This window comes from Coenobita brevimanus, chromosome 16, assembly GCF_032717465.1.
Source record: "Coenobita brevimanus isolate Jiangsu-jjx chromosome 16, ASM3271746v2, whole genome shotgun sequence".
NCBI classification, from domain to species: Eukaryota; Metazoa; Arthropoda; class Malacostraca; order Decapoda; family Coenobitidae; genus Coenobita; species Coenobita brevimanus.
Genome location: NC_136969.1, coordinates 25,723,383 through 25,867,561, shown reverse-complemented (window position 1 = coordinate 25,867,561; position 144,179 = coordinate 25,723,383). Strand labels below are relative to the sequence as shown.

General features: G+C 39.7%; 10 protein-coding genes and 1 long non-coding RNA gene across 11 annotated transcripts; all 11 read right to left on the bottom strand.

Annotated features, from left to right (window-relative positions):
• Nucleotides 1-5,235: 5,235 nt before the first annotated feature.
• Nucleotides 5,236-33,098, bottom strand: LOC145391012 (ionotropic receptor 93a-like). The gene is made up of 8 exons (XM_080265745.1): nucleotides 33,043-33,098; nucleotides 25,955-26,113; nucleotides 24,597-24,853; nucleotides 24,023-24,243; nucleotides 23,340-23,520; nucleotides 22,401-22,500; nucleotides 6,130-6,259; nucleotides 5,236-5,346 (listed from the first exon to the last, which is right to left on the bottom strand). Exons 1-8 carry the CDS (start codon nucleotides 33,096-33,098, stop codon nucleotides 5,236-5,238), a joined length of 1,215 nt encoding a protein of 404 aa, XP_080121871.1.
• On the bottom strand, nucleotides 6,774-22,048 carry LOC145390875 (uncharacterized). The gene is made up of 13 exons (XM_080265615.1): nucleotides 21,986-22,048; nucleotides 21,057-21,136; nucleotides 18,238-18,343; nucleotides 16,168-16,345; nucleotides 15,510-15,634; nucleotides 15,116-15,232; nucleotides 12,910-13,145; nucleotides 11,059-11,187; nucleotides 10,026-10,184; nucleotides 9,728-9,818; nucleotides 8,702-9,002; nucleotides 8,129-8,349; nucleotides 6,774-6,869 (listed from the first exon to the last, which is right to left on the bottom strand). The coding sequence occupies exons 1-13, from the start codon at nucleotides 22,046-22,048 to the stop codon at nucleotides 6,774-6,776; spliced, it is 1,902 nt and encodes a 633-aa protein (XP_080121741.1).
• A 7,199-nt stretch (nucleotides 33,099-40,297) lies between the features above and the next one.
• On the bottom strand, nucleotides 40,298-52,664 carry LOC145391011 (glutamate receptor ionotropic, delta-2-like). The gene is made up of 9 exons (XM_080265742.1): nucleotides 52,640-52,664; nucleotides 51,612-51,770; nucleotides 51,314-51,404; nucleotides 50,267-50,567; nucleotides 49,700-49,920; nucleotides 49,007-49,187; nucleotides 41,657-41,756; nucleotides 41,256-41,385; nucleotides 40,298-40,408 (listed from the first exon to the last, which is right to left on the bottom strand). The coding sequence occupies exons 2-9, from the start codon at nucleotides 51,728-51,730 to the stop codon at nucleotides 40,298-40,300; spliced, it is 1,254 nt and encodes a 417-aa protein (XP_080121868.1). The 5' UTR covers nucleotides 51,731-51,770; nucleotides 52,640-52,664.
• Nucleotides 52,665-59,704: 7,040 nt separating this feature from the next.
• LOC145391010 (uncharacterized) lies at nucleotides 59,705-62,074 on the bottom strand. Its single transcript, XM_080265741.1, has 4 exons — nucleotides 61,984-62,074; nucleotides 60,974-61,073; nucleotides 60,689-60,818; nucleotides 59,705-59,853 (listed from the first exon to the last, which is right to left on the bottom strand). Exons 1-4 carry the CDS (start codon nucleotides 62,072-62,074, stop codon nucleotides 59,743-59,745), a joined length of 432 nt encoding a protein of 143 aa, XP_080121867.1. The 3' UTR covers nucleotides 59,705-59,742.
• Nucleotides 62,075-63,227: 1,153 nt separating this feature from the next.
• On the bottom strand, nucleotides 63,228-137,014 carry LOC145391009 (uncharacterized). Its single transcript, XM_080265740.1, has 8 exons — nucleotides 136,966-137,014; nucleotides 136,285-136,409; nucleotides 135,877-135,993; nucleotides 135,161-135,396; nucleotides 134,783-134,911; nucleotides 133,723-133,881; nucleotides 64,306-64,396; nucleotides 63,228-63,536 (listed from the first exon to the last, which is right to left on the bottom strand). The coding sequence occupies exons 1-8, from the start codon at nucleotides 137,012-137,014 to the stop codon at nucleotides 63,228-63,230; spliced, it is 1,215 nt and encodes a 404-aa protein (XP_080121866.1).
• Nucleotides 84,491-87,259, bottom strand: LOC145390874 (putative glutamate receptor). The gene is made up of 5 exons (XM_080265614.1): nucleotides 87,243-87,259; nucleotides 86,957-87,085; nucleotides 85,871-86,029; nucleotides 85,573-85,663; nucleotides 84,491-84,799 (listed from the first exon to the last, which is right to left on the bottom strand). The coding sequence occupies exons 1-5, from the start codon at nucleotides 87,257-87,259 to the stop codon at nucleotides 84,491-84,493; spliced, it is 705 nt and encodes a 234-aa protein (XP_080121740.1).
• LOC145390873 (uncharacterized) lies at nucleotides 93,944-96,318 on the bottom strand. The gene is made up of 4 exons (XM_080265613.1): nucleotides 96,228-96,318; nucleotides 95,287-95,386; nucleotides 94,878-95,007; nucleotides 93,944-94,054 (listed from the first exon to the last, which is right to left on the bottom strand). Exons 1-4 carry the CDS (start codon nucleotides 96,316-96,318, stop codon nucleotides 93,944-93,946), a joined length of 432 nt encoding a protein of 143 aa, XP_080121739.1.
• On the bottom strand, nucleotides 98,774-101,192 carry LOC145390871 (uncharacterized). The gene is made up of 3 exons (XM_080265612.1): nucleotides 101,145-101,192; nucleotides 100,279-100,514; nucleotides 98,774-98,936 (listed from the first exon to the last, which is right to left on the bottom strand). Exons 1-3 carry the CDS (start codon nucleotides 101,190-101,192, stop codon nucleotides 98,774-98,776), a joined length of 447 nt encoding a protein of 148 aa, XP_080121738.1.
• LOC145390869 (ionotropic receptor 93a-like) lies at nucleotides 107,024-124,339 on the bottom strand. Its single transcript, XM_080265609.1, has 6 exons — nucleotides 124,291-124,339; nucleotides 123,717-123,937; nucleotides 123,043-123,223; nucleotides 122,077-122,176; nucleotides 107,974-108,103; nucleotides 107,024-107,134 (listed from the first exon to the last, which is right to left on the bottom strand). Exons 1-6 carry the CDS (start codon nucleotides 124,337-124,339, stop codon nucleotides 107,024-107,026), a joined length of 792 nt encoding a protein of 263 aa, XP_080121735.1.
• On the bottom strand, nucleotides 108,369-116,004 carry LOC145390870 (uncharacterized). The gene is made up of 11 exons (XM_080265610.1): nucleotides 115,911-116,004; nucleotides 115,295-115,419; nucleotides 114,887-115,003; nucleotides 114,192-114,427; nucleotides 113,814-113,942; nucleotides 112,750-112,908; nucleotides 112,452-112,542; nucleotides 110,584-110,884; nucleotides 110,010-110,230; nucleotides 109,318-109,498; nucleotides 108,369-108,472 (listed from the first exon to the last, which is right to left on the bottom strand). Exons 1-11 carry the CDS (start codon nucleotides 116,002-116,004, stop codon nucleotides 108,369-108,371), a joined length of 1,758 nt encoding a protein of 585 aa, XP_080121736.1.
• A 4,753-nt stretch (nucleotides 137,015-141,767) lies between the features above and the next one.
• On the bottom strand, nucleotides 141,768-142,976 carry LOC145391056 (uncharacterized). Its single transcript, XR_013895761.1, has 2 exons — nucleotides 142,853-142,976; nucleotides 141,768-141,994 (listed from the first exon to the last, which is right to left on the bottom strand). It is a non-coding gene; the product is annotated as an uncharacterized LOC145391056 (long non-coding RNA).
• Nucleotides 142,977-144,179: the final 1,203 nt, after the last annotated feature.

Sequence of the window (144,179 nt, the reverse complement as noted above, 5' to 3'; positions counted from 1 at the left end):
AGACGGCCGGGGAGTCGCTGATCAAAACCACCGTCACACACCACAATATCTCGCGCAGCTAGAGAGTAATTAGGAGTGTTTTTCTACTTATGGTAGAATTATACCCATAAACTGAATTCAGACCTCATTTAATGCTATTTTCTTTCAAGGTGACACATTTAATAATAGTGGACAATTACCTGTCGCAAATGGGCAATGGCTGGAGAGAGTTGTATGTATGTCATGTTGGTATTCAGTTCATCTGTTTCCACCGCAAAGACACCGACTCCCCAGGGGACTTGTAGCATTGTTAGATCCTGAGACAGAAAACAAAGACATGGATTTCAATACAAATATAATATCCGCCTATCATTACGTTGATCTTTGTTTTCCCTACTATATATATTTCCTAACGTTATTTTCATCTTAGGTAAACTGGTCACATGATGTATTCTGAACCCTGCGTTACGTACAGTCACGGGTCCTAATTTTCTATCCACCCAGAGAAAATTTTATTTTTGCCAGACGACTTGCTGTATAGGTCATATCACAACGCACAGTGCACTCAAGACGTGTCTATGCCTTTTCGGATACATTAATGCAATAAAGAGAATATTTGCTATCAGACTGAATAATGCATATTTCATTCATGAAATACGTAGGTTCACTGAGGATGATAATCGATAAATGCTACTTTGAACCTTTGGCAATTTGAAATGGGTTCTTGGCATCTAGAGACACAGACTTTGCAATGGGGAATGGAGAGGGTTGAAGTTTTATAACATGCACAAAAATGTCACATCCCTGTGTATAGTATCAGCTGTTATGCAGTGCCGACTTACTTGTACTACAGAAAACGCCCATAGAGAGTCGTCCATCACCAGGAGGGCGGAGGATCGGGAACACTGCTCTGTGGTCAACATGATATTCAGTGCTTGGCGACTCTCCAGTGATGCTCTGATAGTGTCTGATAATTACACAATTAATAGTACTGTTGTAGATGCCTAGATAATGTTTAGACAGTGTCTAGATAGTCTCTGCTTTATTTACTAAAATTATTGCAAATGACTTCCTGAGACTGCGGACTTACTCCAGTGGCTAGCTAATTTATAGCGGTTTCAGCACCCTTTGATTTCAACGAAGGTGGCACTATTCCTGACTGCTTCTATGGATGTTAAGGAATGCATGAATGTCTGTAGGCAATACTCTTTGTCATGGAATGCGTATTACCTGCTTTTCTGGCAACGTGCTACGAGAGAAACACAACCATTGCCAAGGAGCAAGTATTGTCCCATTAGGGGAGGGAGATATCTTGGCTGCAATGAAACCTACTCTAAGAGGATGGGATGACTTTTCTTTCCCAGTTATAGTTCTAACTTTCGCAGTATTAGTGTAAAAACAAAACTACAAGCAACAAAGACTTAATAACTGGTAAAGCTGATGAAAGGAGACAAAAACTGGTGAAGGTGGCAACACTTGATGGTGTGATTGCTGTCAGGATCAGCCATGAGCTACTGTTTCTACAAAAATCTTCTAACCATGTCAGCTGGAACTGATGGAAAATCAGTGTCGACTAAGTTATAAAAAACTCGTAATGAATCGCAGATGTATTGAGCTGCACTGGCTAAATGATACTAGAATTACAAGAACAAACTAAAGGAAAATTAAATGTTCTGGACTACAGTTGGTTAATATCGAGTCCCATCCCTTACACTGAGAACAAGGGACTGGGTTTTGTTTGGAATATTGATTCTATTTCCTTTATTACACTATAACTTACCTGTGCTGTGGTGCAGACGGGCATGAACCAAGAGAAAGATGACCCCGAGGATAAGTCCCACAGAAGCCGCCATCACGTCACTACCACCACGATCACCGCCACCACCACCACCACTACCTCTTTCTTTGCCACCACACCTGAGAGCAGAGACATCGTCCCGGACATCGTAACTTTCTTCCGACTATTATAAATGAAGTAAGTATGATCCAGAAAAAAAGTGTGTGTGTGTGGGGGGATGTTGGAAGCACTGCTACCAGGGTGTACAGCGGATAGGGGCCATACTTCCAACCACTCATTCATCATTCATTAAACATCGAGTTAACCAACCAATTACTGGCAGTGAACCAGACTTATAAACCTTCGCATGCACCATGCACCATCAACACATTGTTTTCTTCGTAGAATTAAGGCTTATATACTGTATACTTACAACTTCTTTCCATCAATGTTATCATAAGAGTGCTTTATCTTTCAGGCATAGATTTCTCTGCATCCTTCTTGCTGTCAAACTCTTCTCCATGCTGTGAACGTTCATAGGTATTATTCCCATTGTGCTATTTCAGTATGGGAAGTGCCAGACGATTTTGAACACCCACGGAAGAACCTCTGGACGGCAAAAGTTCAATAAAAAAAAATAATTGACTTTTTACCATAATGTTGCCCGGGATAGTTTAAGACTTGCATATTTCTGCTGGACTGCTTGTCCATTTGTATTCTCTTCCTTTAGAGATTATAATACGTTGAATGAGATTTAATGGTAAGAATTGAGGCTCATTCAGAAACAATACTATCTTTTAAATATTTCTTTATTACTGTACACAACTGATTTTATATGTAAATAAGCAACGAGAGCTTAGAAAAAATAAGAACATTAAAAATATTACTAATAAGCATACCAAGGCTTATCACACAGTACGATGGCTGTATCAATGGCATGTGTACTGTATAATTAAGGTTATCTTATTTTTAAATGCAATATGTTGTATATAACAACACAACAAATATGAGTCACTATGCATCTTTCATCCAAACCTTTATTGTCCATTCAGGAGCGTTGGGACCTGGACATTTATCACCAGGGTGACCAGCTACCAATCCCTGAGTGGTACTGAGATCACTGTGCCCCAAACACCACTGGAATGTAAACCCTAATGCATCATATCTGGTTGGAGCGCCTTAATACACTAGACCACCAGGTGTCCACTTGAAATGTAAGGATACTACCCATGTAATATATGAACGCTTTGGTTGCGATAAGATTTTAGGGTTGTCATTCAGTGTAGACACCTGCATGCAGCACTACGTCGAGTGAAAGGATGGTAGGCGACCTTGCCAATAAAATTTTAACTTATTCAGTAATAAACTCCCTAGATAAAGGATAATGATTCTGAGGTCCGCTCTTTATAGGAAAAGTTGCATCTATCTGAGCTGAAATCGAGTGGCTGTCTAACGTTACTGAATTCCAAGTCTATTTCCTCTTTGTTATAAAGGCATTATTTTTATTTATTTATTATTTATTTATTTCGTGTGATCTTGTAGGTCGTTAATGTTAGATGCAATGATGAACTCAGTATTACGTGGCAGAATCAACATGTCTTCACAATATGACTTTTAAGCATTATAGGTGTCATGAATAGGTAGAATATATAATCTGTCCTCATACTAGCGCTTCATTAACATATCAATGCAAAGAACTTATTGGATCAGTCTTTTTAACTCGTCTGAATTGGTCTCTGAAATTCTGGCTGAGCTGGACTACCCATGAATCTCAGCTCGTCCCAAGTGTTCAGAAGAAGCCTAGTAACGAGGGTACATATGAGGGTACTGAAAACATCCATATTTATGCCGATAATCCGAGGATGCAAGTATGGTTCTGAGGTTCATTTCAAACACATGTAAAGCTGTAGGGTGGATCACAGTGGGCCGAAACGTTTTGACGGGGCCATAGATTGCCTTGCGGTGCTTTTCCTTGCTGGGTCTGCCCGTGCGGTGTTTGTTCTCAACATGGCCCTCCTGCTTCCATCTCCTGATCCACCTGCAGACAGTGGTGACGCTCGACCCGGTTACCCTAGCTATGGCGCCGGCTGACAGTCCCCCCACCCACATCCACACAAAGATGCTTCTCTCAGTCAGGGAGGTTGGTCGTGAGGATCGGTGTGTTTTCATGCTGTCTGAAATTTAGTGATCTGTAAACACCCAAAACGTCGAAAGTTTCTTCATTCATGGCTGTTGACATAACTTAATAAAAGATGCTAATTAACTTCGCGCAAAGATTTTCCGTTCGGTCAGAGAGGTTGGTTGTGACGATCGCTGCGCTTTTATGTTCGGTGTCTGAAACTTATGCATCGGACATTATAAAAAAGGTGGAAACTATCTTCATTTACAGCTGTCAGTATAAGGTGGTAAAGGATTAATAAACGTCTCCCCGATATAGATACCTTGCTCGGTCAATGGGGGTACAACATGACTAACAGGAACGCGTTACATCGTGATTAATAAGAACACAGTACCATATGACTAATAAGAACATTGTACTATGTCACTAACGGAAACAAGGCACAATATCACTTACAGCGACACTGCAGTATTATATCACCGACAGCAACACGGTGCTATATCACTAACATTACACGGTGCCATATGACTAACACGGTACCATGTGACTAACAGCAACACAGTGCCACATAACTTACGATCAAAGTGTAGGGGAAGGTGAGACTGGAATGTGATCTCCAGCAGCCTGGAGCAACAGCTGAGCTCTGAGTGCTGACCGGCCTCCTGAGGCCCTTATATATAAACAATGAACACCTTTCCCTCCCCTCTCACTACACCAGCCAGTGAGTACCTTACCCTCCCCTCTCACTACACCACCAAGTAAACACCCCCCTTCCCTCTCACCCTATCAGTCAGCGAATACATCCCCTCCTCTCTCACTATCCCATGACCATTTACCATCTCCAAGAGATCAATTAGATATATCAACTAAACCAAATAGATCAACTGGCTTACTGGGGACATGTCCACATATTTTCATGATCCTTCCATTAGTGTTATATAATTTCCTCGAGAAACAGACAAGTGTGATTACTTAGCCCTACCATCGATGGTAGCAGATACTGTCACGCAGAATATAATGTCACTGCACGTGTATACTTAGGTCACTAACTTTACTCCATAGGCAGTGGATTATGAGAAAAAACCAAATTAACTTCTAAAATTTATTAATATATTTTCTTACACAAACCGTAACAGTGATGTCCTTGAATATACACTGCTGTGAGTGATACTGAAAGCAACTCTTATATCATGCCATTTGTATAATTTTATATATAATTCGAAATTATTTATGCATTCATTAATTTGGTTGATATGTACTGCATTCCATATAAAGCTTAAAATGAAGTAATAATTAATGTGAAGTGCGATGTCAACAGCGGTAATGTGTGTGGTGAGTGATGGTGACAGTGGTGTGTGTCTTAGATGGCCACCTGACCCTTTTGGCCCCACCTGGCTCCACCACACACCAGCTCCACCACCAGCACCACTACTGCCACTGTGAACCCATATCCAAACACCGCAAACATACCCTGAAAATGGATAGTGCGACATGTAAGGCAATATTACATTCATCACTGCACCACTAATAATACCCCTTTCCATGCGTAGTCAGTTCTTACGACGTCACTCATATATGTCTATAAAACCCCTATTAAAACAATCTTGTACTATATAGCCTTAACGTTTCATCTAGCCTCTCACATCATTACGAGTAATGTCAATATAGACTAGTTCTCGGGGGACGATGTGGAGATTCATAAACTTTGTCCATAACTCGTGTGTCTCTTCATCACCCACCGACAACTACCCTAACACTTCAACACAGGCTGCATCAATGCACCAGATATGAAGTCAACTTCACTATGATCCCACAATATACCATGGGAAGATGGGGGGGGGGGGTAGTGTCCAAAGTAAGTGGATAGATTCGGAATTATAAAAGGCAGGTTTCACTGTGGTATTTTATTTTTATCGGAAATACCTACATGCATAATTAAATGTGCCACAGTACATATTTACCAAGGAGATATTAAAAGTTGCTCATGACTCGATTACATACACCCAAGTTCTTCACTGTTTCACTTCGGTGAAGTATATTGTTATTTCATTTATTTTTTACCTAATTCACTCTCGTTGAAAAAGAGTTAATGAAAGCTATCTTTAGCCTCCAAGAAAAAAAAAAATCTTTTGAACCGAATAAAATCGTATGGGTGTAATGATAAAATGCAATTTCAGATTGAGGGGGATAAAAAGTACAGTTAGGCGAATCTATCCTATTTTTAGTACCGAAGGAAGTTACTATTATGGCTTACCCAAAGACTGGTGAGTGAAAGGATGGTGTTGACGGTGATGATCCTGGGTGGGTTCTTGCACATGCTGAAGTTGGGTTCTGAGTACTTCATCCATCTATCGTACAGCCCTGATTCCACCAACGTGTAGCATCTAAACACAAGAAGAGACACTTATATGTCTGTATGTGAGGAATAACTCGCTAAGAAAAATGAAAGGTGAAATATCGAGCTCTCGTCTTTTCTTCCAAGTCATCTCAGGGTGTGTATGTATGTATATATGTAAATTTATCATATACCTAAAGCCCTACTGAACAGAGCAGATTACTTCGTATAAATATTTATTACGTTTTTTTAAGAATTATATTTTAACTATTGTTATTTATAGTATATTATTGTTTCTTTTGCTAAACTGGGGTACTAACAACTTATTTATCCTTGGTAAAAAGAGGCTGTTCTTCTGAGTCACCATGGCCATAGGGTTGGGTGCGTAGACGCTTCGTGAAAGGTAAAAATCACAACGACCTGCGAAAAGAATTACTAGATATTATCAATACAAAAGCGTAGATATACTATTAGAAAACTACTGGTGTTCCTTTTCTGACTTACAAAAGGCTTATTATTTCGCAGTGCCAAGGCAGTGTTTTACATTCGTCTAACAATTGCTTTTAGTTAATTTCTACCTTGCATCTTGTCAACACTCGTATGTTCCTGAAATCCTCATTTCTGTTATATGCATCAGTGTCAGTGTCTTTCTCTGCTGCCTGACATTATTAATTACAAGTGGAAATTGTAAGAAGAGGAGTCGTAACATCTTGACTGCTCCAGCACTACTCATATAGTTTATTTTAATAAAAGCACCATTTAGAGGTAAAGGCTTTTATTTTCTCCCTCTGTATGGTCCTTGAATTAATCAGTTTGTCAGGCGTAGTAGCCCTGATAACATTTAATTTATTCTAACTGATGACAGACGACTGAGAAGGGACGGGGAGTTCTCAAAACTTCTCCCCGTGAAATATTCAATCTGTAGTGAGTATCTTCCTTAATGATCGGTGTAAATTTTAATGATCGGTGTAAATTCAAAAGAATAATTCTGTTTACTTAAATAACCTGACTATTTTGCTTAGTACAAAAAAGTCTTAGTAAATGCTAGTATATATCTTATGACTAAGGTGACATGGCCATTTCAACAGCAGCTTGTGTGTGTGTGTGTGTGTGTGTGTGTGTGTGTGTGTGTGTGTGTGTGTGTGTGTGTGTGTGTGTGTGTGTGTGTGTGTGTGTTTGTGTGTGTGTGTGTTCCTGCTATTACTGAATGACAGCAACTAGATATTAATATGTTGTTGGCCTGGTACTGCTATGATACACGGATACATTACCATATACATATAACTAAAATCTATTAAACATATATAATTCCAATAACTTTAGTAATCATATTACAACCTGTGAGAGAAAAGCTTTTGGGCAACAAGTTGAAAAAGTTGATATCCAGGTCAAAGATGACGTGAGTGGCAGCGCGCACGACGGTCTCCATGCTGTTTTGTAATTCGACGAACGCGTTGTAAGCGACCCTTTTTGTCCCCAACAGTTTCCCCAGTTCATGAAGTGGACCTGACGTGGCAGTCTGACAAGAATAAGTTTATCAATAATTGTCTACTTTACGGTATATGTTAAATTAATACGACTTTTTAGTAATTCGAAAAAAAAAAGTACGTATAAATGTCTGAGAAAATTTTGGTTAGATATCAAAAATACCCACGACCCACGAGTTAATGACTGATAATAGCATCAGAAACTTAATTACCTGTCCAAATCATTGACCCTACTCATTAATAAATTTGTTGTTTTATAGTGTTTGAGAAATTGTACATGGCAAAAAAAATAATAATAATAATAGACAGGAATTCCCGTAATCTTAGAGCAGCGTGTTACTATGATATGAATTTAATGAATAGTTATCGCATTATAGACAGCCAATTAGATACTCTTAATTTTTTATTATCATAAAGACACAACCACTCACTTCAATACGTTTAATGATGATAGTGTTTGGAACAACAACTATCCCAATATCTGAGTTGTCAAGGACGTCCTCAAGTCTCTGGTAGGGTTCGTCGATGTATCTGACTGCCAGGAGGGACATGAGGTTGCCGACGTAGCTTTGTGTCAGCACCACCATCATCAACATCCACACCCCCAGCATCACACGCTCCCACCACCATCGACTCTTAGTTCTCTTCATATCTGGAAGACAAAATTTAGTCAAGCAAAAGATATGATCACCAAAATATTTGATGGCCTGTTTCTGGCAGCTTTGGTGAAATAAAAGTAGCGGTTACAGCAAGCTGTCATTAGTGAGATGAAATTAAGCATCATCTAACACAACACAATGGTTGAGCATAGTGAAACTATGTGGGCGAAACAACTGGCTCTTTCGGTATTCTCACAGAGAAAAATTGACTAGTTCAGAAGTTAATATGCCTGGATGCTGCCTACATTAACTCAGCCGTTCCTACTTAATCTAATCTCTCGGAGTCCCTCCAAAGTTAATCTAAAATTACTCAGTGTAAATCACAACACGGCAAACATTATTTACCTTCTTGCAAAAGAACTCGCACACAGTTGAAGGTGTTGGTATCTGCCGTGCCTGGTTCTTGCATATAACTGGGAACGCAGAAAGACAGAATCAGCATCACAACGCATACTGCCCACAGTGCTGTCAGCACAGCCACCCAAACCTTTGGTCTAAGTGGCAGGAGGAAGCCCCATGGGTCCACCTCAGGTCGACCACGGGCAGCGAGAATTAGATAATTTCCCATAAACACAAACGGAGAGAAGTCCATCCAATAGCTTCTGGTTAGATCCATGTAAAATGGTCCCGGAGTAAACTCAGCTTCCTGAAATGTGTTTTTGTAAAATATAATGAAGAACAGTAGAATAATGTATGTCGGGATATGTTCCATAAAATATTGGCATTTACCACATTATACTGTGATTAGTAATTCGTGAGAAGGCTCACGAGTCGTTTTCTTGACTCAACATATTTACTGTATTGATCACGACTTGTTATTTCAAGAGCCAAATATTTGAAAGGGAAACTGACGAAAAAAATGTATGTTCAGATGATGTAAATGCGAAACATGAGGATCGAATTTTATGTAAGGGAAAATACAACAAGCTGTTGGAGGATAATTAAACTAAGGAATCTACCTAAGATACGGCTGCTTGTAAAAATAATAATGAAATCACATATACAGCAGGTCAACAGAAACTGGTTTTAATGACAACAAAAAAAAAAAAAGCTTAACAAAAAATGTTAAAACGAAATGCTCAAAATATATAGCTGAGAAAGAGTCGCTACTACGCGCTCCAAGCCAATGAGTATTAGGTGCACAGATGCTATATATACTTTAGTTCTAACTTGACTCAAAATTGCCATTCCATATTGTGAAGTTTGCTGCAATAAGAGATTAGCACTAGAAAAGGATGCTAGTGATAGAGCAGACCTATGAAAAGGAGGGAAGGGGTAACACTGTCTTTTTCTGCCATCGATCTTCGTAGTATAATCTGCAAAAGGACTAAAATCTGGACCAAGATGAGGTTACCGAACTATAGAACTGACCTCACGTGTAACGAGTCCCAAGATGCCTGTCCAAGTCCCATCGCTTTGCAGTAAGCCCCAGGTCCTGTCAGGGGATCTCACGTACGTGTATCTGTCAGAGGGACGTGATTTAAGCACCTTTGATGATATTGTAACCTTTTTCATAGCAAAAAATAAGTCGAGAGGGTACGTTCACATTCATATTTTATTTTTGTTAACTTGGGGCAAGTTGTGCAATCAACCAGCGTTTATTTATGAAACCCAAATATTTCCAGTCAAACATAGAGTGTATTAATGCAAATGTGTATTAATAGCTTACGTGAAGTTCATGATCGTGGACAGCATCTCAGTAATGTTCCCCGCTCCCCCACCGAAGGTGAGTCGTTTGCCCTCTGGTGCCGTAGGGTCGTCAACTGTATATGCCAGCTGTGCCACCATCTCCTCCGCTGTCACTAGCACGTGTGGCCGGTGTGGGAACCTGAGGCAAGTTGGTGTACGGTATAGTGCTGACTAGTAATGTCACTTGGATTAATATATACCCTCTGGCAATGCATTTTTCATTCTGACACTATGATTGTATGTTTACATATTACACACAAAACAGAACCAGGGCATTATAAACTTTTGTTTTCCAGTATCAGTTGTGCTAACTTTCTTCAGTTAAAGAAAACAGCCGCGGTGATGGACCATGTTGCTGCGTAATGGTGGCATAACCTAAGGCCATTCAGATCTTTCAGAGTGATTAACGTTCAGGCTCAGGTAAGTTATTTTAGATTCGAGAAAGCTGTTTAGATGCAATTAGGTAAGTTACTGTCTATAGTTTTTTTTTTATTCTGACGTCCTAAAACTCTCATCTGCTCATCTTGAATGGTGAATGATAACAACAGATCAACACTCGAATATGATGCTAGTCATGGGATTCATGTAGAGCTGTAGTACTGTCTTTTTCTGCCACTGACTTACGTGAAATACGCTGCAAAAAGACGAAAAACTGAACATAGTTACGGTAAGTAGTTACTGTATATTCAAGCACACTTCAGTCCATCCAGACGATTTAGGTAGGTCACGCTAGGGCATTGTCATTTAGGTCCAGATACACAAATTCAGGTTAAATTAGTCTCATTCTGGTAACTTCATCCAGTCAGAATACTTATTTATATATTTCTCGTCTCTTCCTCTGTAGGTGTCATGAGATCTTGCACCATCTCTTCCGTAGTGTGCGAGTCGGTAATTTGCGGGAATGCAATAATAATAATAATACAAGTTACCATGCAAGATCTCTCATCTATGCAGCTCAGTGTCTCTGTGTTTAGCAGTATCTTAAAGGAGCGTTGTCGACACACAAAGTTTACCGTAAGAACTTCTGGGGGAAAAGATCTGGTGGATGGGTGAAAGTTAGACGTTGATCGATAGTCCATGATGCCACTTGTAATGGTAGGGATTCTGGGTCGGTGAACGGCAGCCATGAGAACACTTTGGTCCTGTTGATGAAAAAGCAATCCGTCCATTAATTAAAACTCAGAATTATCGACTATTTGTTTTGTGTTCTTGTACCGTTGCAGCCAATAAGATCACAAGGTCAGTTATTTATGAAGATGTTAAATAATAGTTTGAAAAAATTGAAAGACTGCCTTGAGAGTAAATGTAGAAAAGAGTAAAGTGATGGTTATTGAGAAGAAGGTGACTCCCAGTGCGATGTTACAGTGAATGGAGAGTGACTGAAATTGGTGAGAGTGTTCAAGTACCTGAGTACAGTGATAGAAAAGAGAGGAAAATGTGCAAGAGAAGTGGAAAGCAGAGCTAAACAAGGAAGAAAAGTAGCTGGTTCAATGATGGTCTTGATAAGAAACAGAGGCTTGAGTCTTGCAGCTGCAAAAGGCTTACATGAAGAAGTGTTAGTGCCAACTTTATCATTTGGATGTAAGACTATGGTGTGGTATGAAAATGAAATGTCAAGGGTAAGAGCAGAGGAGATGGGACTGCTGAGGAATGTTTGTGGAGTACAGCGGGTGGATAGGATACGAAATAATGTGATTCGTGAAAGTTGTGGAGTGAGGAATTCGGTGGACACCAGAATCAAAGAGAGTGAACTGAGATGGTAGGGTCATGTGGAGAGAATGGATAACAATAGAGTGATGAAAAAGGTATATCTGAGCGAAACTGAAGGAGGGAGGAGGCGAGGTAGGCCAAGGAGAAGGTGGAGAGATATGGTGGATGAGTGTGTGAGGAAGAGAGGTTTGGAAGTCGGTGAGGCTAGGGAACTGACATGATCTCGAGCTGGCTGGATGAATGTTGTGTGAAGTGCATGATGAGGAATTTGGCACCCATTTTTAACGTGGCAGTGTCCGGACTGACTCAGTTGGATAGGTTTATGTGAAGCTACAGAACATGGTGAATGTTCTTGACGTATCCGACAGAGCCAGGATTCCGGGGGCTTGAATGATGAGTGAATGGAAGCGTGACCCATTGGACTGGGCAAATTTGGGCTGTCTGGACATTGCTACCCCTCACCCTGCCCTAGGGTGGGAAAGGAGGTCCGGATGATGATGATGATGATGATGATGATGATGATGATGATGATGATGAAAGGCTCCGACCATTTCACTGGGTTTCAAAATTTATTGTTAGGGTTGGGCAACCATTTCAGAGCGAGGGCCAGATGAGACTTTCGGGAGCAGCCCGCGGGCCGGAGTGACAAATGAGAACACAAAAGTGATTATATACTAGAATTTTATTGAAAAACATGCAAATTAAGTCTATATCAGGATAAAGACTTCCACACTTGAAGGGGTGGAACGTGTTTGAGCTCGCTGGTTAAGAACTCAAAATATCTATGAACATGAAAAGTACTATATACATACATGAAAACGCAATAAGTGTGCACCCACATTAAGAGTGACACATACCTCCTCTCAATGCGGAAGTCCTACGGACACTGGGGTCTGGCAGAATGGCGGAAAGATTGTATCACGTGGGGTGAGGGGAGCGCCGAGTGGCTAAATAGCATCTGCCGGCCACATGCAGCCGGCAGATGCTTTTTGTCAGAATTTAATTTGTTTTGGCTGGGGTTTCGCGGGCCAGATTGTTATGCTCAAACCGAGCAGGTTCGCGAGCCGGAGGTTGCTCACCCTTGGCTTATAGCCTCGAAACCTACAGTGGATCAGAATATGTGTTGGCAACTGTATATGAATAATTCTTGTTACCTGAAGACTGGCAAGGTATCGTCCACAACAGCAACGAGAGAAGTGGTTCGTGAGAGAGTCTTGTGAAGGTGGGGAAGGGTCTGGAGTTGGAGGAGAGGGATGTGAGTGAATACGAGCAGCTTTGTTTTCTGGATCAGCAGGAGGTGGCTCTTGAAGGAGAACTCAGCGAAGGCGGCGAGGAAGGCTGGGTCATCGCTAACCACCACCATCGTCACGCACCACAACGGATCACCAAGCTAACCGTGCCAACATGAATAATATCACGAAACTGATAGTGCCAACATCTATCTATCTATCTATTGCCAGACGCCTCAATCCCGTTTGGGGTGGCCACAAACAAATCGCCTCCAAGTCGCCCTGTCCCCCGCCATTTCACTACCCTGCTCCCAACTCACACCCCCCTCTCTCATATACCTCTCCACCCCATCCCTCCATCTCATCCTCGGTCTCCCCCTCCCTCTTCCACCCTCCACCTCACTCACATACACTCTCTTCGTCAGTCTTTCACCCTCCATCCTCTCCACATGGCCAAACCACCTCAGTGTGTTCCTCATAACGCTTCCTATCACATCCACATCCACACCACAACGCTCCTTTATATCCTCATTCGTCAGCCTGTCTCTCCACGTGACTCCACAGGCTTCTCTTAAATAACTCATTTCCACTGCTCTCACTCTTGACTTGTGTCCTTCCAACAATGTCCAAGCTTCACTTCCGTACGTTAGAGTTGGTATCACAATACTGTCATGTAGTAACTTTTTTACTTCCATGCTCACTTCCCTGTTTCTTATCACTGTTTTCAAGGAACCAGCAACCTTTCTTCCCTGCTGTACCCTTTCAAGCACTTCACCCTCCAAACCTCCATCCTTACTCATCACACTACCCAGATACTTAAATGTACTCACATTTTCCAATTCCTCACCATCCAACCTCGCTGTACATTCACTGACTTCACCTCTCTCAAAGACCATCACTTTACTCTTCCCTACATTCACCTTTAGGTTCCGTTTCTTACACACTCTCTCAAACTCATCCACCAAGCCTTGCAGCTCCCCTTCGTCTTCACTCAACAACACAGTATCATCTGCAAACAACAGTACAGGGAGTTTCCATACACTATCCTCTCTCACCAGGGCCACTCCAACATCCACTACCCTACCTTGTACCTCTTTTATTACCCCATCCATGTACAGATTGAACAACCATGGAGACATGACACATCCCTGTTTCAAACCAACTTTCAAAGAGAAAAATTCACTTAGTTCACCATCCACACGCACTGCAGCCTTCGCACCATCGTACATACTCTTCACAGCATTCAACAACTTCCCATCTACTCCATATATTCTTAACACTTTCCACAATCCTTGTCTATCCACCCTGTCATATGCTTTCTCCAAATCCATGAAAGCTGCATACAACTTCTTTCCCTTCTCTAGAAACTTTTCCACTAAAGATCTAAGAATGAATATCTGATCTACACAACCTCTTCCCTTCCTAAAGCCTCCCTGTTCTTCTCCAACTAATTTCTCTGTTCTTTCTCTAACTCTGTCTATAAGTATCCTACCATACACTTTTCCTATTATACTAAGAAGACAAATGCCCCTATGATTACCAACATAAATTATATAATAAAGCTAATTGTGCTGACATAAAAATATCAAGAACCTAACGGTGCCAACACGAATAATATCACACAACTAATTGTGCCGACATAAATATCAGGAACCTAATTCCAACAAGAATATCATCACGAAACTAATGGTGCCAACATGAATAATCGTGTGACAACGGAAGGACCCTAATACTCCCCGTGACCACGATTTACACCCATCGAATATTATGTACAATTCTGGCTTTTGCTTAAGTCACTGGTGTGTCCTCGACCTAAGTTCTCGTCGGCGGTTCATGGAACTGAAACAGGGATCTCTCGGTTGTGGGCCAAGTATACTTCTGATTACACAGTGCTAACTCGTAGGAATACTTAATGAATTAAACTGTTTTATGTCTGGATCCTTCAGCCTGAGGACATCTTCCTGTATTTCATAACGGCTACAGCCGACAAAAGGGAACAGAAAGACGTCTACAGGAATAATATTGATTAGTCGAGTGTTTTTATGCGTGAATGTTTTCAAAGAACTCTGAATTATTGTCTCCAGAGTCCAACTTCTTCACCCTAATTCATCTACATGACGTGGCCACATACCTGTCGAGCTGTGGCTATAGTCTGTGAGAGCTGTTCGTATGTCATGCTGGTGTTTTGTTCACTAGTCTTCACCTGAAACACTCCGACTCCCCAAGGAGCACGTAAGTGTGCTAGATCCTGAAAGAAAACACATAACTGTATTCTTCACAATTGAAGCAACAATAAGGATAACTAAAACAAAAAATTAAACATATTAGCTGCATGTATCATAATTTTGATTAACTTTGGGCTGACTTTGGTTTATCTAGTTCATTCAGTAGTACAAAGGATTAAAACAGAAAATGTGATTACTTGTATAGTACAGTTAAGTAAGAACTGATCTAATGATTAGCTTGACCCTATCAGGCTCTTCTGTTGCAGCTCTAAGCAGTTTTTGCATTATTGTTGTACATACTTGCGTCATGGACATCGCCCATGAGGAGCCATCTGTCAGCAGTAGGACAGAAGAGTAAGAACACCGCTCAGTGGCCAATATGTCATCCAATGGTAGGCGGCTGCCCGCTGATGCTTTGGTGGTGTCTGACAAATACGAGGGAGGATAAAAAGCACATTTGTACAGTATTGGTTCAAGTACAAGTGCTAAAGTATTTATTTGGCAATATGCACGAAAATCAACCCTTCATCTACCAATGACCCCTCTCTGCTACTTAAAACTGCCTGTAGCCAAAATATTATATTAAAAAATCAGTGATTGGTAATTGGCGAGGTTAGGTTGCATAGTTAAAGTTCGTTTTATAGTATACTTCAGTTAAATTAAAAACTCTAACTACGAGTATCTGTGGAGTTATGGATAAGTAAACCTTCAAAAGACCATAGCTCCCTAGAGTTGCAGTGCCTTGAAACATCCTATAATCCCATTATTAATCGGCCTTCTGTGTAGCTCTTCTTTGATATCGTAAAAAGGAAGCAACTGAAATACTTAAATACAAGAAAATAACTTGATATTTGGTGATGCACATATAAAAGTCTGGATCAAAATTAAACAAGCTCTTTTTTTTTTTTTTTTTTTTTTTTTTTTTTTTAGCGCATTCCTTTTACTGCAGTCTACGTGCCTGTAATGTGAGGCAGGCGGTCATGGACCAGGAGGCATGTGACCTCCAGGCCGAGCCATAGTATCCCCGCAGCAGCCAACATCATGCCGCCACCACCACACGTCACGACCACCACCGAACACCTCCGCCACCACCACACGTCACGACCACCACAGAATACCTCCGCCACAACCACTACCTAATGCCTCCACCACTGTCGAAGTATGTTACGATCACAATGGCATGCCTCCACCACCACCACCACATCTATTTCTTAAACAAACCTCGACCATAACACTCCCTGGGCCATTGGGCCTTGAGGGCAGGCTGTGAAGCCTACAGTATGCCCCGAGTCGGACACAAAAAAAAAAAAAAAAAAAAAAAAAGTTTCATTACGAAACTGTAAATCTGCTCATCGTAACTCAAGGTACTATTTTGCATTAGGAATAACAGACATAAAACGGTACTCTTCTTTCTTTACCCGTTCATTGGGAAAAAAAAATGACCATAATTTTTCTTTCATGACATACAGATTTGTTTTTCAGAAAGAACAAGACAAAGGGAAAAAAATTAAATTTTTGCTGCAAAAGCAAATCCCAGTTACGAGAGGGAGTTCATCATAAGTTTGTGAAGTCAAATCCTGACCAATAACCAGAAAGCAAAATCAATCTATTGTTTATGCAAGTTCATCCTTTTATTATCTGTGTTGATGTACATTTTCTGGATGAGAAAAACAATTATTTTCTTTTTCAAATACATGTATATCTAAAACCACAATATTGTCATACGTAACTCAGACTTCCCTCATCTTTCAAGCACTGTTACCAACACGTACGTCTGGGTGTCTGATAAGCTTCATGACATGATACTCGAAGGAAAATGGACTTTATTCGATGTTGCATTTTCATTATTATTTTCATTACACATTAATATATATACCACTGCATATTACTCCTATACCATTATGCAACAAAAATACTTACACTGTTTAGAAATATGTTTTTATTCCTTTAATTTCGTTTACATTAAAATCATTTTAGTCTAGGAAACCTTTTAAATATGAAGCAGGTGAGAGAGCCTTGTTAAACATTCTAGCCAAATACAAAAAATAGTTTATCACTTTTCGAAGAAGCACAAGAAGCTCTGAAACCTGTAATACCTATTTTCCGAGGAGGAAAAAACCTAATACAAGAAACGTTTGGTATGACATGAAATACAGATTGTTCATAACTTTCCTAACCTTGGACAACATACATTATCGTTCTGAAAGAGATGGACAATAGCTTTTCAGAATGAAATAAGACTTGAATGTCTGTTGAAAGTATTATGCCATGTACTTATTAAATACGTGGTGTCTTGAAAATCTCAATGTAATGGTGGCTTTGGGATGCAAATGCTCACTTAACTGAGAGCTCATTTAACTGAGAGCACAAATAAGATCTCACATCTCTTACCTCACTTCATTCAGCTGTTTGCTCTGCTCAGATTTGGGTAACAAAAACAATATTTGGCACAGATATCACACTTTTCTGCATTTGCCCGTTTATAAGAGAGACGCAGATCAATGTACATGAAAGGGAACTTTATCTTTTTCTTGGCTCATCCCAGTTTTTCCTCTACGAACGATAACGAAACTATGGCACATGAAGTGTTGGCAATTCATAATCTTGATACATAGAACCAGTTCACTCGCCTTTCATATATAAAGAGCCTGTCTGGGTGGCGTCTGTTTGGTTTGGCAGGGAATGTTTCAAAACTTAAGGAGTTTGCAAAGTTACTTTGAATGAAGTTGATTATGAATACTTCAACTTTACGTTTACGTGAAACTCAGTAATACCTGTACAGATCAGGGTATTTAGTGTACCCATAGTGATTATGGAAATCTGTTTGTATAGCTCTGAGATTCATTTCAGATAAATATAACTCATCATTGTGCAATGCAATGGGATGGAACGGATTAATACCGCTGTAAATCGTTTTGCAATATTTTCCTTTAGTAGATCGGCCAGTGCGATGCCTGTTCTCAACGTGTCCCTCCTGCTTCCACCGCCTGAGCCACCTGCAGACAGTGGTGACGCTGCACCCGGTTACCCAAGCTATGGCACGAGCAGACAAGCCCCCCACCCACAACCAGATGAAGTTTTTGCGTTCTGTTATGGAGGTTGGGCGTGAGGGCCGCTGTGTTTCCATGTTCTGTCTAAGAGAGATATTCAACAATTAAATATAAAATAGAACTTTGTCCTTTTTATTACTTTGCATCATGTGTAGGACGTACGATTTGTAGTTACTTTTGTTTAAGCTTCGGAAAAGGGACATTACTTTCACTGAACTCCTGTTGCTACTGGATATTTTATTAAGAACCAGATTATTAGCAAAGTGATTACTGAAGGCTATTTATAAGTCATTCAGCTCGATAAACCTCTTCTGAGTTAAATACCTTCTGAATATTGGGACAATATATAAAAATCCTGAACTATCTTTGGGTACTTTGAGGCAAGTTTGGATACCGGTACTAAATTTGGGGTACTGGACGGCGAGAGGAGAGTAATATCTTTTATTCAGGGACAGTCTTCAGCAGTTTTTTAGAATCCATAATATATTTGCTGTAATGAGGTCCAACGATTAAAAAAAAAAAAAAAGACTTCCATATAGATCGTAACCTAAAGCCTGCCTAGGATGGATTGAGCCTAGAACGTCACTGGTTTTCTGTTTCATATCCGAAAAAGACACACGAAGCAAAATAGTAATCTCTCCACCCCATGAAAGGTGTGGGAAACTGTAACAGGTTAATGAAGAATGAGCATAAAACAGCAGTAGGTTATAAACAACAATAGTGGATCGAAATTCTTCAAAAGATAACAGTATCAAGTCCTTATACAAGTCTTTAAACAACAAAAACAATTCTCTAAGCATCCCCCAAGAAAATTAAGCAAAAGAAACAAACAGCAAAACAACAAAAACAAATTTCTAAGTAAGAGAAACAAACCTAAAAGCAACAGAATCAAATCTTTAAGCAACAGAGATAAATCTCTAAGTAACAGAAACAAACCTTTAAGCAAAAGAAACAAATATCTAAGCAAGAAACAAGTTGGTACTTAGAGACATTTTAGTTGGCATGACCGGGCTGCTTTTCACACACTCTCAGGCTGTGTGTTACCGGCAATGAAGGAAAAACGATCCATCGGTACCACAAACATCACTTACTCTTTGGAGAAATGAACTGTCCCCATCAACTGCCTAAGCCAGGAAAATATGTCTACGGTACAATAAAAACTAATTAAAAAAGTCCTTATACTCCTAAAACAAGCATGTTATTCAACAACAAAGTTTAAACAAAAAAGATTCTTCTAAAAAAAAAAAAAAAAGATTCTTCTAAAATGAAGCGTGTTAAAACAAAAATAGTGTTTAAAACAATTAGAACAAGTGTGAAACCAGCAAAAATATGCCCTAACCTAATCTTAAAACAACAGATACCGTTGCCACTAGCCGGGAAATTTTATTTGCTAATATCCTGTTGACCGAGAGGTATTTGGTGTGTTTTCCCACTGTCTAAAGTTTAGTGATCTGTAAACACCAAAAACGTCGAAAGTTAAGTTAATAAATAATGCTAATTACCTCCGCGCAAAGATGTTTCTTCCGGTCAGAGAGGTTGGTTGTGACGATCGCTGTGCTTTCTTGTTCGGTGTCTAAAACTTATGCATCAGAGAATATAAAAAAGGTGGACACTATATTCATATACAACTGTCAGTATAAGGTGGTAAAGAATTAATAAACGTCTCCCCGATAAAGATACATTGCTCTGTCAAAGGAGGTACAACATGACAGAAACGCGTTACTTCATGCACTGTACCATATGCCAATAACAACGCGGTACTATGTCACTAACAGCAACACGGAACAATATCACTTATAGCATCACGGTACAGTATTATATCACCGACAGCAACACGGTGCTATTGCGCTAACATTCGCACGGTACCGTTTCACTAACAACAACACTGCACCATATGACCAACACGGTACAATATGACTAACAGCAACACAGTGCCACATGACTCACGATCAAAGTGTAGGGGAAGATGAAGCTGGAATGTGACCTCCAATAGCCTGGAGCAACAGCTGAGCTCTGAGTGCTGACGGCCTCCTGGGGCTCTTATATAAACAGTGAACACCTTTCCCTCCCTCTCACTACACCAGCCAATGAGTACCTTCCCCTCCCCTCTCACTGCACCACCCAGTAAACATCCCCCCTCTACTCTCACTGGACAACCCGGTAAACATCTCCCCCTCCGCTCTCACCGCATTAGTCAGTGAACACATTCCCCTCCCCTCACACTATCCCATGGCAATTTACATACTCCAAGAGATCAACCAGACAGATCAACTAAAACAAATAGATCAACTGGGTTACTAGGGACATGTCCACATATTTTCATGATGATCCTTCCATTAGTGTCATATAATTCCCTGGAGAGACAGACACAGACAAGTGTGACTACGTAGCCCTACCCTCGATGGTAGAAGATACTGTCACGCAGCATATAATGTTGCTGCATGTGTATACTTAGGTCACTAACTTTACTTCATAAGGAGTGGATTATAAAAAAAAAAAAGACTTCTAAAATTTATAGATATATATTCTTACACAAATGGTAAAAGTGATACCCATGCCAATAAAATGCGATGAATGATACTGGAAGCAAGTCTTATACCTTGCCATTTGTATAATTTTATATATAATTCTACTTTATTTTTCAATTCATTTAAGTGATTAGTTGCACTGGTTTCCTTATTAAACTTAAAATGAAGTAAGGAATTCATGTGGAGAGCGTTGTCAGCAACGGTGATGCGTGTGGTTAGTCATGGTGATAGTGGTGTCTTAAGTGGCCACCTGACCCTTTTGACCCCACCTGGCTCCACCACACACCAGCTCCATCAACAGCACCACCACAGACACTATGAACCCATACCCCAGCGCCGCAAACATGCCCTGAAAATGGATAATGCTGAATGTAGGGCAGTAGTCCTTTCACTGATGGACTAAACTAATATATACCCTTTTTACATGCGTAGTCAGTTCTTACGACATCACACATATGTGTCAATAAAAGACCAATCAAAACAATTATTTATTTCGAACTGATCTTAAGGCCACGGTAGAGTCTGAATTATTTTCTACTATACCACAGTCTTGTATAGCCTTGACGTTTAATCTAGCCTTACACTCAGATAATGTCAGAATAGACTAGTTCTCGCAGGACGATGTGCAGGTTCATAAACTTTGTCCATACCTCGTGTGTCTCTCTACCACCCAGCGACAACTGCCCTAACACTTCAACACAAGCTACTTCAATGTATCCGATATGAAGTCAGGTTCACTATGATCTCACAATATACCATAGGAAGATGGGGGGGAGGGTAGTGCCCAAAGTACGTAGCTAGACTCGTAATTTTAAAAGCCAAGTTTAACTGTGGTTTTTTATTTTTATCTGAAATACCTACCTGCATAAATTAATGTGAAACAGTACTTATTTACCTACGAGATATTGAAAGATGCTCATGACTCGGTTACATACATTCAAGTTTTTCACCACTTTACTCCAATGGAGTATTTTGATACTTATTTATTATTTTAACCTTACTCACTCTTGTGGGAAAAAGGTTAATGAAGGCTATGTTCAGCCCCCCAGATATAAATATATATAAAATCTCTCTTGAAACGAATAAAATCGCCAGGGTGTAATGATAAAATGCAATATCAGACTGAAGGGGATAAAAGACACAGACAGGTAAATCTATCCCATTTTCAGTAATGAAGGAAGTTTCTATCATGGCTTACCCAAAGACTGGTGAGTGAGAGAACAGTGTTGACTGTGATGATCCTGGGTGGGTTCTTGCACATGCTGGAGTTGTGTTCTGAGTGTCTCATCCATCTATCATACAGCCCTGATTCCACCAACGTGTACGATCTAACCACATGAAGAGAAACTTATATGTCTGTATGTGAAGAATAACTAGCAAAGAAAAATGAAAGGTGAAATACCGAGCTCTCGTTTGTTCTTCCTAGACATCTCAGGGTGTGTATGTATGCACGATATATGTAAATTTATCACATACCCAAAGCCCTCCTGTGAGAGGAACCCATATATTGATATTTGCTACGTTTTTATTTGTATTTTTTAAAAAGAATTATACTTCACCAAAATTTTATCAATAGTACATTATTGCTTATTTCACTAAACTGGGGCACTTACAACTTATTTATCCTTGGTAAAAAGGGGCTATTCTTCTGAGTCACCATGGCCATAGGGGTGGTTGCGTAGACGCTCCTTGAAAGGTAAAAATCACAACGACCTGCAAAAAGAATTATGATATATTATTAATACATGAGCGTAGATATACTATTAGAAAACTACTGAAGTGTTCCTTTTACAGACATACAAGATGATTCTTATTTTGAAATGCTAGGCAGTGCTTTACATTTACTTAACAATCGTTTTTAATTAATTACAACCTGGCCTCTTGTCAACAGTCGTATGTTCCTGAAATCCTCATTTCTGCTATATGCATCAGTGTCAGTGTTTCTCTCTGCTGCCTGACATTATTAATTACAAGTGGAAATTGTAAGAAGAGGAGTCGTAACATCTTGACTGCTCCAGCACTACTCATATAGTTTATTTTAAAAAAAGCACCATTTAGAGGTAAATGCTTTTATTTTCCCCCTCTATATGGTCCTTGAATTAACCAGTTTGTCAGGCGTAGTAGCCCTGATAACATTTAATTTATTCTAACTGATGACAGACAGAAAGGGAGTTTTCAAAACTTCTCCCCGTGAAATATTCAATCCGTAGTGAGTTTCTTCCTTAATGATCCATGTAAATTCAAAAGAATAATTCTGTTAAATTAAATAGCCTGACTATATTACTCAGTAAAGAAAAGTCTCAGTAAAAGCCAGTTTATATTTCGTCACTAACGTTAACATGGCCAGTTCAACAGCAGCTTGTGTGTGTGTGTGTGTGTGTGTGTGTGTGTGTGTGTGTGTGTTTTCATGCTATTTTAGTATGACAGCAATTAAATATTAATATGTTGTTGGACTGGTACTACTGTGATACACTGATACAATCAAAAATACAGATAACTAAAAATATATTAATCATACATAATTTCAGTATCTTTAGCAATGATATTACAACCTGTGAGAGCAAAACTTTTGGGCAGCAAATTGATATAGTTGAAATACACATCAAAGATGACGTGAGTGGCAGCGCGCACGACGGTCTCCATGCTGTTTTGTAATTCAACGAACTTGTTGTAGGCGACCCGTTTTGTCCCCATCAGTTTCCCAAGTTCATGAAGTGGACCTGACGTGGCAGTCTGGAAAGAATAAGGCTGTCAAAAGTTGTCTACTCTACGGTATATGTTTGTGGGATTTGGAAACACGAGTTTTTAATGTTTCGAAAAAAAAAAAAAAAAAGGGACATGGCAATGTCCGGCAGAAAATTTTGGTTATATATCAAACACATGAAAATTACCGATGACCCATGAGTTAATGTCTGAAAATAGCATCAGGAACTTAATTACCTATCGAAATCACTGATCCAACTCGTTAATTAATTTGTTGCTTTATAGTGTTTAGGAAATTTTACATAAAAAAAAAAAAGTTTTTAATAGGCAGAAATTGCCGTAACGTTAGGGCAGCGTATTACTATGATATGAATTTCATGAATAGTTTAACCATCATTTCAGGCAAAACTTTTATGATTATCATTTTTTTGACGCCATAATGAACTAACAGCATATCAATTAAAGAATTCTAATATAGACAGCTAGTTAGATACTCTTTATTTTTTAGCATCCTGAAGAAACAACCACTCACTTTGATATATTTAATGATCAAAGTGTTTGGAACAACAATTATCCCAACATCAGCGTTGTCAAGGACATCCTCAAGTCTCTGGTAAGGTTCGTCGATGTATCTGACTGCCAGGAGGGACATGAGGTTGCCGACGTAGCCCTGTGTCAGCACCACCATCATCAGCATCCACACCCCCAGCATCACACGCTCCCACCACCATCGACTCTTAGTTCTCTTTATGTCTGGAAGACAAAATTTAGTCAAGCAAAAGATATGGATCACCAGAATATTTTATGGCCTGTTTCTGGCAGCTTTGGTGAAACAGAAGTAGTGGTTACAGTAAGCTGCCACTTGTGAGATGAAATTAAGCATCATCTAACACAAGGCAATGGTTGAGCATAGTGAAACTATGTGGGCGAAATAGCTGGCTCTTTTGGTATTCTCACAGAGAGAAATTGACTATTTCGGAAGCTAACAAGCCAGGATGATGACTCCAGTAGCTCAGCCGTTCCGACTTAATTTAATTTCTCTGAGTCCCTCCAAAATCAATCTTAAATTAATCAGTGTAAACCACAATATGGCAAACACTAGTTACCTTCTTGGAAAAGAATTCGCACACAGTTGAAGGTGTTGGTATCTGCCATGCGTGGTTCGTGCATATGAGTGGGAAGACAGAAAGACAGAATCAGCATCACAACGCATACTGACAACAGTGCCGTCAGCACAGCCACCCAAACCTTTGGTCTAAGAGGCAGCAGGAAGCCCCACGGATCCCCCTCAGGTCGACCACGGGCAGCGAGAATTAGATAATTTTCCATATACACAAATGGAGAGAAGTCTACCCATTGGCTTCTGGTTATATCAAAGAAAAATGGTCCCGGAGTAAACTCCACTTCCTGAAATGTGTTTTTCTAAATTATAATGGAGAACAGTAGAATAATGTATGTCGGGATATATTCCATAAAAGATTGGCCTTTACCACGATATACTGTGATAAGTAATTCGTGAGAAGGCTCACAAGTCGTTTTCTTGACTCAATATATTGACTATATTGATCAAGACTTGTTATATTAAGAGAAATTGTCAGCGAGCTAAATATCTGAAAGGGATACTGAAAAAAAAAAAAAATGTTCAGATGATATATTTGCGAAACATGAGGATCGAATTTTATGTACGGGAAAACACAACTGCTTTTCAATGCTGAAAGCTGTAGGAGGATAATTAAATTATGGAAACTACCTAAGATACGGCTGCTTCTTAAAAAATAAAAATGCAATAATATAAACTGCAGGTCAACAGAAACTGGTTTTAATGAAAACAAGTAGAAAGAAGCCGTAGGGAACGAAAAACAATGTTAAAAAATGTTTAAAATTTATGGGTGAAAAAGAGCATACTACGTCCCCTAAGCCGAATAGTATTCGGTTCACAGATGCTGTATATACTCTAGTTCTACCTTGGCCCGAAATTGCCATTCCATATTGAGAAGTTTGCTGCAATAAGAGATTAGCACTTGAAAAGGACTCTAGTAATACAGCAGTCTCATGAAAAGGAGGGAAGGGGTAACATTGTCTTTTTCTGCCATCGAAGTTCGTACTGTAATCAGCAAAAGGACGAAAATCTGAGCCGAGTTGAGGTTACCGAACTATAGAACTGACCTCACGTGTAACGAGTCCCATCATGCCTGTCCAAGTCCCATCGCTTTGCAGTAAGCCCCAAGTCCTGTCAGGGGATCTCACGTACGTGTATCTGTCAGAGGGACGTGATTTAAGCATCTTTGATGATTTTGTAACCTTTTCCATAGCAAAAAATAAGTCGAGCTGGTACGTTCACATACATATTTTATTTTTGCTAACTTAGGGCAAGTTGTGCAATCAACCAGCGTTTATTTATCAAACCCAAATATTTTCAGTCAAACATAGAGTGCATTAAAGCAAATGTGCATTAAAATCTCACGTGAAGTTCATGATCGTGGACAGCATCTTAGTAATATTCCCCGCTGGCCCACCGAAGGTGAGTCGTTTGCCCTCTGGTGCCGTGGGGTCATCTACTGTATATGCCAGCTGTGCCACTAACTCCTCCGCTGTCACTAGCACGTGTGGCCGGTGCGGGAACCTGAGGCAAGTTGGTGTACGGTATAATGTTGACTAATAATGTCACCTGGATTAAGTTATACTCTCAGACAATGCATTTTTCATGCTGACAGTATGAATATATGATTATGTATTACACACAGTACAGAATTGATTGATTGATTGATTGTAGTAGAAACTGGCGGCGCAACTGCTAAGGTCATATGCTGCCGAACAACAAGCTAAAACACATGGCAAATAAATTGTGCATAGTTAATAACTTTTTCTAGAAATAATACACTGAAAATAATAAAAGAATAGTTAAAAGTGAAAACAATTTCTTATAAAAGTGGAAGGAGGCCCGCCTCCTGAAGAAAACCAAAAACATCAGTAAAAACGCTATGGGCTCCACCAAGCATCGAGGAGAGACAGTAGGCACCATCTACCCCTGTATGCCTATGGAGGAATCTCCGACGCAGGTCCCCCAAACTTGGACACTCGACCAGCAAGTGACGGACAGTAAGGGGAACAAAGCAATCATCACAGTACGGTTGAGTCTCGCCACTCATCAGGAACCCATGTGTAAGCCGAGAGTGCCCAATGCAAATCCTAGCAAGAGCTACCTCCAATCGCCGAGGCATGGAAGGGAGAATCCTTGGCACAACCACTCTCTGGAAGACCTCTTTCAGCTTATTATGAGCAACACCATCCCAGCGTCTCTGCCAACACACATGCATTCTGTCCCGCAAGTAAGGTGTTAGATCAGATGCAGGAAGCGGATATTCTGTTGGGGGCTGTTGAGTAGCCGCAGCCTTGGCCAATGCATCCGCAGTCTCATTGCCCACCACACCAACATGTGCGGGAACCCAGCAAAAATCCATTCTCTTTCCCCGACGACGAATGAGGAACAGCCACTCCAAAATAGCTAAAACTAAGGGATGGGAAGAGTTAAAAGAGTCCAGGGCCAAAAGCGCCCCTTGAGAGTCGCTAAAAATAGTAAAATAATTGTCAGGAAGAACAAACACCAACTTCAAGGCTAAAATGATGGCTGACAACTCCGCAGTAAAAACTGAGGCAACCAAAGGAAGACTACCTCCACGGCTAAAATTGGGAAATACCACTCGAAAATCAACACCTGATGCGGATTTAGAGCCATCAGTATACACAGGCACAGAACCACCATGACTAGAAGAATGTTCTAAAAATAACCTTAAAAGACACTGAGGAGCGACAAAATCCTTTGAACCTGCAATAGGCCTGCGGAAAGTTACCTTGGGCAATATCCAAGGGGCAACCCTCGGGATCCGAACAGGACTGACAAGTACTGCCGACAAACCAAACCCCTCCATTATATCCTGAACCCCATAGCCAAATGGACGAGGCATGCGAGGGTGTCTACGATAACACAAAAGACAAGACTGTTTCGTCACACCCTCACAGACAAGTGAGTCTGGAAGGCGACGAATCCAGAGCCAGCACCGTACTGCAACAGACTGACGCAGTAGATCTATGGGAGGCACACCAGCTTCCACCAATAAGCTGGGAATTGGAGAGGACCGAAAAGCCCCAGCTGCAAGGCGAAGACCAGTATGATAGACAGCATCTAGAGTTTTTAGTCTTGATTCTGTGGCAGAGGAATATACCTCACAGCCATATGACAGCTTAGAGGTTACAAATACCTGAACCAAATGCAAGAGTGTCCTTCGATCAGCACCCCAAGAGGTATGGGACAGAACCCTCAATAGACTGAGAGCCTTCATACATGATGTTTTAAGATTTGCCAAATGTGAGACTCATGTCAAACGACAATCAGAAGTCAGGCCCAAGAATTTCGTCTCTGTCACACAACGGAGTCTCCTGCCACAAAGCTGGAGATCAGGGTCCTGGTGTACCCCTCTCATCCTACAGAAGTGCATAGCCACAGTCTTTGAAGGGGAAAACCGAAAACCCTTGGAAGTGGCCCAGGCAGAAATCTTGTCCAAGGCAAGTTGCATCCGCCGCTCAATAGCAGACATGCGGGAGCCAGAAAACCATATAGCTAAGTCATCCACATAAAGGGATGAGGATACCCCAGCAGGCACAGTGTCAATGATACCATTAATGGCCACTGCAAACAGGGAAACACTTAAGACACTCCCCTGTGGGACACCTTCCTCCTGGCACAGTGGCGCAGAGAGGGTAGAACCCACACGGACCCGAAATACACGATCAGTCAAGAAGTCTCCAAGCAACACAGGCAGGCGACCACGTAAACCAAAGGCATGAAGTTGTTGGAGGATGCCATGTCGCCAGGCAGTGTCATAAGCCTTCTCAAGGTCAAAAAACACAGCCACAAGATGTTGCTTGGAGGCAAAAGCTTCACAGATTGATGCCTTGAGCCTGATAAGGTTGTCTGAAATGCACCGTAATTTACGGAAACCACTCTGCGACGGAGAGAGAAAGCAAACCTTCTCCAGAAACCACATAAGCCTGACATTGACCATCTTTTCGAACAGCTTGCACACACATGATGTTAAAGTGATAGGGCGATAGTTGGAGACTTGGGAATGGTCTTTACCAGGCTTGGGAAAGGGGAGGACAATACCCAACTTCCAACTCCTCGGAATAGAGCCCTCACTCCAAACCCTGTTAAAAAGGTCCAATAAAAACTGAAGTGAATCAGCCGGAAGATGATGCAGCATAGTGTATGGAATATCGTCAGGCCCAGGAGCAGTGTCATGACACTCTGAAAGGGCAGCACATAGCTCACAGAGGCTGAAATCTAAATTATACAGCTCTCCGCCACGAGAGTGAAAGTCAAGACCCAGCCTCTCCTGATTCCTACAACAGGTGGCAAATGGCTGAGAAGGATCCTTTGTGGAGACAGCGTAAAAATGATCTGCAAAAGCAGAGGCTACTGCATCTGGTGCAGACACAAGTTCTCCGTGAAGGCGCAACACCGGAGGGGAGGGGGGTGAGAACCTACCTGATATCTTGTGCACCTTTTTCCACACCACAGACAGTGAAGTTGGAGATGTAATTATAGAAACATACGACCTCCACGAGTTACGGCGAGCATTCTTCATGACCCATCTATAGTGAGTACGTGCTTTGCGAAACTGTATTTTTAGAAAAACAACATTACGATTGGCAAAATACCAACGAGCAGCTGCTTTGTAAGTTCCCTTTGCTATGGAGCAGTCATCATTCCACCATGGCACAGGTCTCCGGGAAAAAACACCAGAAATCCGTGGGATAGAATGAACCCCTGCTGAGAAAATGGTCTTAGTAAAATAACATTCGGCATCATCAATAGTTGAAAAATCAGTAACCCTGTTGGCAAATACACATAGTTCCTCAAAGAGAGACCAATCAGCCCTGTCCAGACACCAGCGTGGCAGACGGGCTACAGGAACAGAGAGAGTAGGCTGGACCACTACAGGGTAATGGTCACTACCATGTAGATCATCCAAAACCTCCCAAGAAAAATCAAGGGCACAGTTAGAGGAGGAGATGGTAAGGTCAATGACAGAATACGTGCCAGTCTGAACATGAAAATGGGTCGGCCTTCCGTCATTTAGGACAACCAAATCTAAATCCCCAACCAAAGAGGCAAGAAGATCACCCATGGGATTTGAAAGTGAGTCACCCCACAAAGGATGGCGGCCATTAAGGTCACCAAGGAGTAGGAAAGGGGGTGGAAGTTGGCTGATAAGGTTTTCTAGATCAGCACGTATAACAGGAACGGAAGGTGGAAGGTACAGACAACAGATGGTATAGCACCTCCCAACGTTCATCTGTACTGCTAGAACTTGAAAGTGGGACTGAATCTCAAAGGAAATAAAGGGGACATCAGAACAGCACAAAATTGCACATCCACCGCTGTGACCACCAGGAGGAGATGCATGGAAGGCCTTATACCCCCTAATGGAAGGGAACTGTTTGTCCCCCACCATTGTCTCCTGAAGACACACACATAGTGGGTTCAGAGTAGAGAGTAATAACTGCAATTCCTCCCAATTTGCCATGGCACCTCTACAGTTCCACTGAAGACAGATTAGTACCGAGTGAGCCATAGTGATTAGTATTAAATATTATGAACTTAGAAAGCTATGTAGCAACCTCGTTGGGAAGGGAGTGAAAGCCCTTCTTCCTAGGTATGGAGCTCTGCCTCACCAACCGAGAAGGCAATGAAGATTTGGAGTTTCCGTGGGTGGAAGTACCCTTACCCCGAGACATGTCCCCCCCATCGCCAGAATGAGTCCAAAGCACAGAGACCTTCTTGGAAGACCCATGTGCCCCGTCCGCACACCCATGTGAGGGTTCAGCTGGCACCTCGGGGCCAACCGAACCCCCCCCATCCAAATCATCCAAAGGTTGGCCGCTGGATGACGGATCAGAGGGAGCAAGCGACTGAGCTCTATGAGTCTCTAAAGACCCAGGCCCCACCACACCTGAGGAAGAGGCAGGGACGGGAATCCTAGAAGGGCCATCATGAACACCCACAGACTTAGACGCGACCACTAGCTGGGTTGTCGAGCGAAGAGCCCCCTCAGAATCCTCGTGTGGTACAGAAGTTTGAACCTTAGAAGGAGGGGAGTCACCCAAAAACTCCTCACTCCTCACTCGTTTGAGGTTGGCAGATGCAACCTCCATCTCTGCACCAGAACTTAAAGCATTAGAAACTATAGTGCCACACTGTAAAGAAGAGTGAGCAACAGTAGCAGAGCGGGCAGATGGTACAGGAGCAGCAGTCGGTACGAAAGTAGCAGCTGATACAAAAGTATGAGAGACGCTGTTTTTTTGGGTGTCAGGACAAAGATGCACAGGAAGGACATTGTGAGTTTTGAATGTGTCAAAGCAAAGTGTAGCATCGACACGGGTGTTTGTCACAGGAGGAACCGGAGGAACTGGGATGGGGGAGGCACTCCCAGATGCTGGAAGAACCACCGCAGAGGGGACACCCCCAGAGACAGGAGGCACCTCCCTGGAGGAAGCATAGCTGCTTCCAGGCTGCACTCCCTCAGTGGAACCCCCCGGGCGAGAAGGCCAGGAAGTAGAACCCCGAGAATTTGATGGGGCATTGTGTGATGGCAGGGGCACCTGCCGGGTAGCTTTATGGCGAGACAACGCAGCAGCAAAGGCAACCCCAGGGTGAATGAACCGCTCCCTTACCCTGGCCTTTGCCTCAGAAAAGGAAATTTTCTCCTTCGTTCGGACAGAAATGATCTCGTATTCATATTTGTATACTTCGCAATCCCTTGAGGAGGCTGCATGTGCTCTTCCACAGTTCAAACATTTAGAGGGTTGAGAACAATCATCTATACCATGAGAAATTCCACAACAATTTCCACAGACCTCAGGAAGGCCAGACGCTTCCCGCCTGCAAGAACGGCAGACGTGACCAAATCTTTGACAATAATAGCATCTTCTAGGTCAGGGAACATAAGGTTTAACCTTTAGCTTCCACCACGCAGCAGTGATAACCTCTGGCAAGGTAAGACGGTCAAATGTCAAGATAAGAGTGGGCGTGGGGGTTAAAACCCCATCAACCTTCTTCATAATTCTCTGTACTCCTACAACACTCTGAGGAGCCAGCCCCTCTAAGAGGGAGGAATCAGAATATGAGATCAAGTCACGAGAATACACAACCCCTCGGGACTGGTTTAGGACCAAGTGACGAGAGGCAGATACAGGATAACCAGCGACCATAGTTAGGGACTGGATGCGTGAACTCTCCTCTTCATTCCTAGCTTCTAGCAATAGAGAACCATCACCCTGTAAAGAGACCTTGGGGGTAAATCCACATGCTGAAACTAGACCACTGTGAATCTGAAAACAATTCAGGTTCCAGAAAGAAGTACCATTATCCATTTTAATGACTACATATTTTGTGTAAGAGTTATTAACAAAAACACCAGGTAGGAGCTCCATAGAAAAGGCATCGCGATTCACAGTTTTGGCAGACGACCCGGAGGGTACAGGGTGGTCGGCCAGAGAGTGACCAGTTGATGCCGACTCGTGCGGCTGGTCACCGACCACATGGGTGGGTAAAGAAAGATTCTCTGTATCCATAAATACATTAGTGTAAAAAATTGGCACCAGGAGCCAAGGGAAACCGCCTACCAAGGAGTGAGGGGACCGAGCGCGGTCTGATGGGAGCGGGGTACCTCGTCCCCAGAGGGTGTCCCAAAAAGGACACCCCGTGATTCGAAAGTTTGCTCCCACCAGTGCAAAGACCCCCTCCCCAACACCCCTCAGCCCAGACACCCAACCAACCAACTCAGGACAGCACTGACACGATCCCTCTGGAGGGCGGAACCGATGACCCATACGGGTAACCTACGTTTCGGGCAGCGCTTAGTCAGACCCCTCACCCACAACCCTACCAGCATGGGAGACCCTGCCAGATGTCGTTACATCCACGGGCAGGCTTGTGGGATCACCTGAGCACGCAAGCCCCCCCACCACGACAAGGTGGCTGCCCACGGGGGGGCACAGTACAGAAATTGGACATAATAAGCTTTTGTTTTCCAGTATCAGTTGTGCTAACTTTCTTCAGTAAAAGAAAATAACCGCGGTGATGGACCATGTTGTTGCGTAATGGTGGCATAACCTAAGGCCATTCAGATCGTTCAGAATGATTAAGATTCAGTCTCAGTTAAGTCTATTTAGATTCGAGAATGCTGTTTAGATACAATTAGGTAAGTTACTGTCGCTGCTTTTTTTTACTCTGGCTTGTCCTAAAACTCTCATATGCTCCTCTTGAATCCTGAGTTATAACAACAGATCAGCACTCGAATATGATGCTAGTCATGAAAAGGTGTTATGGGACGAATGTTGAGCTGTAGTATTGTCTTTCTTTACCACTGACGAATGTGAAATAAGCTGCCAAATGACGAAGGAGTTGTCATAGTTACGTAAAAAAAAAAAAGTTATTGTACAAATTATTCAAATACACTTCAGTCCATCAAGACCATTTAGGTCGCACACGCTGGTTCAGTGTCATTTAGGTCCAGATACACGAATTCAGGTTTAATTAGTCCCATTCTGGAATTTCATCCAGTCAGAATATTTATTTATATATTTCTCGTCTCGTCCGCAATAGGAATCATGAGATCGTGCACCATCTCTTATATAGTGTGCGAGTCGGTAATTTGCGGGAATGCAATAATAATAATACAATTTACCATGCAAGATCTCTGTATGCAGCTCAGTGTCTCTGTGTTGGCAATATGTTACAGGACCGTTGTTGACACAAAAAATTTACCTTAAGAACTTCTGGGGAAAAAGATCTGGTGGATGAGTAAATGTTAGACGTTGATCGATAGTCCATGATGCCACGTGTAATGGCAGGGATTCTGGGTCGGTGAACGGCACCCATGAGAACACTTTGATTCTGTTGATGAAAAAGCAATTTGTCCAGTAAATAAAACTCAGAATTATCGACGATTTACTTTGTGTTCCTGTGCTGTTGCAACCAATAGTATCACAAGGTTAGTTATTTATGAAAATGTTAAATAATAATGCGAAAAACTTGAACGACTTCGATCATTTCACTGGGTTTCAAAATTCATTGTTTATATCATCGATACTTACAATGGATCAGCATTTATATTTGCAACTGTATACGGATAATACTCGTTACCTAAAGACTGGCAAGGTATCGCCCACAACAGCAACGAGAGAAGTGGTTCGTGAGAGAGTCCTGTGAAGGTGGGGAAGGGTTTGTAGTTGGAGGAGAGGGATGCGAGTGAATATGAGCAGCTTTGTTTTCTGGACCAGCAGGAGGTGGCTCTTGAAGGAGGACTCAGCAAAGGCGGCTAGGAAGGCTGGGTCATCGCTCACCACTACCATCGTCACGCACCACAACGCATCACCAAGCTAATGGTGCCAACATGAATAATATCACGGAACTAATAGTGCTAATAGAAATTATATAACAAAGCTAATGATGCTGACATAAAAAATATCACGAAGCTAACGGTACCAATACGAATACTATCACAAAACTAATCGTACCAACATAAATATCAGAAACCTAATGCCAACAAGAATATTATCACGAAACTAATGGAGCCGACATGAATAATCATCTGACAACGAAAGGACCCTAATACGCTTCCTGAGTACGATTTACACCCATCGAATATTCTGTACAATTCAGGCTTTTGCGTAAGTCACTGGTATGTCCTCCCCCAAAGTTCCCGTCGGTGGTCCAGGAATTGAAACAGGGATCTCTCGGTTGTGGGCCATGTATACTTCTCATTCATAATGCTAACTCGTAGGAATACTTAATGAACTAAACTGTTTTATGTCTGGTTCCCTCAACCTGAGGACGTCTGTTTGTCTTTCATGCCGACTACAGCAGGCAAAAGGGAATAGAACGACGTCTACGGGAATATTGATAATCAGTCTTGAGTTTTTATGCCTGAATATATTAAAAAAAATCTGAATTATTGTCTCCAGAGTCCAACTTCTTCACCCTAATTCATCTACATGCCTTGGCCACATACCTGTCGAGCTGTGGTTATAGTCTGTGAGAGCCGTTCGTATGTCATGCTGGTGTTTTGTTCACTAGTCTTCACCTCAAACACTCCGACTCCCCAAGGGGCATGTAAGTGTGCTAGTTCCTGAAAGAGAACACATAATGATAAATCTTTCCTATTCTTCAGAAATGAAGCAACACTAATGATAACTAGAACAATAAATTAGACATATTAGCTGCAAGTAGTATAATTTTCATTGACTTTGGGCAGACTTTGACTTATCTAGTTCATTCAGTAGCAGAAAGGATTAAAGCCGAAAATGTGAATACTTATATCGTACAGTAAAGTAAGAAATGACCAAATGTTTAGCTTGACCCTATCAGGCTCTTCTGTTGCAGCTCTAAGCAATATTTACATTATTGTTGTGCTTACTTGAGTCATGGAGATCGCCCATGAGGAGCCATCTGTCAGCAGCAGGACAGAAAAGTGAGAACACCGCTCTGTGGCCAACATGTCATCCAGTGGTAGGCTGCTGTCCATTGATGCTATGGTCGTGTCTGACAAATACGAGGGTGGACAAAAGCACTCTTGTTCAGTACTGTTTTCAGTACAAGTGCTGGAGTATTTATTCGGCAGTATGCACCAGAATCAACCCTTCATCTACCAATGTCTTCTCTCTGCTGTTTAAAACTGCTTGTGGCCAAAATATTATACTAGAAGTAACACAGCGAAAAGCACGGAGAGAATCATGTCCAGTCAATCAGTGAATATAAATTGGCAAGGTTAGGTTGCATAGTTTATGTTTGTTTTATATTATAGCTCAGTTAAATCAAAACCTCTATCTACGAGTAGCTGTGTACTTATGGATAAGCAAACCTTGAAAAGATAATATCTCTCTCTGGCTGCAGACGCTTGAAACATCCGATAACCCATCATTAATCGGAATTCTGTGTACGTCTTTTTTGTTATCGTAAAAAGCAAGCAGCTGAAATAACTAAATACAACAAAATAACTTCATGATATTTGGTGATGCACATGTAATAGCTTTGATCAGAATGAAACATCTTTTTTTTTTTTTGAGCTTCCCCATTACTACAGTCTACGTGCCTGTGATATGATGTAAGCGGGCATGGACCAGGAGGCAGATGACCCCCAGGCCGAGCCATAGTATCCCCGCAGTAGTCGACATCATGCCACCACCACCACCACCGAAACACGTCACTACCACCACAGCACACCTCCGCCACCACCGCACTTCACTACCACTACGTATTGCCTCCACCACTGTCGAAATATGTTACGACCACAATGGCACGCCTCCACCAACACCACATTTATTTCTTAAACAAAGAGCCACCATAACATTCCTTAGGCCATTAAGAAACTGTGACTCTGCTCCTCCGACTAACTCAAGGTATATATTTTGCATTAGGAATGACGGACATAATTAAGCACTCTTCTTTCTTTATCCGGTCTTTGAAAAAAAAAAAAATGACCATAGTTTTTCTCTTATGACCTGGAGATTTGTTTTTCAGATAGAACAAGAGGTAGGGGAAATTTTTTATTATGTCCTACAAAAGCAAATCAGGGACTTGATCCTAAGTTTGTTAAGTCAAATCCAGACGAACAACCAGAAAGCAAAATCAATCTGTGCTGTATGCGAGTTCATCCTTATCTTTTCCTGGATGAGGAGAGTACCTTACTTTTATTTCCTCCAGTTCATGTGTACGTAAAAAAACACAGAATTGCGATACGAAAATCAGACTTCCCTCATCTTCCAAGCACTGTTACCAGCACATACGTCAGGGTGTCTGATAAGCTTCATGACATGATATTCGAAGGAAAATGGACGTTATTCAGTATTGCATTTTTTTGTATGATTTTCATTACACATTAATATATATACCTCAGCATAGTAGTCCTATACTATAATGTAACAAAAATACTTACACTGTTTAGAAATATGTTTTTATTCCATTAATTTCGTTTACATTAAATAATTTTCGTCTGGGAACCTTTGAAATATGAAGTAGGTGAGAAAGCCTGGTTAAACATTCTAGCCAAGTACAATTAATAGTTAGTTTATCACCTTACGAAGAAGCACAAGCAAGTCTGAAGCCTTTAATACCAATTTGCCGAGGAGGAAAAAAATAATCTAATACTAGAAAGTTTGGTACGACACATGAAATACAGATTGTTCATAACTTTCCAAACCTAGGACAACATACATTATCGTTCTGAAAGAGATGGACAATAGCTTTTCAGTATGAAATAAGACTTGAATGTCTGTTGAAAGTATTATGCCATGTACTTATTAAATACGTGGTCTTGAAAATTTCAAAGTAATGGTGGCTTTGTGATGTAAATGCTCACTTAACTGAGAGCTCATATAACTGAGAGAACAAATGAGATCTCACATCTCTTACCTCACTTCATTCACCTGCTTGCTCTGCTCAGTTCTGGGTCACAAAAACAGTGTTTGGCACAGGTATCACACTTTTCTGTTTTTGCCCGTTTATAAGAGAGACGCAGATGAATTTCCATGAAAGGGAACTTTATCTTTTCCATGGATCTTGCAAGTTTTACTCTACGAACGATAACGAAACTATGGCACGTGATGTATTGGCAGTTCATAATCTTGATACATAGAACCAGTTCACTCGGTTGTCATATATAAAAAGCCTGTCAGTTTAGCATCTGTTTGGTTTGGCAGGAAATGTTTCAAAACTGAAGGCGTTAGCAAAGTTACTTTGAATGAAGTTGATTATGAGTTCTTCATTTTTACGTATACTTGAAAGTCAGTAATACCTGTACAGATCAGGGTATTTAGTATATCCCCAGTGATAATGGAAATCTGTTTGTATTGCTCTGAGATTCATTTCAGATAAATATAACTCATTATGGTGCAATACAATGGGATGGAACGGTTTAATACGGGTGTAAATTGCTTTACAATGTTTCCTTTTACTAGGTCGGCCAGTGCGATGCCTGTTTTCAACGTGTCCCTCCTCCTTCCACCGCCTGATCCACCTGCAGACAGTGGTGGCGCTGCACCCGGATACCCAAGCTATGGCACGAGCTGACAAACCCCCCACCCACAACCAGATGAAGTTTTTGCGTTCTGTCAGGGAGGTTGGACGTGAGGGCCGCTGTGTTTCCATGTTCTGTCTAAGAGAGATTTTAGACAATTAAATAAAATATAGAAGTTTTTCCTCCCGGTTACTTTGCATCATGTGTAGGACGTACGATTTGTAGTTACTGTTGCTTAAGTCCTTCGCAAACGGGATATTACTTTCACTGAACTCCTTTTGCTACTGGATATTTTATTAAGTACCAGATTATTAGCAAAGTGTTTGGTGAAGGCATTTTATAAGGGTCATTCATTTCGATAAACCTCTTCTGAGTTAAATACCTTCTAATGTTGGGACAATATATAAAAATCCTGAACTATCTTTGGATTCCTAGAGGCAAGTTTGGATACTGGTAGTAAGTTTGGGTACTAGAGGGCAAGAGGAGAGTAATATCTTTTATTCATAGGGACTGTGGGGCATTTTTAAAAATCCATAATATATTTGCTGTAATCAGGTCCATCGACAAAAAAAAAAGTCTGTCATATAGATCGTAACTTGAAGCCTGCCTAGGATGGACTGTGCCTAGAACGTCACTGGTTCTCTGCTTCATATCCCGAAAAGACCCACGAAGCAAACTAGCAATCTCTCCACCCCATGAAAGGTGTGGGAAACTGTAACAGTTTAATGAAGAATGAGCATAAAACAACAGTAGGTTTTAAACAACAATAGTAGAGAGAAATTCGTCAAAAGACAACAGTAACAAGTCTTTATACAAGTCATTAAGCAAGAAAAACAATTCTCTAAACATCCCCCAAGAAAATTAAGCAAAAAAAAACAAACCGCAAAGCAACAAATCAAATCTCTAAGTAAGAGAGACAAACCTCAAAGCAACAGAATCAAATCTTTAAGTAACAGAGATAAATCTCTAAGTAACAGAAACAAACTTCTAAGCAACAAAATCAAATATCTAAGCAAGAGACAGGTTGGTACTTAGAGACATTTTAGCTGGCATGACCTGCCTGCTATATCATGCACTCTCAGGCTCTCTTTGGAGAACTGAACTGTCCCCACAAACTGCCTAAGCAAGGAAAATATGTCTAAGGAACAATAAAAACTAATAAAAAAAAGTCCTTATACTCGTAAAACAAACACGTTATTCAACAGCAAACAAAGTTCAAAGAAAACATATTTTCTTCCCCTAAAATGAAGCGTGTGAAAACAAAAATGGGTCTTGAAACAATTACAACAAATGTGAAACCAGCAAAAATATGCCCTAAACTAATCTTAAAACTACAGATACCGTTGCCAATAGCCGAGAAATTTTTTTGCTAACATCCTGTTGACCGAGAGGTATTTGGTGTGTTTTCATGCTGTCTGATGTTTAATGATCTGTAAACACCAAAAACGTCGAAAGATAAGTTAATAAAAGATACAAATTACCTTCGCGCAAAGTTGTTTCGTTCGGTCAGAGACGTCGGTTGTGACGATCGCTGTGCTTTCATGTTCGGTGTCTAAAACTTATGCATCAGAGAACATAAAAAAAGGAGGAAAGTATCTTCATCTACAGCTGTCAGTATAAGGTGGTAAATGATGAATAAACGTCTCCCCGTTAAAGATACATTGCTCGGGCAGTGGGGGTACAACATGACTAACAGGAACAAGTTACATCATGACTAATAACAACACTGTACCATATGACTAATAACAACACTGTATCATATGACTAATAACAACACGGTACAATATCACTTACAGCAACACGGTACAGTATTATATCACGGGCAGCAACACAGTGCAATTTCACTAACATTAACACGGTACCATATCACTAACAACAACACTGCACCATATGACTAACACGGTACCAGATGACTAACAGCAACACAGTGCCACATGACTCACGATCAAAGTGTAGGGGAAGGTGAGGCTGGAATGTGATCTCCAACAGCCTGGGGCAACGTCTGAGCTCTGAGTGCTGACCGGCCTCCTGGGGCCCTTATATAAACAGTGAACACCTTTCCCTCCCCTCTCACTACGCCAGCCAGCGAGTACCTTACCCTCCCCTCTCACTGCACAACCTAGTAAACATCCCCTCTCCCCTCTCACCACATCAGTCAGTGAACACATCGCCCTCCCCTCAAAACATCCATTGACAATTTATCTACTCCAAGAGATCAACCAGACAGATCAACTAAAACAAGTAGATCAACTGGGTTACTGGGGTCATGTCCACATATTTTCATGATGATCTTTCCATTAGCGTTATATAATTCCTTGGAGAGACAGACACAGACAGACAAGTGTGACTACATGGTCCTACCCTCGATGGTAGAAAATACTGTCACGCAGAATATAATGTTGCTGCACGTGCATACTTTGGTCACTAACTTTACTCCAAAAGCAGTGGATTATAAAAATAAAACGACTTCTAAAATTTATTACTATACAATATATTCATACACAAACGGTAAATGAGAATACACTGCGGTGAGTGATACTGGACGCAACAATTATACTTTGCCATTTGTATAAATTTATATAGAATTCTAAATTATCAATGAATTCATTGCATTGATTAGTATGCACTGCTTTTCATATCAAACTTAAAATGAAGTAAGAAATTCATGTGAAGAGCGTTGTCAGCAACGGTGATGTGTGTGGTCAGTGATGGTGATAGTGGTGTGTGTCTTAAGTGGCCACCTGACTCTTTTGGCCCCACCTGGCTCCACCACACACCAGCTCCATCGCCAGCACCACCACAGCCAGTGTGAACCCAAACCCAAGCGAAGCAAACATGCCCTGAAAATGGATAATGCGGGATGTAGGGCAGTAATCCTTTCATTAATGGACTAAACTAACAATACCCCTTTTAAATGCGTAGTCAGTTCGTACGACGTCACACATGTATGTTTATAAAATACACATTAGAATAATTATTTTGTTTGAAGTGATCTTGAGGCCACGGAAGGGATTGAATTTTTTTCTGCTATCCCATAGTCTTGTATAGCGTTGACGTTTAATATACCCTTACACTCAGATAATGTCAGTATAGACTAGTTCTCGAAGGACGATGTGGAGATTCATAAACTTTGTCTATAACTCGTGTGTCTCTCCACCACCCACCGACATCTGCCCTAACACTTCAACACAGGCTGCTTCAATGTACCAGATATTAATGCAAGTTCACTGTGATCCCACAATATATCATGGGAAAACGGGAGGGGGGGGGGTTAGTGTCCAAAGTACGTAGCAAGATTCGTAATTATAAAAGGCAGGTTTTAGTGTGGTCTTTTATTTTTATCCGAAATACCTACCTGCATAATTAAATGTGACACAGTACATATTCACCTGCGAGATATTGAAAGATGCTCATTACTGGATTACATACACAGCTTTTTACCACTTTACTCCGGTGAAGTATTTTGGTATTTATTTTTTAACCTAATTCACTCTCGTAGTAAAAAGCTTAATGAAAGCTAAGTTCAGCCTCCCAGATAAAAAAAAAAAAAAAAAAAACTCTCTTGAACTGAATAAAATCGTCTGGGTGTAACGATAAAATGCAATATCAGACTGAGGGGGATAAAAGGCACAGTGAGGTAAATGTATCCTATTTTCAGGAATGAAGTAAATTATTATCATGGCTTACCCAAAGACTGGTGAGTGAGAGAATGGTGTTGACGGTGATGATCCTGGGTGGGTTCTTACACGTGCCGAAGTTGGGTTCTGAGTACTTCATCCATTTATCGTACAGCCCTGATTCCACCAACGTGTACGTTCTAACCATAAGAAGAGACACTTATATGTCTGTATGTGAAGAATAACTCGCTAAGAAAAATGAAAGGTGAAATACCGAGCTCTCGTCTTTTCTTCCAAGACATCTTAGGATGTGTATGTATGAATATATGTAAATTTATCATGTACCCAAAGCCAAACTATGAAACGGACCAGATTATAAATATTTGTTATGCATATCTTTTTAAGGATTATACTGCAACTATTGTTATCTGTAGTACATTATTGCTTATTTTACTAAACTGGGGCATTTACAACTTATTTATCCTTGGTAAAAAAGGGCTGTTCTTCTGAGTCACCATGGCCATAGGGCTGGTTGCGTAGACGCTCCTTGAAAGGTAAAAATCACATCGACCTGCAAAAAGAATTACTATATATTATCAATACAAAAGCGTAGATATACTATTAGAAAACTACTGAATTGTTCCTTTGACGGACTTACAAGATGCTTATTATTTTGAAATGCCAGAGCAGTATTTTACATTTGTTTTTGTTTTGAAATGCCAGAGCAGTATTTTACATTTGTCTAACAATCGCTTTTAATTAATTACCACTTTGCCTCTTGTGAATACTTGTATGTTCCTGAAATCCTCATTTCTGTTATATGCATCAGTGTCAGTGTCTTTCTCTGCTGCCTGACATTATTAATTACAAGAGGAAATTGTATCAAGAATAATCGTAACATCTTGACTGCTCCAGCACTACTCATATAATTTATTTAAAAAAGAAAAAGCACCATTTAGAGGTAAAGGCTTGTATTTTCTCCCTCTTTATGGTCCTTGAACTAACCAGTTTGTCAGGCGTAGTAGCCCTGATAACATTTAATTTATTCTAACTGATGACTGACGACTGGGAATTGTTACGGAACAGAGAAAGATAATGTACACTTTAAGTGAGAATACGAAGAGTCACTACTGTCCCGTAAAGTTCCAGGTTCAAAACAAAAGAGTTAGGTAAAATTACAAGTTAAAGTTTAATGCTCAAACTAACAACAAAACATTCAGGACTCATAAGGATAATGTAATGGCAAAAACAGGTTGAATATATGGTTAACTGCAATAGCCTCTATTAACACGAAATTAGCAAGAGTAAATTTATCTAAGTCAGCCCTGATGAAATGAGATACCAGATAATACTCAGTGAATGCCAGATAAATTATTACAGATACAAACTATTATCAAAAATGACTGACAAAGAACCCTACATAAATTACAAACTTCACTAGGCCTACAAATTAAACTTATGCTATACAGTACAAGAACAAAATGCAACAACGGTTATACTCAAATTACACACAGCTGCTAGATGTTTGGAGATTTCTTGAGCACTCACAATAATAATATCTGTACAGGGGAGGACAGAGATGTGAACAAAATGAGGAGCAGATCTAAGTGGCAATGATGCAGAGACTGAGCTCATTATATAGGGGCCAGGAGAGCTTGATACAACTTGTAATAAGGACGCGCAAATGAAGCGATGGGGACAAACGGTCGACAATCCCGCACTGAATAACAGAAAGGACGACTTACTCTACTATAACGGTAGAAGGGGGGACTGAGGCAGAACACGCTCGTGATCAAACATGCAGCATACTGTGCGTTAAAATTACACAAAGGATGATGAAATCATAGGCTATGTAACACCTCCCCACAAAAAGAAAAAGAAATTTACAAAGGAAATTTCTTATTACTCTAAAACAATCTGTCTAAAGTCTAGATAAGCAATCTGCAATAACATTCTCTTTCCCCTTGACATGTTGTATGTCTAATGAATACTCCTGAAGAAGTAGACTCCATCTTGTCAATCTCTGATTTTTATCTTTAAACTTACTAAGGAATTTCAGTGGGTTGTGATCGGTATAAATGACTATGGGGTCAAAACCAGAACACAAATAAAATGAAAAATGCTGTAAACCCAAAATCAAGGCCAAAAGCTCTTTCTCAATAGTTGAGTAGTTCTTTTGAGGTGGAGTGAACTTCTTACTGTAATAAGATACAGGATGTTCAATACCCTGATCATCCTCTTGCAGCAAAACAGCCCCAGCTCCTGTATCACTTGCATCAACAGCCATCTTAAAAGGCTTAGCAAAATTTGGAGTAGCAAGCACTGGCTGACTTAATAAAATAGCTTTAAGTTTGTTGAAAGAGGATTCACAGTTATCGGTCCAGACAAATTTAACTCCCTTTTTCAGTAGGTCTGTAAGTGGTGATACAAGAATTGAAAAGTTAAGAACAAATCTCCTGTAATAACCTACCATTCCCAAAAATCTTTGTAGCTCTTTCCTAGTTTTAGGTCTGGGAAGATCACTTATAACCTGAACCTTAGCTCCTGGTGGTGCAACATGTCCATCACCAATTACATACCCAAGGTACTGAACTTCAGCTTGACCAAACTCACACTTTGATAAATTAGCTACAAGATTAGCATGAACCAAACGGTCAAGAAATTTACTGACATGGCATAGGTGATCTTTCCAGTTGTCACTGAAGATTAATACATCATCAATATAAACAACACACCCTGCCAAACCCTCTGTTACAACATTCATGAGCTTCTGAAATGTGGCTGGTGCATTTTTCATACCATATGGCATTACCGAACATGCAAAAGCCTTTCCTAGTGTTACAAAACATGAGATCTCCCTAGCACGTTCAGTCATGGGTACTTGCCAGTATCCCTTTAACAAATCAAACTTACTTATGTACCTAGCCTTTCCGATCTTGTCTATGCAATCTTCCACACGAGGGAGAGGGTAAGTGTCTGTTTTAGTTATCTGATTAACACGTCTGTAGTCAATGCAAAGCCTCTGTGACCCACCTGGCTTAGGGACTAGAGTGACAGGAGAACTCCACTCGCTCTGACAGGGCTCAATCATCTTGTGGTCCAACAGGTAGCCAAGCTCCTTCTGGATGAGAGGAACTTTCACTGGGTTCACACGGTAAGGAGGCAATTTAATTGGCTTTGCGTCTCCAACATCGACATCATGCATCAACACAGTGGTTCTTCCTGGAGTGGCACGGAACACTTGCGGGTACTCCTGCAGTAATGCCGAAAACTCCTGCCTTTCCTTGGGTGGTAGATGAGAAAGCTTAGTCTGGAGATCATTCATGATATCAGGATTCTTCCCCAAACTATCACTCAGGCTCATACTGCATGGGAGAGCTTCACTTGCAGACTTGGGTGGAACAGCTACAGTGCAGACTGGATTATTTTCGTCCCGCCTGTGATATAACTTTAGCATGTTGATGTGACATAGTTGCTTGCTCTTTCTACGATCTGGTGTGGCGATGACATAGCTGACATCACTGAGTTTCTTCTCCACGAAATAAGGGCCACTAAACTTGGCTTGAAGAGGTTGCCCATGAACTGGTAGCAGAATCAAAACCTGATCTCCTGGCTGAAAGTGGCGTAACCTGGACTTCTTATCATACCAAGTCTTCATCTTCTCCTGAGCAGCTCCTAAATTCTCTCTCGCCAGTTGTAAAGCAGTGGACAGCCGTTCTTTGAACTTCATCACATACTCCAGCAGGTTGACGTCATCTTCCTCCGACAGCCAGCATTCCTTGAGTAACTTAAGGGGTCCTCTTACTTCATGGCCAAACAGTAGTTCAAAAGGTGAGAAGCCCAGTGATTCATTTGGAGATTCTCTTGCAGCAAACACAACGAATGGAAGACCTTTTATCCCAGTCTTTCTGATGTTCCAAACAGTATTTCTTGAGCATCGATTTGAGTGTTTGATGATATCTCTCCAACGCTCCTTGGGTCTGGGGATGGTAAGCTGAAGACGTGATCTGGGTGATGCCCAACTCTTTCAGAGACTGCTTGAAAACGTTTGACATGAAATTACTTCCCCGGTCTGACTGTACCTCCTTAGGCAGACCAAACTTTGTGAAGAACCCCAGCATTTCCTTAACCACGTTCTTTGCTGAGATGTTTCTAAGTGGAATGGCTTCAGGATAACGAGTAGCCATATCAATCATGGTCAACACATAAGAAAATCCTGAAGAAGTCTTAGGAAGAGGGCCCACAATATCCACTAACACACGGGTGAAAGGCGCCTCAAAAGGAGGAATGGGAACTAGAGGTGCAACCTTTTCGGTCTGATTACACTTCCCCACAACTTGACAGGTGTGACAAGACTTACAATACCAGGAAACATCCCTGAAGATACCTGGCCAGTAGAAGTGTTTCAAAATGCGTGCCACAGTCTTCCTCACTCCAAGGTGTCCTGCCAAACTGGAATCATGAGCCACTCTAATGATATCCTGCCTACAAACACGAGGGATGACAACTTGATGTACAACCTCCCATTCACAGTCGGCTGATGCTGTTGGGGGTCTCCACTTCCTCATAAGTACTCCTGACTTTACATAATAACAAGTAGAAGCACCGGCTGACTCTTCTTCACTGTAAGCAGAGTTAGCTAGACCTTTCAACTCAGGGTCAGCAACCTGCAACTCAACCAACTCTTGACGAGACAAATTATCAACACTACGGGGTACTGCCTCATCTGGTGAGTGGTCCAAATTAGCAAGAAAAGTGTCAGCTAGGATAACATCATCATCATCATTATCCTCTAAATCACCAGTAACTTTAGACTTAGCCCTAGTGACAGCACATGCAGGGAACACATCAGGGACATCACAATCCTGGGACGCAGCCACTGGCTCACTAGACAACTGAGGAGCTGGACACACTTGACTTCCACCAATATCATTTCCAAGTAAGAAAGTTACACCTGACATTGGGAGTGTCTCAACCAACCCAACCATAACAGAACCATTAACAAAACCAGACTCTAAATTCACTCTGCACAGAGGGACAGAGAAGTAATTATTTCCTACACCTTGTAAGATTACAGTTTCATCAGAGGAATTAACATTAGAGCCTAGAACACTGGTCAGCATAAGGGATTGGCAAGCACCTGTATCACGATATATTTGAACTGATTTCCTGTCATTACTGTCCAGAGGACTGACAAAACCATCAGACAGGAAATTAGCACATGAACTCTTGAGAGTGTCACCCACGTTACTGCTCAAAAGAGGAGCTCCATCATGAGAATTTAAGTTACCCCTCAAAGCAGGTTCAGTTAACTCAGTTAAAGAATTCTGGGAACTCTCAAGAGTGGACACTAGACCAATTGACTGAATATTTAAAGACTCCTTTTTGTTCACATCATGCTGTCTCCTGAAACATCTCTCCGTAGTATGACCAAGCTTACTACAATAAGTACATTTACTTTTCTGAAATCTAGAGGTGAAGCTGGTATTTGCTTCCTGAGAAACATCATCCTTATTCTCTTTCCTGTTACCTGTACTCTGAGTAGAGGCAACGTACTTACTCTCAGCTTTCCCTTTTTCTCTAGAATATCTCTTGTGAGTGAGAACATACTCATCAGCTAAAACTGCAGCATCAGACAAATTATCTATTCTTTTCTCATCAAGATATAGGCTTACTTCTTTACTAATACACCTTTTGAAATCCTCCAGCAAAATCATCTGCTTAAATTTACCAAAATCAGAATCCACATTCTTAGAATTTAACCACTGCTCTAACAAATCTTCTTTGATTTTTGCATACTCAACATGGGATTGCTTATCTTGCTTGTAAGTTGTCCTAAATTTTACTCTATAGGCTTCAGGAACAAGCTCATAGGCCTTAAGAATCAAGCTCTTAACTACATCATAATTATCAGATTGATCCTGAGGCAAAGATGCATAAGTTACTTGAGCTTTACCGGTGAGAACAGTTTGAAGGAGTACTGGCCAATACTCCTTAGGCCAATTAAAACCTGTAGCTACCCTCTCAAACAACTGAAAATACTTTGTTAAATCAGATTCATTAAAAGGAGGGACAAGTTTAACATTTTTAGCCACATCAAAATCATCAGAGCAAGATGATCCAGTTCCACCTTGTTTCATGCGATACTCATGGTCTGCCTGAATCCTAGCAAGTTCAACTTGTGCCTGTATCTGTGCCTCCTGAATCCGAGCCTGAGATTCCGCCTCCTTAGCCTGAGACTCAGCCTGCTTAGCATTTGCCTGAAATTCAGCTTCTTTAGCACGAGCCTCCTGCAGAGCTAGCTGTAACTTAGCTAATTCAATCTGCGTTTGCTCATTTGGAGGAGTTACATTAAACAAGCTTTCATTAATCATGGCAACAATCTGATCTTTAGACTGATGAGAGCGAACAACAAATCCCAATTGTTGAGCAACAATCTTAAGTTCATTCTTTGTTCTGTTTTCTATATCACACACTGTTTGCACATTTGACAAAAAGTCCTTGGCTTCATCAAGTGTAGTAATAGTAGACATAATTAATAAGAAACGGTCACAAAATATCAAGCAATATCCTTATGATAATATCCTGAATATCCTGGCGAGGTCGCCAAATTTATGTTACGGAACAGAGAAAGATAATGTACACTTTAAGTGAGAATACGAAGAGTCACTACTGTCCCGTAAAGTTCCAGGTTCAAAACAAAAGAGTTAGGTAAAATTACAAGTTAAAGTTTAATGCTCAAACTAACAACAAAACATTCAGGACTCATAAGGATAATGTAATGGCAAAAACAGGTTGAATATATGGTTAACTGCAATAGCCTCTATTAACACGAAATTAGCAAGAGTAAATTTATCTAAGTCAGCCCTGATGAAATGAGATACCAGATAATACTCAGTGAATGCCAGATAAATTATTACAGATACAAACTATTATCAAAAATGACTGACAAAGAACCCTACATAAATTACAAACTTCACTAGGCCTACAAATTAAACTTATGCTATACAGTACAAGAACAAAATGCAACAACGGTTATACTCAAATTACACACAGCTGCTAGATGTTTGGAGATTTCTTGAGCACTCACAATAATAATATCTGTACAGGGGAGGACAGAGATGTGAACAAAATGAGGAGCAGATCTAAGTGGCAATGATGCAGAGACTGAGCTCATTATATAGGGGCCAGGAGAGCTTGATACAACTTGTAATAAGGACGCGCAAATGAAGCGATGGGGACAAACGGTCGACAATCCCGCACTGAATAACAGAAAGGACGACTTACTCTACTATAACGGTAGAAGGGGGGGACTGAGGCAGAACACGCTCGTGATCAAACATGCAGCATACTGTGCGTTAAAATTACACAAAGGATGATGAAATCATAGGCTATGTAACAGAATGGAAAGGGAGTTCTCAAAACTTCCCTCGTGAAATATTCAATCCGTAATGAGTTTCTTCCTTAATGATCCATATAAGTTCAAGAGAATAATTCTGTTAACTTAAATAACCTGACCATTTTACTCAGTAAAGAGAAGTCTCAGTAAAAGCCAGTTTGTTTTCCATGACTAACGTAACATGACCAGTTCAACTGCACCTTGTGTGTGTGTGTGTGTGTGTGTGTGTGTGTGTGTGTGTGTGTGTGTGTGTGTGTGTGTGTGAGTGTGTGTGTTCATGCCGTTTTAGAATGATAGCAATTAAATATTAATGTGTTGTTTGCTTGGTACTACTATGATACACTGATACATTCTAAAATACAGATAACTAAAAATATATTAAACATATATAATTCCAATAACTTTAGTAATCATATTACAACCTGTGAGAGAAAAGCTTTTGGGCAGCAAGTTGAAAAAGTTGATATCCAGGTCAAAGATGACGTGAGTGGCAGCGCGCACGAAGGTCTCCATGCTGTTTTGTAACTCGCCGAACCTGCTGTAGGCTACCCGTTTTGTCCCAATCAGTTTCCCAAGTTCATGAAGTGGACCTGACGTGGCAGTCTGAAAAGAATAAGGCTGTCAAAAATTGTCTGCTTTACTGTATACGTTTATAGGATTTGGAAACACGATGTTTTATTAATGCGAAAAAAAAAAAAAAGGTACGTGTAAATGTCTGACAGAAAATTTTGGTTATATATCAAACATATGAATATTACCGATGACCCATGAGTTAATGACTGAAAATAGCATCAGGAACCTAACTACCCATTCAAATCAATGATCCTACTCATAAATTAATTTGTTGCTTGATAGTGTTTGAGAAATTGTACAACAAAAAGAGAAATAAATAAATAAATATATAAAATAACACAGAAATTGTCGTAACGTTAGAGCAGCCTGTTACTATGATATGAATTTAATGAATAGTTTAACCATCATTTCAGGGAAAACTGGTATGCTTATTATTTTTTGACGCCATAACTAACAGAATACTAATTAAAGTACTGCATTAAAGACACCCAACTAGATACTCTTATTATTTTTTTTTTAAATCCTGAGAAACAGCCACTCACTTCAAGATATTTAATGATGATAGTGTTTGGAGCAACAATTATCCCAATATCTGAGTTGTCAAGGACGTCCTCAAGTCTCTGGTAGGGTTCGTCGATGTATCTGACTGCCAGGAGGGACATGAGGTTGCCGACGTAGCTCTGTGTTAGTACAACCATCATCAACATCCACACCCCCAGCATCACACGCTCCCACCACCATCGACTCTTAGTTCTCTTCATATCTGGTAGGCAAAATTTAGTCAAGCAAAAGATATGGAACACCAAAATGGCCTGTTTCTGGCACCTTTGGTGAAATAAAAGTAGTGGTTACAGCAAGCTGTCATTAGTGAAATGAAATTAAGCATCATCTAACACAACACAATGGTTGAGCATAGAGAAACTATGTGGGCGAAACAACTGGCTCTTTTGGTATTCTCACAGAGAAAAATTGACTAGTTCAGAAGCTAATAAGCCTGGATGCTGCCTACATTAACTAACCGTTTCCCACTTAATCTAATCTTTCAGAGTCCCTCCAAAGTTAATCTAAAATTACTCAGCGTAAACCACAACGTGGCAAGCACTATTTACCTTCTTGGAAAAGAATTCGCACACAGTTGAAGGTGTTGGTATCTGCCATGCCTGGTTCTTGCATATAACTTGGAACGCAGAAAGACAGAATCAGCATCACAACGCATACTGCCCACAGTGCTGTCAGCACAGCCACCCAAACCGTTGGTCTAAGAGGCAGCAGGAAGCCCCACGGGTCCACCTCAGGTCGACCACGGGCAGCGAGAATTAGATAATTTCCCACAAACACAAATGGAGAGAAGTCTACCCACTGGCTTCTGGTTATATCCATATAAAATGGTCCCGGAGTAAACTCCACTTCCTGAAATGTTTTGTTGTAAAATATCATGAAGAATAATAGACCAATGTCTGTCGGGATATATTTTATAAAAGATTAACCTTTACCACAATTACTATGATGAGTAATTCGTGAGAAGGTTCACAAGTCGTTTTCTTGACTCATTATATATACAGTACTGATAACAACTTGTTATTTCAAGAGAAGTCCTTCCCGAGGTAAATACTTGAAAGGGAAACTGACCAAAAAAATTTATACCCCGAATATGTATATGCGAAATATGAGGATCGAATTTTATGTAATGGAAAATACAACTACGGTATAATGATAAAAACTATAGGAGGATAATTAAACTATGAAATTCACGTAAGATACAGTTGCTTGTAAAAATAATAATGAAATCACATATACTGCAGGTCAACAGAAACTGGTGAAAAAAAAAAAAAATAGGCTTAGCAAAGAACAGTATTAAAAAGAAATGCTCAAAATATTGACTGAGAAAGAGACTCTTATTCGTGTCCCAAGCCAAAAAGTATTCGGTGCACAGATGCTGTGTATACTTCTGTTCTAACGCCTAAAATTGTCATTCCATATTGAGAAGTTTCCTGCAATAAGAGATTAGCACTAGAAAAGGACGCTAGTGATAGAGCAATCTCATGAAAATTTAGGAAGGGGTAACATTGTCTTTTTCTACCATCGAGCTTCGTCGTATAATCTGCAAAAGGACGAAAATCTGAGCCAAGTTGAGGTAAACGAACTATAGAACTGACCTCACGTGTAATGAGTCCCATCATGCCTGTCCAAGTCCCATCGCTTTGCAGTAAGCCCCAAGTCTTGTCAGGGGATCTCACGTACGTGTATCTGTCAGAGGGACGTGATTTACGCACCTTTGATGATTTTGTAACCTTTTCTATAGTAAAAAATAAGTCGAGAGGGTATGTTCACATTCATATTCTATTTCTGTTAACTTGGGGCAAGATGTGCAATCAAGCAGCGTTTATTTATCAAACTTAAACATTTCCAGTCAAACATAGAGTGTTTTAAAGCAAGTGTGCATTAATAGCTCACGTGAAGTTCATGATCGTGGACAGCATCTCCGTAATGTTCCCCGCTCCCCCCCCGAAGGTGAGTCGTTTGCCCCCTGGTGCTGTTGGGTCAGCTACTGTAAATGCCATCTGTGCCACCATCTCGTCCGCTGTCACTAGCACGTGTGGCCGTTGCGGGAACCTGCGGCAAGATGGTGTACAGTATAGTGCTGACTAATAATGTCACTTGGATTAATATGTACTCTCAGGCAATGTACTTTTCATTCTGACAGTATGAATATATGTTTATGTATTACACACAGAACAGACCCTGAACATTATAAACTTTTGTTTTCCAGTATCAGTTGTGATAACTTTCTTCAGTTAAAGAAAACATCCGCGGTGATTGACCATGTTGTTGCGTAATGGTGGCCATTCAGATCGTTCAGAATGATTAAGATTCAGTCTCAGTTAAGTCTATTTAGATTCGAGAAAGCTGTTTAGATACAATTAGGTAAGTTACTGTCTATAACTGTTTTGCTGTTACTTGTCCTAAAACTCTCATCTGCTCATCTTGAATGGTGAATTATAACAACAGATCAACCCTCGAATATGATGCTAGTCATGAAGAGGTGTTACGGGAAGGATGTAGAGCCGTAGTATTGTCATTTTTTCCCAGTAACTTCTGTGAAACATGCTGCAAAACGACGAAAAACTGATCATAGTTACGGTAAAAAAAAAGTTATTGTATATTCAAGCACACTTCAGTCCATCCAGATCATTTAGGTCGCTCTCGTTGGTTCAGTGTCATTTAGTCCAGATACGCGAATTCAGGTTAAATTAGCTCCATTCTGATAATTTCATCGAGTCAGGATATTTATATATTTCTCATCTCCTTCCTTATAGGAATCATGTGATCTTGGACCATCTCTTGTGTAGTGTGCGAGTCTGTAATTTGCGGAAATGCGATAATAATAATAGAAGTTGACATGCAAGATCTAGCATGGATGCAGCTCAGCGTCTCTGTGTTAGGAGTAGCTTACAGGAGCGTTGTCGACACACAAAATTTACCGTAAGAACTTCTGGGGGAAGAGATCTGGTGGATGGGTGAAAGTTAGACGTTGATCGATAGTCCGTGATGCCACTTGTAATGGTTGGGATTCTGGGTCGGTGAGCGGCAGCCATGAGAACACTTTGGTTCTGTTGATGAAAAAGCAATCCGTCCATTAATTAAAACCCATAATTATCGACTATTTACTTTGTCTTCTTGTACGGTTGCAACCAATAGGATCACAAGGTCAGTTATTGATGAAGACGTTATATAATAATGTGAGAAACTTGAAAGACTCCGAAAATCTCACTGGGTTTCAAAATTTAATGTTTAATGCCTCGATACATACAAAGGAACAGTATTTATGTTGGCAACTGTTTACGGATAATACTCGTTACCTGAAGACTGGCAAGGTATCGTCCACAACAGCAACGAGAGAAGTGGATCGTGAGAGAGTCTTGTAAAGGTGGGGAAGGGTCTGGAGTTGGAGGAGAGGGATGCGAGTGAATACGAGCAGCTTTGTTTTCTGGATCGGTAGGAGGTGGCTCTTGAAGGAGGACTCAGCAAAGGCGGCGAGGAAGGCTGGGTCATCGCTCAAAACAACCATCGTCATGCACCACAACGCATCACCAAGCTAATGGTGTCAATACGAATAATATCACGGATATAATAGTGCCAGCATAAGTTATTTCACAAAGCTAATGATGCTGGCATACAAAAATATGATGAATCTAACAATGCCAACACGAATAATATCACACAACTAATCGTTCCAACATAAATATTAGGAACCTAATGCCAACAAGAATATTAACACGAAACTAATGGTGCCAATATGAATAATCGTCTGACAACGAAAGGACCCTAATACTACCCCTGAGTACGATTTACACCCATCGAATATTCTGTACAATTCTGGCTTTCGATTAAGTCAGTGGTGTGTCCTCGCTCAAAGTTCTCGTTGGTGGTCCAGGAACTGAAACTGGGATATCTCGGTTGTGGGCCAAGTATACTTCTGATTACACAATGCTGACTCATAGGAATACTTAATGAACTAATATGTTTTATGTCTGGATCGTTCTGTCTGAGGACGTCTTTTTGTCTTTCATGCCGGCTACAGCAGGCAGAGTGGAACAGAAAGACGTCTACGGAAATAATGATAATCAGTCTTGAGTTTTTATGCGTGAATATTTTTGAAAAACTGAAGTATTGTCTCCAGAGTTCAACTTCTTCACCCTATTTCATTTACATACCGTGGCCACATACCTGTCGAGCTGTGGCTATAGTCTGTGAGAGCTGTTTGTATGTCATGCTGGTGTTTTGTTTACTGGTCTTCACATCAAACACTCCGACTCCCCAAGGAGCATGTAAGTGTGCTAGATCCTGAAGGAGAACGCAAAATGATAAATCTTTCCTATTCTTCACAATTGAAGCAACATTAAGGATAACTAGAACAATAAATTACACATATTTGCTGGAGATATCAAAATTTTGATTAACTTTGGGCAGACTTTGGTTTATCTAGTTCATTAAGAAGCAGAAAGGATTAAAGCCGAAAATGTGAATTACCTGTATCATACAATAAAGTAAGAACTGACCTAATGTTTAGCTTGACCCTATCAGACTCTTCTGTTGCAGCTCCAAGTAGTTTTTACATTACTGTTTTTTTTCTTTTCTTACATGTGTCATGGACATCGCCCATGAGGAGCCATCTGTCAGCATTAGGACAGAAAAGTGAGAACACCGCTCTGTGGCCAACATGTCATCCAGTGGTAGGCGGCTGTCCATTGATGCTATGGTCGTGTCTGACAAATATGAGGGAGGATAAAAGCACACTTGTATAGTACTGTTTTAGTACAAGTCCTGGAGTATTTGTCCGGCTACAAGCACGAAAATCAACCCTTCATCTACCAATGTCTTCTCTCTGCTACTTAAAACTACCTGTGGCCAAATTATTATATTAAAAGACACAGCGGAAAGCACGGAAAGAATGATGTTCAGTCAATCAGTGATTTAGTAATTGGCGTATTTAGGTTGCATAGTTAATGTTTGTTTTATATTATACTTAAGGTAAATCAAAAACTCTAACTACGAGTAGCTGTATGGTATGGATTAGTAAACCTTCTAAAGATCATTGCTCCCTAGAATTGCAGTGGCTTGAAACATCCTATAACCCATCATTAATCGGAATTTTATGTACCTCTTCCCATCATTAATCGGAATTTTATGTACCTCTTTTTTGATAACGTAAAAGCAAGCAGCTGAAATAATTAAAAACAACAAAATAACTTGCTGATATTTGGTGATGCACATATAGTAGCTTAGATCAAAATGAAACAAGTTTTTTTCTTGTTTCTATTTCTTTTTTGTAGTGGTATCCCTTTACTACAATCTACGTGCCTGTGATGTGATGTAGGCGGGCATGGACCAGAAGGCAGGTGACCTCCAGGCCGAACCATAGTATCCTGGCAGCAGTCGACATCATGCCACCACCAACACCGAAACTCGTCACGAGCACCACTGCACACCTCCGCGACCACCACACTTCACGACCACTACGTAATGCTTCCAGCACTATCGAAATATGTTACGATCACTATGGGACGCCTCCACAACCACCACATCTATTTCTTAAACAATTATCCATCATAACACTCCTTAGGCCAGCTTCATTATGAAACTGTAAATCTGCTCCTCCTCGTAGCTCAAGGTGTATATTTTGCATTAAGACGGCACTCTTCTTTCTTTATCCGATCGTTGAAAAAACTCAGATGACCGTAATTTTTCTCTCATGACTTGAAGATTTGTTTTTCAGAAAGAACAAGAGATACTGGAAAAATTTTAATAACTGCTACAAAAGTAAATCCCAGTTAGGAGTGGGAATTGATCATAAGTTTGTGAAGTCAAGTTCTGACCAACAGCCAGAAAGCAAAATCAATCTGTGGTTTATGTAAGTTCATCCTTATATTTTCTGTGCTGATGTACATTTTCTGGATGAGGAAAGTTACTCAGTTTTTCCCCAAATACATGTGTATCTAAAACCACAAAATTGTCATACGAAACTCAGACTTCCCTCATCTTTCAAGCACTCTTACCAACACATACGTCTGGGTGTCTGATAAGCTTCATGACATGATACTCGAAGGAAAATGGACTTTATTCGATATTGCATTTTCATTATTATTTTCATTACACATTAATATATATACCACTGCATATTACTCCTATACCATTATGTAACAAAAATACTTACACTGCTTAGAAATATGTTTTTATTCCTTTAATTTCGTTTACATCAAAATCATTTTCGTCTGGGAAACCTTTTAAATATGATGCCGGTTAGAGAACCTGGTTAAACATTCTACCCAAGTACAAAAAATAGTCTATTACCTTACGAAGAGGCACAAACAAGTCTGAAGCCTGTAATACCAATTCTCCAAGGAGGAAAAACCTAATACAAGAACGTTTGGTATGACACATGAAATACAGATTGTACTTAACTTTCCTAACCTAGGACAACTCACATTATCGTTCTGAAGGAGATGGATAATGGCGTTCAGTATGAAATAAGATTTAAATGTCTGTTGAAAATATTATGCCATGTACTTATTAAATACGTGGTGTCTTGAAAATCTCAACGTAATGGTGGCTTTGGGATATAAAACTCAGTTAATTGAGAGCTCGTTTAACTGAGAGCACAAATGAGATCTCACATCTCTTACCTCATTTCTGTCAGGTGTCTGCTCTGCTCAGATTTGGGTAACAAAAACAATATTTGGCACAGATATCACACTCTCTGTCTTTGCCCGTTTATAAGAGAGACGCAGATGAATTTACATGAAAGGGAACTTTATCTTTTTCTTGGCTCATCCCAGTTTTTCCTCTACGAACGTTAACGAAACTATGGCACATGAAGTGTTGGCAATTCATAATCTTGATACATAGAACCAATTCACTCGGCTTTCATATATAAAGAGCCTGTCTGGGTGGCGTCTGTTTTGTTTGGCAAGGAATGTTTCAAAACTTAAGGAGTTTGCAAAGTTACTTTGAATGAAGGTGATTATGAGCTCTTGAACCTTACGTTTACGTGAAACTCAGTAATACCTGTACAGATCTGGGTATTTGGTATACCCAAAGTGATAACGGAAATCTGTTTGTATTGCTCTGAGATTCATTTCAGATAAGTAGAACTTATCAGGGTGCAATGCAATGGGATGGAACGGTTTAATACGGCTGTAAATTGCTTTACAATGTTTCCTTTTACTAGGTCGGCCAGTGCTACGCCTGTTCTCAACGTGTCCCTCCTGCTTCCACCGCCTGAGCCACCTGCAGACAGTGGTGACGCTGCACCCGGTTACCCAAGCTATGGCACGAGCAGACAAACCCCCCACCCACAACCAGATGAAGTTGTTGCGTTCTGTCAGGGTGGTTGACCGTGAGGGCAGTGTTGTTTCCATGTTCTGTCTAAGAGAGATATTCAACAATTAAATATAAAATAGAACTTTGTCCTCTTGGTTACTTTGCATAAAGTGTAGGACGTACAGTTTGTAGTTACTTTTGTTTATGCCCTTCGCTATAGACTTAATTTCACTGCACTCCTGATGATACTGGATTATTTTTATTCAGTATATTAGTAAAATTTTTGATGAAAGCTATTTATAAAACTCATTCAGTTCGAGAAATCTCCTTTTAGTTAAATGCCTTCTGAATGTTGGGACAATATATAAAAATCCTGAACTATCTTTGAATACTTTGAGGCAAGTTTGGATACCGGTAGTAAGTGTTGGGTACTGGACGGCAAGAGGAGAGTAATATCTTTCATTCATAGTCAGTGTTCGGCAATTTTTTTGAATCCATAATATATATGCTGTAATTAGGTCCATCGATAAAAAAAAAAAAAAAAAAAAAAGAAATAAGTTTGCCATATCGATCGTAACTTGAAGCCTGCCTAGGATGGATGGTGCCTAGAACATCACTGGTTCTCTGCTTCATGTCCCGAAAAAGACCCACAAAGCAAAACAGTGATCTCTCCACCCCATGAAAGGTGTGGGAAACTGTAACAGGTTAATGAAGAATGAGCATGAAGCAACAGTAGGTTATAAACAACAAGAGTGGATCGAAATTCATCATCAGACAACAGTAACAAGTCCTTCTACAAATATTTAAGCAAGAAAAACAATTCTCTAAGCATCCCTCAAGAAAATTAAGAAAATGAAACAAACCGCAAAGCAACAGAAACAAATATCTGAGCAAGAGAAATAAATATTTAGGTAAGAGAAACAAACCTCTAAGCAACAGAAAAAAAATCTAAGCAACAGAGACAAACCTCAGAGCAAAAGAATCAAACCTCCAAGCAACAGAAACAAATAACTAAGCAAGAGACAGGTTGGTACTCAGAGACAGGTTAGCTGGCACGACCGGGCTGCTTTATCATACACTCTCAGGCTCTGTGTTACGGGTTATGAAGGAAAAATAATCCAAGGGTACCACAAACATGACTTGCTCTTTGGAGAAATGAACTGTTCCCATCAACTGCCTAAGCAAGGAAAATATGTCTAAGGAACAAGCTAATAAAAAACAAACAAGTCGTTAGGAAAAACACAATTTATACAACAACAAACAAATTTTGAACAAGACGAGTAAATGTAAAGCAAAAAAAGATTGCCCTCCCCCAAAATGAAGCGTGTGAAAAAAAAATGGGTTTTAAAACAATTAAAATAAGTCTGAAAGCAACAGAAAAATGCCATAAACCTGTCTTAAAACATACCCTTGCCACTACCCGGTAATTTTTTTTGCTAATTTCCTGTTATAGAGAGATATTCGCTGAGTTTTCATGCTGTCTGAAATTTAGTAATCTGTAAACACCCAAAAAATCGAGAGTAAGTTAATAAAAGGTCCTAATTACCTTCGCCCAGAGATGTTTCGTTCGGTCAGAGAGGTTGGTTGTGACGATCGCTGTGCTTTCATGTTCGGTGTCTGAAACTTATGCGTTAGAGAATATAAAAAAGATGGACACTATCTTCATCTATAGCTGTTAGTATAAGGTGGTAAAGAATTGATAAACGTCTCACCGATAAAAATCCCTTGCTCAGTCAATGGGGGTACAACATGACAAACAGGAACGCGTTACTTCGTGACTAATAACAATACGGTTCTATGTCACTAACAGCAACTCAGTACAATATCACTTTTACAACACGGTACAGTATTATATCATAGACAGCAACACGGTGCTATTGCACTAAGTTTCACACGGTACCGTTTCACTAAGAACAACACTGCACGATATGACTAACACAATACCATATGACTAACAGCAACACAGTGCCACATGACTCACTATCAAAGTGTAGGGGAAGGTGAGGCTGGAATGTGATCTCCAAAAGCCTGGAGCAACAGTTGAGCTCTGAGTGCTGCCCGGCCTCCTGGAGCCCTTATATAAACAGTGAACACCTTCCCCTCCCCTCTCACTACACCAGCCAGTGAGTACCTTACCCTCCTCTCTCACTGCACCACCCAGTAAGTATCCCCCTTCCCCTTTCACCACGTCAGTCAGTGAACACATCCCCCTCTCACTATCCCATAACAGTTTACCTACTCCAAGAGATCAGCTAGACAGATCAACTAAAACAAATAGATCAACAGGGTTACTGGGGACATGTCCACATATTTTCATGATGATCCTCCAATTAGTGTTATATAATTCCCTGGAGAGACAGACACAGACAAGTGTGACTACATAGCCCTACCCTCGATGGCAGAAGATACTGTCACGCAGCATATAATGTTGCTGTATGTGTATACTTAGATCACTAACTTTACTGCATAGGTATTGGATTATGAAAAAAAAAAAATACATAAAATTTATTGATATATATTCTTACACAAACGGTAAAAGTGATACCCATGAGAATACACTGCTATGTGTGATACAGGAAGCAACTCTTATACCTTTCTCTTCGTATAATTTTATTTATAATTCTAAGTTATTTATGAATTAATTTAAGAGATTAGTATGCACTGCATTCCTTATCAAATTTCAAATGAAGTAAGTAATTCACGTGAAGAGCGTTGTCAGGAACGATGATGTGTGTGGTCAGTGATGGTGATAGTGGTGTGTGTCTTAGGTGTCCACCTGACCCTTTTGGCGCCACCTGGCTCCACCACACACCAGCTCCATCAACAGCACCACAACAGCCACTGTGAACCCATACCCAAGCACCGCAAACATGCCCTGAAAATGGATAACGCGGGATGTAGGGCAGTAATCCTTTCATTAATGGACCAAACTAATAATACCCCGTTTCACATGCGTAGTCAGTACTTCCGTCGTTACACATGTATGTCTATAAAAGACCTATTTAAACAATTATTCGAACTGATCTTGAGACACGGTAGATTCAGTTTTTTTCAATCCCATATTCTTGTATGGTCTTGACGTTTAATCTAGCCTTACACTCAAATAATATCAGTGTAGACTAGTTATCGGCGGACGATGTGGAGATCCATAAACTTTGTCCATAACTCGTGTCTCTCCAGCAACCCCTGACAACTACCGTAACACTTCAGTATAGGCTACTTCAGTGTACCAGATTTGAAGTCAAGTTCACTATGATCCCACAATATACCATGGGACGATGGCAGGTGCGGTAGTGTCCAAAGTATGTAGCTAGATTCGTAATTATAAAAGGCAGGTTTTATTGTGGTCTTTTGTGTTTATTCGAAACATCTACCTGCATAATTAAATGTGACACAGTACATACTGTATTTACCTACGAGATATTAAAAGATGCTCATTACTCGATTACATACTGTACACCCACCTTTTTCACTACTTCAGTCTGATGAAATATTTTGTTACTTCATTTTTTTTTTTTTACCTAAGTTACTCTCGCTGTAAAAGGATTAATGAAAGCTATGTTCAGTCTCCCAGATAAAAGAATCCCTTGTGAACCGAATAAAATCGTCTGGGTGTAATGATAAAATGCAATTTCACAATGAGGGGGATAAAAGGCACAGTCAGGTAAATCTATTCTGTTTTCAGTAATGAAGTTACTGCCATGGCATACCCAAAGATTGGTGAGAGAGAGAATAGTGGTGACGGTGATGATCCTGGGTGGGTTCTTGCACATGCTGGCGTTGGGTTCTGAGTACTTCATCCATTTCTCGTACAGCCCTGATTCCACCAACGTGTACGATCTAAACACAAGAAGACACACTTATATGTCTGTATGTGAGGAATAACTAGCTAAGAAAAATGAAAGGTGAAATACCGAGCTCTCGTCTGTTTTTCCAAGACATCTCAGGGTGTGTATGTATGTATATATGTAAATTTACTACACTGGGGCACTTACAGCTTATTTATCCTTGGTAAAAAGAGGCTGTTCTTTTGAGTCACCATGGCCATAGGGCTGACTGCGTAGACGCTCCGTGAAAGGTAAAAATCACAACGACCTGCAAAAAGAAACATTAGATATCATTAATACAAAAGCGTCGATATACTATTAGAAAATTACTGATATGGTCTTTTTCTGACATACTAGTTGGTTGTTATTTTCAAATGCCAGAGCTGTGTTTTACATTTGTCTAACAGTCGCTTTTAGTTAATTTCCACCTGGCCTCTTGTCAACAGTCGTATGTTCCTGAAATCCCCTTTTCAGTTATATGCGTCAGTGTCAGAGTCTTTCTCTGCTCCCTGATGTTATTAATTACAAGTGGAAATTGTAACAACATTAGTCGCAACATCTTGACTGCTCGAACACTACTCATATCATTTATTTTAATAAAAGCACCATTTAGAAGTAAACTCCTTTATTTCCTCCTTCTATATTGTCCTTGAATTAACCAGTTTGTCAGGCGTAGTAGTCTTGATAACATTTAATTTATTCTAAATGATGACAGGCGACTGAGAAGGGAAGGGGAGTTCTCAAAACTTCCTCTCGTGAAATATTCAATCCGTAGTGAGTATGTCCCTTAATGATCCATTTAACTTGAAAAGAATAATTCTGTTAATTTAACTTGACTATTTTGCTCCCTAAAGAAAACTCCTAGCAAAAGCCAGTTTATATTTTATGACTAAGGTGACGTGACAAGTTCAACAGGAGCTTGTGTGTGTGTGTGTGTGTGTGTGTGTGTGTGTGTGTGTGTGTGTGTGTGTGTGTGTGTGTGTGTGTGTGTGTGTGTGTGTGTGTGTGTGTGTGTGTGTGTGTGTGTGTGTGAATGCTATTCTCAAATGACAGCAATTAAATATTAATATGTTGTTGGCTTGGTACTGCTATGATACACAAATACATTGTAAAATATAGAAAACTAAAAATATATTAAACGTTAATAATTTCAGTAACTTCAGCAACCATATTAAAACCTGTGAGAGATAAGCTTTTGGCCAGCAAGTTGATATAGTTGAGATCCAGGTCAAGGATGACGTGAGTGGCTGCACGCACGACGGTCTCCATGCTGTTGGCTAATTCGATGAACCTGTGGTAGGCGACCCGTTTTGTCCCCATCAGCTTCCCCAGTTCATGAAGTGGACCTGACGGGGCAGTCTGAAAAGAATAAGGCTGTGAAAAATTGTCTGCTTTACTGTATATGTTTATGGGACTTCGAAACACGAGGTTTTAATGATTCGAAAAAAAAAGGTACGTGTAAATGTCTGGTAGAAAATTATGGTCATATATTAAATATATGAAAATTACCGATGACCCATGAGTTAATACCTGAAAGCAGCATCAGGAACTAAATTACCTATCCAAAACATTGATCCTACTCTCAAATTAATTTGCTGCTTTATAGTGTTTTCGATATTGTACATGGCAAAAAAAAGAAAAAGCTTTTAATAGACAGAAATTGTCGTAACCTTAGGGCAGCGTGTTACTATGATATGAATTTCATGAACAGGTTAACCATCATTTCAGGCAAAACTGGTATGCTTATTATTTTTTGACGCCATAATTAATTAACAGCATATCAGTTAAGGTATCGCATTATAGACAGTCAATTAGATACCCTTAACATTTTACTATCCTGAAGAAACAACCACTCACTTCAAGATATTTAATGATGAAAGTGTTTGGAACAACAAGTATCGCATCATCAGAGCTGTCAAGGACGTCCTCAAGTCTCTGGTAGGGTTCGTCGATGTATCTGACTGCCAGGAGGGACATGAGGTTGCCGACGTAGCCCTGTGTCAGGACAACCATCATCAGCATCCACATCCCCAGCATCACACGCTCCCACCACCACCGACTCTTAGTTCTTTTTATGTCTGGAAGACAAAATTTAGCAAGGCAAAAGATATGGATCACCAGAATATTTTATGACCTGTTTCTGGCAGATTTGGGGAAAATAAGTAGTGGTTACAGCGAGCTGCCATTAGCGAGATGAAATTAAGCATCATCTAACACAAGACAATGGTTGAGCGTCATGAAACTATGTGGGAGAAATAACTGGCTCTTTTCGTATTCCCACAGAGAGAAATTGACTAGTTCGAAAGTTAATAAGCCTGGATGTTGCCTGCATTAACTCAGCCTTACCGACTTAATCTAATCCCTCAGAGTCCCTCCAAAGATAATATAAAATTACTCAGTGTAAACCACAACACGGCAAACACTAGTTACCTTCTTGCAAAAGAACTCGCACGCAGTTGAAGGTGTTGGTATCTGCCATGCGTGGTTCATGCATATCAGTGGGAAGACAGAAAGACAGAAGCAGCATCACAACACATACTGCCAACAGTGCTGTCAGCACAGCCACCCAAACCTTTGGTCTAAGAGGCAGCAGGAAGCCCCATGGGTCCACCTCAGGTCGACCACGGGCAGCGAGAATTCGATAACTTCCCATAAACACAAATGGAGAGAAGTCTATCCACTGGCTTCTGGTTATATCTATGTAAAATGGTCCCGGAGTAAACTCCACTTCCTGAAATGTGTTTTTGTAAAATGTAATGGAGAACAGTAGAACAATGTATGTCTAGACATATTTCATAAAAGATTAACCTTAGCCACAATTTATTATAATGGGTAATTCATGAGAGGTTCTTAAGTCGTTTTCCTGACTCAATATATTTACTGTACTGATCACGATTTGTTATTTCAAGAGAAATCGTTACCGGGCTACAGTAAATATTTGAAACGTAAACTGACAAAAAAAAAAAAAAATGTATGTTCAGATGATGTACATGCGATACATGAGGACCGAATTTTCTGTAAGGGAAAATACAGCTACTGTACAAAGCTGAGAGTTGTAGGAGGAGGATTTAATTATGGAATCTACCTATGATACGGCTGCTTGTAAAAATAATAATGAAATCACATATACAGCAGGTCAACAGAAACTGGTTTTAATGACAACAACTTAAACAAAACGTCTTAGCAAAAAATAATGTTTAAAAGAAATGCTCGAAATATATAGGTGAGAAGGAGATGCTGCTACGTGCCCCAAGCCAAAGAGTATTAGGTGCACAGATGCTATATATATACTCTTGTTCTAACGTCTAAACTTGCCATTCCATAGTGTGAAGTTTGCTGCAATAAGAGATTAGCACTAGAAAAGAACGCTAAGATAGAGCAGTCTCATGAAAAGGAGGAAAGGGGTAACATTGTCTTTTTCTACCATTGAGCTTCGTAATATAATTTGCAAAAGGACGAAAATCTGGGCCAAGTTGAGGTAAACGAACTATAGAACTAACCTCACGTGTAATGAGTCCCAAAATTCCTGTCCAAGTCCCATCGCTTTGCAGTAAGCCCCAAGTCTTGTCAGGGGATCTCACGTACGTGTATCTGTCAGAGGGACGTGATTGAAGCACCCATGATGATAATGTAACCTTTTCCATAGCAAAAAAATAAGTCGAGAGGGGTACGTTCACGTTCATATTTTATTTTTGCCAACTTAGGGCAAGTTGTGCAATCAACTAGAGTTTATTGATCAAACCTAAATATTTCCAGTCAGACATAGAGTTTATTAAGGCAAATGCGCATTAATAGCTAACGTGAAGTTCATGATCGTAGACAGCATCTCAGTAATGTTCCCCGCTCCCCCCCCGAAGGTGAGTCGTTTGCCCTCTGGTGCCGTGGGGTCATCAACTGTATATGCCACCTGTGCCACTAACTCCTCCGCTGACACTAGCACGTGTGGCCGGTGCGGGAACCTGCGGTAGGATGGCGTACGGTATAGTGTTGACTAGTAATGTCACTTGGATTAATGTATACTCTCGGGCAATGCAATTTTCATTCTTATAGCACCATTATATGTTTATGTATTGCTCACAAAACGGAACCTGGACATAAACAATCTTCTTTTTCCAGTATCAGTTGGACCATGTGGTTGTGTAATGGTGGCATAACCTAAGGCCATTCAGATCGTTCAGAATTATTGGGATTCAGGCTCCGTTAAGTCTATTTAGATTCGAGAAAGCTGTTTAGATACAATTAGGTAAGTTACTGTGTGTACTTTTTTTTTTACTCTAACATGTCCTAAAACATTTATCTGCCCATCTTCAATGCTGACTTATATCAATAGATCAACACCCGAATATGATGTTAGTCATGAAGAGGTGTTATGGGAAGGATGTAGAGCTGTAGTATTATCTTTTTCTGCTACTGGCCTATGTGAAACGATCAGCAAAAGGACGAAAAACTGCTAATAGTTACGGGGGAAAAAGTAGGGACTGTATATTCAAGCATACTTCAATCCATCCAGATGATTTAGGTAGCTCACGTTGGTTCAGTGTCATTTAGGTCCAGACACACGAATTCAGGTTAAATTAGTCCTATCCTTGCAATTTCATCAGTTCATAATATTCTTTTATAAAATTCTCGTCTCTTCCTCTGTAGGAATCATGAAATCTTGCACCATCTCTTATGTAATGTCGAGTCGGTCATTTGTGGGAATGCAATAACAATAATACAAGTTACCAGGCAAGATCTCTCATGTACGCAACTCAGTGTCTCTGTGTTAGGAGTATCTTACAGGAGCGCTGTCGACACACAAAATTTACCGTAAGAACTTCTGGGGGAAAAGATCTGGTGGATGGGTGAAAGTTAGACGTTGATCGATAGTCCATGATGCCACTTGTATTGGTAGGGATTCAGGGTCGGTGAACGGCAGCCATGAGAACACTTTGGTTCTGTTGATGAAAAAGCAATCCGTCCATTAATTAAAACTCAGAACTATGGACTATTTATTTTGTGTTCTTGTACCGTTGCAACCAATAAGATCACAAGGTCAGTTGTTTATGAAGATGTTAAATAATAATGTAAAAAAATCTGAAGATAGACCATTTCACTGGGTTTCAGAATTCATTGTTTATAGCCTCGATACTTACAATGGAACAGTATTTGTATTGGCAACTGTATGCGGATAATACTCGTTACCTGAAGACTGGCAAGGTATCGTCCACAACAGCAACGAGAGAAGTGGTTCGTGAGAGAGTCTTGTGAAGGTGGGGAAGGGTCTGGAGCTGAAGGAGAGGGATGCGAGTGAATACGAGCAGCTTTGTTTTCTGGACCAACAGGAGGTGGCTCTTGAAAGAGGACTCAGCGAAGGCGGCGAGGAAGGCTGGGTCATCGCTCCCCACCACCATCGTCACGCACCACAACGCATCACCAAGCTAATGGTGCTAACATGAATAATATCACGGAGCTAATAGTGCCAACATAATTTATATCACAGCTAATGGTGCTGACATAAAAAATATCAAGAACCTAACGGTGCCAACACGAATAATATCACACAATTAATCGTGCCGACATAAATATCAGGAACCTAATTCCAACAAGAACATGATAACGAAACTAATGGTGCCGACATGAATAATCGTCTGACAATGAAAGGACCCTAATACTCCCCCTGACCACGATTTACACCCATCGAATATTCTGTACAATCCTGGCTTTTGCTTAAGTCACTGGTGTGTCCTCGACCTAAGGTCTAGTCAGTGGACCAGGAATTGAAAGAGGGATCTCTCGGTTGTGGGCCAAGTATACTTCTCATTCATAATGCTAACTCGTAGGAATACTTAATGACTAAACTGTTTTATGTCTGGTTCCTTCAGCCTGAGGACGTCTTTCTTTTATGCCGGCTACAGCAGACAGAATGAAACAGAAAGACGTCTACGGGAATAATATTACTCAGTCGTGTGTTTTTCTGAGTGAATATTTTCTAAGAACTCTCAATTATTGCCTCCAGAGACCAGTTTCTTCACCCTAATTCATTTACATTGCCTTGGTCACATACATGTCGCGCTGTGGCTATAGTCTGTGAGAGCCGTTCGTATGTCATGCTGGTGTTTTGTTCACTGGTCTTCACCTCAAACACTCCGACTCCCCAAGGAGCATGTAAGTGTGCTAGGTCCTGAAAGAGAACACATAATGAAAAATCTTTCCTATCCTTCACAATTGAAACAATATTTGGGATTACTAAAACAAAAATTAAACATATTAGCTGGAAGTATCACAGTTTTGATTAACTTTGGGCAGACTTTGGATTATGTAATTCATTCAGTATCACAAAGGATAACGCCGAAAATGTAAATACTTGTATCATACAGTAAAGTAAGAACTGACCTAATGTTTAGCTTGACCCTATGAGCCACTTCTGTTCCAGCTCTAAGCAGTATTTTCATTATTGTTGTATATACTTACTTGCTTCATGGAAATCGCCCATGAGGAGCCATCTGTCAGCAGTAGGACAGAAAAGTGAGAACACCGCTCTGTGGCCAGCATGTCATTCAGTGGTAGGCTGCTGTCCATTGATGCTATGGTCGTGTCTGACAAATACGAGGGTGGATAAAAGCACACTTGTTCAGTACTGTTTTTAGTACAAGTGCTGGAGTATTTGTCTGGCAATATGCACGAAAATCAATCCTTCATCTACCAATGTCTTCTCTCTTCTACTTAAAACTGCCTGTGGCCATAATGTTATATTAAAAGTAACAGCGAAAAGCACGGAAAGAATCATATTCATTAAATCAGTGATTGCTAATTGGAGAGTTTAGGTTGCCAAGTTAATGTTCGTTTTATATTATAGCTCAGTTAAATCTAAAACTCTAACAACGAGTAGCTGTGCAGTTACGGATAAGCAAACTTTCAAAGGATCATAGCTCCCTAGGCTGCAGTCGCTTGAACGTCCGATAACCCATATAATCGGAATTCTGTGTACGTCTTTCTTGTTATCGTAAAAAGTATGCAACTGATATAATTAAATACAACAAAAGTGGATGATATTTGGTGATGCACATATAATATCCTAGATCAAAATGACTCAAGCTTTTTTTTTTTTTTTTTTTTTTTTTTTCAGCGCTATCCCTTCACTGCAGTCTACATGCCTGTGATGTGATGTAGGCGGGCATGAACCATGAGGCAGGTGACTCCCAGACCGAGCCACAGTATCCCAGCAGTAGTCGACATCATGCCACCACCACCACCACCACCGAAACACGTCACGATCACCACAGCACACATCCGCCCCCAGCCTAGGTCACGACCACCACCGCACACCTCCGCCACCACCACACTTCACGACCACCACCGCACACCTCCGCCACCACCACACTTCACGACCACCACCGCACACCTCCGCCACCACCACACTTCACGACCACCACCGCACACCTCCGCCACCACCACACTTCACGACCACCACCGCACACCTCCGCCACCACCACACTTCACGACCACTACGTAATTCTCCCACCACTGTCGAAAATATGTTACGATCACTATGGCACGCCTCGACAACCAGCACCACATAATTATATTCCCTAAACACACCTCCACCATAACACTTCTTGGGCCAGTTTCATTAAGAAACTGTAAATCTGCTCCTTCTCGTAACTCAAGGTATATATGTTACAGGCAGACTGTGAAATCAGTCATTTCGTGAAATGCCTAGTCAGTTCGTGGAATCAGTCTAAACTGGGATGGATTAATTTAGGATAGGTTAATTTAAGCTGCGGTTAGATTAGGCTGGAGTAATCTAGGCTACGTTTAGGTTAGATTAGACTAGGTTTGGTTAGGTTAAGTTAGGTTAGGTTAGGTCAATTTAGATGAACGTAAGTTATGTTAAGCTTTCATCTAAATTAACCTAACCTAACCTAACCAAACCTAGCGTAACCTAATCTAACTTAACCAAAACTTACCCTAGATTATCCCAGCCTAACCTAACCGTAGCCTAAATTAACCTATCCTAAATTAACCCATCCCAGTTTGGACTTATTTCAAGAATTGACTAGGCATTTCACGAAACGACTAATTTCACATTCTACCTGTAACATATATTTAGCATTAGGACTACAGAAGACGGCACCCTGCTTTCTTTATCTTTTCTTAAAAAAAAAAAAAATTTCTTTCATTACTTACCGATTTTTCAGGAAGAACAAGAGGTAGGGGAAAATTTTTAATATATGCTGCAAAGGCAAATCCCAGTTAGGAGAGGGAGTTGATCAAAATTCTATGAAGTCAAATCCTGACCAACAACCAGAAAGGAAAATCAATCTGTGGTTTATAGGAGTTCATACTTACTGTATATTTTCCGTGTTGATGTATATTTTCTGGATGAGGAAAGTTACTTAGTTTTATTCTCCCCAGTTCATGTGTATCTAACACCACAAAACTGTCATACGAAACTCACACTTCCCTCATCTTTCAAGCACTATTATCAACACATACGTCAGGGTGTCTGATAAGCTTCATGACATGATATTCGAAGGAAAATGGACTATATTCGATGTTGTATTTTCATGATGCTTTTCATTACACATTAATATATATAGCACTGCATAATAATCCTATACCATTATGTAACAAAAATACTTACACTGTTTTGAAATATGTTTTTATTCCGTTAATTTCGTTTACATCAAATCATTTTCGTCTGGGAAATCTTTAAATATGAAGCAGGTGAGATAGCCTGGTTAAACATTCTAGCCAAGTACAAAAATAGTTTATCATATTTCGAAGAAGCACAAGCAAGTCTGAAGCCTGTAATACCAATTTTCAGAGAGGAAAAAACCTAATACAAGAACTTTTGGTATGACGCATGAAATACAGATTGTTCTTAATTTTCCTAACCTATGACAACAACAACATACATTATCGTTCTGAAAGAGACGGACAGTGGCTTTTCAGTGTGAAATAAGACTGAAATGTCTGTTGAAAGTATTATGCCATGTACTTATTAAATTAGTGGTGTCTGGAAAATCTCAACGTAATGGTGGCTTTGGGATGTAAATGCTCACTGAACTGAGAGCTCACTTAACTGAGAGCTCATATAACTGAGAGCACAAATGAGATCTCACATGTCTTACCTCATTTGATTCAGCTGTTTGCTCGGTTCAGGTCTGGGTAAGAAAAACAATTTTAGCACAGCTATCACACTTTCTGCTTTTGCCCTTTTATAAGAAGGACGCGGATGAATTTACATGATAGGGAACTTTATCTTTTCCTTGGCTCTTGCTAGCTTTTCTCTACTAACGACAACGATACTATGGCACAGGATGTGTTGGCAATTCATAATCTTGATACATAGAACCAATTCACTCGGCTGTCATATATAAAGAGCATGTCTGGGTAGCATCTGTTTGGACTGGCAGAGAATGTTTCAGAACTGATGGAGTTTGCAAAGTTTCTTTGAATGAAGTTGATTATGAGTTCTTCAACTTTACGTTTACGTGAAAGTCAGTAATACCTGTACAGATCAGAGTATTTAGTATATCCACAGTGATAATGGAAATCTCTTTGTATTGCTCTAAGTTTCATTTCAGGTAAATATAGCTCATTATGGTGCAATACAATGGGATGGAACGGTTTAATACGGGTGTAAATTGCTTTGCAATGTTTTCCTTTACTAGGTCGGCCAGTGCGATGCCTGTTTTCAACGTGTCCCTCCTGCTTCCACCGCCTGAGCCACCTGCAGACAGTGGTGACGCTGCACCCGGTTACCCAAGCTATGGCACGAGCAGACAGGCCCCCCACCCACAACCAGATGAAGTTGTTGCGTTCTGTTATGGAGGTTGGGCGTGAGGGCCGCTGTGTTTCCATGTTCTGTCTAAGAGATATATTCAACAATTAAATATAAAGTAGAACTTTGTCCTTTTGATTACTTTGCATCATGTGTAGGACGTACGATTTGTAGTTACTTTAGTTTAAGTCCTTCGCAAACGGGACATTACTTTTACTGAACTCCTGTTGCTACTGGATGTTTTATTAAGTACCAGATTATTAGCAAAGTGATTGGTGAAGGCTATTTATGAAAGTCATTTTGTTCGATAAACCACTTCTGAGTTAAATACCTTCCGAATGTTGGGACGATATTTAAAAATCCTTAACGATCTTTGGATATTTTGAGGCAAGTTTAGATACTGTTAGTAAATTTGGGGTACTGGACGGCTAGAGGCGAGTAATATCTTTTATTCATAGACAGTGTTCTCATTTTTTTTTAGGATCCATAATATATTTGCTGTAATGAAGTAAATCGATTAAAAAAAAAAGAAAAGAAAAAGTTTGCCATATAGATCGTAACTTAAAGCCCAGGGTAGGATGTATTGTGCCTAGAACGTCACTGGTTCTCTGTTTCATATCCGAAAAAGACCCACGAAGCAAAATAGTAATCTCATCACCCTATGACAGGTGTGGGAAACTGTAACAGGTTAATGAGGAATGAACATAAAACAGCAATAAGTTATAAACAACAATAGTGGAATGAAACTCGTCAAAAGACAACAGTAACAAGTCCTTATACAAGTCTTTAAGCAAGAAAAACAATTCTCTAAACATCCCCCAAGAAAATGAAGCAAAAGAAACAAACCTTAAAGCAACAGAAACAAATATCTAAGTAGGAGAAATAAACATCAGAGCAACGGAATCAAATCTCTAAGCAAGATTAATAAATCTCTAAGTAACATAAACAAACCTCTAAGCAGCAACAAAAATCTAAGTAACAGAGACAAACCTCAGAGCAACAGAAACAAATATTTAATCAAGAGACAGGTTGGTACTCAGAGACAGGTTAGCTGGCACGACCGGGCTACTTTATCACACACTCTCAGGCTCTGTGTTACGTGTTATTGTCATAAAAGACTTTGTAGTTACTTGTAGTGGAGTTTTATATATATTAGACTTAGGACGAGCGGTTGTTATACTTGAGTAGCTTGTAAGTAGTTAATCTTCTTTCCCATTTGTCATATAGTGACAGGAGAGGTAAAGAATAGTATGGGATTATTTTTATTTGTCTTGGAAATATTAACAAGTCTCTTACTCACGAGTGAGTTGAGCAGAGTCCCTGTCTCCCTGTCTCGCTCTCTCTCTCTCTCTCTCTCTCTCTCTCTCTCTCTCTCTCTCTCTCTCTCTCAAGTTGCCAAGCCCTTCTCCCCACTACCTGCCTGTTCTATGGCCTGTTTCCTTCGGAGCTCTCTTTCCTAAATTCTGGTGAAACAGGAGACGTATCACATGTGTTCCTTGTGAGTGGAAAGTTCTAGAAGCCTGTGTGTGAGTATGTGTGTATGTGTGTGTATGGTTGCTAGGCGCTGTCGTGTGCCTATAAAGCATTCCTTGAGTTAAGAGTGTGTAAGCATGTTTAGCATTGCTCGATTCTCGCAGACACAATACCTTCTCATCATCTGACTCCCTGCTTCTATCTGTCTCTCTCTCTATCTATTTATCTATCTATCTATCATGATTTGTAATTATAATATGGAGTCCTAACATATTGCTCGGTACACGCAGCTGAAGGACCTCCGACAGCAACTATCATTGACAGCTAATAGTCCTAACATATTAATACATATTATATACACATTATAATGAACTTATAAGTTAATTAAGTGGAATACATAACATTGTAAAAGTAACATAACTGTATGAATATTGTATACATATAATATTCATAGTAAATAGCAATTATTCAGTAATATTACATTTTAAACAAGTTGTATACATATTTGAATAAATGCATTAAAGTAAATTATTTAACTGTAATACAGTATGAACTTGGGTTATTGTAGTGAAATGCATACATGCAAGAAAAAAAATAGTTTAAAATTAAGATTATGGTAAGAGTTATTAATATTTCATTTAAAGATAATGGTACTGGTCTGCCATACATGGGTCATTCTTCTTTGTATTATTTTTTTTTATATATAATTAAATATATACACTTCATTCAGGGGGGTTAACTTGGATGTTAACTCTCCCCCCACTATATAATGACTCCAACTTAGCAATTCTTGCATGCATTCTGTGCATTGCAAACAGCAGTACTGCAACTACAATGCAGACGATTATAAAGACAGTAGGTGCTGGGCTATACACATAATATGGGTTGAACATACTCAAACTCAAATCTTCCCAGGGCTTCATTGTTTCATTGATCAGCTGCATAGTTTCAAACTTAGGTGAAGTCAGCTTAATACTTGTGCTCATGTTTAAGTTCATATCAGGCAGTGGGTGGAAATGTTTGTGTGTATGATTGAGAATGGCGTAGTGATTGATGGTGGATAAAGTAGACATGGCTGGTGTAAATACTGCACAGTAGTCTGGTGCTATGTATAATCCTGATGCTGATGTATGAGATGGTGGTATATCTGGACAGACTATGTAAACTGATGTGTTATGAGGGAAATAAAAAAAACTGTGAGTGTCCAATGCGTTGATGGTGTACAAGTTTATCTGGAGCAAAAGTGAAGTAGCAATGATGATGAATATTGTCATTTCTGATGATAGCCATTTCACAAGGGACTGTATCAGTAGGCTGAAACGTGAAAATGTACTCAGGACAAAGATGAACAGCATGTAAGGATGTGCGGCACTTTCGTTCAATCGTTGATTCACTTGCGAAAGTGACAGTGTCCCGTCTCTTGGAGACCATGATGAGTTCGGTGTCTGTGTTGATGTTGATGATGACCAAAGTGTTGTTATTTTTATAGGGGAAGGGGTGTATTTGGTATACTGTGAACAGGTCTTCAGTGATGAATGGTACATGAACTACCACTGATGTTGGTGTTAGTGTTGCTTCTAATTACTGGTAATATTGCATAAATTCCCTACTGCGGAACAACGGCTTCATGTTTATGTATGCCTTGACTAACTATCTGACGTAGCTCATGAACTGGGAGTAAGTCAATTGTGATCTTGCCATCACCAGCATTCGAAATTCCTTGCATAAGTGCCCTGAAACGATCTCTAGTGTTCTCTAATTGTAGTAGAATCGTGTCAATATGTTCTGTGATGATGGAGAAGTGTTGGAAAAGTGTAACGTTTCCCTCCAATTCATTTATTTTATCTACACTCTCGAGAGCTATGTTTTCTGCTTGTTTCAGATTTTTCACAATTGTCTTCATTGCTGAGTTCTGTCCTGTGATGAATATATCTTGGTATGTTAGTACCTGAGCTATCTTATTAAATTTGTTGTTTATTTCTTTAAGGTCATCCTCTGTAGCCAATCCAAAGATGTTCCCAAGAACTGCGCCACCCAGGTCGAACAAACCGCGCTTTTGGCGAGTACGTGTGATTTTTTTTTTTATGCGAGGAAGAAGGAACCAAAGGCCATGAGCCCGCAGTAATAGATCCCTCCAAGAGAAAAACAAAAAACAATAGAGAGCCAAATTCAAGATCCGATCATTTTGAGATGCCTGGACACACTACGTTTGAAAGACTGGAGATCATAGGCAGCAGGAAATACAGACAGAAGGAGACAGTTCCAGAGCTGACCTGTTGCATAAATGAAAGACTGGGAGCAACGGTTAACTCTTGCATTAGAGAGTTGGACAGAAAAGGGATGAGAGTTTGCTGCCAGACGGGTGCTACGCACTCGTCGTAGAGGTGGAGGAATGCAAGCAGACAGTTCAGAGGAGCAATGACCATTAAAGTAGCGATAGAAAAGAGATAAAGATGCAACAGTGCGGCGAAGAGACAGAGGTTGAAGGGAGTCAGTAAGAAGAGGAGAGTTAATGAGACGAAAAGCCTTTGACTCCACCCTATTGAGAAGAGCTGTATGTGGGGAGCCTCCCCACACATGAGAGTTGTACTCCACACAGGGGCGGATAAAACCCCTGTATAGAGTCAACAATTGTGCAGGGGTAAAGAAAGAGCGGAGTCGGCTTAGCACACCCAATCTCTTGGAAGCAGATTTTACTAGAGATGTAATATGATCTTTCCAAGATAAGTCTCGAGTAAATGAAACCCCAGGCATGTTCAAGGATGATGCAGGATTAAGCTGAATATTATTAAACATTAGTGGGTATACCAGTGGAAGATTTTGTCGTGTTGATAGGTGTAAGAACTGAGTCTTAGATGCATTAAAGACAACCATATTATTTTTACCCCAGTCAGAGATATGAGCCAAGTCAGACATTAGGTGTGCCATAGCCTCATCCCTTGTTTCTTGAAGTAACTGTTGAGATGGGCGTTGCGGGAACCGAATGGAAAGGTGAAGGGTGGAGTCATCAGCGCATGAGTGGATAGGGTTAGATGTACAGCTTAGAAGATAATTGATGAATAAAAGGAAGAGAGTTGGTGATAGGACAGAGCCCTGAGGAACACCACTGTTGATAGATCTAGGAGAAGAATGATGGCCGTCTACAACAGCGGCTATAGAACGACCAGAAAAGAAGCTAGCGATGAAGGCACAGATAGAAGGATAGAAACCGTAGGAGGGCAGTTTGGAAATTAAAGATTTATGCCAGACTCGATCGAAAGCCTTTGAGATGTCAAGTGCAATGGCAAAGCTTTCGCCAAAGTCCCGAAAGGTGGATGACCAGGAGTCTGAAAGGTAGGTGAGAAGATCGCCAGTGGAGCGTCCCTGACGGAACCCATACTGACGATCGGAAAGAAGGTTGTGATAGGAAAGATGCCTTAAAATTTTTCTATTAAGAATTGACTCGAAAACTTTTGAAATACAGGACGTTAAAGCAATTGGACGATAGTTGGAGGGTTGGGAGTGGTCACCCTTCTTTGGGATTGGCTGAATGAGAGCAAACTTCCAGCAAGAAGGAAAGGTACAAGTTGACAGACAAAGGCGAAAGAGTTTGCCTAGGCAGGGTGTAAGCATAGAAGCACAGTTCTTGAGAACAACAGGCGGGACCCCATCAGGCCCATATGCCTTGTTAGTACTGAGGCCAGTGATGGGAGAAAATACATCAACTGAAGAAATTTTAATGTCAGCCATGAGGAAGTCAGAGGGGGAAAGTGATGGAGGAACAGCACCGGCATCGTCTAAGGTGGAATTGGAGGAGAAAGTCTGTGTGAAGAGATCTGCTTTATCAGTAGAAGAAATAGCTACAGAACCATCAGAGTAGAAAAGAGGAGGGAAGGAAGATGAGGTAAAGTTGTTAGAAAGATTTTTGGCAAGGTGCCAGAAGGAGCGGGAAGAATTCGAGTTGGAGAGTTGAGAGCATTTAGTATGGATGAAATTATTTTTAGTAGAGCGAAGAACAGACTTAGCACGATTCCGGGCAGAAACGTAAAGATTATGTGATTCAGGGGTGGGTTGGCTCCGGTACCTTTTGTAGGCCTTCTCCTTGTTGCAGACAGCATTAGAACAAGCGTGATTAAACCAAGGCTTTCTTGCGTTAGTCAAAGGATATGAGGAAGGAATGTATGCTTCCATGCCTGAGAGAATAACCTCCGTAATGCGCAAGGCACACTCAGATGGCTCACAGCCATGGAAGCAATAATCATTCCAGGGAAAATCAAAGAAGTACTGCCTGAGGGCCTCCCAGTCCACGGCTCCAAAATGCCACAGACGACGTTTCCCTGGAGGGTCCACAGGCCCGGAGTGATAGGACAGGTTAAGGTAATAAGGTTGTGATCGGAGGAGCCCAACGGAGAGAAAAGATTAACAGAGTAAGCAGAAGGATTAGTTGTAAGGAAGAGGTCAAGTATGTTGGAGCTCTCTCCAAGGCGGTCAGGGATACGGGTAGGGTGCTGTACAAGCTGCTCTAGGTCATTAAGGATAGAAAAGATGTAGGCTTGTTCACCAGGTGGATCCGTGAAAGGAGAGGAGAGCCAAAGGTGGTGGTGAACATTGAAATCTCCAAGAATGGAGATTTCAGAGAAAGGAGAAATGGACAGAATGTGTTCCATCGTAGAAGTAAGATAGTCGAAGAATTTTTGATAGTCAGTAGAATTAGGGGATAAGTAAACAGCACAGATATATTTAGTCAGAGAATGACAGGAAAGCCGAAGCCAGAGTGTGGAGAATTCAGAAAAATCAAGTTCAGGAACACGAGAGCAAGATAATTCGTTGTTCCTGTCGCTCAGTACCTCCGTTCCATAAGATGGGAGATCTTGGATCATGACGAGCATAGTTGACTTCGCCTGTTCTAGTTTCCATTTCGCTAACTTTACCATTTCATTCACTTCCTTGGTGTTATGTGCTTGTGAAACATAATTTCCTATCATGAAGTCCAGAGTTCGCATCGGCGTCGCAAGTCTGTCTAGATAAGTAGGTAATTCATACAAGTAATCTAGACTTATTTCAGTACTCATGACGTCCTTAACGACTGTAGTCGTGGCTGTTGGAGCTATGAGGCATCCTTGTCGTACTATATGTTTGTTTGGGGTCTAAGTGCGCATATCCTCTTGCTATGTAGAGGAGAATACATAGCATAAGTCCCTTCATCGTAACCTACCAAAAAAAAAAAAAAAAACTATTAATTTCCTATCATGCTGTGGTCGATGATAGTGATGATGTGCGTTACGGTTGATTGTTATTTCATTTATAGAAGGAGTTTAAATCGATATTTAATTCTCGTAAATGATGTACTGTAGATTTGATTGGAACAGTTGCACCTATGTTCGATTGTTTGGTATATGACCTTTCCACTCACAAGGAACACACGTGATACGTCTCCTGTTTCACCAGAATTTAGGAAAGAGAGCTCAGAAGGAGACAGGCCATAGAACAGGCAGGTAGTGGGGAGAAGGGCTTAGCAACTTCAGAGAGAGAGAGAGAGAGAGAGAGAGAGAGAGAGAGAGAGAGAGAGAGAGAGCGAGACAGGGAGACAGGGACTCTGCTCAACTCACTCGTGAGTAAGAGACTTGTTAATGTTTCCAAGACAAATAAAAATAGTCCCATACTATTCTTTACCTCTTCTGTCACTACATGACAAATGGGAAAGAAGATTAACTACTTACAAGCTACTCAAGTACAACAACCGCTCGTCCCAAGTCTAATATATATAAAACTCCACTACAAGTAACTACAAAGTCTTTTATGACATTTGGTAGCAGCGAACGTATACGAACCTCGTCTACGAATCAACAGTGAATTCCTACAAAATATGAAGATTGAAAACAAGAATACCTCTCACAACCAACAACTTACAACCAGCTCCTGACAGTTCTCTCCAACCAGCCCCCTCCGTCTCCCCGATCATCATGCTGATGCAGAGGTGAAGAGGTCACAGGACATCCTGGAAAGGATAAGACATTCAACCAAGCCCAGCTATTATATTACTGGCCTTCATTACGAAAAGATATAAACAATCATATAGACAGATGCGAATCATGTGCGAAACACAAAGGATACCCAATCCCACCGCTGCCACCAAAATGTCATAAAAGACTTTGTAGTTACTTGTAGTGGAGTTTTATATATATTAGACTTGGGACGAGCGGTTGTTATACTTGAGTAGCTTGTAAGTAGTTAATCTTCTTTCCCATTTGTCATGTAGTGACAGGAGAGGTAAAGAATAGTATGGGACTATTTTTATTTGTCTTGGAAATATTAACAAGTCTCTCACTCACGAGTGAGTTGAGCAGAGTCCCTGTCTCCCTGTCTCTCTCTCTCTCTCTCTCTCTCTCTCTCTCTCTCTCTCTCTCAAGTTGCTAAGCCCTTCTCCCCACTACCTGCCTGTTCTATGGCCTGTCTCCTTCTGAGCTCTCTTTCCTAAATTCTGGTGAAACAGGAGACGTATCACGTGTGTTCCTTGTGAGTGGAAAGTTCTAGAAGCCTGTGTGTGAGTATGTGTGTATGTGTGTGTATGGTTGCTAGGCGCTGTCGTGTGCCTATAAAGCATTCCTTGAGTTAAGAGTGTGTAAGCATGTTTAGCATTGCTCGATTCTCGCAGACACAATACCTTCTCATCATCTGACTCCCTGCTTCTATCTGTCTCTCTATCTATCTATTTATCTATCTATCTATTATGATTTGTAATTATAATATGGAGTCCTAACATTATGAAAGAAAAATAATCCAAGAGTACCACAAACATGACTTAGTCTTTGTAGAAATGAAGTGTCCCCACCAACTGCCTAAGCAGGGAAAATATTGTCTTAGGAACAATGAAAACTAATGAAAAACAAAGAAGTTCTAATAAATACAAAAAGGTTATTCAAGAATAAACAAATTACAAACAAGAAAAAAAAAAGACTGTCTTCCCGTAAAATGAAGCTTTAAAAAAAAATGGGTTTTAAAACAATTAGAAGAAGTCTGAAACCAACAGAAAAATGCCATTGACTAGTCTTAAAAAAAAAAAAAAAGATACCGTTGCCACTAGCCGGGAATTTTTTTTTGCTAATATCCTGTTGACCGAGAGATAGTCGTTGTGTTTTCATGCTGTCTGAAATTTAGTGATCTGTAAACACCAAGAACGTCAGGAGTTAAGTTAATAAAAGATACTAATTACCTTCGCGTTAAGATGTTTCGTTCGGTCAGAGAGGTTGGTTGTGAAGATCGCTGTGCTTTCATGTTCGGTGTCTGAAACTTATGCATCAGAGAATATTAAAAAGATGGAAACTATCTTGATTTATAGCTGTCATTGTAAGGTGGTAAAAGATTAATAAACGTCTTTCCGATAAAGATAACCTGCTCGGTCAATGGGGGTACAACATGACTGAGAGGAAAGCGTTACATCATGACTAACAACAACACTGAACCATATGACTAATAACAGTACGGTACTATGTTACTAACGGAAACAAAGTACAATATCACTTACAGCAACACGGTACAGTATTACAGTATATCACCGATGGCAACGCGGTACTATTTCACTAACATTAACACGGTACCGTATCACTAACAACAACACTGCACCATATGGCTAATAACAACACGGTACTATATCACTTACAGCAACACGGTACAGAATTATATCACGGACAGCAACACGGTGCTATTTCACTAACATTAACACGTACCGTATCACTAACAAGAACACTGCACCATTTGACTAACACTGTACCATATGACTAACAGCAACTCAGTGCCACATGACTCACGATCAAAGTGTAGGTGAAGGTGAGGCTGGAATGTGATCTCCAACAGCCTGGAGCAACAGCTGAGCTCTGAGTGCTGACCCGCCTCCTGGGGCCCTTATATAAACAGTGAACACCTTTCCCTCCCCTCTCACTACACCAGCCAGTGAGTACCTTCCCCTCCCCTCTCACTGCACCACCCAGTAAACACCCCCCTCCCCTCTCACTGCACCACCCAGTAAACACCCTCTCCCCTCTCACCACATCAGTCAGTGAACACATCCCCCTCCACTCTCACTATCCCATGACAATTTACCTACTCCAAGAGATCAGCTAGACAAATCAGTTAAAACTAATAGATCAACTGGCTTACTGGGGACATGTCCACATATTTTCATGATGATCCTTCCATTAGTGTTATATAATTTCCTGGAGAGACAGACACAGACAAAGAAGTATGATTACATAGCCCTACCCTCGATGGTAGAAGATACTGTCACGCAGAATATATTACTGCTGCACGTGTATACTTAGGTCACTAACTTTACTTCATAGGCACTGGATTATGAAAAAAAAAAAAAAACACTTCTAAAATTTACCGATATATATTTTTACACAACCGGTAAAAGTGATGCCCATGAGAATACACTGCGGTGAGTGATACTGTAAGCAACTCATATACATTGTCATTTGTATAATTTTATATATAATTCTGTATTATTTATGAATCCATTTAATTAATCAGTATGCACTGCTTTCCTTATCAAACATAAAATAAAGTAATTAATTCATGTGAAGAGCGTTGTCAGCAACGGTGATGTGTGGTCAGTGATGGTGCTAATGGTGTGTGTCTTAAGTGGCCACCTGACCCTTCTGGCCCCACCTGGCTCCACCACACATAAGCTCCATCACCAGCACCACTACAGCCACTACGAACCCACACCCAAGCACTGCAAACATGCCCTGAAAATGGATAACGAGGGATGTAGGGCAGTAATCCTTTCATTAATAGACTAAACTAATAATACCCTTTTTACATGCGTACTCAGTTCTTACGAAGTCACACATATATGTCTATAAAAGACCTATTAAAACATTTATTTCAAACTGATCTTGAGGTCACGGTATGGATTGAATTATTTTCTACTATCCCATAATCTTGTATAGCCTTGAGGTTTAATCTGCCCTTATACTCAGATAATGTCACTATTGACTAGTTCTCGGAGGACGATGTGGAGATTCATAAAATTTGTTCATAACTCGTGTGTTTCTCTATCACCCACCGAGAACTGCCCTAACACTTCAACACAGGCTACTTCAATGTACCAGATATAAAGTCAAGTTCACTATGATCCCACGATATACCATGGGAAGATGGGGGGAGGGGAAGTAGTATCCAAAGGACGTAGCTACACTTGTAATTAAAAAGCGCGTCCACACTTGTGCTTGAACAAGTGCTGGCAACATGAATGCAACACAATAACAAACACGCTGCAAACATGTTCGGAACGGCAGCGTCCAGATCATATTGGCAACATCATTATGAAGTCTCAGCTGCCTGGTATGGACAGTCATATCCCATCGCCTGTGCTGCAAGTGTTCGAAGCTGCAATGAAACTCTTTTGCATACATCTGTCCAAATACTGCTGCATACATTTACCCAAACATGTTGCAAACCATGTTGTCAACATATGTTCGAGGGCATATGTGAACGCGTCCTAAAAGGCAGGAATTACTGCGGTCTTTTAATTTTATCCGAAATACCTACTTACATTATTAAATGTGACACTACATAATTACCTACGAGATATTGAAAGATGCTCATTACTCGATTACATACACCCAAGTTTTTCGCCACTTTACTCTAATGAAGTTTTTTGGTATTTATTTTTTAAGTTTACTCACTCTCAGTGTAAAGGGTTAATGAAAGTTATGTTTAGCCTAGAGGTCCAAAAATCTCTCGTGAACCGAATAAAATCGTCTGGATGTAATGATAAAATGCAATATCAGATTGAACGGGATAAATGTTACAGTTAGCTTAATCTATCCTATTTTCAGTAATGAAGGTACTATCATGGCTTACCCAAAGACTGGTGAGTGCGAGAATGGTGTTGACGGTGATGATCCTGGGTGGGTTCTTGCACATGCTGGAGTTCGGTTCTGAGTACTTCATCCATCTATCGTACAGCCCTGATTCCACCAACGTGTACGATCTAACCGCATGAAAAGACAATTATATGTCTGTATGTGAAGAACAACTTGCTAAGAAAAATGAAAAATGAAATACCGAGCTCTCGTCTTTTTTTCCAAGACATCTCAGGGTGTGTATGTATGTATATATGTAAATTTATCATAAACTCAAAGCCCTTCTGTGAAAGGGACCTATATATTTATATTTGTTACGTTTTTTATTTGTATTTTTAAAAAAGAATTACATTGCTACAAAATTTTATCTGTTGTACATTATTAATTAGCTAACTTGGGCACTTGCAACTTATTCATCCTTGGTAAAAAGGGGCTGTTCTTCTGAGTCACCATGACCAGAGGGGTGGTTGCGTAGACGCTCCGTGACAGGTAAAAATCACAACGACCTGCAAAGAGAATTTTAGATGTTATCTATACCTGAGCGTTAATATATTATTAGAAAACTACTGAAGTGTTCCTTTTACGAACTTACAAGATGCTTCTTATTTTGAAATGCAGGCAATACTTTTACATTTGCCTAACAATCGTTTTTAATTAATTACCACCTGGCCTCTTGTCACCATTCGTATGCCCCTGAAATCCTCATTTCTGCTATATGCATCAGTGTCAATGTTTCTCTCTGCTGCCTGACATTATTAACTACAAGCGGAAATTGTAAGAAGAGGAGTCGTAACATCTTGACTGTTCCAGCACTATTCATATAGTTTATTTCAATAAAAGCACCATTTAGAGGTAAACGCTTTTATTTTATCCCTCTATATCGTCCTTTAACTAACCAGTTTGTCAGGCGTAGTATTCTTGATAACATTTAATTTATTCTAACTGATGACAGACGACTGGGAAGGGAAAAAGAGTTCTCAAAACTTCCCCTCTTGAAACATTCAGTGAGCAGTGAGTTTCTTCCTTAATGATCCATGTAAATTCAAAAGAATAATTCTGTTAAATAACCTGGCCATTTTACTCATTAAAGAAAAGTCTTAGTAAAAGCCAGTTTATATTCCATGACTAACGTAACATAACCAGTTCAACAGCAGCTTGTGTGTGTGTGTGTGTGTGTGTGTGTGTGTGTTCATTCCATTTTGGAATGACATCAATTAAATATTAATAACTTGTTGGTTTGGTACTGCTATGATACACTGATACATTCGAATATACAGATAACTAAAAATTAAACATACATAATTTCAGTAACTTTAGTAATTATATTACAACCTGTGAGAGAAAAGCTTTTGGGCAGCAAGTTGATATAGTTGAGATACAGGTCAAGGATGACGTGAGTGGCAGCGCGCACGACGGTCTCCATGCTGTTTTGTAATTCGACGAACTTGTTGTAGGCGACCCGTTTTGTCCCCATCAGTTTCCCAAGTTCATGAAGTGGACCTGACGTGGCAGTCTGGAAAGAATAAGGCTATCAAAAGTTGTCTACTTTACGGTATATGTTTGTGGGATTTGGAGTTTTTACTAATTGGAAGAAAAAAGGTGAGTGTAAATGTTTTGCGGATCGTTTTGGTTATATATCAAACATATGTAAATAACAAATGATCCATGATTTAATGAGTCAAAATAGCATCAGGAACATATTTACCTATCAAAATAATAGATCCGTCAAAAATTAATTTGCTGCTCTATGGTGTTTGAGAAATTATACATGGAAAGAAAAAAAAAATCAATAGACAGAAATTGCCTTAATCTTTGGGCAGCGTGTTATTATGATATGATTTTCATGAATAATATAAGCATCATTTCAGGCAAAACTTTTATGATTATTTATTTATTTTTTTTTTACGCCACAATTAACTAACAGCATATCTATAATACAATACCACAATTAACTAACAGCATATCGTATTATAGACGGCCAATTAGATACTTTTAACTTTTTATTATCCTGAAGAAACAACCACTCACTTCAATATATTTTATGATCAAAGTGTTTGGAACAACAATTATCCTAATATCAGAGTTGTCAAGGACGTCCTCAAGTCTCTGGTAAGGTTCGTCGATGTATCTGACTGCCAGGAGGGACATGAGGTTGCCGACGTAGCCCTGTGTCAGCACCACCATCATCAGCATCCACACCCCCAGCATCACACGCTCCCACCACCACCGACTCTTGGTTCTCTTCATGTCTGGAAGACAAAATAATAGTCAAGCAAAAGATATGGAGCACCAAAATATATTATGACCTGTTTCTGGCAGCTTTGGTGAAATGAAAGTAGTGGTTACAGCAAGCTGCCATTAGCGAGATGAAATTAAGCATCATCTAACAGAAGACAATGGTTGAGCATCATGAAACTATGTGGGAGAAACAAGTGGCTCTTTTCGTATTCTCACAGAGAGAAATTGACTAGTTCAGAAGCTAACAGGCCTGGATAATGCCTCCATTAACTCAGCCTTTCCAACTTAATCTAATCTCTCAGAGTCCCTCCAGAGTCAATCTAAAATTACTCAGTGTAAACCACAACATGGCAAACACTAGTTACCTTCTTGCAAAAGAACTCGCACACAGTTGAAGGTGTTGGTATCTGCCATGTGTGGTTCGTGCATATGAGTGGGAAGGCAGAAAGACAGAAGCAGCATCACAACGCATACTGACAACAGTGCTGTCAGCACAGCCACCCAAACCATTGGTCTAAGAGGCAGCAGGAAGCCCCATGGGTCCGCCTCAGGTCGACCACGGGCAGCGAGAATTAGATAATTTCCCATAAACACAAATGAAGAGAAGTCTACCCACTGGCTTCTGGTTATATCCACGAAAAATGGTCCTGGAGTAAACTCCACTTCCTGAAACGTTTTTTTTTTTTTTTTTTAATTATATTGAAAAACAATAGAATAATGTCTGTCGGGATATATTCCATAAAAGATTGGCATTTACCACATTATACTGTGATGAGTAATTCGTGAGAAGGCTCACAAGTCGTTTTCTTCACTCAATATGTTTACTTTATTGATCACTTGTTATTTCAAGAGAAATTGTCAGAGAGCTAAATGTCTGGAAGGGAAACTGACAAGGAAAAAAAAAAAAAAGTATGTTCAGATGATGTATATGCGAAACATGAGGATCGATTTTTAAGGGAGGGAAAATACAGCTACTGTTCAATACTGAAAGCTGTAGAAGGACAATTAAAGTATGGAATCTACCTAAGATACGGCAGCTTGTTAAAATGAAAATGCAATAACATTATTTGCAAGTTAACAGAAACTGGTTTTAACAAGTAAAAACAAAAAAAAGCTGTAGCGAGCGAAAAACAATGTTAAAAAGAAATGTTCAAAATATATAGGCGAGAAAGACGCTATCACGTGCCTTAAGCACGTGATATATATATATATATATATATATATACTCTAGTTCTAACTTGGCCCAAAATTACCATTCCATATTGAGAAGTTTGCCGCAATAAGAGATTAGCACTAGAAAAGGACTCCAGTGATACAGAAGTCTTATGAAAAGGAGGGAAGGGGTAACATTGTCTTTTTCTGCCATCGAGCTTCGTAGTAGAATCTGCAAAAGGACGAAAATCTGAGCCGAGTTGAGGTAAACGAACTATGGAACTAACCTCACGTGTAATGAGTCCCATCATGCCTGTCCAAGTCCCATCTCTTTGCAGTAAGCCCCAGGTCCTGTCAGGGGATCTCACGTACGTGTATCTGTCAGAGGGACGTGATTTGAACACCTTTGATGATTTTGTAACCTTTTCCATAGCAAAAAATAAGTCGAATGGGTACGTTCACATTCATATATTATTTTTGTTAACTTAGGGCAAGTTGTGCAATCAACCAGCGATTATTTATCAAACCCAAATATTTTCAGTCAAACATAGAGTGTACTAAACCAAGTGTGTATTAATAGCTCACGTGAAGTTCATGATCATGGACAGCATCTCCATAATGTTCCCCGCTGGCCCCCCGAAGGTGAGTCGTTTGCCCTCTGGTGCCGTGGGGTCATCAACTGTAAATGCCACCTGTGCCACTAACTCCTCCGCTGTCACTAGCACGTGTGGCCGGTGCGGGAACCTGCGGCAAGATGGTGTTCGGTATAGTGTTGACTAGTAATGTCACTTGGATTAATATATAATCTCAGGCAATGCATTTTTCATTCTGACAGCATGATTAAATGTTTATGTATTACACACTAAACAGAACCTGGACTTTATAAGCTTTTTTTTTCCAGTATCAGTTGTGCTAACTTCTTCAGTTAAGGAAAACAACCGCGGTGATCGTCCATGTTGTTGCGTAACGGTGGCATAACCTAAGGCCATTCAGATCGTTCAGAGTGATTAAAGCTCAGGCTCAGGTACGTTAATTCAGATTCGAGGAACCTGTTCAGAAACAATTGGGTAAGTTACAGTCTATACTTTTCTCACTGTAACTTGTCCTAAAACTCTCATCTGCTCATCTCGAGTCCTGAGATATAACAATAGATCAACACTCAAATATGATGCTAGTCATGGGAGGTGTTATGGGAAGGATGTAAAGCTGTAGTATTGTCTTTTTTTTACCAATGAATTATGTGAAATAAGCTGCAAAAGGACGAACAACTGGTCATAGTAACGGTACAAAAAAAAAGTATTTACTGTATATCCAAGCACACATCAGTATATCCAGACCATTTAAGTCGCTCACACTGGATCAGTGTCATTTAGGTCCAGATACACGAATTCAGGTTAAATTAGTCCCATTCTGGTAATTTCATAAAGTCAGAATATTTATTTATATATTTCCCTTCTCTTCCCCTGTAGGAATCAAGAGATCTTGGAGCATCTCTTATGTAGTGTGCGAGTCGGTAATTATCGGGAATGCAGTAATAATAATAATAATAATAATAATAATAATAATAATAATAATAATACAAGTTACCATGCAAGATCTCTCATGTATGCAGCTCAGTGTCTCTGTGTTTAGCAATATCTTACAGGACCGTTGTCGACACACAAAATTTACCGTAAGAACTTCTGCGGGAAAAGATCTGGTGGATGGGTGAAAGTTAGACGTTGATCGATAGTCCATGATGCCACTTGTAATGGTAGGGATTCAGGGTCGGTGAACGGCAGCCATGAGAACACTTTGGTTCTGTTGATGAAAAATCAATCTGTCCATTAATTAATACTCAGAATTATCCACTATTTGTGCTCCGCTCTTGTACGGTTGCAGACAACAAGATCACGTCATGCATTTATGAAGGTGGTAAATTATAATGTGAAAACTTGAACGACTCTGACCATTTCACTGGGTTTCAAAATTCATTGTTTATAGTCTCGATACTTACAATGGATCAGTATTTATGTTGGCAACTGCATACGGATAATATTCGTTACCTGAAGACTGGCAAGGTATCGTCCACAACAGCAACGAGAGAAGTGGTTCGAGAGAGAGTCCTGTGAAGGTAGGGAAGGGTCTTGAGTTGGAGGAGAGGGATGCTAGTAAATACGAGCAGCTTTGTTTTCTGGACCAGCAGGAGGTGGCTCTTGAAGGAGGACTCAGCGAAGGCGGCTAGGAAGGCTGGGTCATCGCTCACCACCACCATCGTCACGCACCACAACGCATCACCAAGCTAATGGTGCTAACATGAATAATATCACGGAGCTAATAGTGCCAACATAATTTATATCACAGCTAATGGTGCTGACATAAAAAATATCAAGAACCTAACGGTGCCAACACGAATAATATCACACAATTAATCGTGCCGATATAAATATCAGGAACCTAATTCCAACAAGAACATGATAACGAAACTAATGGTGCCGACATGAATAATCGTCTGACAATGAAAGGACCCTAATACTCCCCCTGACCACGATTTACACCCATCGAATATTCTGTACAATCCTGGCTTTTGTTTAAGTCACTGGTGTGTCCTCGCCCTAAGTTCCCGTCGGTGGTCCAGGAACTGAAACAGGGATCTCTCAGTTGTGGGCCAAGTATACTTTTGATTTCACAGTGCCAACTCGTAGGAATACTTAATGAACTAAACTGTTTGATATCTAGTTCCTTCAGCCTGATAACGTCTTTCTGTATTTCAGGCCGACTACCGCAGACAAAAGGGAACAGAGAGAAGGCTACGGAAATAATATTATTCAGTCGTGTGTTTTTATGGGTGAATATATTCAAAGAACTCTGATTTATTGCCTCCAGAGACCAGTTTCTGCACCCTAATTCATCTACATGCCTTGGCCACATACCTGTCGAGCTGTGGCTATAGTCTGTGAGAGCTGTTCGTATGTCATGCTGGAGTTTTGTTCACTAGTCTTTACCTCGAACACTCCGACTCCCCAAGGAGCACGGAAGGGTGCCAGGTCCTGAAAGGGAACACATAATGATAAATCTTTCCTTCTTCACAACTGAAGCAACAATAAGGATAACTAGAATAATAATTTAAACACATTATCTGCAAGCATCGCAGTTTTGATTAACTCTGGGTAGACTTTGGTCATCTAGTTCATTCAGTAGCACAAAGGATTGAAGCCGATAATGTGAATACTTGTATCGTATAGAAATGCAAGTAATGACCTAATGTTTAGCTTGACCCTATCAGGCACTTCTGTTGCAGCTCTAAGCAGTTTTTACATTATTGTTGTGTTTACTTACTTGTGTCATGGAGATCGCCCATGAGGAGCCATCTGTCAGCAATAGGACAGAAAAGTGAGAACACCGCTCTGTGGCCAACATGTCATCCAGTTGTAGGTGGCTGTCCATTGATGCTATGGTCGTGTCTGACAAATACGAGGGTGGATAGAAGCACACTTGTACAGTACTGTTTTTAGTACAAGTGCTGGAATGTTTGCTTGGCAATATGCACCAAAATCAATCCTTCATCTACCAATGTCTTGTCTCTGCTACTTAAAACCGCCTGTAGCCAAAATATTAAATTAAAAGTAACACGACGAAAAGCACGGAAAGAATCATATTCAGTCAATCAGTGATTACTAATTGGCGAGGTTAGGTTGCACAGTTAATATTCGTTTTATACTATAGCTCAGTTAAATCAAAACCTCTAACTACGAGTACCTTTGTAGTTATGGATAAGCACGCCTTCAAAAGACCATAGCTCCCTAGAGTTGCAGTTGCTTGAAACATCCGATAACCCATCATTAATCGGAATTCCCTCTATTTTGTTACCGTAAAAAACAATCAACTGAAATAATTAAATACAACGAAATAACTTGGTGATATTTGGTGATGCACATAAGCCTACATCAAAATGAAACAAGCATTTTTTTTTTTTTTTTTCGCCTAGCGCTTTTCCTTTACTGCAGTCTACGTGCCTGTGATGTGATGTAGGCGGGCATGGACCAGTAGGCAGGTGACCCCCAGGCCGAGCCATAGTATCCCCACAACAGCCGACATCATGCCATCTCCACCACCACCGCAACACGTCACGACCACCACAGCACACCTCCGCCACCACCACACGTCAAGACCACCACAGCACACCTCCGCCACCACCACACTCCACGACCACTACGTAATGCTTTCACCACTGTCGAAATATGTTACGACCACTGTGGCAATCCTCCACTACCACCGTATCTATTTCTTAAACAAACCTCCACCATAAAACTCCTTAGCCCATTAAGAAACTGTAAATCTGCTCCTCCTCGTAACTCAATGTATATATTTTTTGCATTAGGAATAACAGACATAATTTAGCACTCGTCTTTCTTTAACCGTTCTTTGAAAAAAGACCATGACCATAATCTTTCTCATATGACTTACAGATTTGTTTTCAGAAACAACAAGAGATATGGGAAAATTTTGATTTATGCTAAAAAAGCAAATCCCAGTTAGGAGAAGGAGTTGATCACAAGTTTGTGAAGTCAGATCCTGACTAACAATCAGAAAACAAAATTAATCTGTGGTAATGCTAGTTCATTCTTATATTTTCCGTGTTGATGTTCATTTTCAGGATGAGGAAAGTTACTTAGTTTTTTCCACAAATACATGTGTATCTAAAACCACAATATTATCGTACGAAACTCAGATTTCCCTCGTCTTCCAAGCACTGTTACCAACACATACGTCTGGGTGTCTGGTAATCCTCATGACATGATATTCGAAGGAAAATGGATTTTATTCAATATTGCATTTTTATTATTATTATTATTTTCAGTACACATTAATATATATACCAATGCATGTTAATCCTGTACCATTATTTAACAAAAATACTTACGCTGATTACAAATACGCATTTATTCCGTTAACTTCGTTTACATTCAAATCATTTTCGTATGGGAAACCTTGTAATATAAAGCAGATGAGAGAGCCTGGTTATACATTCTAGCTAAATACAAAAAATAGTTTATCATCTTTCGAAGAAGCACAAGCAAGTCTGAAGCCTGTAATACCAATTTTCCGAGAAGAAAAAACGAAATACAAAAACGTTTTGTTTGACACATGAAATAAAGATTGTATTTAACTTTCCTCACCTATGACACCAACAACATACATTATCGTTCTGAAAGAGACGGACAGTAGTTTTTCAGTATAAAATAACGCTTAAATGCCATTAAAAATATAATGCCATGTACTTATTACATGCGTGGTATCTTGAAAATCTCAACGAAATGGTGGCTTTGGGATGTAAATGCTCACTTAACTGAGAGCTCATTTAACTGAGAGCACAAGTGAGATCGCATGTCTCTTACATAACTTCAGTCAGCTCTTTGCTCTGCTCAGCTTTGAGTTACCAAAACAATATTTTCCACATATATAACACTTTTCTGCTTTTGCCAGTTTATAAGGGAGACGCAGTTGAATTTACATGAAAGGGAAATTTATCTTTTCCTTGGCTCTTGCTGGTTTTTCTCAACGAACTATAACGAAACTATGGCACGTGAAGTGTTGGCAATTCAAAATCTAGATACATAGAACCAGTTCACTCGGCTGTCACATACAAAAAGCCTGTCTGGGTAGCATCTGTTTGGTTTGGCAAGACATATTTGAAAACTGAAGGAGTTTGCAAAGTTACTTTGAATGAAGTTAATTATGAGTACTTCAACTTTACGTTTACGTGAAACTCAGTAATACCTGTACAGATCTGTGTATTTAATATACCCACAGTGATAACGGAAATCTGATTGTATTGCTCTGAGATTCATTTCAGATAAGTACAACTTATCATTGTGCATTGCAGTTGGATGGAACGCATTAATGCGACTGTAAATTGCTTTGCAATGTTTCCTTTTACTAGGGCGGCCAGTTCGAAGCCTATTCTCAACGTGTCCCTCCTGCTTCCACCTCCTGAGCCACCTGCAGACAGTGGTGACGCTGGACCCGGTTACCCAAGCTATGGCACGAGCTGACAGGCCCCGCACCCACAACCAGATGAAAGTGCTGCGTTCTGTCAGGGAGGTTGGGCGTGAGGGCAGTGTTGTTTCCATGTTCTGTCTAAGAGAGATATTTAACAATCAAATAAAAATAGAATGTTGTCCTCCTTGTTACTTTGCATCAAGTGTAGGACGTACAATATGTAGTTACTTATGTTTATGCCCTTCGCCATAGTGACTTACTTTCACTGCACTCCTGTTGCTACTGGATTGTTCTTATTCATTATATTGGTCAACCGTTTGATGAAGGCTATATATGAAATTCATTCATTTCGAGAAACCTCTTCTGAGTTAAATAGTTTCTGAATGTACGGGAAAGTATATAAAAGACCTAAACTATCATTGGATATTTGGAAACAAGGTTCGATACTGGTAGTAAATTTTGGGAATAGACACTGATCTGCAGTCTTTCTAATCCATAATATATTCATCGGTTCTCTGTTTCATATCCCGAAAAAGACCCACGAAGCAACATAGTAATCTCTCCACCCCATGAAAGGTGTGGGAAACTGTAACAGGTTAATGAAGAATGAACATAAAACAGCAATAGGTTATAAACAACAATAGTGGATCGAAATTGGTCAAGAAAAAGCATTATCTAGTCCTTATACAAGTCTTTAAGCAACAACAACAATGCTGTAAGTAAAGGAAAAAAAAAAAACTAAGCAACAGAAACAAACCTCAGGGCAACAGAATCAAATTTCTGAGTAACAGATACCAACATCAAAGCAACAGAAACAAACCTCTAAGCAACAGAAATAAATCTCTAGGTAACAGAAACAAACCTCTAAGCAACAGAAATAAATCCAGAACAACGAAAACAAATCTCTAAGCAACAGAAACAAATATCTAAGCAAGAGACAGGTTGGTACTTCGAGACAATTAAGTTGGCATGACAGGGCTACTTTATCACCCACTCTCAGGCTCTGTGTTACGGGTTATGAAGGAAAAATGGTCCATGGGTACCACAAACATCACATACTCTTTTGAGAAATGAACTGTCCACACCAGCTGCCCAAGCAATGAAAATATGTCTAGGGAACAAACAAGTCCTTATAAAACAAACAAGTTATTCAACAACAAACAAATCTTAAACAAGAAAAGGAAATGTAAAGCAGTCCTCCCCAAAGTGAGGAGTGTAAAAACAAATATGGGTCTTAGAACAATTAAAACAAGTCCGAAAGGAACAGAGAAATGCCATAAACTAGTGTTATAACAAAAGATACCGTTGCCGCTAGCCACTTAATTTTTTGGTAAATTTCCTTTTGATCGAGAAATATTGGCTGTGCTTTCATCATGTCTGAAATTTAGTGATCTGTAAACACAAAAAACGTCGAAAGTTAAATTAATAAAAGATACTAATTACCTTCGCGCAAAGATGTTTGGTTCTGGCAGAGATGCTGGTTGTGACGATAGCTGTGCTTTCATGTTCGGTGTTTGAAAGTTATGCATCAGAGAATATAAAAAAGGTGGAAACTATACTTGATTTATAGCTGTCAGTATAAGGTGGTAAAGGACGAATAAACGTCTCCCCGATAAAGATACATTGCTCGGGCAATGGGGTACAACATGACTAACAGGAACGCGTTACATCATGACTAATAACAGCACTGTACAATATGACTAATAACAACACGGTAAGATGTCACTAACTGCAACACAGTCCAATATCACTACCAGTAACACGGTACAGTATTATAATACCAATAGCAACACGGTGATATATCACTAACATTAACGCGGTACCATGTTACTAACAACAACACTGCACCATATGACTAACACGGTACCATTTGACTAACAGCAACACAGTGCCACATGACTCACGATCAAAGTATAGAGGAAGGTGAGGCTGGGATGTGATCTCCAATAGCCTGGAGCAACAGCTGAGCTCTGAGTGCTGCCCGGCCTCCTGGAACCCTTATATAAACAGTGAACATCTTTCCCTCCCCTCTCTCTACACCAGCCAGTGAGTACCTTCCCCTCCCCTCTCACTGCACCACCCAGTAAACACCCTCTCCCCTCTCACCACATCAGTCAGTGAACACATCCCCCTTCACTCTCACTATCCCATGACAATTTACTTATTCCAAGAGATCAACTACACAGATCAACTAAAACAAATAGATCAACAGGGTTACTGGGGACATGTCCACATATTTTCATGATGATCCTCAAATTAGTGTTGTATAATTCCCTGGAGAGACAGACACAGACAGACAAGTGTAACTACATAGCCCTACCCTCGATGGTAGAAGATGCTGTCACGCAGAATATAATGTTACTGCACGTGCATACTTTAGACAGTGGATTATAAGAAAAAATCCAATTAACTTATAAAATTTATTAATATATGTTCTTACAGAAACGGTAACAGTGATACCCATGAGAATACACTGCGGTGAGTGATACTGTAAGCAACTCTTAAACTTTGTGATTTGTATAATTTTATATATAATTCTAAATTATTTATGCATTCATTTATTTGGTAGGCATGTACTGCGTTCCATATCAAACTTAAATGAAGTAAGTAATTCATGTGAAGAGGGTTGTCAGCAACGGTGATGTGTGTGGTCAGTGATGGTGATAGTGGTGTGTCTTAATTGGCCACCTGAGTCTTTTGACCCCATCTGGCTCCACCACACACCAACTCCATCACCAGCACCACTACAGCCACTATGAACCCACACCCAAGCACCGCAAACATGCCCTGAAAATGGATAACGCGGGATGTAGGGCAGTAATCCTTTCATTAATGGACTAAACTAATAATACCCCTGATACATGCGTAGTCAGATTTTACGACGTCACACATATATGTCTATAAAAGATCTATCAAAACAATTATTTAGTTGGAAATGATCTTGAAGTCACGGTAGAAACTGAATTATTTTCTACTCTACCATAGTCTTGTATAGCCTTCACGTTTTGTTACGCTCAGATAATGTCAGTGTACAGTAGACTAGTTCTCGGAGGACGATGTGGTGATTCATAAACTTTGTCCATAACTTGTGTGTCTCTACATCACCCACCGACAACTACCCTAACACTTCAACACAGACTACTTCAATGTGCCAGATATCAAGAGAAGTTCACTATGATCCCACTATATACCATGGGAAGATGGGGGAGGGGTAGTGTCTAAAGTACTTAGCTAGATTCATAATTATAAAAGCCAGGTTTTACTCTTTTTTTTAAAATCTGAAATACCTACCTGCATAATTAAATGTGAAACAGTACATATTTACCTACGAGATATTAAAGATGCTCATTACTCGATTACCTACACCCAGTTTTTTCACCACTTTACTCCAATGGACTACTTTAATATTAATTTTTTAACCTTACTCTCGTGGTAAAAGGGTTAATGAAAGCTATGTTGAGCCTCTCAGATACCGTTAAAAAAAGAGAAAGTTAATCGAATGAAATTGTCTGGACGTAATGATAAAATGCAATATCAGACTGAGGGGGATAAAAGAACAATGAGGTAAATCTATCCTATTTTCAGTAATGAAGTTTCTATCATGGCTTACCCAAAGACTGTTGAGTGAGAGAATGGTGTTGACTGTGATGATCCTGGGTGGGTTCTTGCACATGCTGGAGTTGTGTTCTGAGTACTTCATCCATCTATCATACAGCCCTGATTCCACCAACGTGTACGATCTAACAACAAGAAGAGACATTTATATGTCTGTAGGTGAAGAATAACTCGCTAAGAAAAATGAAAGGTGAAATACTGAGCTCTCGTCTGTTCGTCCAAGACATTATATAGTATGCATGTGTGTATGTCTGTAAATTTATCATACCCAAAGCCCTCCTGTAAAAGGATCTATATAATGATATTTGTTACGTTATTATATGTATTTTCAACAAGAATTATTCTTCAGCAAAATTTTATCTGTAGTACATAATTGCTTTTTTTCACTAAACTGGGACACTTACAACTTATTTATCCTTGGTAAAAAGAGGCTGTTCTTCTGAGTCACCATGGCCAGAGGGGTGGTTGCGTAAACGCTCCTTGAAAGGTAAAAATCACAACGAGCTGCAAAAAGAAATACTATATATTATTAATACATGAGCGTAGATATATTATTAGATTACTACTGGAGTGTTCTTTTTCTGGCTTACAGGTTGCTTCTTATTTTGAAATACCAGAGCAGTGTTTTACATTTTTCTAACAATAGTTTTTAGTTAATTTCCACCTAGCCTCTTGTCAACAGTCGTATGTCCCTGAAATCCTCATTTCAGTTATATGCATCAGTGTCTGTGTCTTTCTCTGCTGCCTGACATTATTAATTACGAGTGGAAATTGTGACAAGAGGAGTCGTAAACATCTTGACTGCTCCAGCACTACTCATATAGTTTATTTTAATAAAACCACCATTTAGAGGTAAAGGTTTATATTTTCTCCCTCTATATGGTCCTAGAATTAACCAGTTTGTCAGACGTAGTAGCCCTGATAACATTTAATTTATTCTAATTGATGACAGACGACTGGAAAGGGAAGGGATGTTATCAAAACTTCCCATCGTGAAATATGCAATCCGTAGCGACTTTCTTTCTTAATGATCCATGTAAATTCAAAAGAATAATTCTGTTAACTTAAATAACCTGGCTATTTTACTCAGTGAAGTCTTAGTAAAAGCCAGTTTATATTCCATGACTAACATGGCCAGTTCAACAGCAGCTCATGTGTGTGTGTGTGTGTGTGTGTGTGTGTGTGTGTGTGTGTGTGTTCATGCTATTTTAGAATGACAGTAATTAAATATTAATATGTTGTTGGCTTAGTACTGCTATGATACGCTGATACATTATAATATACAGATAACTAAAAATATATTAAATATACATAATTTCGGAAACTTTAGTAAACATATGACAACCTGTGAGAGAAAAGCTTTTGGGTAGCAAGTTGATATAGTTGAGATACACGTCAAAGATGACGTGAGTGGCAGCGCGCACGACGGTCTCCATGCTGTTTTGTAATTCGACGAAAGCGTTGTAAGTGATCCGTTTTGTCCCCATCAGTTTCCCCAGTTCATGAAGTGGACCTGATGTGGCAGTCTGACAAGAATAAGGCTATGTTTGTGGGATTTGGAAACACGACTTTTTTGTAATTCGAAAATAACGTATGAGTAAATGTCTGGCAAAAAGTTTAGTTATGAATCAAACTCATGAAAATTACCGATGACCCATGAGTTAATGACTGAAAATAGCATCGGGAACTTAATTACATGTCCAAATCATTAATCCTACTCATTAATTAATTTGCTACTTTATAGTGTTTGAGAAACTGTACATGGCAAAAAAAAAAAAAAAAAAAGTATTTTTACAGACAGAAATTGCAGTAACCTTAGGGCAGCGTGTTACTATGTTATGAATATCATTAATAGGTTTGCCATCATTTCAGGCATAACTTTTATGATTATTATTTTTTGACGCCGTAAGTAACTATAGCATATCTATGAAAGCATCGCATTATAGACAGTGAATTAGATACTCTTTATTTTTTATTATCCTGAAGAAACAACCACTCACTTCAATATATTTAATGATCAAAGTGTTTGGAACAACAATTATCGCAACATCAGAGTTGTCAAGGACGTCCTCAAGTCTCTGGTAGGGTTCGTCGATGTATCTGACTGCCAGGAGGGACATGAGGTTGCCAACGTAGCCCTGTGTCAGCACCACCATCATCAGCATCCACACCCCCAGCATCACACGCTCCCACCACCACCGACTCTTAGTTCTCTTCATGTCTGCAAGACAAAATTTAGTCAAGCAAAAGATATGGATCACCAAAATATTTGATGGCCTGTTTCTGGCAGCTTTGGTGAAATAAAAGTAGTGGTTACAGCAAGCTGCCATTAGCGAGATGAAATTAAGCATCATCTAACACAACACAATGTGGGCGAAGCAACTGGTGTTTTTCGTTTTCTCAAAGAGAGAAAGTGACTATTTCGGAAGCTAACAAGCCTTTATGATGACTTAATTAACTCAGCCTTTCCGACTTAATTTAATCTCTCAGAGTCCCTCCATAGTCAGTCTAAAATTACTCAGTGTAAACCACAACATGGCAAACACTAGTTACCTTCTTGCATAAGAACTCGCACACAATTGAAGGTGTTGGTATCTGCCATGCCTGGTTCTTGCATATAGGTGGGAACACAGAAAGACAGAAGCAGCATCACAACGCATACTGCCAACAGTGCCGTCAGCACAGCCACCCAAACCATTGGTCTAAGAGGCAGCAGGAAGCCCCATGGGTCCGCCTCAGGTCGACCACGGGCAGCGAGAATTAGATAATTTCCCATAAACACAAATGGAGAGAAATCTATCCACTGGCTTCTGGTTATATCGAAGAAAAATGGTCCTGGAGTAAACTCCACTTCCTGAAATGTTTTTGTAACATACAATGAAGAACAGTAGAATAATGTTTGTCGGGATATGTTCCATAAACGATTGTCCTTTACAACGTTATAATGTGATGAGTAATTCGTGAGCCGGCTAACAAGTCGTTTTCTTGACTCAGTATATTAACTGTATTGATCACGTTTTGTTACAGTATTTCAAGAGAAACTGTCAGCGAGCTAAATATCTGAAAGGGAAACTGACAAAAAGTTTGTTCATATGATGTAAATGCTAAACATGAGGATAGAATTTTATTTACGGGAAAATACAACTACTGTACAATTATGAGAGCTGTCGGAGGATGATTACGCTTTGGAATCTACCTAAGATACGGCAGCTTGTTAAAATGAAAATGCAATTACATAAATTGCAAGTCAACTGAAACTGGTTTTAATGACAATCAGTAGAAAAAAGCCGTAGCGAGGGAAAAACAATGTTTAAAAGAAATGTTCAAAATACATAGCTAAGAAAGAGATGCTACAACTTGTTGAAAGCCAAAGAGTATTCGGTGCACAGAAGCTTAATAAACTCTAGTTCTAACTTGAACCAAAATTCCCATTCCATATTGAGAAGTTTGACTAGAAAAGGACGCTGGTGATAAAGGAGTCATGAAAAGGAGGGAAGGGGTAACACTGTCTTTTTCTGTCATCGAGCTTCGTAGTATTATCTGCAAAAGGACGATAATCTGAGCCGAGTTGAGGTAAACGAACTACAGAACTGACCTCACGTGTAATGAGTCCCATCATGCCTGTCCAAGTCCCATCGCTTTGCAGTAAGCCCCAGGTCCTGTCGGGGGATCTCACGTACGTGTATCTGTCAGAGAGGGACGTGATTTAAGCACCTTTTATGATATTGTAACCGTTTCCACAGCAAAAAATAAGTCGAGAAGGTACATTCACATTCATATTTGATTTTTGCTAACTTAGGGCAAGTTGTGCAATCAAAAAGCGTTTATTTATTAAACTCAAATATTTCCAGTCAAACATAGAGTGTATTAAAGCAAATGTGTGTTAATAGCTCACGTAAAGTTCATGGTCGTGGAAAGTATCTCCATAACGTTCCCCGCTGGCCCCCCGAAGGTGAGTCGTTTGCCCTCTGGTGCCGTGGGATCATCAACTGTATATGCCACCTGTGCCACTAACTCCTCCGCTGTCACTAGCACGTGTGGCCGGTGGGGGAACCTGAGGCAAGATGGTGTACGGTATAGTGTTGACTAGTAATGTCACCTGGATTAATTTATACTCTCAGACAATGCATTTTTCATGCCGACAGTATGAATACATGTTTATGTATTACACACAGTACAGAAACTGGACATAATAAGCTTTTGTTTTCCAGTACCAGTTGTGCATTCTGACAGCATGATTATATGTTTATTTATTACACACAAAACACTGGACTTTATAAGCTTTTGTTTTCCAGTATCAGTTGTGCTAACTTTCTTCAATTAAAGAAAACAACTGCGGTGATGGACCATGTTGTTGTGTAATGGTGGCATAACCTAAGGCCATTCAGATCTTTCAGAGTGATTAAGATTCAGGCTCAGTTAAGTCAATCTGGATTGGAGAAAGCTGTTTTTATACAATACGGTAAGTTACTCTCTAAACTTATTTTGCGCTAACTTGTAATAAAACTCTCATATGCCCATTTTGAATGCTGAGATATAACAACAGATCAACACTCGAATATGATGCTAGTCATGACGAGGTGATATGTGAAGGATGTAGAGCTGTAGTACTGTCTTTTTCTGCCACTGACCTACGTAAAATAAGCTGCTAAAGTACGAAAAACTGATCATAGTTACGGTTAAAAAGGAAAAGGAGTTATTCAAGCACACTTCAGTCCATTCAGACCATTTTGGTCGCTCTCGTTGGTTCCGTGTCACTTAGGCACAGATACACGATTTCAGGTTAAATTAGTCCTATTCTTGTAATTTCATCTATTCAGAATATTTATTTATCTACTTCTCCTCTCTTCCCCTGTAGGAATCATGAAATCTTGCACCATCTCTCATGTAGTGTGCGTGTCGGTAATTTGCGGGAATGCAGTAATAATAATACAGGATACCACGCAAGATCTCTCATGTATGCAGCACAGTGTCTCTGTTTTTAGCAATATCTAACAGGAGCGTTGTCGACACACAAAATTTACCTTAAGAACTTCTCGGGAAAAAGATCTGGTGGATGGGTGAAAGTTAGACGTTGATCGATAGTCCATGATGCCACTTGTAATGGTAAGGATTCTGGGTCGGTGAACGGAAGCCATGAAAACATTTTGGTTCTGTTGATCAAAAAGCAATGCTTTCATTAATTAAAAATCAGAATTATCGACTATTTATTTTGTGTTCCTGTGCAACCAGTGGAATCACAAGGTCAGTTATTTATTAAGATGTTAAGTAATAATGTGAAAAACTTGAAAGACTCCGACCGCTTCACTGGGTTTCAAAATTCATTGTTTATAGCCTCGATACTTAAAATGGAACAGTATTTATGTTGGTAACTGTATACGGATAATATTCGTTACCTGAAGACTGGCAAGGTATCGTCCACAACAGCAACAAGAGAAGTGGTTCGTGAGAGAGTCCTGTGAAGGTGGGGAAGGGTCTGGAGTTGGAGGACAGGGATGCGAGTGAATACGAGCAGCTTTGTTTTCTGGACCAACAGGAGGTGGCTCTTGAAGGAGGACTCAGCAAAGGCGGCGAGGAAGGCTGGGTCATCGCTCACCACCACCATCGTCACACACCACAACGCATCACGAAGCTAATGGCGCCAACATGAATAATATCGCGAAACTAATAGTGCCAACATAAGTTATTTCACAGAGCTAATGATGCTGACATAAACAATATCAAGAACCTAACGGTGCCATCAGGAATAAAATCACAAAACTAATCGTGCCAGCATAAATATCAGGAACCTAATACCAACAAGAATCTTATCACGAAACTAATGGGGCCGACATGAATAATAGTCTGACAACGACAGGACCCTAATACTCTCCCTGACCACGATTTACACCCGTTGAATGTTCTGTACAATTCTGGCTTTTGCTTTAGTCACTGGTGTGTCCTCGCCCTAAGTTCTCGTCGGTGGTCCAGGAAATGAAACAGGGATCTCTCGGTTGTGAGCGAAGCTTACTTCTGATTACACAGTGCCAACTCATAGGAATACTTAATGAACTAAACTGTTATGTCTGGTTCCTTCAGCCTGATGACGTCTTTCTGTTTTTCATGCCGGCTACAGCCGGCTAAAGAGGACAGGAAGACGTCTGCGGAATTAATATTACTCAGTCGTGTGTTTTCATGCGTGAAATTTTCAAAGAACTCTGAACTATTGCCTCCAGAGACCAGTTTCTTCACTCTAATTAATCTACATGCCCTGGCCACATACCTGTCTTGCTGTGGCTATAGTCTGTGAGAGCTGCTGTTCGTATGTCATGCTGGTGTTTTGTTCACTAGTCTTCACCTGAAACACTCCGACTCCCCATGGAGCATGGAAGGGTGCCAGGTCCTGAAAGAGAACACATAATGAAAAATCTTTCCTATTCTTCACAATTGAAGCAACAATAAGGATAACTAGATCATTAAATTAAACATATTAGCTGCAAGTATTATAATTTTGATTGACTTTGGGTAGACTTTGGCTTATCTAGCTCATTTAGCTGCACAGAGGATGAAAGCCGAAAATGTGAATACTTGTATCCTACTTGTGGCCTAATGATTAGGTTGACCCTCTCAGGCTCTTCTGTTGCAGCTTTAAGCAGTTTTTACATTATTGTTGTGCTTACTTACTTGTATCAAGGACATCGCCCATGAGGAGCCATCTGTCAGCAGTAGGACAGAAAAATGAGAACACAGCTCTTTGGCCAACATGTCATCCAGTGGTAGGCGGCTGTCCATTGATGCTATGGTCGTGTCTGACAACGAGGGTGGATAAAAGCACACTTTTACAGCACTGTTTTTAGTACAAGTGCTGGAGTATTTATTTCGCAATATGCACCAAAATCAACCCTTCATCTACCAGTGTCTTCTCTCTGCTATTTAAAACTGCTGGTAGCCAAAATATTATACTAAAAGTAACACAGCGAAAAGCACCGAGAGAATCGTTTTCAGTCAATCAGTGAATACAAACTGGCGAGTAGGTTGCATAGTTTATGTTCGTTTTATATTATAGCTCAGTTAAATCAAACCTCTAACTAAGAGTAGCTGTATAGTATGGATAAGCAAACCTTCAAAAGATCATAGCTCCCTAGGGCTGCTGTGGCTTGAAACATCCGATAATCCACCATTAATCAGAATTTTGTGTACCTCTTTCTTGTTATCGCAAAAAGCAAGCAAGTGAAATAATTAAATACAACGAAATAACTTCGTGAAATTTGGTGATGCACATTTATTAGCCTAGATCAAAATGAAACACGCCTTTTTTTTCGCCTAACACTTGTCCTTTACTGCAGTCTACGTGCCTGTGATGTGATGTAGGCGGGCATGGACCAGGAGGCAGGTGACCGTCAGGACGAGCCACAGTATCCCTGCAGCATCCGACATCATGCCACCACCACCACCACCACCACCACCGAAACACGTCACGTCCACCACAGTACACCTCCGCCACCACCAGACGTCAAGACCACTGCGGAATGCCTCCACCGCTGTCGATGTATATTACGACCACTGTGGCAATCCTCCACCACCACCGTATCTATTTCTTAAACAAACCTCCACCATAACACTCCTTAGGTCATTAAGAAACTGTAAATCTGCTCCTCCTCGTAACTCAGGGTTTAATTTTGCATTAGGAATAACAGACATAATTCAGCACTCTTCTTTCTTTATCCGTTCTTTGAAAAAAGAACATGGCCATAATTTTTCTCTCATGACTTGCAGATATGTTTTTCAGATAGATCACAAGAGAGGGGAAAATTTTTAATATATGCTGCAAAAGCAAATCCCAGATAGAAGAGGGAGTTGATCTTAAGTTTGTGAAGTCAAATCCTGACCAACAGCCAGAAAGCAAAATCAATCTGTGGTTTATGAAAGTTCATTCTTATATTTACCGTGTTAATATAAATTTTCTGGATGAGGAAAGTTACTTAGTTCATTCCCCAAACACATGTGTATCTAAAACCACAATATTATCATACGAAACTCAGATTTCCCCCATCCCAGAAAGCAAATTCAATCTGTGGTTTATGAAAGTTCATTCTTATATTTACCGTGTTAATATAAATTTTCTGGATGAGGAAAGTTACTTAGTTCATTCCCCAAACACATGTGTATCTAAAACCACAATATTATCATATGAAACTCAGATTTCCCCCATCTTTCAAGCACTGTTACCAATACATACGTCAGATTGTCTGATAAGCTTCATGACATGATATTCAAAGGAAAATGGACTTCATTCAGTGTTCCATTTTTATTTTTATTTTTATTACACATACCATAACTATACCAGTATGTAACATAAATATTTGTGCTGTTCAGAATTAAGTATTTAATTTCTTAATTTCTTTTACATCAAAATCATTTTCGTCTGGGAAACCTTTTAAATATGAAGCAAGTGAAAGAGCCTGGTTAAACATTCTACCCAAGTACAAAAATAGTTTATCATCTTTCGAAGAAGCACAAGCAAGTCTGAAGCCTGTAATACCAATTTTTCGAGGAGGAAAAAACCTAATACAAGAACCTTTGCTATGATATGAAATACGGATTGTTCATAACCTTCCTATGACAACATTCATTATCGTTCTGAAAGAGATGGACAATAGCTTTTCAGTATGAAATAAGACTTGAACACGTGGTGTCTTGAAAATCTGAACGAAATGGTGGCTTTGGAATGCAAATGCTCACTTAATTGAGAGCTCACTTAACTGAGAGCACAAATGTTATCTCACATCTCTTACCTCACTTCAGTCAGATGTTTGCTCTGCTCAGCTTTGGGTAGCAAAAACAATATCTAGCACAGATTTCACACTTTTCTGCTTTTGCCCGTTTATAAGAGAGACGCAGATGAATTTACATGAAAGGGAACTTTATCTTTTCCTTGGCTTTTGCTAGTTTTTCTCTACGAACGTTAACAAAACTATGGCACGTGATGTGTTGGCAATTCATAATCTTGATTCATAGAACCAGTTCACTCGGCTTTCATATATAAAGAGTCTGTCTGGATAGCATCTGTTTAGTTTGACAAGGAATTTGTCAAAACTGAAGGAGTTTGCAAAGTTACTTTGAATGAAGTTGATTAAGAGTACTTCAGCTTTACGTTTACGTGAAACTCAGTAATACCTGTACAGATCAGGGTATTTAGTATGCCCGTAGTGATAATGGAAATCAGTCTGAATTGCTCTGAGATTCATTTCAGATAAGTAGAACTGATAAGGGTGCAATGCAATGGGATGGAACGCTTTAATACGGCTGTAAATTGCTTTACAATGTTTCCTTTTACAAGGTCGGCCAGTGATTCGCCTGTTCTCAACATGTCCCTCCTGCTTCCACCTCCTGAGCCACCTGCAAACAGTGGTGACGCTGGACCCGGTTACCCAAGCTATGGCACGAGCTGACAGGCCCCGCACCCACAACCAGATGAAAGTGCTGCGTTCTGTCAGGGAGGTTGGGCGTGAGGGCAGTGTTGTTTCCATGTTCTGTCTAAGAGAGATATTTAACAATCAAATATAAAATCGAACTTTGTCTTCCCGGTTACTTTGCATCAAGTGTAGGACGTACAATTTGTAGTTACTTTTGTTTATGCCTTTCGCCATAGTGACTTACATTCACTGCAGTCCTGTTGCTACTAGATTATTTTTATTCATTGTATTGGTAAACTGTTTGATATAGGCTATATATGAAACTCATTCAGTTCGAGAATTTTTTCTGAGTTAAATAGTTTCTGTATGTAAGGTAAAATATATACAAGTCCTGAACTGTCTTTGGATATTTGGAGGCTAGTTTGGGCACTGGCAGTAAATTTTGGGTATTGACACTGCTTGCAGTTTTTCGAATCCGTAATATTTTTGCTGTAATGAGGTCTATCCATTAAAAAAAAGACAGAACGTCTCCCACATAGATCGTAACTTAAAGCCTGCATAGGATGGACTGTGCCTAGATTTTCACTGGTTCTCTGCTTCATATCTCGAAAAAGACCCCAGAAGCAACCTAGTAATCTATCCTCCCCATGATAGGTGTGGGAAACTGTAACAAGTTAATGAAGATTGATAAAAAAATAGTAGTAGGTTATAAACAACAACAGTGGAGCGAAATTGGTCAAGAAACAACGGTAATAAGTCCTGATACAAGTCTTTAAGCAACAAAAACAATTCTCTAAGTAACCGAACAATGCTAAGAAACAGAAACAAACCTCAAAGCAACAGAATCAAATTTCTAAGTAAGAGATACACACCTGAAAACAACAGAGACAAATATCTACGCAACAGAAATAAATATCCTATGTAACAGAAGGAAACATCCAAGCAACAGAAAAAAATCTAAGCAATAGAAATAAAGCCAGAGCAAGAGAAACAAACCTTGAAGCAACAGAAACAAATATCTAATCAAGAGAGAGGTTGGTACTTAGAGACAGGTTAGCTGGCATGACCGGGCTGCCTATCAAACCGTCTCAGGCTCTGTGTTACGGGTTATGAAGGAAAAATGATCCTTGAGTACCACAAACATCACTTATTCCTTGGAGAAATGAACTGTCCCCGCCAACTGCCTAAGCAAGGAAAATATGTCTAAGGAACAACAAATGCTAATAAAAAACAAACAAGTCCTTATCAAACATTAGTTATTCAACAACAAACTCATTTTAAACAAGAAAAATAAGTGTAAAGGAGTCCTCCGCCAGAATGAGGAGTGTAAAAACAAAAATGGGTCTTAGAACAATTAAAACACGTCTGAAAGCCACATAAACATGTCATAAACTAGTTAAAAAAAAAAAAAGATTCCGTTGCTGCTAGCCGGTAAATTTTTTGGTTATTTTCCTTTTGACTGAGAGATATTCGCTGTGTTTTCATGCTGTCTGAAATTTAGTGATCTGTAAACACCAAAAACGTCGAAACTTAAGTTAATAAAAGATGCTACTTACCTGCGCGCAAAGATGTTTCGTTCGGTCAGAGAAGTTGGTTGTGACGATCGCTGTGCTTTCATGTTCGGTGTTTGAAAGTTATGCATCAGAGAATATTAAAAAGGTGGCAGCTATCTTGAGTTATAGCTGTCAGCATTAGGTGATAAAGGTTTATCAATAAATAAAAGTTTCCTCGATAAAGATACCTTACTCTGTCAGTGGGAGTACAACATGACTAGCAGGATCGCGTAACATCACGACTAATAACAACAGACTACCGTATAAGTAATTACAGCACGGTAAGATGTCACTAACAGCAAGACGGTACAATATTACTTACAGCAACGCGGTACTATATCACCTGCAGCAGCACGGTGCAATATCACTAACATTAACACTGTACAATATGACTAACAACAACACAGTGTCACATGACTCACGATCAAAGTGTAGGGGAAGATGAGGCTGGAATGTGATCTCCAACAACCTGGAGCAACATCTGAGCTCTGAGTGCTGACCGGCCTCAAGGGGCCCTTATATAAACAGTGAACACCTTTCCCTCCCCTCTCACTACACCAGCCAGTAAGTACCTACCCCTCCCCTCTCTCTGCACCACCCAGTAAACACCCCCCCCTCCCCTCTCACCACATCAGTCAGTGAACACATCCCCCTCCACTCTCACTATCCCCTGGCAATTTACCTACGCCAAAAGATCAACTACACAGATCAACTATAACAAGTAGATCAACTGGCTTACTAGGGACATGTCCACAAATTTTTATGATGATCCTCCCATTAGTGTTGTATAATTCCCTGGAACGACAGACACAGACAGACAAGTGTGACTCCATATCCCTACCCTCGATAGTAGAAGATACTGTCACACAGAATATAATGTTACAGCACATGTATACTTTAGACAGTGGATTATGAGAAAAAATCCAGTTAACATCTAAAATTATTAATACATGTTCTTACACAAACGGTAACAGTGATACCCATGAGAATACACGGCTGAGTGATACTGGATGCAACTCTTACACTTTGCCTTTTGTATGATTTTATATATAATTCTAAATGTTTTATACATTCATTTATTTGATACGTATGTACTGCTTTCCATATCAAACTAAAAATAAAGTAATTCATGTGAAGAGCTTTGTCAGCGACCGTGATGTGTGTGGTCGGTGATGGTCATAGTGGTCTGTGTCTTAAATGGCCACCTGGCCCTTCTGGCCCCACCTGGCTCCACCACACACCAGCTCCATCACCAGCATCACAACAGCCACTGTGAACCCATACCCAAGCACCGCAAACATGCCCTGGAAATGGATAACGCGGGATGTAGGGCAGTAATCCTTTCATTAATTGACTAAACTAATAATACCCCTGATACATGCGTAGTCAGTTTTTAAGACGTCACACATATATGTCTATAAAAGACCTATTAAAACAATTATTTAGTTCGAAATGATCTTGAAGCTACGGTAGAGACTGAATTATTTTCTACTATACCATAGTCTTGTATAGCCTTGACGTTTAATCTAGCCGTACACTCAGATAAAGTCAGTATAGACTAGTTCTCGGAGGACGATGTGGAGATTCATAAACTTTGTCCGTAACTCGTGTGTCTTTTCATCACCTACCGACAACTACCCTAACACTTCAACACAGGCTACTTCAATGTACCAGATATCAAGGCAAGTTCACTATGATCCCACAATATACAATGTGAAGATGGGGAGGGGGTAGTGTCCAAAGTACGTAGCTAGATTCTTAATTATAAAAGGCAGGTTTTACTGTGGTCTTTTTTTTTTTTTTTAATCCGAAATACCTACCTACACAAATAAATGTGACACAGTACATATTTACCTACGAGATATTAAAGATGCTCATTACTAGATTACATACATCCAAGTTTTTCACTGCTTCACTCCGGTGAAGTATTTTCTTATTTATTTTTTTTTACGTAATTCACTCTCGTTGTAAAAGGTTAATGAAAGCTATGTTTAGCCCACAGGTCCAAAAATCTTTCTTGAAACGAATAAAATCGTCTGGGTGTAACGATAAAATGCAATATCAGATTGAGCGGGATAAAAAGGAACAGTGAGGCAAATTTAACCAATTTTCAGTAATGATGGAAGTTACTATCATGGCTTACCCAAAGACTAGTGAGTGAGAGAATGGTGTTGACGGTGATGATCCTGGGTGGGTTCTTGCACATACTGGAGTTGGGTTCTGAGTACCTCATCCATCTATCGTACAACCCTGATTCCACCAACGTGTACGATCTAACCACAAGAAGAGACACTTGTAAGTCTGTATGTGAAGAATAACTCGGTAAGAAAAATGAAATGTGAAATACCGAGCTTTCGTCTGTTCGAACAAGACATCTCAGGGTGTATAAATTATGTAGGTATATGTATAAATTCATTATATACTTAAAGCCCTCCTGTGAAACGGAGTTCACAAATATTTGTTACTTTTTTTTAAGAATTATATTGTAACTATTGTTATTTATAGTATATTATTGCCTATTTTACTAAACTGGGGCACTTACAACTTTTTTATCCTTGGTAAAAAGAGGCTGTTCTTCTGAGTCACCATGGCCATAGGGTTGGTTGCGTAGACGCTCCTTGAAAGGTAAAAATCACAACGACCTGCAAAGAGAATTACTAGATATTATCAATACACAAGCGTATTTATACTATTAGAAGACTAATGAAGTGATCCCTTTCTGAATTACAAGATGCTTATTATTTTGAAATGCCAGACCAGTGCTTAACATTCGTCTAACAATTGCTTTTAGTTAATTTCCACCTTGCCTCTTGTCAACAGTCGTATGTCCTTGAAATCCTCATTTCTGTTATATGTATCAGTGTCAGTGTCTTTCTCTGCTGCCTGACATTATTAATTACAAGTGGAATTTGTAACAAGAGGAATCGTAACATTTTGACTGCTCTAGCACTACTCATATAGTTTATTAAAAAAAAATATATAAGCACGATTTAGAGGTAAAGGCTTTTGTTTTCTCCCTCTTTATGGTCCTTGAATTAACCAGCTCGTTAGGCGTAGGAGCCCTGATAACATTTAATTTATTCTAACTGATGACAGACGACTGAGAAGGAAACGGAGTTCTCAAAACTTCCTCTGATGAAATATTCAGTGAGCAGTGACTATCTTCCTTAATGATCCATGTAAATTCAAAAGAAGAATTCTGTTAGGTTAAATAACCTGACTATTTCACTCAGTAAAGTTATAGTAAAAACCAGTTTATATATCAGGACTAACTAGACTTGACCAGTTCAACAGCAGCTTATGTGTGTGTGTGTGTGTGTGTGTGTGTGTGTGTGTGTGTTCACGCTTTTTTAGAATGACAGCAATTACATAATAATATGTTGTAGGCTCGGTACTGTTATGATGCACTGATAGATTATAATGTACAGATAACTAAAAATTTATCAAATATACATAATTTCAGTAACTTTAGGAATCATATTGCAACCTGTGAGAGAGAAGCTTTTGGGAAGCAGGTTCATAAAGTTGATATCCCCGTCAAAAATGACGTGAGTGGCAGCGTGCACGACGGTCTCCATGCTGTTTTGTAATTCGACGAAGCTGTTGTAGGTGACTCGATTTGTCCCCATCAGTTTTCCCACTTCATGAAGTGGACCTGACGTGGCAGTCTGAAAAGGATAAGACTATCAAGGATTGTCTACTTTACGGTACCCGTATATATTTATGGGATTTTGAAACATGAATTTTTAATATTTCGAAAAAAAAAAAAAAAAAGGACATGGAAATGTCCGGCAGAAAATTTTGGTTATATGATTATCAAACATATGAAAATTACCAATGACCCATGAGTTACTGACTGAAAATAGCATCAGGAAATTAATTATTTATCGGAATCACTGATCCTACTTTAAATTAATCTGCTGCTTGATTGTGTTTCAGAAATTGTACGTGGCAAAAACAAAATGTTTTTAATAAACAGAAATTGCCGTAACCTTAGGGCAGCGTGTTACTATGATATGAATTTCATGAAGAGTTTAACCATAATTTCAGGCAAAACTGGTATGATTATTATTTTTTGTCGTCATAATTAACTAACAGCATATCAATTAAAGTATCGCATTATAGCCAGCCAATTAGATACCCTAAATATTTTACTATCCTGAAGAAACAACCACTCACTTCAATATATTTAATGATGAAAGTGTTTGGAACAAGAATTATCCGAACATCAGAGTTGTCAAGGACGTTCTCAAGGCTCTGGTAGGGTTCGTCGATGTATCTGACTGCCAGGAGGGACATGAGGTTGCCGACGTAGCCCTGTGTCAGCACCATGATCATCAGCATCCACACCCCCAGCATCACACGCTCCCACCACCACCGACTCTTAGTTCTCATTATATCTGGAAAACAAAATTTAGCCAAGCAATAGATATGGATCACCAGAATATATGATGGCCTGTTTCTGGCAGCTTTGGTGAAATAAATTTAGTGGTTACAGTAAGCTACCATTAGCGAGATGAAATTAAGCATCATCTAAGACAAGACAATGGTTGAGCATCATGAAAATATGTGGGCGAAACAACTGGCTCTTTTGGTATTCTCTCAGAGAAAAATTGACTAGTTCGGAAGCTAATAAGCCTGGATGCTGCCTACACTAACTCAGCCGCTCCCACTTAATCTAATCTCTCAGAGTCCCTCCAAAGTTAATCTAACATTACTCAGTGTAAACCACAACGTGGCAAACACTAGTTACCTTCTTGCAAAAGAACTCGCACACAGTTGAAGGTGTTGGTATCTGCCATGCCTGGTTCTTGCATATAACTTGGAACGCAGAAAGACAGAAGTAGCATCACAACGCATACTGCCCACAGTGCTGTCAGCACAGCCACCCAAACCTTTGGTCTAAGAGGCAGCAGGAAGCCCCAAGGGTCCACCTCAGGTCGACCACGGGCAGCGAGAATTAGATAATTTCCCATATACACAAATGGAGAGAAGTCCATCCAATAACTTCTGGTTATATCCATCATAAATGGTCCCGGAGTAAACTCAGCTTCCTGAAATGTGTTTTTGTAAAATATAATGAAGAACAGTGGAATGACGTATGTCGGGATACATTTCATAAAAGATTAATCTTTGCCACAATGTACTATGATGAGTAATTCGTGAGAAGGTTAACAAGTCGTTTTCTAAACTCAATATATTTACTGTATTGATCATGACATATTATTACAAGAGAACTTGTTCCCGAGCTAAAAGTCTGAAAATGAAACTGGCAAAAAAGTATTTGTTCAGATTATGTATACGTGAAACATGAGGATCGAATATTATGTTAGGGAATGTACAACTACTGTACAATGCTAAACGCCGTTGGAGGTCTTCAGAAATAGGTTTTAATGACAACAACTAAAAGAAAGGCTTAGCAAAAATTATTGTTAATATATATATATATATATATATATATATATATATATATATATATATATATATATATATATATATATATATATATATATATATTGTTACATAGCCTATGATTTCATCATCCTTTGTGTAATTCTAACGTACAGTATACTGCATATTTGATCACGAGCGAGTTCTACCTCACTGCCCCCTTCTCCCTTATAGTAGAGTAAGTCGTTCTTTCTGTTGTTCAGAGCAGGATTGTCAACTCTTTGTCCCCTATGGCTTCATTTGCGCGTCCTTCTTACAAGTTGTATCAAGCTCTGCCGGCTCCTATATAATGAGCTCAGTCTCTGCATTAATTGTCACTTAGATCTACTCCTCATTTTGCTCACATCTCTGTCCTCCCCTGTACAGTCGTTATTATTGTGAGTGCTCAGGAAGTCTCCAGCCATCTAGCAGCTGTGTAATTTGAGTATAAGTGTTATTACATTTTGTTCTTGTACTATATAGCATAAGGTGTTGATTCGTAGGCCTAGTAAAGTTTTTGTAATTCATATTGTCAGCCAGTTGTAATAATAATTTGTATCTGTAATAATATATCTTGCATTCACTGAGTATTATCTGGTTTTCTCATTTTATCAGGGCTGACTTAGATAAATTTACTCTTGCTAATTTCGTGTTAATAGAGGCTATTGCAGTTAACCATATCTTTAACCTGTTTTTTGCCATTACATTATCCTTATGAGTCCTGAATGTTTAGTTGTTAGTTTGAGCATTAAACTTTAACTTGTAATTTTACCTAACTCTTTTGTTTTGAACCTAGACTTTGCGGGACAGTAGTGATTTTAGTCTCTGTTCCGTAACAATATATATATATATATATATATATATATATATATATATATATATATATATATATATATATATATATATATATATATATATATATATATATATATATATATATAGCTGAAAAAGAGACGCTACTACATGCCCCAGGCCAAAGAGTATTTGGTGCACAGATGCTATGCATACTCTTGTTCTAACTTGGCGTAAAATTGCAATTCCATAATGAGAAGTTTGCTGCAATAAGAGATTAGCACTATGATAAGGAGGGAGGGGGTATCATTGACTTTTTCTGCCATCGATCTTCGTGGTATAAACTGCAAAACGACGATTATCTGAGCCAAGTTGAGGTAAACGAACTACAGAACTGACCTCACGTGTAACGAGTCCTAAAATGCCTGTCCAAGTCCCATCGCTTTGTAGTAAGCCCCAAGTCTTGTCAGGGGATCTTACGTACGTGTATCTGTCAGTGGGACGTGATTTAAGCACCTATGATGATATTGTAACCTTTTCCATAGCAAAAATTAAGTCGAGAGGGTACGTTCACATTCATATTTCATTTTTGCTAACTTAGGGCAAGTTGTGCAATCAACCAGCGTTTATTCATCATACCCAAATATTTTCAGTCAAACATATAGTGTATTAAAGCAAATGTGCATTAATAGCTCACGTGAAGTTCATGATTGTGGACAGCATCTCCGTAATGTTACCCGCTGGCCCCCCGAAGGTGAGTCGTTTGCCTTCTGGTGCCGTGGGGTCATCAACTGTATATGCCACCTGTGCCACTAACTCCTCCGCTGTCACTAGCACGTGTGGCCGGTGCGGGAACCTGAGGCAAGATGGTGTACGGTATAGTGTTGACTAGTAATGTCACTTGTGTTAATATATAATCTCAGGCAATGCATTTCTCATTCTGACAATATGATTGTATATTTATTTATTAAACACAAAACAGAACCTGGACATTATAAGCTATTGTTCTCCAGTATCAGTTGTGCTAACTTTCATCAGCTAAAGAAGACAACCGCGGTGATGGACCATGTTGTTGTGTAATGGTGACAACCTAAGGCCATTCAGATAGTTCAGAGTGATTAAGATTCTGGCTCAGGTACGTTAATTTAGATTCGAGAAAGCTGTTTCAATATAATTAGGTAAGTCACTGTCAATACTTTTCTTTTTTTACTCTAATTTGTCCTAAAACTTTCATCTGCTCATCTTAAATCATGAGTTATAACAATAGATCAATACTCGAATGTGATGGTAGTCACGAAGCGGTGATATGTGAAGGATGTAGGGCTTTAGTATTGTCTTTTTCTGCCACTAACCAATGAGAAGTAGGCCACAAAAGCACGAGCAACTGAACATAGTTATGGTAAAAAAAAAAAATGTATTTAGGGTACTGTATATTCAAGCATACTTCAGTCCATCCAGACCATTTAAGTCGCTCACGTTGGTTCAGTGTCATTTAGGTCCAGATACACGAATTAAGGTAAAATTACTCTCATTCTGGTAATTTCATCGAGTCAAAATATTTATTAATATATTTCTCGTCTCTTCCCCTGTAGGAATCATGACATATTGCGCCATCTCTTATCCAGTGTGCGAGTCGGTAATTTGCGGGAATGCAATAATAATATTAATACAAGTTACCATGCAAGATCTCTCATCTATGCAGCTCAGTGTCTCTGTGTTTAGCAATATTTTACAGGACCGTTGTCAAAACATAAAGTTTACCGTAAGAACTTCTGGGGAAAAAGATCTGGTGGATGGGTGAAAGTTAGACGTTGATTGATAGTCCATGATGCCACTTGTAATGGTTGGGATTCTGGGTCGGTGAACGGCAGCCATGAGAACACTTTGGTTCTGTTGATAAAAAAGCAATCCGTCCATTAATTAAAACCCAGAATAACCGACTATTTACTTTGTCTTCTTGTTCGGTTGCAACCAATAGTATCACAAGGTCAGTTATATATGAAGGTGTTAAATAATAATGTGAAAAACTTGAAAGACTCCGACCATTTCACTGGGTTTCAAAATTCATTGTTTAATGCCGCGATATTTACAATGGATCAGTATTTATTTTAGCAACTGTATACGGATAATACTCGTTACCTAGAGACTGGCAAGGTATCGTCCACAACAGCAACGAGAGAAGTGGTTCGTGAGAGAGTCCTGTGAAGGTGGGGAAGGGTCTGGAGTTGGAGGAGAGGGATGCGAGTGAATACGAGCAGCTTTGTTTTCTGGACCAGCAGGAGGTGGCTCTTGAAGGAGGACTCAGCGAAGGCGGCGAGGAAGGCTGGGTCATCGCTCACCACCACCATCGTCACGCACCACAACGCATCACCAAGCTAATGGCGCCAACATGGATAATATCACGAAACTAATGGTGCCAACATGAATAATGGTACGACAACGGAAGGACGATTTACACCCATCGAATATTATGTACAATTCTGGCTTTTGCTTAAGTCACTGGTGTGTCCTCGCCCTAAGTTCTCGTCGGTGGTTCATGGAACTGAAACAGGGATCTCTCGGTTGTGGGCCAAGTATACTTCTGAGTACACATTGCTAACTCGTTGGAATACTTAATTAACTAAACTGTTTTTTGTCTGGATCCCGCAGCCCGTTGACGTCTTTCTGTATTTCATGCTGGCTAAAGCAGGCAAAAGGGAACAGAGAGACGTCTACGGGAATAGTATTATTCAGTCGTGTGTTTTTTTGCGTGAATATTTTCAAGGAACTCTGATTTATTGCCTCCAGAAACCAGCTTCTTCACTCTAATTCATCTACATGCCTTGGCCACATACCTGTCGAGCTGTGGTTATAGTCTGTAAAAGCTGTTCGTATGTCATGCTGGTGTTTTGTTCACTAGTCTTCACCTCAAACACTCCGACTCCCCAAGGAGCATGTAAGTGTGCTAGGTCCTGAAAGAGAACGCGTAATGATAAATCTGTCCTATTCTTCACAACTGAAGGAACAATAAGGATAACTAGAACAATAAATGAAACATTTTAGCTGCAAGTATTACAGTTTTGATTAACTCTGGGCAGACTTTGGTTATCTAGTTCATTATGTTGCACAAAGGATTGAAGCCGATAATGTGAATACTTGTATCGTATAGAAATGCAAGTAATGACCTAATGTTTAGCTTGACCCTATCAGGCACTTCTATTGCAGCTCTAAGCAGTTTTTACATTATTGTTGTGCTTACTTACTTGTGTCATGGACATCGCCCATGAGGAGCCATCCGTCAGCAGTAGGACAGAAAAGTGAGAACACCGCTCTATGGCCAACATGTCATCCAGTTGTAGGTGGCTGTCCATTGATGCTATGGTCGTGCCTGACAAATACGAGGGTGGACAAAAGCACACTTGTACAGCACTGTTTTTAGTACAAGTGCTGGAGTATTTATTTGGCAGAATGCACCAAATTCAACCCTTCATCTACCAATGTCTTCTTTCTATTATATCAAAAGAAACATAGCGAAAAGCACGGAAAGATTCATATTAAGTCAATCAGTGACTGGTAATTGGCAAGGTTAGGTTGCATAGTTAATGTTCGTTTTATATTATAGCTCAGTTAAATCAAAAACTCTAACTACGAGTAGCTGTGTAATTATGGATAAGCAACCCTTTAAAAGACCATAATAGGAATTTTGTGCACCTCTTTTTTGTTATTGTGAAAACCAAGCAACTGAAATAATTAAGTACAACAAAATAACATGACGATATTTGATGATGAACATATAATTGCCAAGATCATAATAAAACTTTTATTTTATTTTTTATTTATTTTTATTTTTTTAAGCGCTATCCCTTTACTGCAGCTTACGTGTCCACGTGCCTGTGATGTGATGTAGGCGGGCATGGACAAGGAGGCAGGTGACTCCCATGCCGAGCCATAGTATCCCCACAGTAGTCGACATCATGCCACCACCACAACCACCACCGAAATACGTCACGACCACCACCGCACACATCCGCTACCACCACACGTCAAGACCACCACCGCACACCGCCACCACCACACTTCTAGACCACTACGTAATGCCTCGACCACTGTCGAAATATGTTACGATCACTATGGCACACCTACACCACCTTCATATCTATTTCTTAAACAAACCTGCATCATAACATTGGTTAGGCCAGCTTCATTATGAAACTTTAAAAATGCTCCTCGTAACTCATGGTATATATTTTGCATTAAGAATAACAGACATAAGACGGCACTCTTTTTCTGTGAAGAAATAAGGAAGATGACCATAATTTTTCTCTCATGACTTGAAGATTTCTTATTCAGAAAGAACAAAAGAGAGCGGAAAAATTATAATATACGCTACGAAAGAAAATCCCAGTTAGGAGAGGGACTTGATCATAAGTCTGTGAAGTCAAATCCTGACCAACTACTAGAAAGCAAAATCAATCTGTGGCTTATGTAAGTTCATTCTTATATTTTCCGTGTTGATGTCCATTTTCTGAATGAGGAAAATTACTTAGATATTTTCCCCACATACATGTGTATCTAAAACCACAAAATTGTCGTACGAAACTCTGATTTCCCTCATCTTTCAAGCACTGTTACCAACACATACGTCAGACTGATAAAACTTCATGGTATGTTATTCGAAGGAAAATGGATTTTATTCGATGCTGCATTTACAATATGCTTTTCATTACACATTAATATATATACCACAGCATATTACTCCTTTGCCATTAAGTAACAAAAATACTTACAATGTTTGGAAATATGTTTTTATTCCGTTTATTTCGTTTACATGAAATCATTGTCGTCTGGGAAACCTTTTAAATATCATGCAGATGGGAGAGCCTGGTTAAACACTCTAGTCAAGTACAAAAAATAGTTTATCACCTTACGAAGAAGCACAAGCAAGTCTGAAGCCTGTAATACCTATTTTTCGAGGAGGAAATACAAGAACGTTTGGTATGATACATGAAATACAGATTGTTCATAATTTTTCTAACCTAGGACAACATACATTATCGTTCTGAAAGAGATGGACAATAGCTTTTCAGTATGAAATAAGACTTGAATGTCTGTTGAAAGTATTATGCCATGTACTTATTAAATACGTGGTGTCTTGAAAATCTCAACGAAATGATGGCTTTGGTATGTAAATTCTCACTTAACTGAGAGCTCATGTAACTGAGAGAACAAATGAGATCTCACATCTCTTACCTGACATCATTCAGCTGTTTGCTCTGCTCAGCTTTGGGTAACAAAAACAATATTTAGCTTAGATATCACACTTTTCTGATTTTGCCTGTTTATAAGAGATACGCAGATGAATTTACATGAATGGGACCTTTATCTCTTCCTTGGGTCTTGCTAGTTTTTCTCAACGAACGATAAGGAAACTATGGCACTTGATGTGTTGGCAATTCATAATCTTGATACATAGAACCAATTCACTCGCCTTTCATATATAAAGAGTCTGTCTGGGTAGTATCTGTTTGGTTTGGCAGGGAATCTTTCAAAACAAAAAGAGTTTGCAAAGTTACTTTGAATGAAGTTGATTATGAGTACTTCAACTTTACGTTTACGTGAAACTCAGTAAAACCTGTACAGATCGGAGTATTTAGTATACCCATAGTGATAAAGGAAATCTGTTTGAATTGCTCTGAGATTCATTTCAGATAAATATATCTCATCATGGTGCAGTGCTATGGGATGGAACGCTTTAATACGGCTGTAAATTACTTTGCAATGTTTCCTTTTACTCGGTCGGCCAGTGCTACGTCTGTTCTCAACGTGTCCCTCCTGTTTCCACCGCCTGAGCCACCTGCAGACAGTGGTGACGGTGGACCCGGTTACGCAAGCTATGGCACGAGCTGACAGGCCCCCCATCCACAACCAGATGAAGTTGTTGCGTTCTGTTAGGGTGGTTGGACGTGAGGGCCGCTTTGTTTCCATGTTCTGTCTAAGAGAGATATTCAACAATTTAATATATAATAGAATTTGTTCTCCTGGTTACTTTGCATTGTGTGTAGGACCTACGATTTGTAGTTACTTTTGTTTAAGTCCTTCGCAAACGGGACATCTTTCACTGAACTCCTGTTGCTACTGGATATTTTATTAAGTACCAGATTATCAGCAAAGTGTTTGGTGAAGGCTGTTTATAAAAGTCATTCAGATCCAGAAATCTCTTCTGAGTTAAATACCTTCTGAATGTTGGAACATTATATAAAAATCCTGAACTATCTTTGGATTCTTTGAGAAGAGTTTGGATACTGGTAGTAAATTTGGGGTACAGGACGGCAAGAGGCCAGTAATGTCTTTCATTCATAGGCAGTGTTCGGCAATTTTTTTCAATCCATAATATATTTGTTGTAATGAGGTTCATCGAATAAAAAAAAAAAAAAATGTGCCACATAGACCGTAACTTAAAGCCTGCCTAGGATGGACTATGCCTGGAACGTCACTGGTTCTCTGCTTCAAATCCCGAAAGAGACCCACGAAGCAACCTAGATACTCTCCACCCCATGAAAGGCGTGGGAAACTGTAACAGGTTAATGAAGAATGAACATAAAACAGCAATAGGTTATAAACAAGAATAGTGGATCGAAATTCGTCAAAAGACAACAGTAAGAAGTCCTTATACAAGTCTTAAAAAAAAATATATATATATATTCTAAGCATCCCCACTAAAAATTAAGGAAAAGAAACAAACCTCAAAGCAACAGAAACAAAGCTCTAAATAAGAGAAATAAACCTCAAAGCAACAGAATCAAATCTCTAAGCAACAGACAAATTTCTAAGTAACAGAAACAAACCTCCAAGTAACAGGAAAAAAAACAAGCAATAGAAATAAAGCCAGAGCAACAGAAACAAACCCTGAAGCAACAGAAACAAATATCTAATCAAGAGAGAGGTTGGTACTTAGAGACAGGTTAGCTGGCATGACCGGGCTGCCTATCAAACCGTCTCTGGCTCTGTGTTACGGGTTATGAAGGAAAAATGATCCATGGGTACCACAAACATCACTTATTCCTTGGAGAAATGAACTGTCCCCACCAACTGCCTAAACAAGGAAAATATGTCTAAGGAACAATAAATGCTAATAAAAAACAAACAATTCCTTATCAAATATTAGTTATTCAACAAGAAAAAAAATTTAAACCAAAAAAATGAGTGCAAAGAAGTCCTCCGCCAGAATGAGGAGTGTAAAAAGAAAAACGTTTCTTTGAACAATTAAAACAAGTCTGAAAGAAACAGAAAAATGCCATAAACTAGTGTTAAAACTAAAGATTCCGTTGCCGCTAGCCGCTTAATTTTTTTTGTTAATTTCCTTTTGACCGAGATATTCGCTGTATTATCATGCTGTCTGAAATTCAGTGATCTGTAAACAACAAAAACGTCGAAACTTAAGTTAATAAAGGATGCTACTTACCTGCGCGCAAAAATGTTTCGTTCGGTCAGAGAAGTTGGTTGTGACGATCGCTGTGCTTTCATGTTCGGTGTTTGAAAGTTATGCATCATAGAATATTGAAAAGGTGGCAGCTATCTTGAGTTATAGCTGTCAGCATAAGGTGATAAAGGTTTATCAATAAATAAACATTTCCCCGATAAAGATACCTTACTCTGTCAGTGGGAGTACAACATGACTAACAGGACTGCATAACTTCATGACTAATAACAACAGAGTACCATATAACTAATAACAGCACGGTAAGATGTCACTAACATCAAGGCGGTACAATATCACTTACAGCAACGCGGTACTATATCACTTACAGCAACACGGTGCAGTTTCACTAACATTAACCCGGTACCATACGACAAACAACAACACAGTGCCACATGACTCACGATCAAAGTTTAGGGGAAGATGAGGCTGGAATGTGATCTCCAACAGCCTGGAGCAACATCTGAGCTCTGAGTGCTGATCGGCCTCATGGGGCCCTTATATAAACAGTGAACACCTTTCCCTCCCCTCTCACTACACCAGCCAGTAAGTACCTACCCCTCCCCTCTCACTGCACCACCCAGTAAACACCCCTCCCTTCCCTCTCACTGCACCACCCAGTAAACACCCCTCCCTTCCCTCTCACCACATCAGTCAGTGAACACATCCCCCTCCACTCTCACTATCCCTTGGCAATTTACCTACGCCAAGAGATCAACTACACAGATCAACTAAAACAAGTAGATCAACTGGCTTACTGGGGACATGTCCACATATTTTTATGTTGATCCTCCAATTAGTGCTGTATAATTCCCTGGAGAGACAGACATAGACAGACAAGTGTGACTACATAACCCTACCCTCGATGGTAGAAGATGCTGTCACGCAGAATATAATGTTACTGCACGTGTATACTTTAGATAGTGGATTATGAGAAAAAATCCAATTGACTTCTAACATTTATCAATATATGTTCTTACACAAACGGAGACAGTGATACCCACGAGAATACACTGCGATGAGTGATACTGAAAGCAACTCTTACACTTTGCCATTAGTATAATTTTATATATAAATTTAAATTATTTATGCATTCGTTTATTTGGTAAGTATATGCTGCTTTCCATATCAAACTTAAAATGAAGTAAGTAATTCACATGAAGAGCGTTGTCAGCAACGGTGATGTGTGTGGTCAGTGATGGTGATAGTCTTGTGTGTCCTAAGTGGCCACCTGACCCTTCTGGTCCCACCTGGCTCCACCACACATAAGCTCCATCAACAGCACCACAACAGCCACTATGAACCCATACCCAAGCACCGCAAACATGCCCTGGAAATGGATAACGAGGGATGTAGGGCAGTAATCCTTTCATTAATGGACTAAACTAATAATACCCCCTTTTACATGCGTAATCAGTTTTTACGACGTCACACATATATGTCTATAAAAGACGTATTAAAATAATTGTTTTGTTCGAAATGGTCTTGAGGTCACGGTAGAGACTGAATTATTTTCTACTATCCCACAGTCTTGTATAGCCTTGACGTTTAATTTAGCCGTACACTCACATGATGTCAGTATAGACTAGTTCTCGGAGGACGATGTGGAGACTCATAAACTTTGACCATAACTCGTGTGTCTCTCCATCATCCACCGACAACTGCCCTAACACTTCAACACAGGTTACTTCAATGTACCAGATAAGATGTCAAGTTCACTATGATCCCACAATATACCATGGGAAGATGGGGGGGGGGTAGTGTCCAAAGTACGTAGCTAGATTCGTAATTATACAAGGCAGGTTTTACTGTGGTCTTTTATTTTTATCCGAAATACCTACCTGCATAATTAAATGTGACACAGTACATAATTGCCTACGAAATATTAAAAATCCTCATTACTCGATTACATACACCCAAGTTTTTAACTGCTTCACTCCGGTGAAGTATTTTCTTATTTCATTTATTTTTTTTTACCTAATTCACTCTCGTTGTAAAGGGTTAATGAAAGCTATGTTTAGCCCACAGGTCCAAAAATCTCTCTTGAATCGAATAAAATCATCTTGGTGTAACGATAAAATGCAACATCAGATTGAGCGGGATAAAAGGTACAGTGAGGCAAATTTATCCTATTTTCAGTGATGATGGAAGTTACTATCATGCTTACCCAAAGACTAGTGAGTGAGAGAATTGTATTGACGGTGATGATCCTTGGTGGGTTCTTGCACATACTGGAGTTGGGTTCTGAGTACCTCATCCATTTATCGTACAGCCCTGATTCCACCAACGTGTACGATCTAACCACAAGAAAAGACACTTGTAAGTCTGTATGTGAAGAATAACTCGGTAAGAAAAATGAAATGTGAAATACCGAGCTCTCGTCTGTTCTAACAAGACATCTCAGGGTGTATAAATTATGTATGTATATGTGCAAATTTATCATATACCCAAAGCCCTCCTGTGAAACGGAGAAGATTGCAAATGTTTGTTACTTTTTCAAAGAATTATATTGTAACTATTGTTATTTGTAGTATATTATTGCCTATTTTACTAAACTGGGGCACTTACAACTTATTTATCCTTGGTAAAAAGAGGCTGTTCTTCTGAGTCACCATGGCCATAGGGTTGGTTGCGTAGACGCTCCTTGAAAGGTAAAAATCACAACGGCCTGCGAAGAGAATTACTAGATATTATCAATACACAAGAGTATTTATACTATTAGAAGACTAATGAAGTGATCCCTTTCTGAATTACAAGATGCTTATTATTTTCAAATGCCAGAGCAGTGTTTTACATCTGCCGAACATTCGCTTTTAGTTAATTTCCACCTTGCCTCTTGTTAATACTTGTATATCCCTGAGATCCTCATTTCTGTTATATGCATCAATGTCAGTGTCTTTCTCTCCTGCCTGACATTATTAATTACAAGTGGAAATTTAAGAAGAGGAGTCGCAACATCTTGACTGCTCCAGCATTACTTATGTAGTTTATTTTAGTAAAAGCACCATTTTGGGGTAAAGGCTTTTATTTTCTCTCTCTATATGGTCCTTGAACTACCCAGTTTGTCAGGAGTAGTAGCCGTGATAACATTTAATTTATTCTAACTGATGACAGACGACTGGGAAGGGAAAGGGAGTTCTCAAAACTTCCCCTCCTGAAATATTCAATCTATAGTGAGTATCTTCCTTAATGATCCATGTAAATTCAAAACAATAATTCTGTTAGCTTAAATAACCTATTTCACTCACTGAAGTCGTAGTAAAAGCCAGTTTATATTTCATGACTAACGAGACTTGACCAGTTCAACAGCAGCTTGTGTGTGTGTGTGTGTGTGTGTGTGTGTGTGTGTGTGTGTGTGTGTGTGTGTGTGTGTGTGTGTGTGTGTTTTCATGTTTTTATAGAATGACAGCAATTAAATATTAATATGTTGTTGGCTTGGTACTCCTATGATACACTGATACATTCTAAAATACAGAGAGCTAAAAATATTTTAAACATGCATAATTTAACTAACTTTAGTAATTATATTACAACCTGTGAGAGAAAAGCTTTTGGGAAGCAAGTTCATAAAGTTGATATCCACGTCAAAGATGACGTGAGTGGCAGCGCGCACGACGGTCTCCATGCTGTTTTGAAATTCGACGAAGTTGTTGTAGGTGACCCGTTTTGTCCCCATCATTTTCCCCAGTTCATGAAGTGGACCTGACGGGGCAGTCTGGAAAGAATAAGGCTATCAAAAATTGTCCACTCTACGGTATATGTTTATGGGATTTGGAAACACGACTTTTTAATTTTTCGGAAAAAAAGAGACATGTAAATGTCCGGCAGAATATTTTGGTTATATATCAAACTTATGAAAAATACCGATGACCCATGAGTTAATGACTGAAAATAGCATCAGAAACTTAATTACCTATCCAAATCATTGATCCAACTCATAAATTAATTTGCTGCTTTATGGTGTTTGAGAAATTGTAAATGGCAAAGACAAAATGTTTTTAATCGACAGAAATTGCGTAACCTCAGGGCAGCGTGTTACTATGGTACGAATTTCATGAATAGTTTAACCATAATTTCAGGCAAAACTGGTATGGTTATTATTTTTTGTCGCCATAATTAACTGACAGCATATCAATTAAAGTATCGCAATATAGCCAGCCAATTAGATACCCTAAATATTTTACTATCCTGAAGAAACAACCACTCACTTCAATATATTTAATGATGATAGTGTTTGGAACAACAATTATCCGAACATCAGAGTTGTCAAGGACGTCCTCAAGTCTCTGGTAGGGTTCGTCGATGTATCTGACTGCCAGGAGGGACATGAGGTTGCCGACGTAGCCCTGTGTCAGCACCACCATCATCAGCATCCACACCCCCAGAATCACACGCTCCCACCACCACCGACTCTTAGTTTTCTTTATGTCTGGAAGACAAAATTTAGTCAAGCAAAAGATATGGATCACCAAAATATTTGATGGCCTGTTTCTGGCAGCTTTGGTGAAACAGAAGTAGTTGTTACAGTAAGCTGCCACTTGTGAGATGAAATTAAGCATCATCTAACACAAGACAATGGTTAAGCATCATGAAAATATGTGGGCGAAACAACTAGCTCTTTTGGTATTCTCTCAGAGAAAAATTGACTAGTTCGGAAGCTAATTAGCCTGGATGCTGCCTACATTAACTCAGCCGCTCCTCCTTAATCTAATCTCTCAGAGTCCCTCCAGAGTCAATCTAAAATTACTCAGTGTAAACCACGACATGGCAAACACTATTTACCTTCTTGCAAAAGAACTCGCACACAGTTAAACGTGTTGGTATCTGCCATGCCTGGTTCTTGTATATAACTGGGAAGGCAGAACGACAGAAGCAGCATCACAACGCATACTGCCAACAGTACTGTCAGGACAGCCACCCAAACCTTTGGTCTAAGAGGCAACAGGAAGCCCCATGGGTCCACCTTAGGTCGACCACGTGCAGCGAGAATTAGATAATTTCCCATATACACAAATGGAGAGAAGTCCATCCATTGGCTTCTGGTTAAATCCATGTAAAATGGTCCCGGAGTAAACTCCACTTCCTGAAATGTGTTTTTGTAAAATATAATGAAGAACAGTAGAACAATGTATGTCGGGATATATTTCATAACAGATTAATCTTTGCCACAATGTACTATGATAAGTAATTCGTGAGAAGGTTAACATGTCGTTTTCTTAACTCAATATATTTACTGTATTGATCACGACCTGTTATTACAGAATTTGTTCCCGAGCTAAACGTCTGAAAAAGAATCTGACAAAAAAATATTTGTTCAGATGATGTATATGCTAAACATGAGGATCGATTTTTATGTAATTGAAAATACAACTACTGTACAATGCTAAACGCTGTAGGAGGATAATTAAACCACGGAAACTACGTACGATACGGCAGCTTGTAAAAATTATATTGAAATCACATATACAACAGGGGAATGGCTGGGAGAAGGAGGGAAGTGAGAAGACAGGAAGAAATCAGTAGGATAGAAGTTGTGGAAGCAATGAAGAAAGTTAAATCGGGGAAAGCCCCAGGAATTGATGGAGTGTGTGGTGAAATGCTGAAGCATGGGGGAGAGATAGTAGTAGAATGGATGTGGAAGATGTGCAGATTGGCCTGGGAGGAAGGTGGAGTCCCGGAGGATTGGAAGTCGGGTATAATTATTCCCTTGTACAAAGGAAAAGGGGAAAAAGAAGTGTGTGGTAATCATAGTGGCATTTGTCTTCTTAGTATAATAGGAAAAGTGTATGGTAGGATACTTATAGACAGAGTTAGAGAAAGAACAGAGAAATTAGTTGGAGAAGAACAGGGAGGCTTTAGGAAGGGAAGAGGTTGTGTAGATCAGATATTCATTCTTAGATCTTTAGTGGAAAAGTTTCTAGAGAAGGGAAAGAAGTTGTATGCGGCTTTCATGGATTTGGAGAAAGCATATGACAGGGTGGATAGACAAGGATTGTGGAAAGTGTTAAGAATATATGGAGTAGATGGGAAGTTGTTGAATGCTGTGAAGAATATGTACGATGGTGCGAAGGCTGCAGTGCGTGTGGATGGTGAATTAAGTGAATTTTTCTCTTTGAAAGTTGGGTTGAAACAGGGATATGTCATGTCTCCATGGTTGTTCAATCTGTACATGGATGGGGTACTAAAAGAGGTACAAGGTAGAGCAGTGGATGTTGGAGTGGCCCTGGTGAGAGAGGATAGTGTTTGGAAACTCCCTGTACTGTTGTTTGCAGATGATACTGTGTTGTTGAGTGAAGACGAAGGGGAGCTGCAAGGCTTGGTGGATGAGTTTGAGAGAGTGTGTAAGAAACGGAATATAAAGGTGAATGTAGGGAAGAGTAAAGTGATGGTCTTTGAGAGAGGTGAAGTTAGTGAATGTACAGCGAGGTTGGATGGTGAAGAATTGGAAAATGTGAGTACGTTTAAGTACTTGGGTAATGTGATGAGTAAGGATGGAGGTTTGGAGGGTGAAGTGCTTGAAAGGGTACAGCAGGAAAGAAAGGTTGCTGGTTCTTTGAAAGCAGTGATAAGAAACAGGGAAGTGAGCATGGAAGTGAAAAAGTTACTACATGACAGTATTGTGATACCAACTATAACGTACGGAAGTGAAGCTTGGACATTGTTGGAAGGACACAAGTCAAGAGTGAGAGCAGTGGAAATGAGTTGTTTAGGAGGAGCCTGTGGAGTCACGTGGAGAGACAGGCTGACGAATGAGGATATAAAGGAGCGTTGTAGTGTGGATGTGGATGTGATAGGAAGCGTTATGAGGAACACACTGAGGTGGTTTGGCCATGTGGAGAGGATGGAGGGTGAAAGACTGACGAAGAGAGTGTATGTGAGTGAGGTGGAGGGGGAAGGGGGAGGGGGAGGCCGAGGATGAGATGGAGGGATGGGGTGGAGAGGTATATGAGAGAGGGGGGTGTGAGTTGGGAGCAGGGCAGTGAAATGGCGGGGGACATGGCGACTTGGAGGCGATTTGTTTGTGGCCACCCCAAACGGGATTGAGGCGTCTGGCAATAGATAGATAGATAGATAGAACAGGTCAACAGAAACAGGTTTTAATGACAACAGCTAAAAAAAGGCTTAGCAAAAAATAATGCTATATATATATATATATATATATATATTATATATATATATATATATATATATATATATATATATATATATATATATATATATATATATATATATATATATATATATATATATATATTGTTACATAGCCTATGATTTCATCATCCTTTGTATAATTCTAACATACAGTATGCTGCATGTTTGATCACGATTCGCCTCGTGGCTTCCATAGTGACCAAGCTTCCGTGTTCTACCTCACTCCCCCATTCTCCTCCCTTATAGTGGAGTAAGTCGTTCTTTCTGTTGTTCAGAGCAGGAGTGTCAACTCTTTGTCCCCTATGGCTTCATTTGTGCATCCTTCTTACAAGTTGTATCAAGCTCTGCCGGCCCCTATATAATGAGCTCAGTCTCTGCATTAATTGCCACTTAGATCTACTCTTCATTTTGTTCACATCTCTGTCCTCCCCTGTACAGTTGTTATTATTTTTGTGAGTGCTCAGGAAGTCTCCAACCATCTAGCTGCTGTGTAATTTGAGTATAAGTGTTATTACATTTTTTCTTATACTGTATAGCATAAGGTGTTAATTCTTAGGCCTGGTGAGGTTTTTGTGATTAATGTAAAGTTTTTACTGTCAGCCAGTAATAATAATATTTTGTATCTGTATTAATATATCTTGCATTAACTGAGCATTATCCGGTTTTCTCATTTTATCAGGGCTGACTTAGATTAATTTACTCTTGCTAATTTCGTGTTAATAGAGGCTATTGCAGTTGATCATATATTTAACCTATTTTTTGCCATTACATTATCCTTATGAGTCCTGAATGTTTAGTTGTTAGTTTGAGCATTAAACTTTAACTTGTAATTTTAGCTAACTCTTTTGTTTTGAACCTGGAACTTTGCGGGACAGTAGTGATTTTGGTGTTCTCACTTGAAGTGTTCATTATCTATCTCTGTTCCGTAACATAAATTTGGCGACCTCTTATAAGGATATTCAGGATATTATCATAAGGATATTGCTTGATATTTTGTGACTGTGATTTATTCATGATGTCTACTATTACTACTCTTGATGAAGCCAAAGATTTTTTGTCAAATGTGTAAACAGTGTGTGATGTAGAAAACAGAACAAAGAATGAACTTAAGCTTGTTGCTCAACAATTGGGAATTGCTATTCGCTCTCATCAGTCTAAAGATCAAATTGTTGACATGATTAATAAAAGCATGTTTAATGTAACTCCTCCAGATGAGCAAACGCAGATTGAAATAGCTAAGTTACAGCTAGCCCTGCAGGAGGCTCGTGCTAAGGAGGCCGAATCTCAGGCTCGTATTCAGGAGGCACAGGCACAAATCGAAATTGCTAGGATTCAGGCAGACCATGAGTATCGCATGAAACAAGGTGGAACTGGATCATCTAGCTCTGATGATTTTGATGTGGCTAAAAATGTTAAACTTGTCCATCCTTTTAATGAATCTGATTTAACAAAGTATTTTCAGTTGTTTGAGAGGGTAGCTACAGGTTTTAATTGGCCCAAAAAGTATTGGCCAGTTCTCCCTCAAACTGTTCTCACCGGTAAAGCTCAAGTAACTTATGCATCTTTGCCTCAGGATCAATCTGATAATTATGATGTAGTTAAGAGCTTGATTCTTAAGGCCTATGAGCTTGTTCCTGAAGCCTATAGAATAAAATTTAGGTTAACTTATAAGCAAGATAAGCAATCCCATGTTGAGTATGCAAAAATCAAAGATCTGTTAGAGCAGTGGTTAAATTCTAAGAATGTGGATTCTGATTTTGATAAATTTAAGCAGATGATTTTGCTGGAGGACTTCAAAAGGTGTATTAATAAAAATGTAAGCCTATATCTTGATGAGAAAAGAATACATAATTTGTCTGATGCTGCAGTTTTAGCTGATGAATATGTTCTCACTCACAAGAGATATTATAAAGAAAAAAGGAAAGCTGAGAGTAAGTACGTTGCCTCTACTCAGAGTACAGGTAACAGGAAAGAGAATAAAGATGTTTCTCAGGAAGTAAATACCAGCTTCACCTCTAGATTTCAGAAAAGTAAATGTACTTATTGTAGTAAGCTTGGTCATACTATGGAGAAATGTTTCAGGAGACAGCGTGATGTGAACAAAAAGGAGTCTTTAAATATTCAGTCAATTGGTCTAGTGTCACCCTTGAGAGTTCCCAGAATTCTTTAACCGAGTTAATTGAACCTGCTTTGAGGGGTAAATTAAATTCTCATGATGGAGCTCCTCTTTTGAGCAGTAACGTGGGTGACTCTCAAGAGCTCATGTGCTAATTTCCTGTCTGACGGTTTTGTCAGTCCTCTGGACAGTAATGACAGGAAATCAGTTAAAATATATCATGATACAGGTGCTTGCCAATCCCTTATGCTGACCAGTGTTCTAGGCTCTAATGTTAATTCCTCTGATGAAACTGTAATCTTACAAGGTGTAGGGAATAATTACTTCACTGTCCCTCTGTGCAAAGTGAATTTAGGGTCTGGTTTTGTTAATGGTTCCGTTATGGTTGGGTTGGTTGAGACACTCCCAATGTCAAGTGTAACTTTCTTACTTGGAAATGATATTGGTGGAAGTCAAGTGTGTCCAACTCCTCAGTTGTCTAGTGAGCCAGTGACTGCGACCCAGGATTGTGATATCCCTGATGTGTTCTCTGCATGTGCTGTCACTAGGGCTAAGTCTAAAGTTACTGGTGACTTAGAGGATAATGATGATGATGATGTTATCCTAGCTGACACTTTTCTTGCTAATTTAGACCACTCACCAGATGAGGCAGTACCCCGTAGTGTTGATAATTTGTCTCGTCAAGAGTTGGTTGAGTTGCAGGTTGCTGACCCAGAGTTGAAAGGTCTAGCTAACTCTGCTTGCAGTGAGGAAGAGTCAGCTGGTGCTTCTACTTGTTATTATATAAAGTCAGGAGTACTTATGAGAAAGTGGAGACCCCCAACAGCATCAGCCGACTGTGAATGGGAGGTTGTACATCAAGTTGTCATCCCTCGTGTTTGTAGGCAGGATATCATTAGAGTGGCTCATGATTCCAGTTTGGCAGGACACTTGGAGTGAGGAAGACTGTGGCACGCATTTTGAAACACTTCTACTGGCCAGGTATCTTCAGAGATGTTTCCTGGTATTGTAAGTCTTGTCACACCTGTCAAGTTGTGGGGAAGTGTAATCAGACCGAAAACGTTGCACCTCTAGTTCCCATTCCTCCTTTTGAGGCGCCATTCACCCTTGTGTTGGTGGATATTGTGGGCCCTCTTCCTAAGACTTCTTCAGGATTTTCTTATGTGTTGACCCTGATTGATATGGCTACTCGTTATCCTGAAGCCATTCCATTTAGAAATATCTCAGCAAAGAACGTGGTTAAGGAAATGCTAGGGTTCTTCACCAAGTTTGGTCTGCCCAAGGAGGTGCAGTCAGACCGGGGAAGTAATTTCATGTTAAATATTTTCAAGCAGTTTCTGAAAGAGTTGGCCATCACCCAGATCACGTCTTCAGCTTACCATCCCCAGACCCAAGGAGCGTTGGAGAGATATCATCAAACACTCAAATCGATGCTCAGGGAATACTGTTTGGAACATCAGAAAGACTGGGATAAAGGTCTTCCATTCGTTGTATTTGCCGCAAGAGAATCTCCAAATGAATCACTGGGCTTCTCACCCTTTGAACTACTGTTTGGCCATGAAGTAAGAGGACCCCTTAAGCTACTCAAGGAATGCTGGCTGTCGGAGGAAGATGACGTGAACCTGCTGGAGTATGTGATGAAGTTCAAAGAACGGCTGTCCACTGCTTTACAGCTGGCGAGAGAGAAATTAGGAGCTGCTCAGGAGAAGATGAAGACTTGGTATGATAAGAAGTCCAGGTTACGCCACTTTCAGCCAGGAGATCAGGTTTTGATTCAAGCCAAGTTTAGTGGTCCTTATTTCGTGGAGAAGAAACTCAGTGATGTCAACTATGTCATCGCCACACCAGATGGTAGAAAGAACAAGCAACTTTGTCACATCAACATGCTAAAGTTATATCACAGGCGGGACGAAAATTACCCAGTCTGCACTGTAGCTGTTCCACCCGAGTCTGCAAGTGAAGTTCTCCCATGCAGCATGAGCCTGAGTGATAGTTTGGGGAAGAATCCTGATATCATGAATGATCTCCAGACTAAGCTTTCTCATCTAGCTCCCGAGGAAAGGCAGGAGTTTTCGGCATTACTGCAGGAGTACCCGGAAGTGTTCCATGCTAATCCAGGAAGAACCACAGTGTTGATGCATGATGTCGATGTTGGAGACGCAAAGCCAATTAAACTGCCTCCTTACCGTGTGAACCCGGTGAAAGTTCCTCTCATCCAGAAGGAGCTTGGCTACCTGTTGGACCACAAGATGATTGAGCCCTGTCAGAGCGAGTGGAGTTCTCCTGTCACTCTAGTCCCTAAGCCAGGTGGGTCACAGCGGCTTTGCATCGACTACAGACGTGTTAATCAGATAACCAAAACAGACACTTACCCTCTCCCTCACGTGGAAGATTGCATAGACAAGATCGGAAAGGCTAGGTACATAAGTAAGTTTGATTTGTTAAAGGGATACTGGCAAGTACCTATGACTGAACGTGCTAGTGAGATCTCATGTTTTGTAACACTAGGAAAGACTTTTGCATGTTCTGTAATGCCATATGGTATGAAGAATGCACCAGCCACTTTTCAGAAGCTCATGAATGTTGTAACAGAGGGTTTGGCAGGGTGTGTTGTTTATATTGATGATGTATTAATCTTCAGTGACAACTGGAAAGATCACCTATGCCATGTCAGTAAATTTCTTGAGCGTTTGGTTCAGGCTAATCTTGTAGCTAATTTATCAAAGTGTGAGTTTGGTCAAGCTAAAGTTCAGTACCTTGGGTACGTAATTGGTGATGGACACGTTGCACCATCAGGAGGTAAGGTTCAGGTTATAAGTGATCTTCCCAGACCTAAAAGTAGGAAAGAGCTACAAAGATTTTTGGGAATGGTAGGTTATTACAGGAGATTTGTTCTTAACTTTTCAATTCTTTTATCACCACTTACAGACCTACTGAAAAAGGGAGTTAAATTTGTCTGGACCGATAACTGTGAATCCTCTTTCAGTAAACTTAAAGCTATCCTATTAAGTCAGCCAGTGCTCGCTACTCCAAATTTTGCTAAGCCTTTTAAGATGGCTGTTGACACAAGTGATACAGGAGCTGGGGCTGGTTTGCTGCAAGAGGATGATCAGGGTATTGAACACCCTGTATCTTATTACAGTAAGAAGTTCACTCCACCTCAAAAGAACTACTCAACTATTGAGAAAGAGCTTTTGGCCTTGATTTTGGGTTCACAGCATTTTTCATTTTATTTGTGTTCTGGTTTTGACCCCATAGTCATTTATACCGATCATAACCCACTGAAATTCCTTAGTAAGTTTAAAGATAAAAATCAGAGATTGACAAGATGGAGTCTACTTCTTCAGGAGTATTCATTAGACATACAACATGTCAAGGGGAAAGAAAATGTTATTGCAGATTGCTTATCTAGACTTTAGACAGATTGTTTTAGAGTAATAAGAAATTTCCTTTGTAAATTTCTTTTTTTTTGTAGGGAGGTGTTACATAGCCTATGATTTCATCATCTTTTGTATAATTCTAACGTACAGTATGCTGCATGTTTGATCACGATTCGCCTCGTGGCTTCCATAGTGACCAAGCTTCCGTTTTCTACCTCACTCCCCCCTTCTCATCCCTTATAGTAGAGTAAGTCGTTCTTTCTGTTGTTCAGAGCAGGAGTGTCAACTCTTTGTCCCCTATGGCTTCATTTGCGCGTCCTTCTTACAAGTTGTATCAAGCTCTGCCGGCCCCTATATAATGAGCTCAGTCTCTGCATTAATTGCCACATCTACTCCTCATTTTGTTCACATCTCTGTCCTCCCCTGTACAGTTGTTATTATTTTTGTGAGTGCTCAGGAAGTCTCCAACCATCTAGCTGCTGTGTAATTTGAGTATAAGTGTTATTACATTTTTTCTTGTACTGTATAGCATAAGGTGTTAATTCTTAGGCCTGGTGAGGTTTTTGTGATTAATGTAAAGTTTTTACTGCCAGCCATTAGTAATAATATTTTGTATCTGTATTAATATATCTTGCATTAACTGAGCATTATCCGGTTTTCTCATTTTATCAGGGCTGACTTAGATAAATTTACTCCTGCTACTTTCGTGTTAATAGAGGCTATTGCAGTTGACCATATATTTAACCTGTTTTTTTCCATTACATTATCCTTATGAGTCCTGAATGTTTAGTTGTTAGTTTGAGCATTAAACTTTAACTTGTAATTTTAGCTAACTCTTTTTTTTTTTAACCTGGAACTTTGCGGGACAGTAGTGATTTTGGTGTTCTCACTTGAAGTGTTCATTATCTATCTCTGTTCCGTAACAATATATATATATATATATATATATATATATATATATATATATATATATATATATATATATATATATATATATATATATATATATATATATATATATAGTTGAAAATGAGACGCTACTACATGCCCCAAGCCAAAGGGTATTTGATGCACAGATGCTATGTATACTCTAGCTCTAACTTGGCCTGAAATTGCCATTCCATAATGAAAAGTTTGTTGCAATAAGAGATTAGCACTATGAAAAGGAGGGAGGGGGTATCACTGTGCTTTTCTGCCATCGAGCTTCGTAGTATAATCTGCAAAACGATGAAAACCTCAGCGAAGTTGAGGTAAACGAACTACAGAACTGACCTCACGTGTAATGAGTCCCAAAATGCCTGTCCAAGTCCCATCGCTTTGCAGTAAGCCCCAAGTCCTGTCAGGGGATCTCAAGTACGTGTATCTGTCAGAGGGACGTGATTTAAGCACCTTTGATGATATTGTAACCTTTTCCATAGCAAAACAGAAGTCGAGTGGGTAACTTCACATTCATATTTTATTTTTGCCATCTTAGGGCAAGTTGTGCATTCAAGCAGCGTTTATTTATCAAACCGAAAAATTTCCAAACACAGAGTGTATTAAAGCAAATGTGCGTTAATAGCTCACGTGAAGTTCATGATCGTGGACAGCATCTCCGTAATGTTCCCCGCTGGCCCACCGAAGGTGAGTCGTTTGCCTTCTGGTGCCGTGGGGTCATCAACTGTAAATGCCACCTGTGCAACAAACTCCTCCGCTGTCACTAGCACGTGTGGCCGGTGCGGGAACCTGAGGCAAGATGGTGTACGGTATATTGTTGACTAGTAATGTCACTTGGAATAATATATAATCTCAGGCAATGCATTTTTCATTCTTGACAATAGGATTGTATGATAATGCATTACATACAAAACAGAACCTGGATATTATAAGCTCTTGTTCTCCAGTATCAGTTGTGCTAACTTTCTTCAGTTAAAGAAAACAACCGCGGTGATGGACCATGTTGTTGTGTAATGTTAACATAACCTAAGGCCATTCAGATCGTTCAGAATTATTAAGATTCAGGCTCAGGTACGTTAATTTAGATTTGAGAAAGGTGTTTCGGTATAATTAGGTTAGTTACTATCAATACTTTTTTTTTTGTTTACTCTAATCTGTCATAAAACTTTCATCTGCTCATCTTTAATCATGAATTATAACAATAGATCAATACTCGAATATGATATAGTCACGAAGAGGTGTTATGGTAAGGATGTAGGGCTTTAGTATTGTCTTTTTCTGCCAGTGACCTATGTGAAGTAAGCTGCAAAAGGACGAAAAACTGATCATAATTATGATAAGAAAAAAATGTATTTAGGGTACTGTATATTCAAGCATACTTCAGTCCATCCAGACAATTGAAGTCGCTCACGTTGGTTCAGTGTCATTTAGGTCCAGATACAGGAATTAAGGTTATATTAGTCCCACTCTGGTAATTTCATCGAGTCTATTTATTTATATATTTCTCGTCTCTTCCCCTGTAGGAATCATGAGATATTGCGCCATCTCTTAATGCAGTGTGCGGGTCTGTAATTTGCAGGAATGCAATAATAATAATACAAGTAACCATGCATGATCTCTCATCTATGCAGCTCAGTGCCTCAGTGTTTAGCAATATCTTACAGGACCGTTCTCGACACACAAAGGTTACCGTAAGAACTTCTGAGGGAAAAGATCTGGTGGATGGGTGAAAGTTAGACGTTGATCGATAGTCCATGATGCCACTTGTAATGGTAGGGATTCTGGGTCGGTGAACGGCAGCCATGAGAACACTTTGGTCCTGTTGATGAAAAAGCAATCCGTCCATTAATTAAAACCCAGAATAACCGACTATTTACTTTGTCTTCTTGTTCGGTTAAATCCAATAGGATCACAAGATCAGTTATTTATAAAGGTTTTAAATAATAATGTGAAAAACTTGAAAGACTCTGACCATTTCACTGGGTTTCAAAATTCATTGTTTATAGCCTCGATACTTACAATGGATTAGTATTTATTTTAGGAACTGTATACGGATAATAATCGTTACCTAGAGACTGGCAAGGTATCGTCCACAACAGCAACGAGAGAAGTGGTTCGTGAGAGAGTCCTGTGAAGGTGGGGAAGGGTCTGGAGTTGGAGGAGAGGGATGCGAGTGAATACGAGCAGCTTTGTTTTCTGGACCAGCAGGAGGTGGCTCTTGAAGGAGGACTCAGCGATGGCGGCGAGGAAGGCTGGGTCATCGCTCACCACCACCATCGTCACGCACCACAACGCATCACCAAGCTAATGGTCCCAACATGAATAATATCACGATACTAATAGTGCCAACATGAATAATGGTCCGACAACGGAAAGACCCTAATACTTCCTCTTAGTACGATTTACACCCATCGAATATTCTGTACAATCCTGGCTTTTGCTTAAGTCACTGGTGTGTCCTCGCCCTAAGTTCCCGTCGGAGGTCCAGGAAGTGACATAGGGATCTCTCGGTTGTAGGCCATGCATACTTCTGATTACACACTGCCAATTCGTTCGAATACTTAATGAACCAAACTGTTTTTTGTCTGGATCCTGCAGCCTGTTCACGTCTTTCTGTATTTCATGCCGGCTAAAGCAGGCAAAAGGGAACATAAAGACGTCTACGGGAATAGTATTAGTCTGTCGTGTTTTTTTATGCGTGAATATTTTCAAAGAACTCTGAATTATTGCCTCTAAAGACCAGTTTCTTCACCCTAATTCATTTACATTGCCTTGGCCACATACCTGTCGAGCTGTGGCTATAGTCTGTGAGAGCTGTTCGTATGTCATGCTGGCGTTTTGTTCACTAGTCTTCACCTCAAACAATGCGACTCCCCAAGGAGCATGTAAGTGTGCTAGGTCCTGAACGAGAACACATAATGATAAATCTTTCCTATTCTTCACAACTGAAGGAACAATAAGGATAACTAGAACAATAAATGAAACATTTTAGCTGCAAGTATTACAGTTTTGATTAACTCTGGGCAGACTTTGGTTATCTAGTTCATTATGTTGCACAAAGGATTGAAGCCGAAAATGTGAATACTTGTATCGTATAGAAATGCAAGTAATGACCTAATGTTTAGCTTGACCCTATCAGGCACTTCTGTTGCAGCTCTAAGCAGTTTTTACATTATTGTTGTGCATACTTACTTGTGTCATGGACATCGCCCATGAGAAGCCATCCGTCAGCAGTAGGACAGAAAAGTGAGAACACCGCTCTGTGGCCAACATGTCATCCAGTTGTAGGTGGCTGTCCATTGATGCTATGGTCGTGTCTGACAAATACGAGGGTGGACAAAAGCACATTTGTACAGCACTGTTTTTAGTACAAGTTCTGGAGTATATATTTGGCAATATGCACCAAAATCAACCCTTCATCTACCAATGTCTTCTTTCTATTATATTAAAAGAAACATAGCGAAAAGCAGGGAAAGATTCATATTAAGTCAATCAGTGATTGGTAATTGGCAAGGTTAGGTTGCATAGTTAATGTTCGTTTTATATTATAGCTCAGTTAAATCAAAAACTCTAACTACGAGTAGGTGTGTAATTATGGATAAGCAACCCGTCAAAAGACCATAATAGGAATTTTGTGTGCCTTTTTTTTGTTTTTGTTTTTTGTTTAATCGTAAAAACCAAGCAACTGAAATAATTAAATACAACAACATAACTTGATATTTTGTGATGCACATATAATTGCCAAGATCATATATATATATATATATATATATATATATATATATATATATATATATATATATATATATATATATATATATATATATATATATTTAGCGCTCTTCCTTTACTGCAGTCTACCTGTCTACATGCCTGTGATGTGATGTAGGCGGGCATGCACCAGGAGGTAGGTGACCCCCATGCCGAGCCATAGTATCCCCGCAGTAGTCGATATCATGCCACCACCATCACCACCACCGAAACACGTCACGACGACCACCGCACACCTCCGCTACCACCACACGTCAAGACCACCACAGCACACCACCACCACCACACGTCTAGACCACTACGTAATGCCTCGACCACTGTCGAAATATGTTACGATCACTATGGCACACCTACATCACCTTCATATCTATTTCTTAAACAAATCTGCATCATAACATTGGTTAGGCCAGCTTCATTATGAAACTTTAAAAATGCTCCTCGTAACTCAAGGTATTTATTTTGCATTACGAATAAAAAACATAAGACGGCACTCTTCTTTCTTTACCGATTCTGTGAAAAAATAAGAAAGATGACCATAATTTTTCTCTCAAGACTTGCAGATTTTTTTTTTTTTTCAGAAAGAACAAAAAGGATGGGAAAAATTATAATATATGCTACAAAAGTAAATCCCAGTTAGGAGAGGGAGTTGATCATAAGTTTGTGAAGTCAAATCCTGACCAACTACTAGAAAGCAAAATCAATCTGTGGTTTATATAAGTTCATTCTTATATTTTCCGTGTTGATGTCCATTTTCTGGATGAGGAAAATTACTTAGATATTTTCCCCACATACATGTGTATCTAAAACCACAAAATTATCGTACGAAACTCAGATTTCCCTCATCTTTCAAGCACTGTTACCAACACATACGTCAGACTGATAAACTTCATGGCGTGATATTCGAAGGAAAATGGACTTTATTTGATGCTGCATTTTCAATATGCTTTTCATTATACATTAATATATATACCACAGCATATTACTCCTTTGCCATTAAGTAACAAAAATACTTACACTGTTTGGAAATATGTTTTTATTCCGTTAATTTCGTTTACATGAAATCATTGTCGTCTGGGAAACCTTTTAAAAAACATGCAGATGAGAGAGCCTGGTTAAACACTCTAGCCAAGTGCAAAAAATTAGTTTATCACCTTACGAAGAAGCACAAACAAGTCTGAAGCCTGTAATACCAATTATCCAAGAGGAAAAAACCTAATACAAGAACGTTTGGTATGACACATGAAATACAGATTGTTCACAACTTTTCTAACCTTGGGCAACACACATTATCGGTCTGAAAGAGATGGACAATAGCTTTTCATTGCGAAATAAGACTTAAATGTCTGTTGAAAGTATTATGCCATGTACTTATTAAACACGTGGTGTCTTGAAAATCTCAACGAAATGGTGGCTTTGGGATGTAAATGCTCACTTAATTGAGAGCTCACTTAACTGAGAGCACAAATGAGATCTCACATCTCTTAGCTCACTTCATTCTGCTGTTTGCTTTGCTCAGTTTTCGGTAACGAAAACAATATTTACCACAGATATCACACTTTTCAGCTTTTTCCCGTTTATAACAGAGACGCAGATGAATGTCCATGAAAGGGACCTTTATCTTTTCCTTGGCTCTTGCTAGTTTACCTCAACGAACGATAACGAAACTGTGTCACTTGATGTGTTGGGAATTCATGATCTTGATACACAGAACCAATTCACACTCCTTTCGTATATAAAGAGCCTGTCTGGGTAGCATCGTTTGGTTTGGCAGGGAATATTTCAAAACTAAAGGAGTTTGCAAAGTTACTTTGAATGAAGTTGATTATGAGTACTTCAACTTTACGTTTACCTGAAACTCAGTAGAACCTGGACAGATCTGGGTATTTAGTATATCCCCAGTGATAATGCAAATCTGTTTGTATTGCTCTGAGATTCATTTCAGATAAGTAGAACTTATCATTGTGCAATGCCATGGGATTGAACGCTTTAATACGGCTGTAAATTACTTTGCAGTATTTCCTTTTACTTGGTCTGCCAGTGCTACGGCTGTTCTCAACGTGTCCCTCCTGCTTCCACCTCCTGAGCCACCTGCAGACAGTGGTGACGGTGGACCCGGTTACGCAAGCTATGGCACGAGCTGACAGGCCCCCCATCCACAACCAGATGAAGTTGTTGCGTTCTGTTAGGGTGGTTGGACGTGAGGGCCGCTTTGTTTCCATGTTCTGTCTAAGAGAAATATTCAACAATTAAATATAAAATAGAATTTGTTCTCCTGGTTACTTTGCATCGTGTGTAGGACGTACGATTTGTGGTTACTTTTGTTTAAGTCCTTCGCAAACGGGACATTACTTTCACTGAACTCCTGTTGCTACTGGATATTTTATTAAGTACCAGATTATTAGTAAAGTGTTTGGTGAAGGCTGTTTATAAAACTCATTGAGTTCGAGAAATCTCTTCTGAGTTAAACACCTTCTGAAGACTGGAATAATATATAAAAATCCTGAACTATCTTTGGATATTGGAAGGCCATTTTGGATACTTGTAGTAAATTTGGGGTTCTGGACTGCAAGAGATGAGTAATATCTTTCATTCATAGGCAGTGTTCGGCAGTTTTTTTCAATCCATAATATATTTGTTGTAATGAGGTCCATCAATAAAAAAGAAAGTCTGCCATATAGATCGTAACTTGAAGTTAGACATGGATGGATTAAGCCTAGAACATCACTGATTCTCTGCATCATATCCCCCAAAAGACCCACGAAGCAACCTGGTAATGTCTCCACCCCATGAAAGGTGTGGGAAACTGCAACAGGTTAATGAAGAATGAGCATAAAACAGCAATAGGTTATAAACAACAATAGTGGATCAAAATTCATGAGAAGACAACAGTAACAAATCCTTATACAAGTCTTTAAACAATAAAAACAATTCTAAGTATCCCCTGAAAAAATTAAGTAAAAGAAATAAACCTCAAAGCAACAGAAACAAAGCTCTAAATAAAAGAAATAAATCTCAAAGCAACAAAATCAAATCTCTAAGCAACAGACAAATTTCTAAGTAACAGAAACAAACCTTTAAGCAACAAAAATAAATCTTAGCAACAGAAATATACCCAGAGCAACAGAAACAAATATCTAAGAAAGAGACAGGTTGGTACTTAGAGACAGGTAAGCTGGCATCGCCCGGCTGCTTTATCACACACTCTCAGGCTGTGTTACGGGTTATGAAGGAAAAATGGTCCATGCCACAAAAATCACTTACTCTTTGGGGAAATGAACTATCCCCACCAAATGCCTAAGCAAGAAAAGTATGCCTATGGAGCAATAAAAACTAATAAAAAGCAAACAAGTCCCTATACAACAAACATGTTATTCAACAACAAACAAATTTTAAACAAGAAAAGCAAGTTTGAAGAAAAATAAAAAAAACAAAGATTGTCCTCTCTCAAAATGAAGCGTGTGAAAATAAAAATGGGTCTTAAGACAATTAAAACAAGTCTGAAAGCAACATAAAAATGCCATAAACAAATCTTTAAACAAAAGATACCAACATAAAAATGCCATAAACAAATCTTTAAACAAAAGATACCATCGTTGCTAGCCTTTTTTTTTTGTGTGTGTGTGTGTTAATTTGCTACTGACCGACGGATATTTGGTGTGTTTTCATGCTGTCTGAAATTTAATTATCTGTAAACACCCAAAACGTCGAAAGTTTCTTCATCTAGAACTGTTGTCATAAGTAAATAAAAGATACTAATTACCTTCGCGCAAAGATGTTTCGTTCGGTCAGAGAGGTTGGTTGTGACGATCGCTGTGCTTTCATGTTCGTTGTCTGAAACTTATGCATCAGAGAATATAAAGAAGGTGGAAACTATCTTGATTTATAGCTGTCAGTATAAGGTGGTAAAGGATGAATAAACGTCGCCCAGTTAAAGATACATTGCTCTGACAATAGGGGTACAACATGACTAACAGGAATGCGTTACATCATGACTAATAACAACACGGCACCATATGACTAATAATAACACGGTAAGATGTCACTAACTGCAAAACAGTACAATATCACTAGCAGTAACACGGTACAGTATTATATCACCAAGAGCAACACGGTTCTATTTCACCAACATTAACCCGGTACCATATCACTAACAACAACACTACACCATATGACTAACACGGTACCATATGACTAACAGCAACACAGTGCCACATGACTCACGATCAAAGTGTAGGGGAAGGTGAGCCTGGAATATGGTCTCCAACAGCCTCGAGCAACAGCTGAGCTCTGATTGATGACCGGCTTCTTGGGGCCCTTATATAAACAGTGAACACCTTTCCCTCCCCTCTCACTACACCAGCCAGTGAGTACCTTCCCTTCCCCTCTCACTGCACCACCCAGTAATCACCCCCCCTTCCCCTCTCATCTCATCAGTCAGTGAACACCTCCCCGTGCCCTCTCATTATCCAATGACAGTTTACCTACGCCAAGAGATCAACTAGACAGATCAACTAAAACAAATAGATCAACTGGGTTACTGGGGACATGTCCACATAGATTAATGATGATCCTCCCATTAGTGGTATATAATTTCTTGGAGAAATAGACACTGACAGACAAGTGTGACTACATATCCCTACTCTCGATGGTACAAGATACTGTGACGCAGAATATAATGTTGCTGCACATGCATACTTAGGTCACTAAGTTTACTCCATAGGTAGTGGATTATATAAAAAAAAGTCCAACTAACTTCCAAAATTTATAAACACATATCCTTACACAAACGGTAACAGTGATACCCATGAGAATACGCTGCGATGAGTGATACTGGAAGCAACTCTTATACATTGTCATTCGTATAATTTACATATAATTCTAAATTATTTATGCATTCGTTTATTTGGTAGGTATGTACTGCTCTCCTTATCAAACTTAAAATGAAGTAAGTAATTCATGTGAAGAGCTTTATCAGCAACGGTGATGCGTGTGGTCAGTGATGGTGATAGTCGTGTGTGTCTTAAGTGGCCACCTGACCCTTGTGGCCCCACCTGGCTCCACCACACACCAGCTCCATCACCAGCACCACCACAGCCACTGCGAACCCATAACCAAACACCGCAAACATGCCCTGAAAATGGATAACGCGGGATATAAGACAGTAATACTTTCATTAATGCACTAAACTAAAAACACCGCTGTTCACATGCGTAGTCAGTTCTTACAACGTCACTCATATGTCTGTTCTTACAACGTTACTCATATGTCTATAGAAGCCCTATTAAAACATTATTTCGAAATGATCTTGAGGCCACGGTAAGGATAAAATTATTTTCTACTATCCCATATTCTTGTATAGCCATGACGTTTAATCTAGCCTTACACTCAGATATCAGTATACTGCAGACTAGTTATCGGAGGACGATATGGAGATTCATAAACTTTGTCCATAACTCATGTGTCTCTCCAACACCCATCGACAACTGCCCTAACACTTCAACATACGGTACTTCAGTGTACCAGATATGAAGTCAAGTTCACTATGATCCAAAAATATTCCATTGGAAGAAGGGGGAGGGGGGTTATGTCCAAAGTACGTGGATAGATTCGTAATTATAAGCGGCAGGCTTTACTGTGGTCTTCTATTTTTGTCCGAGATACCTACCTGAAAATTTAAATGTGACACAGTACATATTTACCTACGAGATATTAAAAGATGCTCATTACTCGATTACATACACCCAAGTTTTTCACAGCTTCACTCCGTTCAAGTAGTTTCCTACTTCATTTATTATATACCTTTTCACTCTCGATGTAATGGGTTAATGAAAGCTATGTTTAGCCCCCTAGTCCAAAAATCTCTTTTGAACCGAATAAAATCGTCTGGGTGTAACGATAAAATGCAATATCAGACTGAGGGAGATAAAAGGTACAGTGAGGTAAATGTATCCTATTTTTAGTAATGAAGGAAGTTACTATCATGGCTTACCCAAAGACTGGTGAGTGAGAGAATGGTGGTGACGATGATGATCCTGGGTGGGTTCTTGCACATACTGGAGTTGGGTTCTGAGTACTTCATCCATTTATCGTACAGCCCTGATTCCACCAACGTGTACGATCTAAACATAAGAAGAGACACTTATATGTCTGTATGTGAAGAATAACTAGCTAAGAAAAATGAAAGGTGAAATACCGAGCTCTCGTCTGTTCTAACAAGACATATCAGGGTGTATACCTATGTATATATGTAAATTTATCATATACCCAAAGCCCTCCTGTGAAACGGACCGCATTATAAATATTTGGTCCGTTTATATTGTTTAAGGCTTATACTGAAACTAGTGTTATTTGTAGTACATTATTGCTCATTTTACTAAACATGGTCATTTACAACTTATTTATCGTCGGTAAAAAGAAGCTGTTCTTCTGAGTCACCATAGCCAGGGGGCTGGTTGCGTAGACGCTCCTTGAAAGGTAAAAATCACAACGACCTGCAAAAAGAATTAATATGTATTATTGACACAAAAGAATAGATATATTATTAGAAAATTACTGAAGTGTTCCTTTTCAGAATTACAAGATGCTTATTTTTTTTTTGAAATGGCAGAGCAGTATTTTACATTTGTCTAACAATCGTTTTTAGTTAATGTCCACCTTGCCTCTTATCAACAGCCGTATGTCCCTGAAATCCTCATTTCAGTTATATGCGTCAGTGTCAGTGTCTTTCTCTGCTGCCTGACGTTATTAATTGCAAGTGGAAACTGTAACAAGAGAAGTCGTAACATCATGACTGCTCCAGCACTACTCATATAATTTATTTTAATAAAAGCACCATTTACGGGTAAAGGCTTTTATTTTCTCCCTCTAGATGGTCCTTGAATTAGTCCGTTTTTCAGGCGTAGTAGCCCTAATAACATTTAATTTATTCTATCTTATGACAGACGACTGGGAAGGGAGGGAGAGTTCTCAAAGCTTCCCCTCGTGAAATATTCAATCCGTAGTGAGAATCTTCCTTAATGATCCATGCAAGTTCAAAAGAATAATTCTGTTTACTTAAATAACCTGACTATATTACTCAGTAAAGTCTTACAAAAAGCTGGTATATATTCCATGAATAAGATGACGTGACCAGTTCAACAGCAGCTTGTGTGTGTGTGTGTGTGTGTGTGTGTGTGTGTGTGTGTGTGTGTGTGTGTGTGTGTGTGTGTGTGCGTTTTCATGCTTTTTTAGAATGACAGCAATTAGATATCAATATGTTGTTGGCTTGATACTACTATGATACACTGATACATTCTATAATACAGATAACTGAAAAT

What these genes read in the sequence shown, in the direction of transcription:
- LOC145390875 (XM_080265615.1), bottom strand. Translation starts at nt 22,048, where the DNA reads ATGTGCAAGAACCCACCCAGGATCATCACAGTCAACACTGTTCTCTCA. An exon ending in CTGGTGTGTGGTGGAGCCAG is followed by an intron (nt 18,344 to 21,056) that starts GTGGGGTCAAAA and finishes TATCTCTCTTAG; the next exon opens with ACAGAACATGGAAACACAGC. An exon ending in TCCACGATCATGAACTTCAC is followed by an intron (nt 9,819 to 10,025) that starts GTAAGCTATTAA and finishes TCCCTCTGACAG; the next exon opens with ATACACGTACGTGAGATCCC.
- LOC145391012 (XM_080265745.1), bottom strand. Translation starts at nt 33,098, where the DNA reads ATGGGACTAATTAAACCTGAATTCGTGTATCTGGACCTAAATGACACT. An exon ending in CTAAATGACACTGAACCAGC is followed by an intron (nt 26,114 to 33,042) that starts GTGTGCGACCTA and finishes AACTTGCCTCAG; the next exon opens with GTTCCCGCACCGGCCACACG. An exon ending in TTACCAAGGATAAATAAGTT is followed by an intron (nt 6,260 to 22,400) that starts GTAAGTGCCCCA and finishes TCTTGTGTTTAG; the next exon opens with ATGCTACACGTTGGTGGAAT.
- LOC145391011 (XM_080265742.1), bottom strand. Translation starts at nt 51,730, where the DNA reads ATGGTGGCACAGATGGCATTTACAGTAGCTGACCCAACAGCACCAGGG. An exon ending in TCCACGATCATGAACTTCAC is followed by an intron (nt 51,405 to 51,611) that starts GTGAGCTATTAA and finishes TCCCTCTGACAG; the next exon opens with ATACACGTACGTGAGATCCC. An exon ending in CAAAAGCTTTTCTCTCACAG is followed by an intron (nt 41,757 to 49,006) that starts GTTGTAATATGA and finishes TTCTTTTTGCAG; the next exon opens with GTCGATGTGATTTTTACCTT.
- LOC145391010 (XM_080265741.1), bottom strand. Translation starts at nt 62,074, where the DNA reads ATGGAGACCGTCGTGCGTGCAGCCACTCACGTCATCCTTGACCTGGAT. An exon ending in TTACCAAGGATAAATAAGCT is followed by an intron (nt 60,819 to 60,973) that starts GTAAGTGCCCCA and finishes TCTTGTGTTTAG; the next exon opens with ATCGTACACGTTGGTGGAAT. An exon ending in TCTCTCTCACCAATCTTTGG is followed by an intron (nt 59,854 to 60,688) that starts GTATGCCATGGC and finishes ATCCATTTTCAG; the next exon opens with GGCATGTTTGCGGTGCTTGG.
- LOC145390874 (XM_080265614.1), bottom strand. An exon ending in TTCCCGCAGAAGTTCTTACG is followed by an intron (nt 86,030 to 86,956) that starts GTAAATTTTGTG and finishes ATCTTGCCGCAG; the next exon opens with GTTCCCGCACCGGCCACACG. An exon ending in TCCATGATCATGAACTTCAC is followed by an intron (nt 85,664 to 85,870) that starts GTGAGCTATTAA and finishes TCCCTCTGACAG; the next exon opens with ATACACGTACGTGAGATCCC.
- LOC145390873 (XM_080265613.1), bottom strand. Translation starts at nt 96,318, where the DNA reads ATGGAGACCGTCGTGCGCGCTGCCACTCACGTCATCTTTGACGTGTAT. An exon ending in CAAAAGCTTTTCTCTCACAG is followed by an intron (nt 95,387 to 96,227) that starts GTTGTCATATGT and finishes TTCTTTTTGCAG; the next exon opens with CTCGTTGTGATTTTTACCTT. An exon ending in TCTCACTCAACAGTCTTTGG is followed by an intron (nt 94,055 to 94,877) that starts GTAAGCCATGAT and finishes ATCCATTTTCAG; the next exon opens with GGCATGTTTGCGGTGCTTGG.
- LOC145390871 (XM_080265612.1), bottom strand. Translation starts at nt 101,192, where the DNA reads ATGACATACGAACAGCAGCTCTCACAGACTATAGCCACAGCAAGACAG. An exon ending in CTATAGCCACAGCAAGACAG is followed by an intron (nt 100,515 to 101,144) that starts GTATGTGGCCAG and finishes TGGCGCCATTAG; the next exon opens with CTTCGTGATGCGTTGTGGTG. An exon ending in GATACCTTGCCAGTCTTCAG is followed by an intron (nt 98,937 to 100,278) that starts GTAACGAATATT and finishes ATCTTGCCTCAG; the next exon opens with GTTCCCCCACCGGCCACACG.
- LOC145390870 (XM_080265610.1), bottom strand. Translation starts at nt 116,004, where the DNA reads ATGTCGACTACTGTGGGGATACTATGGCTCGGCATGGGAGTCACCTGC. An exon ending in TCCACAATCATGAACTTCAC is followed by an intron (nt 112,543 to 112,749) that starts GTGAGCTATTAA and finishes TCCCACTGACAG; the next exon opens with ATACACGTACGTAAGATCCC. An exon ending in TAGGACTCGTTACACGTGAG is followed by an intron (nt 110,885 to 112,451) that starts GTCAGTTCTGTA and finishes AACACATTTCAG; the next exon opens with GAAGCTGAGTTTACTCCGGG.
- LOC145390869 (XM_080265609.1), bottom strand. Translation starts at nt 124,339, where the DNA reads ATGGCAGATACCAACACGTTTAACTGTGTGCGAGTTCTTTTGCAAGAA. An exon ending in GCGAGTTCTTTTGCAAGAAG is followed by an intron (nt 123,938 to 124,290) that starts GTAAATAGTGTT and finishes TTTGTCTTCCAG; the next exon opens with ACATAAAGAAAACTAAGAGT. An exon ending in TCTCACTCACTAGTCTTTGG is followed by an intron (nt 107,135 to 107,973) that starts GTAAGCCATGAT and finishes ATCCATTTCCAG; the next exon opens with GGCATGTTTGCGGTGCTTGG.
- LOC145391009 (XM_080265740.1), bottom strand. Translation starts at nt 137,014, where the DNA reads ATGGGGGTCACCTACCTCCTGGTGCATGCCCGCCTACATCACATCACA. An exon ending in GGGCGATGTCCATGACACAA is followed by an intron (nt 135,994 to 136,284) that starts GTAAGTATGCAC and finishes GTTCTCGTTCAG; the next exon opens with GACCTAGCACACTTACATGC. An exon ending in TGGGACTCATTACACGTGAG is followed by an intron (nt 63,537 to 64,305) that starts GTTAGTTCTATA and finishes AACACATTTCAG; the next exon opens with GAAGTGGAGTTTACTCCGGG.